This window comes from Danio aesculapii, chromosome 4 (assembly GCF_903798145.1).
Source record: "Danio aesculapii chromosome 4, fDanAes4.1, whole genome shotgun sequence".
Taxonomy (NCBI): domain Eukaryota; kingdom Metazoa; phylum Chordata; class Actinopteri; order Cypriniformes; family Danionidae; genus Danio; species Danio aesculapii.
Window position 1 is genome coordinate 44,277,803 of NC_079438.1, and position 118,013 is coordinate 44,395,815.

General features: G+C 34.8%; 6 protein-coding genes across 6 annotated transcripts; 1 reads left to right on the forward strand and 5 right to left on the reverse strand.

Annotated features, from left to right (window-relative positions):
* Positions 1-19,880: 19,880 nt before the first annotated feature.
* Positions 19,881-63,508, reverse strand: ube2h (ubiquitin-conjugating enzyme E2H (UBC8 homolog, yeast)). Its single transcript, XM_056455763.1, has 7 exons — positions 63,236-63,508; positions 31,856-31,932; positions 29,066-29,140; positions 28,789-28,828; positions 27,862-27,914; positions 24,911-25,039; positions 19,881-23,011 (listed from the first exon to the last, which is right to left on the reverse strand). Exons 1-7 carry the CDS (start codon positions 63,286-63,288, stop codon positions 22,887-22,889), a joined length of 552 nt encoding a protein of 183 aa, XP_056311738.1. The 5' UTR covers positions 63,289-63,508; the 3' UTR covers positions 19,881-22,886.
* Positions 63,509-64,120: 612 nt separating this feature from the next.
* Positions 64,121-68,491, reverse strand: zc3hc1 (zinc finger, C3HC-type containing 1). The gene is given in 20 exon segments (XM_056455077.1): positions 64,121-64,586; positions 64,588-64,616; positions 64,703-64,826; positions 64,828-64,892; positions 64,895-64,915; positions 65,285-65,439; positions 65,442-65,469; positions 65,843-65,896; positions 65,898-65,927; positions 65,929-65,981; positions 65,984-66,096; positions 66,173-66,321; positions 66,398-66,412; positions 66,414-66,529; positions 66,601-66,645; positions 66,648-66,680; positions 66,751-66,904; positions 67,244-67,346; positions 68,356-68,453; positions 68,456-68,491. Coding segments are annotated over 20 exon segments (1,461 nt in total). The 3' UTR covers positions 64,121-64,546.
* A 1,514-nt stretch (positions 68,492-70,005) lies between these two features.
* klhdc10 (kelch domain containing 10) lies at positions 70,006-81,899 on the forward strand. The gene is made up of 9 exons (XM_056455765.1): positions 70,006-70,317; positions 76,429-76,650; positions 77,680-77,834; positions 77,951-78,099; positions 78,270-78,354; positions 78,720-78,786; positions 78,894-78,941; positions 79,023-79,162; positions 79,488-81,899. Exons 1-9 carry the CDS (start codon positions 70,212-70,214, stop codon positions 79,695-79,697), a joined length of 1,182 nt encoding a protein of 393 aa, XP_056311740.1. The 5' UTR covers positions 70,006-70,211; the 3' UTR covers positions 79,698-81,899.
* Positions 81,900-81,968: 69 nt separating this feature from the next.
* cax1 (cation/H+ exchanger protein 1) lies at positions 81,969-90,927 on the reverse strand. The gene is made up of 20 exons (XM_056455078.1): positions 90,806-90,927; positions 89,888-90,043; positions 89,265-89,377; positions 89,037-89,145; positions 88,473-88,589; positions 88,319-88,380; positions 87,956-88,132; positions 86,834-87,019; positions 86,659-86,758; positions 86,179-86,320; positions 85,807-85,990; positions 85,634-85,733; positions 85,289-85,407; positions 85,146-85,183; positions 83,958-84,076; positions 83,740-83,885; positions 83,314-83,408; positions 83,149-83,227; positions 82,958-83,066; positions 81,969-82,239 (listed from the first exon to the last, which is right to left on the reverse strand). Exons 1-20 carry the CDS (start codon positions 90,873-90,875, stop codon positions 82,166-82,168), a joined length of 2,295 nt encoding a protein of 764 aa, XP_056311053.1. The 5' UTR covers positions 90,876-90,927; the 3' UTR covers positions 81,969-82,165.
* A 919-nt stretch (positions 90,928-91,846) lies between these two features.
* Positions 91,847-100,323, reverse strand: smo (smoothened, frizzled class receptor). The gene is made up of 12 exons (XM_056455766.1): positions 99,456-100,323; positions 98,618-98,826; positions 98,328-98,537; positions 97,538-97,710; positions 97,149-97,368; positions 96,944-97,067; positions 96,771-96,863; positions 96,542-96,650; positions 96,246-96,431; positions 96,002-96,150; positions 95,699-95,833; positions 91,847-95,386 (listed from the first exon to the last, which is right to left on the reverse strand). The coding sequence occupies exons 1-12, from the start codon at positions 99,718-99,720 to the stop codon at positions 94,791-94,793; spliced, it is 2,469 nt and encodes an 822-aa protein (XP_056311741.1). The 5' UTR covers positions 99,721-100,323; the 3' UTR covers positions 91,847-94,790.
* Positions 100,324-102,989: 2,666 nt separating this feature from the next.
* On the reverse strand, positions 102,990-113,589 carry tspan33a (tetraspanin 33a). The gene is made up of 8 exons (XM_056455767.1): positions 113,271-113,589; positions 109,467-109,521; positions 108,050-108,177; positions 106,780-106,854; positions 105,677-105,772; positions 105,463-105,591; positions 103,965-104,126; positions 102,990-103,796 (listed from the first exon to the last, which is right to left on the reverse strand). Exons 1-8 carry the CDS (start codon positions 113,367-113,369, stop codon positions 103,695-103,697), a joined length of 846 nt encoding a protein of 281 aa, XP_056311742.1. The 5' UTR covers positions 113,370-113,589; the 3' UTR covers positions 102,990-103,694.
* Between the last annotated feature and the right edge of the window lie 4,424 nt (positions 113,590-118,013).

Here is a 118,013-nt window from a genome sequence, read left to right on the forward strand (position 1 = left end):
ATGGGAATTGAATCCATGGCCCAACACAATGCACTACTGTTTGAGTTGGGAATCAAATCCATGACTCAACTGTTGCTAGGAGTTGAACCCATTACCACGTTGTTCCTTACTGTTGGAATTGAACTAATGCACTGCTGTTTGAGTTGAGAATCCAACCCATTACCTGAGAGTTGCAGACAATGGGAATAAAACTCATAACCTTGGTGTTACCAACATCTTGCTCTACTGGGACTCAAACCCACAATCTTTGTATTGCTTGGAAATGAACCCACATTATTTGGGTTTATACTTTTGGTAGTCAAACTCATGACCCTTGGAAACAAAACTGCAACATTGCTGTTACCATACCATTGGAATTTAACCTATGAATTTACACCTTGCACTACTTTTTGTAGTTGGGAATTTAACCCATTACCCTAATGTTGCCTAGTGTACAATTACCAACATTGTGCTCTACTGTTTGAGTTGGGAATCAATCCCACAACTTTTCTATTGCTGGGTAATGAACCCATATTCTTTGGGTCTCTGCCCCTGGGAGTCAAACTCATGACACTGGTGTTGGAGTTGGGAATCGAACCCATTGTCCTAGTGTTGCAGGCAATGGAAATTAAATTCATAATCTTGGAGTTACCAACATCGTGCTCTAGTGTTTGACTTGGGAATCAATCCCACAACCTTTGTATTGCTGGGAAATGAACCCGCATTCTTTAGGTTCCTGCCTCTTGGAGTCAAACTTATGACACTGGTGTTGGAGTTGGGAATTGGGAAATTGGAGTTGGGAAACACATAGCCTTAGTATTGCTAACACTGGGAAACAAAACTGTAACCTTGCTGTTGGTATTGCCAACAACATGAGCCATATTGCACTCAAATTTGAGTCCAAAAATCAATATGTAAGTTTCTAATCTGTGTACACTCAGATGCCACCCATTTAACATCAAGGTCACTAGTCATCAGGCACTTGTTTTTATGAAGTTGACTAATCCCATTACGAAAACTCCATGACCTCTTTACAAAAAAACACATGGTAACATCCGCACCCCACCTCCAGCTTGTTGTGATGGATGGGGCTCCTGTTGCATCATAAGCCCTGATCCCTCCCTCCTGGCTAAAACCTGGATTTAAGGTCTGTGTCCTTCTGCTGGGGAGGAGGAGGGAAATGCACTAATCCATCAGACACAGCGCACATCCCAGCATCCCACTCCACTTCCAGATTATCAGTGCGGGGCAGCACGATCGCAGAAGGATATAAAGCATGGGACGGCCTAATCCGCATCAAACCACATCCGTTCTGAACCAAGCAGAGCGAGAGGGAAGTTCAGGGAAGTGTATGTGTGTAAGGGAGAGCCAGAGGCCTTGCGTTTTTGTGGTTTCCAGGTCATGGTGGCAGCTGGCAGGAGATGCTCAGTGCACGCGTGCGTCAGTCGTGAGCTGCAGATTAAGGGACTCTTATTAGCACGCTTTCTGAGAATCAGCCCTGGCCCCGCCCTCGTCCCGTCCAAGTGCTCGGCCAATCTGTTCCTCAGTCGGGGCCGTGTTCACAGAATAACGTTCGGCTCTAATCCTAATACATAACCACAATTCTATCTTAACATCAAAGCGTTACGTACCTGATTTATGTGTGATGATGTCATTCGTAAGATTATTGGCCAGTGTAGCTCAATCACTAGGCAATGTTTTTATGTTGGCTAGATATATATGTAACCGAAATCAGGGGGTCCAGTGGGCCCAAAATACACTTCGCTTATATACACACAGTAAATGTGACGCAAATTTTGTTTTGCAATACTTGTCCTCAAGGGGTCAACACTAAACCTGGTCATTGTCTCAGTCGTAACAGAAATAGACATGGAACAAGACAACATAATGCTACTGATTATGACAAAAACCAAAGAGTTGAGTGCTGATGTTGTAAAGGAGTACAGATATTTGTATAATTTGTAATGTTTGGAGAGAAAAGGATGAGTCTTTTTAGTGCTCATGTTTCGAGGGACTGTATGCACCCATGCCATGTTATAGTGGATTTGTATAGTTAATATTAATTAACATATATATATATATATATATATATATATATATATATATATATATATATATATACTGCTAATGTCATTTTAAAGAGTTGTATGTAATTTATAATTACAATAGGGCACAATATTTGGGTTATTTCAGCCCAACATTGGATCAAATATGGACAAATCCAACAACTTTGATTCATTTCCTTTTTTTTAACCAGATGATTGGGTTAGTCCAGGGGTGCTCAAACTTGGTCCTGGAGGGCCGGTGTCCTGCAAAGTTTAATTCCAACCCCAATCAGACGCACATGGGCAATCTAATCAAGCCCTTACTAGGCTTTCTAGAAACATCCCTGCAGGTGTGTTGAGGCAAGTTGGAGCTAAAATCTGCAGGACACCAGCCCTCCAGGACCGAGTTTGGGCACCCCTGGGTTAGTCCATATTTGACTCAAGTTTAGGTCAAATAGACCTAAATAGACCTGGTAGACTCTTCAATTTGCAAATGAGAGTTTTCTGTTAATTTAAGGATAATGGGGTCTGTCTTTTTAAAAGTGTATTCTTTAGGTTTACTATCGATTTTCCAATTAATAAAATGTAGGATTTGTCTAATTAGCCAATACTGGAGTTTCCTGAATGGACACAGAAAAGTTGGGAACAGCAAGATGTTGCTAACACACCCAGCCAAATTATAACTCAATCTCAGATGTATAGGAATCCTCATTAGTTTTATGTTTTATGAGGGATGCTATTAGCTAGAACAAACAGTAATATCTGTCTAGTGGTAGTGTGTCTTCAGGGGAATATTGATTGTGTTAAGGAGAGGATATGGCTCTGATGGGGCTGACGGCTCCAGTCTCCATGGGGGGCTCGTTCCTCCAGCCTGGAGCTGCTCAAACTCTGGGCCAGAGCTTTAATCTCTGCTAATCGTATCTTAATACACACTGCATCCCTCTGGCCCTCACTCTTGCACACACACACATTAGTAGCAGCTCTAAACTAATGGATTATATTCTCCAGTAACCCAGACTACATCTATCTGTCTGTCTATCTGTCTATCTATCTATCTATCTATCTATCTATCTATCTATCTATCTATCTATCTATCTATCTATCTATCTGTCTGTCTGTCTGTCTGTCTGTCTGTCTGTCTGTCTGTCTAGATAGATAGATAGATAGATAGATAGATAGATAGATAGATAGATAGATAGATAGATAGATAGATAGATAGATAGATAGTTATTATTAACATTATTTACAGATGTAAATATTAATCTATTTTATTGCTATATTGTATCCATTGTGAATATTATTCAGAAACCTGACTCTTAATCTATCTGATATATTAAATATGTCTGATTGATATAGTTCTCATAAGTATTCATATCACCAAAATTATTATCTGTCTACTTGAAGAATTCAGATTTATACCTATCATCAACTGTCTGTCAACTGACATATGCATATTGTTATTCAGACTATAATTTAAAAATCATCTATGCAACTTTATATTATTCAGAACTATGCACCAATAATAGTAACTATCAATTTTTCTTCTTAAATGGCATGCATATACACAAATTTTAGATAATTTTTCCATAAAACCAAATAATACAGGGAATTTTAAGTGCACCAATGCTTTCTGATGCAGGGGGGTGTACTATTATTCCCACTATCATCATGATGATCATCACTTTCTTCCAGTGCTGATGTTCTCACCATCACACGCACCTCGGCAGCAGACAGTGCGTAAGAGAGATGGACTCTAATCTCATTCCACTAATGCTCTCTTTACATTAGAGTACAGACCGAGCTCTGTCTCAGCCATGCTCTTTCTTTGTCTCCTAACCAGGGATTATTCACTGAATGAGAGAGCGGGGTAGCCGGTTCAGAGGAGGGGGCCTGAAAAATGCTGTGTAACCCGACCCGGGCGGTCCATCTGGAAAGGCCCACATGGACAGAGATTTCCCACATAGCAATTACTGCAGCAGAAGTTTCGGCAGGAATCTGACACAATGTTCCTTTCTTCTCCCATAAGCATATTTGCTGATCCAGGGAGGTAAACACAGGTGAATGGCACTAACGGGGAGATTTAACTGCATATTGATATGGTAAAAGTTTAATGGGATATTGCAGGGCATTTAGATATTAGATAAAAAACGGAGGGCCATAACCGCTATAGAGGGTCAAATGGGTTCTTCGTTGACCAGTATTGAATATTTGGTTACATCATCCTGTTTGAATTTTTCCAAAGTATGCATGAACATAAGTAGTCTATTATGTAGTCTTCGTAATGTGACTGAGTGCATGTTTACTTGTTTTCACATTGTGCATATAGGTGAGCCAAGTTCACACAGATCTACCAAAATTAGTAAGAAATTATGCATCCCAGGCCCAATAGATGATGACATCACCTTGTAGATGGCATCTTCAGACCCAAAAATGCATAAAATTGGTGTCATGCAAACATACCCGGGTTGTTTAATCGATAGAATTCAGATTCGGCAGCATTTACTATTTGCCAACAGCAGCCACCTAAAAAGAGTCTAACACTATAGGAGTAACATTACTCTTCAATGATGGCTAATGTTTTAATATTGTCATTCATTCTGTATGAATAGATTTATGCAAAAGGAGATAAAGAGGACTTAATCCAGCAATCCTCTCCTCACCTACATTAGCAGCCCCTGACCCAGATACAGGGCCGGCCTCTCCCTTTACCAAGCGACAAAGCACAAGCTGTTTCACACAAATGCCACACTGAGTTTTCCAAGAGCTGTGTTTCATACTCTTTTTGAGCATTTATTTTCAGAGGGTTTCGATTAGCAACATATAATACAAGTAATTCATTGTGCTATTGTAACAAACGAATCCCCTAAAAGAGAAATCAGCCTAATATGATTAATCTAACACATTAGGATTCACAATGGCACTGGAATGAAAAGCAACATGGCCGACTAGTATCAGTGAACCACTCGGATCAATGACTGGAGCATTGGGAGCTTTGAGACTGTAGTGTGCAGAGGGAATATTTGAATTTCAGCCCAACCTGCACTACTCACAGTCACTTGCTCAGGGGGTGGAGCTTGTGACATCATTGACCTGATATTGGAAATGGAGTTCTTTGTCTATATTTTTTTATATCCGTGCCTCACAGTGGAGTTGTTCTCAGGTAGTAGTTGGCAAGTCTAGAACCACCGGATCTGACTACCTCACCAGTGTGAGTTCTACCATTGCCAAATACCATCAGAGAACCTTTTGTCCTTGAAATAGTAGTAGTAGACGAAATGGGCCATTCTTTGAGACATCGGACTTACAGTATGATACTAAACTATTTCCTAAGCTACAGATACTTTAAATTCAAATAAGATAATTAATCAAGAACAATTACTCAGTTACCCTTACTCAGTGCCATGTGTAACTAAATGATGTTCTAAGCAATGCGATAGAAGAAGTTTTACACAAGGTACTTTTGTCAGTCGATTTTTGAGAAGTTTTGCTTACAAACGACAATGGGAAGTTTCCATGGATCCTAAAGATTGTTTATGAAACCATTAATGCCAATAACTACCAATGCCTTTATTCTCATCAATGAAGTCATGAAATGGCCCTAAAAATGAAGGACTGAACTGAATATCTTTTTATTCCACAGCTGCAGCACTGCAAAGAAGTACAACAAAAAATATTGCTATCGAAAGCACATACGGTGCATTGATTGACAAAGGTGCACTTGCTTTCAAGAGGACTTGAATATTTGAGTGTCCTCCAGTAATGGCTGTTCATGGCGTCTGATACACCATTTTAGGGCCATAATGTATCTGAGCAAATCATCTCTGGGTAAAACCCAACTTCTTTTGGGGTTCGGCTGCAGTGACTGAATGGAAAATGTCTTTCCGAAGATCCAAGATTATTGAATTTTCAGCTTTCCGCAGTAAAGGTCGCTTCTTATGTTACACTGGGCAGAAGGACTCAAAATAGAACATGAGTGCCTCAGAGAGAATCAATCGCGCCGACGGCCTGCTGTCTGTCCTTTGCGATTGGCTGATTTTTTTTCTTTAGTAGCATGTCTGTCTTGTCCCATATTGGCACTACACATAATTGCTCAACGTGTATATAAAAAAGCAAAAATGTGCTAGTGCCAAAACAGGCAAAGAAGAGGGACAGAAGAGTGCCCAACTCAGCCAAGGGTTGCGAATCTGTTCCCATACACAAGAGAGCAAATCAAACATGTGGTTCTTTCTCTGCTCTGTTTATGGCCCTTTGGTAATTCACTGATAGTGTGCTTTCACAGTGAATTCTACCAGTGCCATACACAGAACAGGAGTCTGTCAGCTTCACCCTTTAAGACTCCGACAATAGCAATGAAAGAACGACAGAACAGTAGAGAATGGGGGGCGTACAGGTGGGAGGGAAATTTGGTTAAGGAGGTTGAGAAGAACCCTTCTTCCTAAAGGGAAAAGAAGAGAAACAGACAGAGAGTGAGAAAGGAAACGCAAAAGTGCATCACAGGAGTTTAAGAGAGACCCATAAGAAAGGCACAATGCAGCAAACGATAACAAAGGGAAATTTTGGTAGATGCCTTTGTTGAAGAATTCAAACACTGCCTTGAACCTTTGGCTTTGCTGTTTGAGGTTCCTTCATTAAAAAAAATACTCAACTAATTAATTTAACTTATGAAGAATACACATAAAAGACAACCAGAAAGCCTTTGTTGCTTTTCGTGTCTTTTTTTTGTTGGATTATCTCTCATGTAAAAAAAATGGAATCCACTGAATCACCAAATTGCTGACATTATCCCTCATAATGTGCTCAAGCAGACATTTTAATTAGCAGTTAAAGAGATTAAACCAAGTTATGTTAATGCTTAATCATAGATCATCTTCATAGATTAGCAAATTCTGGATTTATATCAAAATGATGATTTACGGTGGAGTGACGTCACAAAAACAACATCCGTCCAAGCATAGCAACCATTTCCTGAGCAATTAAAGCCTGCAAAGATCCATCAACAGCTTCTTCAGTGTTTGACATCAGCATCATCATCATCACCCACTGCCATTTGCTGGGTTCACTAGCCTTAAGCAAAAAACCCTACATTATCAAACACAGCACCCAAGAGAGCTTGCTGCATTCGAGATCCCATATCTTCTGGTTTCATGCCATATGCTATGAGAGAAGCCACCAGACCTAGAGCCACCCTCCTCCCCTATAGATGAATCCTGCAGCCCCACCCAGAAGGACCGAGGAACAGCCATTAGCTCCTGCTCCCTCTGCTCCTGCAGGAGATGGAGGCCAGATTGATTCCAGATCAAAAATGATGTTCTAAGTGATTTTTCAGACGCCCAAATGGCTCCCGGAGCAGGACTCCTCTTGCAATTTCCTGGAATAATCAATACCTCTAAAAAGCCAAGTTGAGAAGCTAGCATAGTCAAATTGGTCTGGCTCGTTTTGTTTCCCCCCACCCCTGCTTGAAGAAAAACCTCAAATGATAGCATCATGATGACTTAATGGTCTATTTTTACAAGGGGACTTGGCACAAAACTTCAAAAACTAAAGTGCTTGAAACTAAATTTTCGATTCCCAAAATTGTGTATGCAGGAGCATGAAATTGGGCAAAACTGTATCAAATTCTATATAAAAAAAAAGTTTAATAATAAGGCATCAAATTATCCATATGTTAATTTCCCTGACTGTAAAGGTTTAAATTAAATTAATAAATTATCACACAGCATATATTTATATTATTAACGCAGATTATTATTGTTATGTAATCCAGCTTCGTGTCATCTGATTTATTGCATTATTATATTTAGTTCAATAACAACAATTATTAATTATTTTGAGCCAGAACAAGCCATATTTTAATGTCGTTTAATGGAAGTGAGGTATCTTGAATTGATTGTTTTAGGCTATACATGGCTGAACGCCTGCACTGCGTCATATTGTTTTCCAGATGAATACGGCCAAAATTTTCGAAAGATTCCAGTCTCATCTTTCTCCTCATCATTAATAAGTTGCGTGTGGGTTCGTTGGCACCTCTCGTTAACCTCAATGACAGTCTCAAAGCTCCCGGTTAATCGCATTTGTCTAATTAGCGAGCATCTCTTCGAACTTCAGTTATTTTAGGAAAGATTTTGCCAGTCTCCCTCCAAAAGGACAACGCCCGGGGCCACTTGTGCTCTCTCAAGGTGATTGTAGGCACAACAATCATTGTAGATATCTCAGATTGTTTACTCAAAACATAAAACTATTATCTTTATATACATTTTTTGTTGTTTTATTAAATAGGCATGCTACTTTGTATTTTAAATATATTTCTTCTGTTATATTAGAATTGTGTGGTGAGAAGTTTAAAACATCAAAACATTTCCGCGTATTAGCTACAAAGGATATTAATGAATATATTTTAAAGTGATTGAAAAGTTTGGTACATCTGAGACATCTAATTAATTATCATATGTGCTTAATATTTGGCATCATAATAATCACTATTATTGTGATAGTTTTTATTTATTTTTTTTAAATATAATATTGTTTGAGTTTTTATTTATTTTTTTTTAATATAATATTGTGTGATAAATCTATGTTATAACCCAAGCGCAGCTCGTGGCTGCTTTTGAGTCCGACTTGATTATAGTTTTTTATTCATTCTGTTGTAAGATTAAAAAAATGTATCTACTAAACAAATGTCTTTAAGCCTATGCAAACGACTGAGGGCAAACTGAAAAATCAAAGAGAAAAAGACGACAATCAGACTTTGCTTGAATTAGGCGGCACCCTGAAAAGGTGTAGATGGACCGATGACATAAAATAGCCCACTTTTAGGAAGCTGACATGCCCTGCGGTCTGAAATGCTACACTCCATCTAAAACCATTTTAAAGTAAAATAATTACAACGTATTTTACAGCTATTGCTGTTATTACACAAAGTAAAATGAGCAAACAGTGAGGTAGGCTTTGTACCCTATACTGTTTAAATTTTAACCAGTACAAATAAATAAATTATTCAAAACAAAATGATGTTTCAAAATAGGAAAAATAAGTGGCTGCCATTTAATATCGAAATAAGAACGAAAAGTTGTTTGTGGATGCTGATAAAAACGACATGCGTCAGAAATACATCCAGATATCATCCCCGTTTTTGAGGGATGCTGTGAATGCACCTCAAGCACTTTATTTCTGCATTGTGACAACGGGCGTTATGCAGAGCAAATAACAAAAAAAATATCTAAAGTAAAATGTTTAAGTAATAGTAATAATAATAATAAATAAAAAATAGAAATAATTTCGTTTCTCTCCATGCATAAAACCCGTTAATATAATTGTAATCAAATGCAAACAGGCAGAAATCATGTATTTCAAAAAGACAACATTAATTATATACACAATCTTACATTTTTTGTGTTCAAATAATTATTTATAAGCTTACCTGATGCGTTCATCCCAGAATCCCAATGCCCCTTTTCACATTCTGCTTCTTAGCTTACCTACTTTACTTTTCTGGTACGCTCACACACAGCTTTAAACCACTAACATCTAAAACCCGTTCTTATCTACCTCATTTGCACAGATTCGGCTGAAATCTGAGCGTTTGCTATCGAAAAACGACCTGGTTTATTCTCCAAACTCCCCACGCCGAGCTGGAGTTTATTTAACCTCGTTCGCTTCCATGAGTGAACACGGACTTATCAAGCTCTCTAGCCGCATAATCGAGCATTTTTCAATGAGACAAAGAAGTCAAAGCGTCGTCACTGACTTCCTGAGTATCAAATAACAAATGCAGCCCAGTTTCCCCCCCTTACATATTCTGCCTCTCTCTCTTTTCCACCTGGAGAGTCGCTGTACCTGCGCAGCTCCAGGTGCAGAACGACAGCAAGAATTTCAGCTTTTCTCTTCTCAACAAGCAGACAAATTTACTGTCGATATGCACAGAAGGCAGACCGCTTGTTTAGTCTGCAACCGCGAGGATTTACCAATGGAAAGATAATTAGTTAAGCATCTTACCCCAGTGCCGAAGGCATAATCCAACCCTCCTCTTGTCTCCTGCATTTTGCGATGTCACTAACTCAGGTGCTTTTTTTCTGTCCTTTTAAGGTGGAGCTGACGGGAGGCGAGGCTCTGTGATTGAGCTCTGCTGCAGTTCGAGCATACAGATGTCTCTGGTTTACTTCATCTTCGGATTAAAAGATTTTCAACCCCGAATTATTCAGGGGACGGGTCTTAATTTTAGCTACCCTACAAAAATGATGAAGCGAGCAGCTTTTTGAAGTGCAACCACAGCACCTTATTTTTTGTGGTCTCGGGCAGACTGGGAATTAAAGATTTTTCAGCCAAATAATTTGTTTTTAAATAGGCCTATTTTTGCGCAAGCTGATTTATTTGGGGCAACAATAAGTCTAGCTAGCCATACATTTTAAACGTTTTTTAATTTTAAGAAACTATATATATATATATATATATATATATATATATATATATATATATATATATATATATATATATATATATATATATATATATATATATATATATTTAGAATAAACGCATGAATTTATAATATCTAAATCTAAAACCTGCAACAAATATATATTTATTACTTCTGGTATGTCGATGATAAATAGGTCTGTTTGGTCACCTACCTCATTGAGTGAATTTACATTCTAAGAATTCTAAGTAACTTTCGTCATTAATGGAACGTTCTTCAAACGAATGAATGGATTCGAATTATATAAAAAGGCGTTTTAAATAAAAACAAAGCATTTTTTATAGCCTAGGTCTGCATTTCTGATAAATCTACAATAGAAAGATATATAGAACCAACACATTTGCTTTGTTAGATAACCATATTGTTACCTCATCACGCGAATGTTTATGTAACGAATTCTAAGTAACGTCGAGCTCCTTGATGTCGTTACTGAAATGTTGTTGAAACTTGTTAAAATATAGGCTACTTATTTTTTAATAGACAGCCCCTTTGGCCTATTTTATGACTTGCATGATGAATTTCATTTGCCAAAAAATACATTCTTATTTTCGTGTTCCGACACGCAACGCCGTTTCTCTGATTTATACAGTAGATTTTATTTTTAATGAAAGCTGCATAGGATATACACACTGCATGTTTTATGCTTTAACTATCAGTCCTGTAATATAAAGGTAATTTAAGGAATGTTATAGCCTCAATAAATTATAAACAAAATATATGAATACAGTACAAAACAGAAAATGTCTTTAATTTCCTATAGTTTTTTCTAATTCGTCATCTAATTTAGCCCAAAGACTCTTACAAGCAAACACATCTTGGCTCAAATGTGATGTGTTGTGTCTGTGGAGGGCCAGGACAGGTGTTTACCTGTATTACTGGCAAACAAAGAGGTTCTGTCTGTATTGAGAGACAGAGAGACAGAGAGAGAGAGAGAGAGAGAGAGAGAGAGTAAAAGGGAAATGAAAAAACACAGCTTTAAAATTACATCTTGAACCAGACTAAATTAGTTATTGGTCTACATATCTAACAGGTCTGTTCGCTAATTTTAATAAGGTTTCTGTGCACCTCCAGTTAGTCAAGCTGGAAGCTAAACCACCAGCTAAAGTCTAACTAGTTCAGACAAGAAGGCAAACTAAATTAAACTAAAATTCTACCCTGAATAAACAATATTACAAATGATGCATGAAAAGTAGCCTACATGTTCTGCAAAGCCTATCGATAAGCGATAATACATTGCCTTGGTTTAGGTTTTTCCTCCCCATGTGTGTCCAGCAGGTCTTGGGTTTTGGGATCAGATGACATCATCCAGATGGCTGGTAATGAACAAGCATTCAAATGCACCACTTCATCTGCTCTATATGCCTGCAGGCCCTACCAGCTACAAGCATCCTTTTACATAACGGTCCTCTTCAGCTAGAGTCCATTTTTGTTTTATGCATATTTTTTAGAAATACCCTAAATAGGGCTGTGTGTTGCTATATACACAATTTCAAGTCTAAAAGCATAGCTTTTAAAAACCTACATTTGAATGCAACATTATTAGCCCTCCAGCAATAATTCAATTTAAAAATGTTTCCCACGTGATATTTAATGGAGCAAAGGAATTTTTTCACAGTCATTCATACAATATTTTTTCTTATGGAGAAAGCTCTATTTTTGTAATAGTTTGGATGCAATAAAAGCCGTTTTTAAAACTATTTTAAGGTTAAAATTATTAGCCCACTTAAAAAAATTGTTTTCCATTGGCAACAGAACAAACCACTGTTGTCCAATGACTTAATTTACCTATCTTGCCTAGTTAACCTAATCAATTTAGTAAAATGCACTTTAAGCCGAATACTTAGATCCCATAAAATAACTAGAAAGAGTACCATCATGGCAAAAACAAAAGAAATTAGTTATTAGAAATTAGTTATTAAAACAATTCTGTTTAAAAACGTGTTGACAAAACTTTTGAAGGACTGCTCATAATTTTGACTTCAACTGTATGTGCATACAGGCTTAGGCCTACCCATCTATTCCCCAAAGTTAACTACAACAAAATTTGCAGTCTCAATCTTAAGCTAACCTTGTAGAAATAGTTACCCCATGCAGATTGCCATCAGCATCCCTCCATCCCAAGAGCAGCCATGGTGCAGTCGGTGCATCACATCCAAGAGGCTGGAAGTGATGCTGTCCTCCATTGAGTCTCTCTTCATATATATACCAGTCCACATTACCCACAACCCCTGAGTCCATTTACCTGCTGTTGATAGCCGAAGCCTACACTGACACCTCAGTGGAAAAAAACGGCTCTATATTTTTAAATTATGCCAGTGGTGTTAGTCTGGCAGCTCTGGTTACATCTATTCAACCCGAATAGCCCAAGTGAAATGTATCCCGAGGGCTCTTTGTTGACCAGCCAGCCCTGGTCGAGTCCTCCCCTCACCCGTCCACTCTTCATTCACCTGATTAACTTCTGGAAAAGTCGAAACACGAGCCGCAGATCACCTGTATAAGGGAAGCTGAGTGAAGCTCTTGAATTTTTAAAATAGTCATTTCATTGCAGCTACCTGTAGCTCCATATGATGTTTAGAGCCCTCCCCACCTGCCACGACAGGTATCAGGTGTACCTGGGCCACTCTTCTGGCACGAACGACGGCCTCATCGAATGATACATGATACAGGCCCGTGAAACAAAGAGCGCGGTGGAATAGTTTACAGATTACCAATAGACCCTTGGATGTATTGACAGACGTCCATGAACTTTATCCGTTATATTACTGTATGCTTATTAAATATTACACACTATAAATTTGATATATCGACACATGCTCAGATAATGTGTCATCAACTGCTTTAAGCCACTGTTTGTGGTTCAGGTTTTGTAACTGGAATACATTTCAATGTAAGAAACAGGCAAAAATTAATTGATTTATTATGGAAGCTAATTATTTTGAGTTCTCATTGTATTTTAGTGGCAGCGCTGCAATCTTAACAAAGGAATGTGTTAAATTTTGGCAATGATTTCAAGCCTTTATTTGAGGCGTTTTCACTTTTGTTAAATCATTTGAAAAAATACATTCATCAATTAATTTACAATTCGTTAAAATTAAAAGTTTTTATTTTTCTTTCTCTACATTTTTTGCTTAATAATATTATATGGTCATTTTTCCTCTTTTTCTTTTCTGAAATTATGTTAATTTAGTGTTAACTAGTAAATATTTTATTTTACATATATAATAGAGATATGAAAGAACAGTTGATGATATAATTGACCCATTTGTAAACTTTCTGTCGCTCATAAATCAGCCACTTATTTGTAAATGAATAAATGTGTGCATTAAAATTGCATTTCTGAAAAGTATCTCACAGTAACACTTAAAAGCTTAAAAACAATCGGAGAAAACATCAGGAAGAACAAATGCTATTGCAGATTGTCAAATAGCTTGTTTTTATCATACTAGTGGGGATGATGGTTTGGGGATAAATTGAGATGCTGTTAATAGACTGCATGGGGATGTAATATAATTAATATTGATCCGATATTATGTGTGTTTCAGCTCTAAATGGAAAGAAACATTTGAGGAGAAATACTGGGTTAGATAACTTGACTTGTATTAGGTCATGTATTTACTAACATGAACAAATAATTTACAGTTATTACAGTAGGATATATATATATATATATATATATATATATATATATATATATATATATATATATATATATATATATATATATATATATATATAATCTATCTTAAAGTTAGTTAATGAAATTAAAGTTGTTCATTCACTGTTAGTTCCTGATAGCTCAGTACATTAACACATGTTAAGAAGCATGCATTTGGATTTTAATAATGCATTAGTGAACGTTGAACTATAATTAATAAATGCTTTGGTACACTATTAGTTCATGTTAATGAATATATTAACAATGACACAGTCGTAACACTTTAGTATAGGTCACAATCCATGCCATTAATTACTGGCTTATTATTAATATGCCTATAAGTAAGACATAAACTGTTCATTCGTATTTTAGTATAAGTATGGTCTTATTCTGCATTCCTAATCCTACCCAAAACCTAAACCCAACTTCTACCTACTAATAAACAGCTTATTAGTCGTTCATTAAGCTAGTAGCGTTAGTCGGTGGTCTGTTTATACCGTGAATTGTGACTTAAACTAAAGTGTTTCCCGGTCATTTAGTAAATGATACCAAAATAAACTGATATTCTCCTAATATTGCTAATACGAGAATATTTGTCCAGGCATTACATCGTGTCATCACCTTACCATCAGCAACATCTGGCATTATTAGGCACCATGGAGACGGTGAGTCAGAGCATCTGCCATTTGTGTCTTTGTCTGAGGCCTTTTTAATCAGACGGTCATCCATTAATAAGGGAGTTGGGCTGCTTTAGTAACCGAGTCCTCGACATGAGAGACGCGCAGCCGCTCCAGAGTCAGTCTCACATGTCAGCTTCAGGATGCAGTTTCACAAGACACGCGCTCTGATATGACAAACAACAAACATATAATAAGCCATTACTTTAGCTTATGGTGTTGGTTGTCATTTATTTATTCGTTTGTTTTATCGCAATAAGAACAAAATTAGCCGACTCTATATATAAAACAAGCAAAAATGAAACTAATACAACAATTAAAATAAGGAAATTATCTTTGTTGTTACTTGTATTAAGCAGTTTTGTTTAAGTTGATCGGGGCCATATAGCCAGCTATCAGCAATCTTGTCACGTGACATCGCCTATTATAATTCGGGTGTGTTTGCCAACTCATTTGCTGATGATTTGCTGAGTTCAAAAGTGCAGAGGGTGATTATTGGGATGGACATGAAACTACCGCATCGGTCTTATCATTACAAAGCTGGAGTTTTGGATTTGTCGTTCATTCTAAAACACTTTCGGTCCGATTTTTTGTGTGTATCTTTCCATAATTGCGTTTTATCCGCGCATGTCATCTATCATCTCTTTTGCGATAACAAATGCAAACACATTACCTCAAAGCTCTGCAGTACGAAATTGTTTTAAGTGAAAATAATGGAGACATTAACGAATATAAAAAAGTATCAGGCTTCTCCTGTGAGTTCAGGAGAACCACAGGGACTTGTCACGTGACTTGTAAAACTCTGCAATCGACCAATCAGCAAAGCCGACTGGGGCTGGGCATTACGTCATGTATGCCTGTAGTCTTCTTGACCATCGCACTGCAGATAAAGGCCTGTAAATATTTCATTGAGGAGCTCATGTTTCTCCAGCACTGGAGGTCAGGCCTTTCGAAAGAAGCAGTACATGCACTGGCCCGTTTCTGTCTTCTTGACTGCTCAAACAGATTCTGAGTCTGTCTCATGTTAATAGGGCAACATAGTTAGTAAGATGTGTTGCTAATATTCCCATTAAGTGTTATTAACAACAAAGCACAAACAAAGCATTCATTATAAAACCAAATTTGTTTGGTTACCTCACAATATGGGCTATACGCATAGGTCTCAAACTCGATTCCTGGAGGGCCGCAGCTCTGCATAGTTTTGCTCCAACCCTATCAAACACAGCTGATCCAAATAATTGAGGTGTTCAAAAGAGTCATGAACATCTTCATTAGTTGCATCAGCTGTGTTTGATCAGGATTAGAGCAAAACTGCAGAGCTGCGGCCCTCCAGGAATCAAGTTTGATACCTATGGGCTATAGGATCCATCCTATTCCTGTAGTTAATTAAAGTTAGATGTATGCGATTTTGCCATTGCACTACTTTGATGAATAGGTTTTATTCTGTGTTAATTTTGACAGCCATTATGTATTTAGTTTTAGTCTTAGTCTTTTGGCAAAAATGCCATTTATATAGTCATATTTTAGTCTTCTGAGTTCATTGAGTTGAGTTAAAATTTCAAGAATGGTTCAACAACAATAGGCCAAGATTATATGGCTGATAGAACGCCACAAATGGATACTGTAAAAATAAACTATCGTGTGTGCACTCAAGAAACATATGTCATGCGTAGAAGAAAGTCTTCATTATTTTTTTCAATGTCTCATTGGGGGCTCTGTGGATATGGATCTATTTGGGGGGGTTCGGGGGGTTCGAAAGACCCACCCTTCACTGACGAATGTCCAGAATTTGTCCCATACATGAGCTCATTTGTCCTATTTTGACTGCTATGCCATCATGAATAGTGAAAATAACTCATCAATAAAGGCTTTAAGACCAAGTGGAATCCTCTGTTGGCTGTCGCTTCGGTGTGACTTCAGCTGATCAGTTTTGGCCAATGCACACAACTACTTTTCATGAGTTCAACATCCAGCTGTGCAAGAAAACATACAATCTGATGAAGTGAAGTCATCTTTCGCGTCTGTGTTGTTTTTATACAGAGGAAATATTTGACAAGTAACTTTTATTCTAAATCTTGGACCTTATTCTGGAAAGAAAATATGACCAATGAAAAGCTGTGAAGCACCAAAAGTGGCCCATATTAAAATGAATCTGAATACTATTTCAGCAGTTGTTGTTATCTATGAATTTTATTTTATTTATTTTGGTTATGACGACCATCCGACAATCTATTTCAGCTAAAATAGTGCTTAAAATGTCACTAAAATGCAGTATTTAGATCTCATAATTCAATAGTAGCCTAAATGAGACCTATAACTGCAAAATGGTCAACGTTTTGAAAAAAAGAACCACCCTTTTCACCAGGTCGGGCCTGTTTATGCATATTTATTTGCATATTTTTATATTTATACATGTATTCAACAATTTCCACCTGATCAAGAATTCAAAGAGCTTGGGGTAAGTAACCAATTGTGGGCTATATTCACTTTTCCTTGCATCAGACTTGAAATATTATCCAAATAATGCTTAATCTATGCACATATATAATAATACAATTTAATTACATACACACACACTCACACACAAATATATATTTTGCAGACAGCTCAAATAAAATGTTTTTATTATTCATTTGAGAAAAGCTCAGTATGTTTTCTTTTAGACTGATTTATCAGTGATAATAGCCTCCTTAAAGAAATAGAAGACTGAGCAGGAAATGGAGGGTAAAATATGAGTTCTAGCCTACAGTTTGTGCTCATTTTTAATTCCATTTCTCGTTTCTAAAGCATGAAAGAACCAGAGAGGACAGATTGCTGCGTGACAGAGTCAGTTTGGCTGAAAAGATTAATTTGCCTTATGTTGCTAAATTGTTTCCTCCCTTCTAATAAAACTAGAGTGACTCCGCCCCCTGCAGGACACCAATGAAACTACAGCAGATTCACGCATGTGTAGCTCGCGGGACGCCTGCTGGTTAGTGCTGGAACATGCACATTCAACTGGAAATATTACTAGAGGGAATATTTTATAATGTAGAATAATATAGCAATTAATTTGCCCATTGAATGCATTGAGATGGCCTGATAAAGGATTTCTTTTTAGTGCTTCAGTTTTAATTATTTTAATAATTTTTGTTTCTGTTATTCTTGTTTATGTAAAGCACTTTGAATTACCATTGTGTATGAAAAGTGCTATATAAATAAACCTGCCTTGCCTTGCTTTTTGCAACTACGTATCTATTTGTTTCTATATCTGTTGTATCTGCAATATCCTATAGATATATTTTTATTTACTTGATTAACACTTTTGTAACATGTCTGCCATCTAGTGGTTTTACACAGTAATGACATTATAGAAATAAATGGTCAACTATTATGGGTAAAAATGTTTCGAAAGGAAGTACATTAATAGATATAATTTTGTGCGAGAAAATACAATGTAGAAATATACTTGGGTCAAACTGAACGTTAGTTTGTTGTGATATGTAGTTCAAATATGTATTTATAATAATAATAATAATAATAATAATAATAATAATAATAATAATATGATTTCTCTATTGTTTCCCAGGGATGGGTTGCAGCTGGAAGGGCATCCGCTGCGTCAAACATATGCTGGATAAGTTAGCGGTTCGTTCTGCTGTGGCGACCCCAGATTAATAAAGAAACTAAGCCGAAAAGAAAATGAATGAATGAATGAATGAATGAATGAATGAATGAATGAATGAATGATTTCTCTATTATTAAATGTAGCAGTCAGTGCTGCAAACATATTTGCATAAAAATGTAATGTACTTGTATCACGGTTTGAAGAATAGTGACAAAGTACTTAAAAAATAACCTTATATTAATATTTATACTTATATATACTTAATATTATTAGAATGAAATAATATATTTTTGTAAAACAACAATATGGGTGGTGCAGTGGCGCAGTGAGTAGCGCTGTTGCCTCACCGGAAGAAGGGTGCTAGTTCGAGCCTCAGCTGGGTCAGTTTCGGCTGTGTGGAATTTGATTGCTCTATAGGTGAATTGGGTAAGCGAAATTGGCCTTAGTGTGTGTGTATGGGTGTTTCACAGTATTGGGTTGCAGCCGGAAGGATGGATTTAGTAATTTTGGGGCCCCAAGCAATACCAGCCATGAGGCCCAAAAAATCTAAACTGCACCTTCAATTTTATTATTATTATTGCTGTTTTTTTCTTATATCATTCGATCTCCTCTTCTGCATTTTATTTTAATGCAAAATATAACATGCAAAGCACATTGTAAAACCTTTAAAACCATTTGTTTTCAAAAGACCAATTCACAACTAAAAATAATAAATAAACTATTTCGTTTTTAAAACTAAAACTTTACTGATTTGAATGCTGGACTGGTCCATGATTGAAGGTGGGAGACACATTTGCGCAGATGTAATTCATATTAAACGTTCGTATTAAAATTAGACCCTCACCATACAAAATATGATAGAAAACAAATATAGATCATTTATAGATATTTAAACTTCTAGGTATTTATTTGAGGGCCGTCAGATTTCCTGGGGCCCTAGGCGGACGCTTACCTTGCTTATTGGTTAAATCCGCCCCTGGAAGGCCAGACGCCGTGTAAAACATATGCTGGATAAGTTAGCGGTTCATTGCGCTGTGGAGACCCCTGATGAATAAAGGGACTAAGCCGAAAAGAAAATGAATGAATGATTGAATAGACTTTTAATATGTCATCAGACGATAACTGCTTTAAAATGTGCCTGCCAAGGTGTGTGTGTGTGTGTGCTTAAACTACTGTTACACAATGTAGTTTTAGCGGGTAACTTATGTAAATGGTAAAAATATATAATAATCAATAGTTTTTTGATCAAAAACAGTTTTCATACATTTTAAAAATATTTTATACATTTTATAACTGTATTTCTCTTTCACACAAACACACACACACACACACACACACACACACACACACACACACACACACACACACACACACACACACACACACACACACACACACACACACACACACACTATTTTGAACAGAAAACAAAGACACAACGCAGTTTGTACACATATTTAATATTTTATTAAAAAAGAAGTTATTACAGTTTACTGTACACAGCTATTTAAGAGATTATAATCCTATAGATAAAGAGCATTTGTCCCTTGTGACAGGCATGCCCACTTCACAATGCAAAAGAAAAACAAAACAGAATGGCAAATAAACAGTAAGATTAATGGAGAAGGAAATAAAAGGGGCAAATTACCAGAATACCTGGGATTAAAAAAATGCAAAAGAAAAAAAAAAAGTGTATTTTTTTTCTTTCTTTTTTTTTTTTTAAATCAGCGTATCACACACTAGGTACTAGATACAGATACTATTAAAAAAAATCCATGCTGTATGCCCACATAAGCCCCATGACTGAGCACCCTCTTGAAGCACAGGTATAGGGACTAAAGGAGTGGACAGCCAGGACTCAACTAGACTGGACTCTACACTGGACGCATGCAAAAGTGCACTGGAGAGCTCGAGTCAACACCAATGCTAGAGACGCGATGCCAACAGCCGAGAGCGCCAGCTGGGGGCCCCTGTGAGGCAATGGCGCCGACCGGAAGACAGATCTCTCTCTCTCTCTTTCTCCCTCTCAGGCAAACAAACAGCTGGAGACCACAACATTAATAACTGCTGTCCCCTGGATGTATATGTGTATAGGTACTTGTGCGCGTGGGGGGCTTATGGGTGCAAAACACAAAGGACACACTGTCATTATTATTTACTCCACCCCAACCCACTAACTTAAAAAAAAAAGAAAAAAGGAAAGAATAACTCCCTTCAAACCCAAACACCTTTTATTTAGCACATATTACCTGCTCCAGATGGGTGCGTCTGCTATTAACATGGAAAAGGAGGGGGTGAACAATATAATAATTCAAAAAATTAGTAAATAAATTCAGCAAATAAATGTCTAATTATAATGGAAGCACACTTATACATGTTTATTTGAGATTCTCAGATAGTTGCTGACATGACAGTTAAAAACAAATGGGTTTCAAATCAAACGGCCACATTTCGTGTCTCATAAAGGGATCAAAAATAAAAAATGAAGCAGAAATTAAATAGACAGCTGAGTTTGCCGTGTTTTGTCAGGGTGTGTGTTGCTAGCCATGGCAAAATGTTCACCCAGCCAACCAAACCACAACGTGTGTGTTTTCTCCATAAGTGTATGACAAATGTGAAACAAAGTCTCTCCTTATGAACTTATTAATACAATACTGCATATAGGAGGTCTTTTCTTTTAATAATTATTATAATTCTGGAAAACATGAACCCCCTTTAACAGATTTAGACTCAAAAACGTCCATAGCACAGTTTGGCTGATTCTCGACTCGGGTTAAAACAACTTGAAATGTTTTGCCCATAAAGAAAAACAGGAGAGAACTGAAGCTCTAAAGCTGAAATCAAACACCTCCCCTTATGAAATTTGGTCAAGATTCGACGCTCATTTTTCAGAAGCGCTGTCAAAACTTGTTTCATTTACATTCTGCATTATGAATGAATCTGCAAGTGCTTTCAGAATGCAAGATTTGTGAGAATACTGCAAAACACACACACACACACACGCACGCAAACAAACTAAATCTGGTTCTTCATGTTACCAACATGCCACTGATGATATCTGCAGATGCTGAAATTCAAAAGCAAGAAGACCTCCGCCTGTCTGGCGTCAGTTACTCGGGTCTTCTCCTAAAAACCACTCCAAGGCAGATCTTACCAAATTGGATCCTTCAGAAAACATCCGTATTCAGACAAAGCAGGTTACGAGACCTAAATCCATATGAACATCTATTTTGTTTTTCTTAATTCACCACCCGGTTAAAACTAACTAGATCTACATGAGGTCAAACGACAGCTATCATAGTTATGCACAAGCAATAGGAAAAAGATGATGAACTCTACAAATGTTAGCAAAAATCTTCTTCGTTTTTTTTTTTTTGTCTCTTTTCTCTTTAAGGTTTTCTTCTAGGCTAGACCAACAAAGTCCTACACGACTTCCGCATCATACAACAAATGTACAAAAGAAGATGCTCGAGGGTGCGAGACAGAAAGAGAAAAAAAGACAAACACTCTGTGCATACAATGTTGGTACAAAAAAAAGAAAGGATTTGTGCTCTGTAAAGCACGACAGTCACTTCCTTGTGTTTTTTTTGTTGTTGTGTGTGTGTGAAGGTCACTGTGGAGGTAAAAAACAAAGCTTCGGTGAACTAACCTACATCTAAATCCTCTAAAAAGGAACGCAAAGGGAGTTGAATTGATATTTCCGCTGGCGTTGTGTCGTGGGCTTGATCGGTGAGCAGAAAGCGTGCGCCGTTTTTGTAAAATCCTGATGATTGGTTTAACGTACAGCGTGGAAACTTTCCTCTCAAGGTGAGACTCGAATATAAAAGAAAAAAAGGAAAGCATTTTAATTCTTAAAACAGCTGGTTACAAAGAAAAGGGACAACCAGGAAAGCAAATGATTATGCCGCTGAGATGTGTCAGGTCCAACCTGAAGTGCATCCTTGTGGAGAAAGCCTAAGCTGAAGGGATTTGTATATCAGAGCATCACGGACACGACTCTCAGCACGTTAGTAACATCACAAGGGGACGAAAAAATGGGCACACCGTTTAAATACGGCCTCCGTCCGGTCAGTCTGCGTCGGAAAAGGTGGATTAGGGAGGTGATGACATGCACTCCAGCTACGCAGCTACCAAATGTGGATTCAAGAAGGGGAGAGGAAAAAAAAACGACGAGCCTTTTAATTGTCGAAGAGAGCGAGTTAGAGAGCGAAAGAGAGAAAAAAGGGGAGAGGGGGAAAAAACAACCACCAAGAAGTAGAGATAGAACACCTAGAGAGGGTGCCGTATTCATCGTCAACGCTAGATATCCATAAAAATCCTGGTTTAGTAATAATAACGATAAAAATAAAAAAAATCACCTTGTTTAAATATGAATCTTTTTATAGTCTGCTTCGCATGGTTAGGAAATAATATAGTCTCTGTGGTAAAGGGGAGAAACTGTCGCCCTTAACTACAACTCCATGTCCTGAGCCTCGTCCTCTGAAAAGTCAGACATGGAGCTTTCTGAAGAGGAGTCGCCCGGTCCTTCCTCCTGCTCTTTCAGAGCCTCCTCTGTTGCATATTTCTGGATGTATTCTAGAGAAAAAACAAAGGAGTTTTATACATTTTCTATCATTTATATAAAATAAGCATTATTAAATGATCTGATTATGTGGGGAAAGCAAGAGAAACAATAAAATAATATATACAGTTTTAAAAACTGAGATTTATACATTATCTGAAAGCTGAATAAATGTGTTTTTCACTGATGTATGGTTTGTTAGGACAGGACAATAACCTTTAAAGTGGTCTAAGTGAAGTGCTTTGCAATGCATATTACTAATCAAAAATTAAGTTGATATATTTACAGTAAGAAATAAACAAAATATCTTCATGCATCATGATATTAACTTCATATTCCAATGACTTTTGACAAGCGAAAAATCTAGCATTTTCACCCGCACAGTGTATTATCGGATATCATCAAAAATATACCAGTGCAACGTAAGCCTGGTCTTTTGGTTCAGGGTCAATTATGATAATACAGTTGCATATTAATAAAATAACAAAACTTATAATTTTACTACAACAAAATCAATTTTTTTCAGCATTTTCAGACATTTGAGGGTATAATAATGAGCCACAGCAGCCATTTAGATAGTAAAGCACAGTACTTAATCACATTAACATAACTTGTGTTTCATTAAATGAACAAATATAGACGCCCACATTTGCAGAAGTCAAAAGTTTAGGGTCAGCAAGACTTCCAAAAATGTTTTGAATTTTATATAAAATCAAGTGTAGACAGCAGTCTCTGGGCTTCTCTGCGTCAGATACACCAACCATTTTTGACAAAATTTGGAGAGCATATAAATATTAATTAGTCAAAGATTTCTGCATGATTGCAAATCCAAAAGGCAAACAGTCTAACTTGACCCTAATCAAACTATTAGTTTCTATATCAAACTTTCTTTTATGTAAATACTGCCAAAATAAAATGCCAAATAAAAAAAATGCTTAAATAAAGTCAAAAAAGCAGTAAAATAATTAAAAATTGAAGAGCAGCAAGCACATGAATGGGTTCAACCAAAGGAAATAATACATTATTTATTCCCTTAAAGATATTGGGCCTAATATTGTAAGCAGACGGATAAAGATAACATTTAAAATAGCATTTATCGGCCGATATCAATATGGCCGCCGATATATATATATGTGCATCCTGATTGTATCCTAAAATATAGCACAGTTTACATACTATGAAAATAATTTGTAGTAATAATTTCCAAACAAATCCCTAAAGCCTGTTCATTTTTCATTGTAAAACGATAATGTGACAAATGGCGACAAAATGGTCACACTTTACAATAAGATTCCTTAATGCATTTACTAACACGAACTACATACAAACAATACTTGTACAGCATTTATGGTCACACTTTACAATAAGGTTCATTAGTTAATGTTAATTAACGCATTTACTAACAAGAACAAACAATGAACAATACATTTACTGCAGTATTTGTTCACGTTAGTTAACCCTAGTTAATGAAAATACAGTTATTCATTGTTAGTTCATGTTAACTAACAGTGCATTAACTAATGCGATAACAAGCATGGACTTGGATGTTAATAATGCATTAGTAAATGTTTAATTATGATTAATAAATGCTGTACAATTGTTGTTCATAATTAGTTCATGTTAGTAAATGCACTAACTAATGAACCTTATTGTAAAGCGTTACCGCATTTATTAATCATAATGCAACATTTACTAATGCATTATTAACATCCAAATTCAAGCTTGTTAACATTAATGTACCATGAGTTAACGTGAACTAACAATAAACAACTGTAATTTCATTAACTACTGTTAACTAACATGAACAATTAGTCAATGTATTGTTCGTTGATGTTAGTAACTAATACAACCTTATTGTGAAGTGTTACAAATGGAGACAAGCATGTCAAACCATTGCAGCTCCTCAAAATCACCTTTGATTTTCTGTTTGTAATCCTCCGGCCGGTGCAGGTACATGGCTGCTGCGTCCCCGTTCAGAGGGTCGATTGGGTTCGGGTAGGCCAGCAACTGTGGCAAAAACGACTCGAAGATATTGGTGAGATCTGCGGCGAGAGAGAGAAAAGAGAGAGGAAGAGAAGGCTTTAGTAGAGAAGTCTTGTGTGCAGCATAAAATGGAGGATTTGTGTTGAGTGACATGATTATGGTCTAATCCCTCTGTCAGTGTGGGGGCTGTGGACACAGATCTCTGCCTTTCGCTTTTACTACCGTAGATTTCAATGCGTTCTAGATACTCTGTTATACGAACACCAGACTGAGCAATGGCATAAAAAACAGCCGAGTCTATCTAAAGCAAATATAAGATAATGTACAGTCAGCTGGTGATCGGGAGGGAGACACTTTCTACATAGGGTAGTTAAATGATTGAGGATGAATGTTTTTTATTTAAATTATTTCAGAGTAATACTTTGGTATTCAATCAATCAAACTAACAATTAATTAAACCAGATGCTATTGTTTTATCTAGCATATATTTATTATTTATACCTTGTGTTATACCATTCCTTCCCTATCCACGTGTTTGTTATTGAGGTTAGAAAGGCTGGTAGGCAAGTAAGTCACATGACATACATCTCAACACATAAGTTTACAACTGTCTAGAGATACACTAGGTGACATATATCAGTATAACTTAGTTAGTTTTCAGTTTGTCTTTGTTTTTAGGTTTTGTTCTTGTTTGTTTGTATCTTTTTGGTTTGTTTGGTATCTTTATATAGTGATTGTTTGGGTTTTGACTTTTTTTGTTTGTCTTTGTGTGTAGTTTGTTCTCTTTTGGCTGCATTTGTTTAGACTGTTCGTGTATTTTCTTTTCTTTGTTTTAGGTAACTTGCTTTGTTTATCTTTGTTTCTTGTATAATTTAGTTAGGTTTGAGTTTGTTTTTAGGTTTTGTTCTTGTTTGTTTGTATCTTTTTGTTCGTTTGCATCTATATATAGTGATTGTTTGGATTTTGTCTTGATTTCTTTTTGCAGTTTCAGTTTTTTGTTTGTCCTTGTTTGGTTTGCCTTTGTTTTGACTGTGTATTGTGTGTTCTGCAACAACCCTTGTATTTTTGGTTAAAGTTGTTAGTTAGTGTAGATTAGGTAGGATATCATTGACGTTGAAGATTTATTTTTTCATATCTATTGTTTACTAGATTAGAAGAGATATACATATGTAATTATGTTCATATATATCTGCATACCATGATTATTAATGCAACCTGTAAATATATTCATCTATTGTAAACCTCCATTCATAGTTAATACAACCTGTATATAATGTTCATAGTACATCCATCTGTAAATATCACCATAGTTTTTCTATATCTGCACTGTATAACATAGGTCTCAAACTCAATTCCTGGAGGGCTGCAGCTCTGCGCAGTTCTGCTCCAACCCTAATCAAACCCAGCTGATCCAATCAATCAAGGTGTACAAGACTACTCGACACTACTAGATCAGCTGTGTTTGATTAAGGTTGGAGCAAAACTGTGCAGAGCTGCGGCCCTCCAGGAATTACGTATGAGATCTATGCTTTATAACTTATATCCTGCACTTGCTGCTATTGCACTCCTGGTTAGACCTAAACTGCATTTCGTTGCTTGTACTTGTACATGTGTAATGACAATCAAGTTCTAAAATCTAAATCTAATCTAATCTAATTATTTTTGAATGTTAGTAAGACTGTTTTGGTTTTGATTGGTTCTTTTCTTTAGTGCCACCCATAGCCAGTCTTTCTAAAAATTGTGTTGTTTATTTTTTCTAAAATTGTAAATATTAACTTACTATTTCACCATTACCACTTGTAAATAAATCACTATTATTTGTACACAAGTTATTGTTATCTGTCCTTACTTTGGAGCACAATTTTCTTTGGAGTTTACAGTTAACTAAATCCTCATTCCAGGTGTGCAACCCCACACCCCTAGACTACCCAGAGTTTGTTTTATTATTAATAACTGTGTTTTTCTTTTTGTAAAAGAGAGAATGCAGATTTATACTTTAGTACTAGATTAAGTAAATATAAAATTTTATATTAAAATATAAATTATATTACTACTACTACTACTACTAATTATTCATAATATTGATTATGATTATTATTACTATTATTATTATTACTTTAACCATAATTATTATTATTATTATTATTATTATTATTATTATTAATAATAATAATAATAATGTTTGTTTATTAGTGTGAAATTAAAAGAAAATATTTTGGTTCTTTCAGATTTTAGGCTTTAATAATAATAATAATAATAATAATAATAATAATAGCCCAAAATTATTCTTTGGTGCTATTTTGATTCGATCAATCAATAAAAATAAATAAATTAAAATGATTCCTGGCATTTATTTTGTAGTTTCTACTTACCATAAATAGATACAACAGATTCTTATTATTTTATCTTGTGGAGGAAAAAAGATACTGCGGAATTATAATTTAGCACCAACTGGATTCAATCAATATACAAATACCCTCTCTATGATAACAAAACCAATCAGAATCAAGTATTTCAGAATAATTTCACATGGCTGACTGCACTACTGAATAAAAAGAAAATCAAGTCACACTTTGGAGATAACTGCAATTATTATATTTTAATTATGCAGTTAAAATCCGAGCGACAGCATTAAAAAAAAAAGAGCCAGTGGTGTTGTGAATGGCTTCTGGTGCGATGGACCCGTTTAAGTGTGCTTGTTAGGTATACTGATGCTGTTTTCTGACCTTGCAGGTATTAGCTCATTCAGAGAAGGTAAGAGGATTATAGTGCACCACCATCCTGACTAAAGGCCAGGAGACTTCATTCTACTTCTCAGGCAGCATCAATGCAAGCTCGTTCACTCTCAATATGCATCCACAATGAGGTCATATGTACTTACCATAAAGAGCGGTCCATGTCTGGTTGATCACATCTAAACACACGGTCCCTGACCTGGACAAACAGTGACAGTATTGGCATTAGAGCAGGACTAATAAGCTAAATGAATATTATTATACTTAGATTCACTATGACACACCATCACATTGTTTACTTCCACTTCATTCCAGAAGAGTGATACCAATTACATTTTGGAGGTATGCAAACCTTTTTAGATAACATTTTTTCATTGCTATTCAGCTAAAAATGGTAAATGCAAATAACTGCATTTAACTATACTGTCTATAATCATATTGTTTAATTGGAGTAGTATGATATTATCATGTTTCATACCATTTATGATACTGATTTGTTTATTATCATACGAATATCCAACATAGTAATGAATAGTATTCATATTACTTCTCCACAACCTGATAACCTTAGCATAGACTTTTATATACACATAATGTATTTTATTTACTCAAGCATTGTTGGATTTCAAGCTTTACAGTAATGACAGAGACAATTTACGTGACAAATAAAAAGTGAAATTAAATTTAAGGGATAGTACTTTTATATTCAGAAGAAGAAATAAATTGTCACGGGTTTAAACAACTTCAGGACGAGTCAATAACGATGGCATTTTAATTTTTGGGTTAACTATCCCTTAAAGAAAAAGCATTCTTCACAAAAACTATCATAAGACTTTTAAAAGACTATGCCAATGGATTACTTTTAAATAATCAGATTAATCCTTTTTGGAGCTTGAAAACCCTAGTTATGGCTTCAATATATAGAAAAGGAGCAGCATGAACATTTTTTAAAGTATCTCCTTTTGTGTTCATCACTGGTAGAATTATCAAACAGCTTTTGAATGATTTGAGAATGATGGATTTACATTTTTAGGTAAAATATCCCTAGAAGCAAGCCTCAGAATATCACTTACGCTTCATCGATGTTTGGATGAAAAATCTTATTCATAAATCCTATGAGAAAAATCAAAGCAGGAAGTGAGAAATATCAAAACAACAGCATTTCATTGCACAACCAGTTCCTAGCCAACACCATCTTTACACATTATTAAACATGACATCACAGTGATGGCATGCCATTTTTTTCCAAATTACACACCTGAAGTGTGATTGTCTGAAGGTACTCTACTCATAATTTCACAACCCAAGCAGCCAGCGTATGTGGCTGATCATGTCACAGTAATAATTTACCTATAGATGGAGATTTGAAGGGGTATTTGTCTGGAAGATCTACTCGCACCTTCCATACGCCCCCTTCATACGGTGCTGACAGGAAAAAAAAAGAAGACAAAACAGAAAGAGACACATGATGACTCAAGCTTTAAGACGAAACACTGCAGGCAAGATTTATTTCTGCACCTGTCAAATTTGATATTTTGACTTAGTGTTTTTTTTTTTTCAAGATATCTTTCAAGACACACTTTTAAGTGTTGATTTTATCACTATTTTTGCATTTATTTTAATTACAAAAGATATTTTTCTCCTGCACTGAACCATAAACACACTTTGGCAGCACTTACTGTTTATCTTACTGCAGTCTTTAGTTGCATCTATAACTTGACGGTTTTTATAGAGCAGACCTGGGCATTTTAAGGCCTCCAGGCCACATGCGCCCCCCTAGACTTTTTCGATCGGCCCATGTGAAGTATTTATTTAATTTAAACTCAACAGCAAATGGCCTTGCAATGCGCAAGTCTGATATTACGAGTCAACAAAAGTTTCACATATAGCGTTTTTTGCATGCTTAGTTTCATTAATTCAAACAGAGACTGGTTCAGTGTGCAAATAGAAAGGGATCCACATGCAGTATGCCACAATGAATGAATAAAAAAATAAATAAATAGAAATTAACTAAGGTGAAGCAATCAAACAAACAAGCCTGTGGCATTTATATGAAGCTGATATTGTGATATTGAGAGTTTTTATTGATGTTTATTGAATAGTTTCACAGAAAGTTTTTATTTTATTTTTTTAAACCAAATTAAATGTATTGGTCAGGCCTCAGAATAAAAAGCCCAAAGTCTAATGTGGCCCCTTGGAAAAATTAAATTGCCCACTTCTGTTACAAAGCGATGTGTTCATACATCAAAACTTTTTTCAGACTGTTCCCAGAATTATAGAACGAAAAAAGAGATTCCCTATTTAATGTGTGTGATAGAAATGAAAAATGCCTCATTTACATATTCAAACTAAACATTTTAGAAAACTACAAACTGTTTATTTTCATTTATAATCAAGTAAGTTAATATAACTATAAGTTAATGTTTTTACCCTGTTCACCTGCAGTGTCTTTCCTTAAAAAGACAAAGTAACACATAATGACTAACCATAGAGTGCCTGTATGTGGGTGGATCGCTAATTCCTTATTTGATAATTATGAATAATAAGTGTAAGGACACACGTGTGGGTGTGTACATATGTGTGCTATTGGTGTGGTGTGATATGAGGTCTGGTGCAACGTGTGCTCGCTCCAAGAATAGCCTTCTGCAATTTGACCCTTGTGGCCAGAAGCTCAAACTACGAAAGGTAAAGCCTGGGTGAGAGGCGACCGATAAGACCTGCTTCTGCTTCTCAATGTAGAGAGAGAGAGAGAGAGAGAGAGAGAGAGAAAGAGGAAAGGTCTTTACAGAGGATGATATGACAATTAAATAGGACCACGGGATGTTCTCTGGGTAAACAATGACAGCATGTCCCAAACCTAGAGTTGCGCAAGATGTCCATGTTTAACTATGCAAAAGTGTCATCGTTGCTTCACGTGATAGTTAGGTAAAGAAATTGTGTGTGTTGGTGAATGTCACAAAACCTGTCAAGGACATGTGTGGGTCATATTTCAACCCCCCCCCAAAAAAATTAAAAAATGACACAAAAAAACCCAGAGAAATTACTGTAATAAAAAAGAAAACTATTATTTGCATATGTATTTATACAATATAACACTTTTTAATATATATCTATTCTAATATAGCAATTAAAATATATTATTATTATGAATAATGATAATAACAGAAATAACAACAGTATAAATCCCTATTAATCGATTATTAATCTACCAATCAGTCTTGACTTTATATTAATTATTAATATTAATAATAAGAAAGGTATTAAACTTATAACAAAATGTAAACATTTTTACATTTGAAGCACAACAGTAAAACAAATTGAGGTTTTTTATTAAACTCATTAGTTGTACTATGTGTTTATGTGCTACATTATTTAATTTTTTGCCAAGTGAAAATAGCTGTTTTATATTATATTTTATAACTTATTTTTTTTATTTTTATACTTATTTATTTTATACATACTTTATAACTATGTCTGCATGTATTAGTTTTTATTTACTTGTAAAATTACAGTAAAAGAATTACTCAGTTTATTACAGTAACGCTTTAGGCCGCAATTTATTCTATTAACTAGACTGAAAAAAATTATATGATAAATAAATCCTGACAACATATGTTTTTAGGTCATTGTAACTTCTTAAACTAAATTAATCATGCTCTAAATTAATTTTAGAAAAGTTATACAAGTTGATTCAAGTCAGTTTAACATAATATAAGATCAATGGACTCAATGTTAATTTGATTCAGCTTAAAGATTTAAGGCAACCAGGATTTTTTAACAGTGTACGGTCTTATTACCTGCTTATTATTATTATTATTAAATGTTCATTAGTACTTATAAAGTAGGATTTTATTCTGCATGCCTAATCCTACCCAAAACTTACCCAAAGTTAATACAGTGAATTGTGACCTAAACTAAAGTGTTACCTTTATCATTTATGTCATCATCTAAAAATTGAGTCATAAAATGCCAACAGATCCTTTTGTCTTTTCAATAGCATTCATATTCTACTTGCAATTCATGTTTCTTCTTGATTTTGTGGTGAAATATGACTACATTTGTTTTCATGAGATGAAGCTAAGTGTATTTGCGGTCCATACATCTAAATCATTAATAAAAATAAAAATAAAATAAACTTACTTCCTTGTGGTCCATAAAACTTCACTACGAATTCGTTGAGTCCACTCAGGATTGTGACTTCATGTTTACTCTCGATCCTAAAGGAAGACTGTTAAGGCAAACTCAAGTAATTCACAAAATCAAAACAGAGCTCCCACAATAAATAGAAAGTACTTAATACATATTTTCTTCCCCTGCTCAAAGAGTTATCCAAAAATGAAAATACTGTCATCACTTGCTCACCTAACTTGTTCTAAAAAGAATTTGAGCTTCTGCTAAAATGTAAATTCTGGAAACTGGTAGCCATTAACTTCCTTGGTAGGAACAAAAATACTATGGAAGTCAGTTACTTTAACAGTTTGAAACCACTTGAGAGTAAGTAAATTGAAGATTTAGGGGTTAACCATCTCTTTAAATTCAATCAGGATTAAATAAACTTGAACTTTTCCCCCGAAATAAAAAAATTCCAAGTGAAAGAATGCACTATAATGACCTTTCAACCTACAATTAACACAGACAGATCAATCTCACGAACTGAGATTCTCACTCTGCCTTCATTCTTTGACCATCAATAATTATCAAGAGGTTGAGCTCGGCGGATCGGATGGCAAAAACACAATCCTTGGGTCTGACCCGCAGCTCTCGACTGATGCACACAGGGCATCAGGGCAACTCAATACCACACTGCCGTCATTAGCTATGGTTGTCAGGCTGTCACTTCTCATATTGCTGGCGCAGAAAGCAGCAGTCGAACCCTCGCTGAGCAAGACAATACATGCTCAACACCACACCAAGACCATGACAGAGACCCGGCCGACGCTGTTAAAGACTCACACATGGTCTGGCTTTCTCGGCTTGAGCACAACATGCATTCAAAACACAGCTCTGCCACTGTCCTGGTTGGTATTGTTAGTAACAACGGATGTGAATTTACTAAAATTCTCTTAATCGAACAGTTAATCAAGTTAATGTTATTAATGAAGAAAATTTAATCATTATATGTAAGCAATAACACCCTATTTCATACATAATATATATAAAATCAGGGCTTGGCATTAACTTTTTTGATCACCGGCCACTGTGGCTAGTAGTTTTCCAACATTACTAGCCACTCGCCATTTTCACTAGCCACAATTTTGTTGTTGGGAAAATATTTTTTAATATATTATTAGCATAAATTTGACTTTGGCATGCTAAAATTACTTTATTTAAACTATGTGTTAAGTCCACATGCCTCCTTAACTTTGTATCTATTTCACACTCATAAGGATTTACCATTTTTCTTCTCTGGCCAGACCAAACAAATTATTTCCTTGCCACAAATTTAAAAAGAAAATGTGTCAAAACAAGCTGAATATATCTATACAGTACATTTAAAAAATATTCTCATTTATATAAAACTATACACAGTAGTTTGTCCAAACTAAAGTTCCCAGATCACCAGGTAACTAAATAAATGGAGAGTTAATCTCGTATCTCAAAAATAACTGCAAGCAAAAGAAAGCTATTGAAAAACATTCTGTGTGCAATAGTGAATGGAATGCGGACATGGTTAACGTTAGGCCTGTTAATAATCCATTCAAAGAATGGTAAAAGCGAAAGCGGCAAGAGCTGCTGCTGCATTTTCAACAGCCAAGATGGCTAGACACAGCTTAAATCTACCCACATTTGGCGGGCTGGTGGGTGTTAATGTAAAGCCCTGTCTATAGTCATTGTTCATCACTGATTTTAAGCAAAAAATGTAACTTTCTTTAACCCTTGTGTGCTGTTGGGGATGTTTTCATCTAATCTGGGGTGATTTTGAGTCTTAATTTGGTCACAACGTTTCTGCATTTCAGCAAATGGAATGATTTTTGGTGACATATCTTATGTTTTCACACATATTTTAAGAAAATGCTTTGAAAAAAATATAAACAATACTATCTGTGCAAGTTTACTACCCTTCTGTTATGTTAGTGGTTGTTTTTGCCCAACTGACTTCCATTATAATGACATTTTAACAATACAAATGACACATTTGACCTTTTTCCAATGCTGTCATGGCTTTGCAATAAAAGAAAATTATTATAATGGAAGTCAATGGGGCAAAAAAGCCACAAACATAATGAAAGGGTAGTAAATTTGAGGAGTACACAAAGGTTAAAAGTATCCTGCTAAATAATTATCCTGCAAAATCCAAAAAATAATAATAAATCTATAACTTTTTTCTCTGAATTGATTTACATACAACTGCAGAATTTATTAACAGTATTTGAGGCAAGTACAAAATAAGTAACTGTAATTTACTGACCTAAAAATGAAGAGTAATCCCATGCTTTAATTTTTCAGTGTAAAAGTCATTTAATTAAAGCAACTAGTTACTCTGCAACTACTTACTTCCAACACTGATCTTCATGTACATCACATATGAAAAAGACCAATATTTTGATATTACCGTACATGTTAACAAGCTAAGTGTACTAGTTAATCTTATTGATTGCCATACTACACAACAACTCTGAATAGTAAACTGATATCCCGTTGTATTTTTCCAAGTATAATAAAGTAAAGTTTTTAATAATCTCATGCATTTTTGCTTTATTTTGCCCTTGCATCCACAGTACAGGTTTTAGTGCAAGATAAAAACATGCAAGTTAATGACATCCATGCTTAATCAACCAGAAATAATGGTGTTATCAATAATAAACCATCAATGATCAATTAAAAGGATTCATTGGTGTCCCTAATGCTAATGTGTATCATGTGTCAGCTGTTGTGTAGGCTGAACTGTGACTCAAACAGTACATTCGCGCTGCCCAGACTGGATCACGAAGGCAAACATGTTTACGCTCGGCTGGAGCTGTGATGTGTCCTGTGACTTGTGTCGAGTTTAACCAGTTGAGTGCTCGTCTCAGGGGTGTCTGTATCAAACGACGATGATGATTCTCACCACGAAACGGAGCTGTCAATTTTAAGTGGCCGCCTTTAAACATCTGGTGCGAGAGGGACTTTGAGACTCCCGGGAGACGTGTGGTAGCTGCTCTATGTCAGATTAGCACTCATTGTGGCTTTTTGGCACCCGAGTCTCAAGTTGCATGAACTCAATGACTGTAATTACGCCGTGATTCATCCCCAAAAATCGGACTTTGTGGAGCCAATGAGTTTTTATACCAATTCATTGCCGATATTTGATCATTTACGTACATTTAGAACATTATAAAAAAAATTTTAATTTAGAATTATACACAAAAATATAGATAAATCAAATTCCACAATAAGGTTTTATTTATTAAAGAGAGTAATTATGTCTATTTCACGTAACTTTAAAGTTTAATAGTGATACCATTTGAGTTTGTTAAAGACAAAAGGAGATATTTTGAAGGATGCTCGTTGCTGGGACCAACGGGCTATATGCACATGGATTTTTAATTTTCAGCCAGGCAGCCTTTCCATTACAAAACTGTCACGTTTAAGATCTGATTTCTTTAAAAATCAGCGATTTTCACTGCCTGTTAGATATAGGATATGAAGCTTTCACTGGAAGTTTATTATTGGCTATAAAACTCTAGCTGTGCATAGAGCCCATTGACTTGGACAGTAGGAAAAAATACCATGGAACTCACTAAATCCCAGCAACCAGTTATTAACAGGTGAATCATGACAGAATTGTCATTTTTGGGTGAACAATCACTTGGACATTAGTTTAATGCATCAAATTAAAAAAAAATCTAAATCATTTTTTATCTTTGTTAATTTCAAGATTAACATCCAAAACATTTGATTTTAATAAAGTAAATTTGTAAAAAAAAAAAAAAAAAAAAAAAAAAAAAAAAAAACACCAAACATGTAGTTTATTATTACTTTTAAACATTTTGAATTAAAAACAATTAAAAAAAAAATAATAATAATATTTCTATATTCCATAGATGTCGAAAATTGGGCCTGCGGGCCAAAGTTGACCCATTGTAACCTTTGATTTGGCCCACCATCCCATCTGAAAAGATGGATAGGGTAGGGGCGAATGCCTTTAAAAGAAATTGTCATTTCTAATTTGACGTAACCTTTTTTGTTTGTTTTATTGCTGAGCTACAAAAAAAATAATAATTGAAATGATATGCTTTAATTAAACGAATCTAATTTTTAAAAATGTAAATACGGTCACTCAACAGATAAAGGACATGCTATGCAAAAGACATCGGTGAGCAAATCAAGGCAAAAACTATTGTAACTCCATTCTGTCATAAATGAAATGGTTTTTACTCTAATAAAGTTCATTAAAAATGTTAATATGAAGCAGAAATGCCCAAAGTAGGGTCAGTGGGCCAAAGTCGGCCCATGATGACCTTTTATTTGGTCCACCATCCCATTTGAAAAGGGAGGGAGAATGTTGGGAAGCTGGTTGGGGCGAATGCCGTTGACAGAGATTGTGATTTCATTTTTAACATAACCCTTTGTTTCTTTGTTTTATTGTTGAGCTACAAAAAAGAAAACTGCAATTAAATATTTTGATTAAATATTGTAAATGAATCAGACTTTTAAAATGTAAAAGCCGTCACTTGACAAAAAGCAATGCACAAGACATCGGCAAGCAAATTAAGGCAAAGGCAGGAGCAGCTTGACTAGTGTTTTCAGCATTGAACTCCATTCTGTTATGAATGGGATTTATGTTTTTACTGTACTAAGTTCATTATAAAATGTTAAAAAATTACACTTCATTAGGTAATATGATTTAAAGCGACATTTTCTATATATTTTTAAATATTTGCGAATAAATTAGGAAATTACCCATGGCAAATTTAATGCAATATGGTGTGATATACACCATACTGTGTATATATTCAGCCCACATCCCTCAATCAATTTTGGTTTTTGGCCCTTTATAAGAAAAGGTTTGGGCACCCCTGCTATAAAGCAATGTTTTTTAAAATAATTTTAAATATATTAGGAAATTACTCATGGCGATTATATTAAACTCGGCCCACTAGCCTCAATTTTTGGCCCTTCATAAAATTTATTTTAAAAAGTTTGGGCACGCCTGCTATATTTGAATACTTTAAAAATACATCAAATTAAACTGCTTTCTGTTATCCAAGGCGATAGCAGAAAACCAGATTGAGAGAGCTTGAGTGTGACAGAAAGGGATAGTGTTTACTGTTTTAAGCCACCAGCTGGCTTCTTCATCAGTTGTAGCTCTAAGCGCCTGCGATATCACACAAGGGGTTAAACATCATGGGTTTATTTTTGTCCGTGAAGCATCTGCAGAGGCTGAGAGAATAGTGGAAGCACAGAGGAAGAGTGCGCTTCTGCACAATGCTTACACACTCACTGAACAACACAGTCCAATCATTAGCTGCTTCTCCCCAATGAACACAGACACTCAAAAAAAAACACCGTCAAGATCAAACTGAGGATTCATGGGTAACAACCTCGAATTTCCACACACCTTTCTCTTTAACATATGCGATCAGATTGCATTCAAGAAGGAATGCTGCTGTCTGGCGGCCCGTACAGGTTGCTCTCGACTAGACTTGTGAGATAAAAGACTGCATATGTGTGTGTTTGTGTGAGGAGATTCAGCAGACCTGCTAAAGATTCCGTGCCCACTGCTATCTATGATCATGAGACCTCCAGTAGAGAAGCTGCACGCTGCGCTGTCTGGCTGTGCCCAATGACACATGGGACTACTTTTTGCGTGTGTATTAAGCCTCTTTTGGATAGACACAAAAGCAATTGCTCATGCGTGTACTGGCAAACACACACTCACACTCTAGCAGCAGAGGCCTGGAGGCTGGCATGTTTTTTTCCTCCATTCCTCAAGCCTTTGAGGGAGTTTTAATGTCTGCTTTTTTACCTCTCATCCTAAAGATGAAAAGATGGGTTCCTAGTAGTAGGTAAAAAAATAAATAAATAAAAAATGAAGATCATACTCCTGTCAATCTTTGAAAACCAGTACAGTTCACTGAAAAACCGCTCTTCGTTTGTACACAAGGATAATTCAATCATCCTCCATCAACTCCACGGCAGATCCGCAAGGCACGTGTTTCTCCTCTGAGGCATCGGTGACACAGATTTAAAATAGATCGCTATTAAGTGTCCATAAATCCTGTACACATCGACGAAATAGCTCTGTCATTATCTATTTATCCCCAAGCTCAAGTTCCAGTATTATTATATTAATTATATAACTATATAATACATAGACATTTTCATGGGAGAAACATAAATGGAGATATTTAGCAGATTATCCAGACTGCACTTTTCCCTATACTTAAAAGCCATTTTGGACTCCCAAAGGAATACCATAAAAGTAGCCCACATGATTTATACACTGTTAAACCCAAAATGTTATGGTAACTCAAACCATTTGAGGAAACTAATTTGCAACAAACCATTTAAGTTCAAAAACTAATCCTACTGAGTACTGTGAACTTAATCCATTAGTAAATGAAGCAATTTGAGCACAGTTAAACCTGATAAATGAAGAGAACTCAAACCAACTGAGTACTGCAAAACCCAATAAAAGTTAAGGTCACACAAACCGTTTGAGGAAACCGATTGCTACAAACCATTTGAGTTAACTAATCTATACGAGTACTGAGAGCTTACTCTATTTAAGTTGAAGTAATGAGGTATTTATTAACTCACTACCTTCAACACTGAGTTCAAAACTCATTTCAAATAAGTAGAATTAACTTTCAGTCAATTTTAAGTAAACTACACTCATTTCATTTGATAAAGTTGACTGTTGGGTTTTACAGTGTAGTATAAATCTACTTAAGCAACTTTGAGAAAAGTGCTAATTGTTTTTAAGTCACAGTGTAATTCATTGTCGTACATTACACATATTCAAGTTTAGTTCGATTAAATCAATCTCTGTTTGCGTGGTTCATTTGAATATGCATGAATGCTTTCCATTTATACCTTGATGCCATTAAACAGCACATCAAGCCCCTTCTTGGTCTGCTTCCAGTCAAACTCTCACGTGTGTCGAATGAAATATGAATGCAACATACACAACCATAGCCAAGATGTGATTCTAGAATTGACATGATCCTCTATGCTTTCACTTTTCCAGTTCTTGCTTGCACTACTCATGTTTTCTGAAATCTTGTATAGAGAGCACTTCATTATTGAACTTGTATTAAGAGCACAACTTGACATTTATTTTCCTTTTTATGATTAATGACTTGTATTACTCACTTTTACTTCACTTTGGATAAAAGCATCTGCTAAATTATACAAATAAATAAATAAATAAATGAAACAAACAGTACTTTACACTGAAGAAAGCCAGTAAATGAGAATTTAAATGTCTGGGTCAATAATTCTCTGTAGTTCTTTCAAAGCTGAACAATCACTAATACTTATTAAAGCCCTGTAGTATCTCTTTCCTAGGCACACAAGTGAGAGAAATGCTTTGACTTTGCCTCTGATGCTATGCAATGCATATAACTTGCGAAATGTTACAAGCATTCATCTTTCGATCCAACTGCTGACAATGCAAAGCAAATAGGTTTTCTCCTCAAGACGCTGTTCTGACACCCACCTGTTTTCACCCATCTCGCTCCCTTCCCCCTTCAATGGCTTTGCATGGATTAAGCATTATAATCTAAAAGACACCCCTTGGGCCAATGTTCCTTTATGCGCATGTGTTATCTAATTGCATATTAAAAAAGAAATGGATCGACCATCTCGCTTAGAAATATCAGAAACAAGTGTGATGTATGTTGAAACAACACCCACTTAGGATTCCTATCAGCTGCTTCAGCTGGTTTCACAATGCCGCTTTATGCACAAATCATTACGTGTGTTTATAAACCTGTGTGAACGAACAGGTCCAGACAAGAATGTGTCTGGGTATATAATATGAGAGAAGCTAGCCTTGTTTTGCTTTGCTCTTTGGGTTAAAAGGAGAAGAAAGGTCATCAAAACATGTAGGGAAAGCCATGAGAGTTTCACTGTCTTTTAGAAGTAGTATCTGGTCTGGACTGAAAATAAATGAGGGACAATCTTGGTCGGCAATGAATGTCATGCTCCTATTTAAACCGTCCATGCAGTAAGACCTTTTTTAATTTTAATTTTAACATATTACAGGCACCAGCAAATAACATGAATATGTTTTTAGGTTTTTGTGTGCTTTTTGTATTATGTGCAGCATTAAATTGAGATCTTTGGCCATATATCACTTCTAATTTCTTGATAAAATCAAAGATGTTGGAACTAATCCCTATATAGAAAATGAGACCTGTAATTCCAGTAAACAAAGTTAATGTCTAACTCTTCTCAAATACTAGACTCTCAATAACTTGTTCATTTTTAACTAAAAAGAGTCAGTTTATTAATTTATTTTTAGAATTTAAAAGCCAAAGTTGTTATATTGTTTTATGCACAGCAACCTTTTTTGTTGATATTTTTAATCTATTAATAAAAAGAGAGACATTTTATTGTGGTTTGCCAAGTTCTTGATAAAACAGCTGAGTGACATCAAACTATACAGCACAGTTTAGTGAATTATTCATTTAATAGCACTTATTTATTTTATTTGAATTAGTTTTAAAGGACACCTATGATGAAAATCATCTTATGTAAGCTGTTTGAACAGAACTGTGTGTAGGTACAGTGTCAACAGTCTTATTGGAGTGATAGAAAAACAATAAGTCTCTTTTTTTTTATTTCCTGCCGTTATAGGATGAAACAGGATCCAAATCCTTCCCACTTTGAGGCCCACTGCAACGTAATGTAGGAGTGCGGTTTCCACGCCCACTGAATTGATTGACAGCCGCGTATTAACACGTCTACGCAGTAACGCGTATAATCATATCAACAATACAGGACGTGCGCAAAGTAACCGGGATTAAAAGATCTGTTCAGCATGCTGTGATCATCAGTCACCATCAAATGTGATCAAGAATGAGTTTAAAACGTTTTTAAAAGGTTGCATGTCTGTAATCAATTATAGCGATTTACTTCAGCTTTACTTATCACCACAGCCACATGTCAGTACAATTATTAAAGTAAACGCTTCAATCGATTTGTGAACGTTAAATCAGGTTTATTTTGTACATTAACATAACGGATATCCATACAGCAGTGATATTAACGTGTATCCTGCCACATTTGCATGCAAAAACATTGCAAAGTTAAACGTGTGCGCTGTGTGCATGTCCGTGAACTTTGTAACGGCATTGTGTGCGACTCATCGTTCCATCGACTCATAAACTCCACAACAAATACAGCAAATCTTACTGTAGTATTTCTCACAAACGTTACATGAGATCTGCTTCCTTCATGTTCGTCACTGTGCTGTTTATCTGACGCAGCCAAGGCAGAGATTGAGGCCCACTCTGACAGGAATGTGGCAACGGTGGGCGGGGAGAACTAGCATTAAGGCACAGGCAACAGCTACATTTTGTCCAAAACAGAAAATTCCAATGTTCTGAAAGGTTTAATAAATAATAATCTGTATTATATTATCTATCTATATCATTATTAAATAATCTAATGATGGGTGTTTTGAGCTGAAACTTTACAGGCACATTCTGAAGACACAAAAGATTTTTATCTTAATCTTAAATCTTGAAAAAGGGGTAAAATAGGTGCCCCTTAAAGTTTTAAAATTATATAAAGGTTGATTTATAGTGAAGAACATGAAAATAATAATTTTGTTATTTAAATACCTGTACACAAGCTGACAGAGAGTCAAAGTGCGTGCTGTGCTGAATCACAGCATGATTCAGTCATATAGTGTACAATTACAATTAAATCCGTCTCCTGTGAAAGAGACACAAACACAATAGCCAGGTTTACCCCCTCCGTGCTGGAGCAAATCCCTCCTGTTCATTCTGGATTGGTGAGGCTGAAAACAGCGGACAGACATCAACTGCCAAGGCACGGGCAGCGTAGCAGCATGTTCTTTCCTGAGACGCGTCCATTCATCATTATAGACAAACACAGGGAGGAGGGAATCTTGTTCTCTGACACCTAATGCTAACGGCTGGCCTTGGGGCGCAAGCAAAATATTTACCCACTGCCAACAGTGTGGAAAACACTGTCTGCTTGTTAGCGCTGCGTTACTTACAGATGATTAAAGAAGACAATACATCACTATTCTACCGCAGGCCAGTTTGCCGAAGAGGCTCCATAAATGCTTTGTGGTCTAAAATATTTATGTGTATGCCAAGAGTTGCGGACATTCTGTCTGAACCCTTTCTATTTTGTGATCCACTCAGACACCTCAGACCACTAACACAGTCTCAAGTATTAGTGTGGTCAAGAAAGACAGAAGGAGCTTGTGATGCACATCGACATAACACTATATACATTTTCAGGCCCTAAATGCGCTGACTACTTACTTTTATAACCTCAAATGTAACCGAGGGCCAAATTGACCATATATGTCGTTCCATAAGAATCCCACTCCTGGATTAAAATATCAACAACTATAAGTAACTAGATATTTTCTGAGGTTTTTTATTTTCTTTTTAAATGTAAGTGATGCTTGCCTGCAAAACTTGAATTACCTCAGTGAATTAATAGGGTGTTTGCTAGATAATTTAATATTGGCTCAAGTCAAAACAGTTCACCTTCAAGTTCCTAAAAATGGATTAAGGGTCCTTTTTAGTGCAAGTCTGTTGGATTTTCATCATTTATTTTATTGTTTTTAAGCACTTAAGAATTTAAATAATACATCACAATTCCCATTTAATAATTCTTTTAACAACTTGGGTTAAAATCAGTGTGATTATACGGGATTAATAATCAATTACTTAAAATTTTTTTGTACATTTTTATACATGCCTGTCTAAATCTGCAACTGACTAACAGCTGATAATTTTTCTAAACTAGCACGATAACATGGCATTAAAAAGTTATTATAATTTACTAATCTGTAATATTGGGTAAATGCATATATAACAACACATTTTCTCTAATGAACGGTAGTAAAATCTCTTCACAAATTTAAATCAGTTTTTTGCTGATTCTGCTTTTCAAAAAGTGCAGATTTTTACTTTGACTGATGATATGTTGACCCTATGAAGATAGCAGACATTTCAGTGGATTTAGTTGCATATAGTGGTTTTGATTAGAATATTGATCATATTGCTACAGTTAAAAGTGTCAAGCTCAAACAAAATAGTCTCAGTTAGAAAGCACAGCAAATTTGCAAACATGTAAACCAAGGCATGGAACAATCTCAATCTGCAATTGCACAAGACAAAGTGCTCAAGTTCAAAGCGAGCATCAGGAATGGTGTTGTTGTTGGGTTTAATTTTATCTTTGCTATATTTAGCCAAGCACTAGCATCATTGAGCCATGAAAATTAAGCATTTTGAATAAACTAAAACAGGCACGGCTATCTACAATCGCTCTCTGACTGGTCTCTTTGACAATTATATCATTTGCTGATTAGTCAAGCCCCTCTCATATGCCCATCATGCAACCAGTGGCAAGTGAATGCCTAGTGAACAAGAATGATCACATAGCCTTTTAATTTTCAAGGACAGTTGTCATACTAAAAATTAAGAGAAAACTCATGGCGGTTTATTCCATTATTCCCGATGAATAAAGGGACTAAGCCGAAGGAAAATGAATGGATGAATAAATGAATAAATGAATAAATGAATGAATGAATGAATACACTTGTGTAAATGCTGCCTAGGTATTTCAAAAACTTCCGATCTACTGGGATTTTCACACACAATCTCTAGGGTTTACAGAAAATGTCCCCTAAAAAGGTGAAAATATCATGTAAGGTCATTGAGTGGGTGAAAATTACTTCGATTCCTTGAGGTCAGTAAAATTGTCAGAATGGTTTAAGCTGATATAAAGACAACACTATGCTAAATAACGAAGAAAAGTATGGAGAAGAGTATCTCTGAACACAAAACATGTTAAAAAACTTGAAGCAGATGAGCTACAGCAGCAGAAAACCACACAGAGTGTAACTCCAGTCAGCTAAAAGCAGCAGGAAACTGATGTTAATGATTTACACATGCTCTCCAATAGACGACTAGATTAAGCTCAACTGATCTGATGATTCTGGATTTCTGCTGCAACATTTGGATAGTAGGGTCAAGATTTGGCTTAAACTACATGAAGGCAGAAATCCAGCCTGCCTTGTTCAGAATGATGTTGGTGGTGGATAATTTATTGGCACACTATTCAACAAATAAACCACCTGAAATTAACATTTCATAACTGCTACAATATAAAAGAATATCGACCTTAAAAAAGTGCCAATGTTTTCTCTCTCTCACTGTCCTGCACTCACAAGCACACAATTTTGCTCAATTTGGGCAGATGAAAGACAGGAAGCATGTCAGGTTTTTTTTTTTGTCTGTGTGACACTAAGAGGAAGTACACAAGTTCACTGATGGAGAAACAGACAAGCCGCACCTTGAGTTTTAAGATTCCACTCAACCATCGAGCAAATGTAGGTCATAGTTTGTATCGGGGGGTTAAAAAGACAGACGTCAAACCTGACAGGAAGCCATCTATGGTCACCGCCAGTACCCCTAAAACAACTTCCTATCCCAATGTAACCTCACACCCTTCCCCAGCTGCCCTGGCTCAATGACTCGCTCTGTAAGTCTGGACTGAAGTCGTTGCTGTGAGCAGTTTACTTCTAGAAAAGTCACATGCATGAGCGTTCAAGGATTTTTCTGGAATATGGTTCAAATAAACTGGGTGAATTGACAATATCTGCTAATATCCGCTAAGGTTAAATTACAGCAAATGCACTTCAGCAAGAGGACATTCAAACAGTGCATTTAGCATTGAGTGATTTTTTTAGCCAACGCTTTTGTCCAAAGCGACTTACAAATGAGGAAGGCATCAAGAGACCCATCAAGTGACACTGACATAAAAATCTCCTTTGCCTTGTCCTATAGCTCTCTCCATTAGGGCTTTACTTCATTCCCTAATTAACTGGCTCTCATTCAATCAGCAGGCAAATGCAGAGCTCAGATGGTCTTCATCTCTCCTGGACATCTGCTGTACTCTAGAGTGAGACTGGCCAATACATCAAAAATTCATTATATATTAGTGGCGATTTGGCTACTGATATGAATTGAAGTAACATTGTGAATATGGCAATAATTTTAAGCAGTAATGGCCAAGGAGCCATTACGTTTCCTAAAGACTGCCTCATTAGACTCATTTTGCAGACTTTCATCTTGGTTTGTGAAACTAATATGCATCAGTTATCAGCGTTTCCTCTAGGATTGCTAGTGGTGCTGTGGTGGCAGGCCTTTTACACAGATTTTTTTTTTCCAACTACCTATGGTGTTATTTCAATGACAAATGTTGTGAGTGCAGTATTACAAGTCGAGATCGCATTCATGTAATACGAGCATCTGAATCTCTTTGCTTGCACACCAATTTCCTCTGTTCGTGGACGCCCTCAAATATACGCTGCTCAAGAGCAGATTTTCTTGAGCGCTCGTGAATGAACACTGCTGAAGTGCGATTTAGTGTGTTTAGGTAAGGAGTATGTCTCCAACATTTATTAGATTTGCTAGCAATATTTATGAATGTCTCCAATTGACCTACAGGACGGCATTGATCCATCCTGAAATAAAATGAAACAGCCATAAACTCCAGCAAGATAAAATAATTGTATGCAGAACCATAGACCTTTATCTATAAATGAAGTATAATTATGGAAACTGTGGTCAACATAACTGAAAGCTGCATCATGTTGCTGACCTCATGCATTGCGCAGCCCTGTCAGTAAAACATTTTGGTGCGATTATAACCCGCTATAAAAAACAACTGAAGGTTTTGAACGAGAAGCTGTACTTATTTTGTAATTCTGTAATGAATTTTGGTGTAGCGCCCCTACATGGAGAAACGAATGTAAAACTGGACTTCTGTCTTGTTTCTTGCATAAGCCATTTAAAATATATGCAAGGCAACTAGGGTTGGGTCAACAGACGATGCCACTGCTCATCGCCGATGGTCGATAGACATCACGATGATGAGCCGGCATTGTGATCTTCCGCCCCGCCTCATCGCAGCAGCAATCCGCTCGTGAAAAATACACTCCTTTTACAATAATGCGTCTTAGTTATAAAATGGCATTTTAGAACGAAAACGATACACGTCCACACTGGCGTTTCACCTACCATTTCTAAAAAGCCCTCCTTCTAAAGACTGTTCGTTCTTTTGAATCTATCAGGTAACGTCACAGCGTCAGTACACTGCTTCAATCTTTCGCTTCCACGCATGTAATTAGTAATTTTTGCGAAAACCTCAGATACTGTTGGTTATTTCCTGTTGGTTGTGCACCTTTTTAACCAAGCAAGTTTTGTCGATGCCATTATAATGACAAAGTTGACTCTGCCTATTCATGCCAGAGTCCAGCGGAAAAAATGATTGACAGGTGGTAATTTGTGTGTAACTTATCTTCATTAATTTATGATTTGTTTACGGGTAAAACTAAGACCATGCAAGTCAGGTAGTTGAAACGGTAGGCTACAAATAATTAATTCGTTATGAATTGATTAATTATTCATAAATAATTAATTCACCGCCACCTATGACAACGATGCCATCGTCCATCGCGATGTTTCACATTAGACATTGTTCGATGCCAAATTGGTCAACGTCACCCAACCCTAATGGCAACAATAACAATAAAAAAATTAATTATTAATTAGTAGTCTTTATTCATTTTAATTTATTAGCCAATTATGAAATTTATTAGACTTTAACTGTCTTAGCTTAACAGTAAGCAGTTTAAACATGATAACATTTTCAAACAATGAAATAAATTTTAAAAAGCACATTTAGTTTAAAGGGTCATTTTATTTTGATTAAAACTTTCAAAACTAAATTAACTATTTTAGTTCTTGCATTAAACACTTTAAATGTGGCAACTATAATAAAATAAAATAATCATATATTTGAAATGCCAATTAATCCTTTCCTTGTACACTTGGTCAATAAAGATGCGAGAATATGCTTCAAAACAAAATATTTCATTTAAATCAACATTTAGATAACTCACAAAGCCCTATACTAGAGAACACCGTGCTAGAACACCACCACCCAGCTGTGACAAGCCACTTACACTCATCTATGCATTAAACCACATCACAGTACATACAGCAACAGCTAACTGTGCAAACACCTATACTGGAGTATGTTCTAGATGCATGCACTGTACTGATCAACTCCAGATATGTCAGTTTGTATTATGCCTTAAAGCTCTAGTCATCTGTAGCCATCCTTAATACAAAGCTGCCGAATAAACATTATGACACACTTTCACATTCATTGCCAATGTGCACATCATATTATGCACTGTGTCAGTACGTCCCATAAGTGCACATTTGTTGATTTGAAAGCGAGCAGCAGCTGCCTGGTTATATATGTGAGAGTATATGTGTGTGTGTGTGTGTGTGTGTGTGTGTGTGTGTGTGTGTGTGTGTGGGGATGAGTGAAGGGGGAAGGGCTTTACTAGTAGCTCTACCAGTCACCTTCAGTAAAGCTAAGACGGTCTACCTGCTAGATTAGCGATCTCATCCACAGCATTGTGTTCACTCATAAAACAGCCGTCCAGGAAACCACAATAGGAAATTACTGCTATTCAGGCCTATGATTTACATTATAGCAGATTTTATGTGGTGGTCTGGAGTAGGCCAGTCATGATAAAGAATTTTTGTTGTGAGATATATTGTCACAGAAATTATTGAATTAAGCAATATTACTAAGATCATTTCATGCCACTGATTATATAATTATAATACGACAGTAATGTAAATAGCCATCAAGAGACAAAGACTCCATTATTAAGATTTAGATTTTGTAATATGATGTTAAAAAGGTATGTGCATGGTAACGGTGTGTTAAAATGGCCTATTATATATATATATATATATATATATATATATATATATATATATATATATATATATATATATATATATATATATATATATATATATATATATATATATATATATATATATATATATATATATATATATGTATATATATATATATATATATATATATATGTATATATATATATATATATATATATATATATATATATATATATATATATATATATATATATATATTTATATTATACACACACACTTTTAAATGTCCAATTATAAACATTGACACCGGTGAAGTAGATTATAAATGTAATTGCAATATGTATATGTATTTGTGAATTTGGAAATATTTATTGCAACACCAAATCTTATCAAGGTCATGTCCAAGTATTGCAGTCGATATATTGATTATTGTGACAGGAGGATTATGGAGAATGGAGTGAGTTTCTGATTAGAAGTTACTTATTAATTACAAAGTAATCATTTGTTTGAAAAATGATTAATTGCTCTATAATATCTATATGATATTATTTATATTTGTATAATGTTAGGTATTATTAGTGGTTGACTGATATCTTAAAGAAAAACTTGACTGATAGCCAACATTAAGTCAATATTGGATTTAATGCAGACATGAGTAGTGCAGTCTAACAGTAATTAAGTACAAAAATGGAGAGAAAAAGAGAGAGAGAGAAAAAAAGGCTTTTCTTCCTTTGCTTTGTCCTATTTCTAGTCCAAATATCTAAAAACTCTTAGATCAGGTAATACTATTGCTTTGTTTTCACCTTAAGAAGAAATTAACCTGTTTTTTTTCCCTAAAACAACCTAAATTATCTGCCAGCGTAGTAAGACAATTGCAATGTTTTCGTTTTGAACTGTAGATATTTGGATTAGTAACAAGACAAATATTCTAAATAAGAAAAACTTTAAGCATAAATTATACAAATTCTGTATAAATAATTATATAAAATAAATCTTTGTTACGCTTCAAAACCATCACTTTTTGTGCTCAAATGTTCTAAACTCTCTTGAAATTCTCAGTCACGGGCCTTAAAAACACATGCAAACTCTACAAATCGCATGTGTTCTGTGGCTCCTGGTCAACTATATTTCAGACACAACATTGCAGATCTTGCGATGTGACTATTGCAGATGCGCACATGGTGATATTGATGCTGAAACGATATATTGTGCAGCCCTAGTGCAAACACCAGACATGAGCAGTGCAATGTAATGTTATGGAACCAAATACAAATTTTTTGGTAACTAGTGATTCATGCGGCACAATGAGAGCAATAAAACTCGTGACAGTAAACTGATGCCTCTTCTATTTATGCCATACTAACACACTGAATTTGATTTGCAATGAAAGACTGAATGAATAAATGAAGAATGAAAGATTTATTTGCTATTTTGGATTAAACAACGAATAAATAATACATGCTGTAAAGTACACTGAGGATAACGAACAATGAAAGCATGAACATTGACCATTTGTTCTGCTAATGTGATCTGAAGAAGTGATGACCGTCAACTGACCTCTGACCTACACAAACAAAACCAACCCTGAGCTCAAATGCTGCATTCCATGGCCTCTAAATAAGAGAAGCTGCTGCAAAATAGCACTCCGAGCAGCAACATACATGTGTGCCATTTCACACAATGAGCCAGAACTGAACATAATGATGCTTTCTGTTGGAGAACAAACAGCTACGCAGTCAGATTGTGTTTGCTCATGCTAACAGAGCACAGAATGAACATATCGGCCCTTTGGAGTCAAGTGGACTGAACTTACACTCTTCTGGCAACAAACGTACAGCAGATTTGACTACTCGCATCCATTTATATAGAAATAGGCTTGACAGTTGTAGAACTATGATTATCTGAAGAAACATGTTACTAAGAATATGCAAATGTATTAAACAACAATGTACTAAAAACATAAGGGTTTTTGAATAGTGTTGCGTACAGACAAATGAAAATCCTAAAAAAAACTGTATCTGCATCTTTGAAGGGGGCGTAACTTGTAAGTTTGAGGCGTACTTGCAGTATTTGTGATCCCATTGAACCCTGCGGTATGTCACAACGTTGTTGGCAAGATGGCGGAATGACTTACCAGAGAACAATTTCACCAAATGTTTTCATGACTTTTCTCCAAATTTATCCACAACCTATTCATTTGCTATATCATTATATTCATTCATTTAGCAAATCCACTCACTGACTCCTTTGTCCGTTTTGTCATGACAGATAAGGCTGATTTATACTTCAGCATCGAGCGCACGCGTATGCTACAGTGAGGCCTATGCATGGGTTTAGGGTTGTGGTAGGTATAGACATTTAATAAATGTGTTTGTTGGGTTAAGAGTTGCGGTAGGTGTAGACGTTAATAACTGTGATGGTTGGGTTTAGGGAAGGTGTAGACATTATTAAAAATGATGGTTGGGTTAAGGGTTGTGGTAGGTATAGACATTTAATAACTGTGTTGGTTGGGTTAAGAGTTGGGGTAGGTGTAGACGTTAATAACTGTGATGGTTGGGTTTAGGGAAGGTGTAGACATTATTAAAAATGATGGTTGGGTTAAGGGTTGTGGTAGGTATAGACATTTAATAACTGTGTTGGTTGGGTTAAGAGTTGGGGTAGGTGTAGACGTTAATAACTGTGATGGTTGGGTTTAGGGAAGGTGTAGACATTATTAAAAATGATGGTTGGGTTAAGGGTTGTGGTAGGTATAGACATTTAATAACTGTGTTGGTTGGGTTAAGAGTTGGGGTAGGTGTAGACGTTAGTAACTGTGATGGTTGGGTTTAGGGAAGGTGTAGACATTATTCAAAATGATGGTTTGGTTTAGGGTTGAGGAAGGTTTAGACGTTGACAACTGTGATGGTTGGGTTTAGGGTTGGAGAATGTGTAGACATTAATAACGATGATGGGTGGGTTTAGGTTTGGGGAAGGTGAAGATGTTAATAACTGTGATGGTTGGGTTAAAAGTTGGTGTAGGTGTTGAAGATAATAACTGTGATGGTTGGGTTTAGGGTTGGGGAAGGTATAGACGTAATAACTGATGTTGGGTTTAGGGTGGAGAAGGTGTAGACGTTAATAACTGTGACGGTTGGGTTAAAAGTTGGGGTAGGTGTATACATTAATAATTGTGATGGGTGGGTTCAGGGTTGGGGAAGGCGCAAACGTTAATAACTGTGATTGTTGGATTTAGGTGTGGAGTAAATGTAGATGGTAATAACTGATGGGTGCATTGACCAACAATATAGTTTTGACATGGATCTCCATAACTTCAAGTTATGCCCCCTTCATGTTACGTCCCTGTCTTGCAGTCTACAGACTGACACTACTCGAAAAAGCCTGAAAATGCTGTATTATGCATGTCAGGCCAGTAGGTGGCAATGTACAGAAACACTACATAACAGCGCACATACAGTTTTGTAGTACAGCACTGCTCTTTTGGTTGTCAAGTACTCATACAGGTCAATGGACACCATTCACAAAATCATGTTTTGTAGTTTTTTTGTAGAAATAAAGTGTAAATTTTCAGATTATTGTTGTGTAAATGAAGTTTTAGCTGAATATTGTGCCGTGTATATTTTATTTAAAAATAAAAGCTTGTAAAAATATTCAAATCATACTAAAACAGCATACACATAACCCTAAATGAAATCTATTTCGAATATTATTTTCTGTTTATGAGAAATCACAACACAGAACCTGACATGTCATGTTTTCTGCAGTTAAACTGGTTTCAGATGTGCATGTCTGTAGCAATGCTCTCTTGCAGAAACCAATATCACAGGAGATGACAACCTTTCGCTTTTAATCCAATACCAAGAGCTGATTTCATTACCATTCTGATTCATTTTATGTGCGTGGAGGGAAATGACTGCTGTTCGGAAACAGAATTACTTGTTCCTAAAGGCTGTTTTCAAACAAACCACATATACTTTGGTCTCCAGCTAACAATCAAAATACTTGCTAAATAAAAGGCTACCAAAAAAAAACAAAAACACATTTAGCATATCAACAATCACCTACACCATATTGAGGTCGCGCAGCCCAAGATTTGCAGGCACATTGAGGTGAAACACCCAAATCTGTTTTGATTTTACTCCATAGGAAAGCAGCGAACCTCCCTTCCGACATCACAAGTTTCTTATTCTGAGAGGAATGTTGCAATCTGAAGCGCTCTGTTAGGATGAAAACTCTGATCCCAGAGGCCTGATGTAGTTGAATACTGATGGAGTAAAAGAGACGGTGAAAGAAAAGCCTCAGCACACTTTACATATCAATGCCTGTCTCAAGCCACAGTTCAAAGGCTGTGAAATCCAATGGAAATGCCCTCGTGTATAAACTTCAACCTGGCACACATGACCTGAGAATGTTTACTGGCATACGGTGTACAGTTCATCTGTTTTTTTTTCTAAAAGTCCAGAAAATTGAAGGCGACGTATTGTTCAGATTTCACTCCCCTAGTGACGTAGGAAGGGGATCTTGTTATATATTAGCACCCTTAACCTGAAAGTTTACACCCACAGAAAACAAACCATTACAGATACTGTCACTGAATGTCTCCATAGACTCTCGAAATGCAATTTTTGAAGAGAATGTGTTGATGAATGTTGATAAAGTGTTATATAATTACACAAAAGAATGTGTACTGTAAACTTTTAAGTTAAAAAAAATCATAATATATGCGAGTTATCACTTTTGTTGTTGTCGTCGATACAATCAACTGACACCCAATTGTCATCATTCGAAAGTTAAAGTAATTAAATAACGCATTGAATTTATAAGCTATTTAAAGCACCCCACCCCCAGTGATACCGGTATTACTGGTGTTGTCACTAGTTGGTTAACTGGTGGGAAAATTTTGCCACCTTCACAATCCTAGTTAATACAAATGCTTTGTGCTCCAAGTTTAGATCCAAAGTCAAAAATGCCACTTCATATATTGAGAAAAGTTCCCAATTTCCTTTCTGAATGTGCTTGTTAACGTTATGCATGGATAATGTGGCTAAAGTCTTCACAGAGGCCACAGATGAACTTAAATTCTGAAAACACTTACCATCAGCGCGATTCATAGATTTGCTTGTTTTGTTGTTTCTGTCATCTCAGAATAACATGTAGCTCATCCGCTCAGTTGCATTTAAGGGAACATAAACAAAGGGGACAGCATCTTAACATAAAATTTCACATTCTGGGGACACTAGAGAGATTTATAAAACCACATTACATTTTGTAGAAGCACATCATTTGTACTTTCAGAATTAAAATCTTTATACAAAACATTCAATGCACACAACTAGAGAGCTTGTTTTAACATATACTTCATGCTACGGTCTCTGAAATGGGACCATCAAGTTTACAGTAGAGGCATCACAGGGCTATGGTGCTATTATGAGTTATAGATCTCTCCTGTGAGAGATCTGTATCTCTTTCCTGCTCCCAAGAACACAGAAACTAGCCAAACACCACCTCTTGCCAGAATCTCAATCACATGCTACGGACAAGTGGACCCTGCTCTCATTTCCATAGACAAACAGCAGCAAAACTGAGTGCCACAATGAGTTCTCATTAATGCTGCTGTGTGTTTGCATGCGTGTAATCTCACTCTCATGATAACGATGCTGCTTAATATGGTTAGTTCGTCCCCTGGCAAACTGACCTGCATGATTTAACTGGTTATTATGAAATTTTTCACTTTATTATTATTATTTATTTCGTATTTATATATGTATATACACAAATCTGCTGAGTAATAGTGCTTTTAGCAATACTTTTTTTAGTAATAGTGCTGAGTAATACTTTAATGCTTTTAAACTTCACTTACTGAGAGCAAAACTTATCTATATTCAATCTAATTGTCACTATCTCTTTCACATGAGATTTGCTGGCAAGTTCATATATATGATGCTATTAAAAAAAACTTTTTTTTCTTCTTTGTTTGATGGCTCCAAAGTGTTTCTGTTGATTACGAAGGGCAGGGTCCATCAGCAAGCACCACAGCATGCCTCAAACATCCATATCACCTGAAACATCCTGCGGCGACATGATAAAGAGCCTGTGCACTCGACTGATTAAACCAGCACATGCACAGACGCAATACATCAACTTCTTCATCCACAGGCAGTTATTATCCATTACTAGAGCAAGACGATGTAATATAGGTCACAAAGATATTCATATACATCAAAGCTAATCTGATAATCTAGTTTCACCGTACTGATTCAATCCGTTTAACTGCAGTGTTTAGATTTGATCTAACAGACGAGCGATGTGTGTATTGTGTATCATCTATTCTAATAAAAAAGGAAAGTGCATAGATGCAGCGCAGGCCCAAACATCATCAGACAAAGAGAGGAACTTCAGTCCATCTGTTTTGCAGGCCGCAGTTGGCCATGCGTGCAGGAAACTGCAGTGTTATTGTGGGATTACAGAGGGCCTCAAATCTCCCACTGTCAAGGGGCAAAGCAATCCCGACCTGAACGTTTGCCCTCGCTGTTTGTCAAAGCCACTGTAATAGAAACAAGCCTTTACAGTCAATAACCTCAGCTACAAATAGATTCTTGGAGATATGTTGAGATCATACACAGAAACACTGGTTGACAGCTACAGAAATGTTAGACTTTGTTGCACACGGAAACTAAATATTGAACTAAAATAACAAACAGTCAAATTTATTTAAAACAATGTTAAATAATATTTAAGAAAAAATAAAAACTACTAAAGAACAAAACTAAATAATATAGAAACTTGAACAAAAATAACAGTCAAATAGTAATCAATACACAATTAACGCACTAATGAAATAGAAAAATTGATAAAAAACATAATAAACACTATAAAATAATAATCATTATCAATTAAAATCAATGATTTAAAACAATATATGTTAAAGAATAAACAATCAAGAATAAAAACTACTAAAGAACTAAATAAAACTACTAAATACTTAGTAAAATAGATAAATAAAAAATGTAAACTACAATTTTGTAATATAATAATTATTATTATTATTATTGTTATTATTATTATTATTGTTGTTGTTGTTGTTGTTAGTATTATTACTAAATTAACTATATACATACTTCAAAAAATTAATCAAAATTCAATACTACAAAATATTTTTTTATATTATTACAACTTATTTTTTTTAACATGTAAATAATCTGTAAACTAAATTTTACAAATACTTCAAATGTTTTTCACAGTAAACAACTGAATAAAAACAAACATTTTTCCAGTGAATCCAACCAATGGCGACCAGCTGAGCTACAGGATATCAATGCACAGTAAACCTGACACCAAGCATCAACCCAAGTTCATTTAAGTTCAACCCATGCCCTTTATAACAGCCAAAGCAGATGAGAACGGTGCAAAAGCACTTTCTGCAGCTGCCGTCAGGACAGACAGGCAGAAACACAGCAGCGGTGCAGTCATAAGGCTCCACGGGCATATAAAAGCAGGCCGGATGTCAGTTCGAACACAAAGAGACCCGTTCGCACCAGATAAAGCCCTCGATTGGTCTTACACACCGGGGCCTCTGCCTCAGCACCATAGGGATCCGATACACTCCGCTAAACACATCGCTAATGTTCCCGGTTTTCCCTTTACAGTGCTGGCAAAGGCCCCGGAAAACTTTCACTGCTCCCTGCATCTTTCCTCAATTTAGCAGAGCCGAACAATGGATGCTGGTACACTAGGAATCCCCATCCCCCCCCTCGCACCACATACATGGCGCTGAAGTGTTATGACAAACCTTCAGGCCGAAGAGAAGTACGGCATCAGCCTTACAGCGAGAATTCACACAGCTGAGCTCAGATCCATTGGAAAATGTTGTTTACAAACAGCGGCGGAGAAGGTGGGATTGCATAAGCGTCTTTGTGCGATTCTAACAGTCAATCTCTTTATTTTTCCTGTGTAAAAATCGCTTATGCCGCCTTTGTTTGCTCGTCTAAAGCCTTGGCAGTCAAACAAGTGGATAGAAACGCAAAGCATTCCTGAAGGAGACGTGCTTTTCCATTTGTAATCCTCTGCTTGGGTCTAAGCAGTCAAGATTAAACAAGGACAACTGCATGGGAATGCTTTTTTTTTTTTAAAGATGTAAGAAATGTTTGCATATTCAAAAAGTATAGCAGCTTGGAGCAATGCAACTGGATATTTTATTGATTATAACACAGGCTCTGATTGCAGCAAAAAATGTACAATCATTCAGTCCCTTGATTATTACATTGTGATGACAGCTTATGTAATTAAATAAACAGTTCTGAGTTTAGTATTTCTTGCATTTACTTTTTTATTGTGGCTCCCTCCCGACTTTTTCAGGGTTTCTGCAGGTTTCATCAAGTCAAATTTAAGACTTTTAAAGATCCTTTTAAGATCATCATAAATCAAATTTTAGACTTATACAAAGCAAAACACTAAGGATTTTTAATAATGGACTGGTTGCGTTTTTTAGCTTATTTTTGGCTTGCCACAACAGCAAAAAAAATCTAATTTAGTTGTTTTTCTTAGCCACATATTTTAATTTTAAAAACTCTAGTTGTATATACTTTCTTCAACATAATGTTTCTTTCTTTAAAAAAATTAAAGTTACCATTGTTAAACATATATTTATTATTGACAATTAAATGAATGATCAAAAATATATATATTTGTCTGCTTTTTGTCCGAATGGAGTATAACTCCTGTTCAACATAATGATTTCTGTTATAAAACCTTGCCTTCCATGCCTATTAATAAATATTATGTCCACTTACTTCTCTAAATATGTTTTTGTATAAATGGAAGATCATGTAAAGGGAAATATATTGCTCTGTTATTATCATGAGCAATTGTGTAATTGTTTTGTAGTTTTCTTTCCCTGATTAGAGAATTACATTATATATATATATATACATAAATGATTGTTGATGATTGGATGGATGTTGGACTGATTGGGTAGCTTTACTTGGACAGAGGATAACTAAGACCTGTTTAAAATGTATTAAGATCTATAATACAATATTTCAGTAAATTAAAGACCCTGTGGACACCCTGTTTTTAGTACCATTTATTTTGCCATCAAAACTACATCAACTATGTGGCGTAAACAAGATTCTGTATAGATCAATGAGTGCTGAAATAAAACTAATAAGCACTCATGAATCTCTACTATTTGTGTTAGAAAAATGCTTGAACGCCACAAGTGTCATGAAACAACCACTGAGGGGATAAATGACTGCAGTTTCAGAATTAACCAGACAGAGTGTGACACTTTGGGTCAAAGAAATTTAACTTGCATCTAGAAATTGGATAAGGAAAAAGATAATAGACTTAAGTCATGACTGGTTTGCAAACTTTGCGTTATACATTTGTAGATATAGTCAACAATAAACTTAACGTTTACTAAACGTAAACTAAAAAGTAAAAAAAAAACTACTAAATGTCCCATCAAGTGATTTGAAATATGCATTTTTATTGTATGTATCGTATTGTATCTATCAATGTTTGACGTAATCTCAACCGAAACACGAAGAGAGGGTGGGACATGCTGTAGCTCCTCCTTTTTTTGTTTAAAAACAGCCAATAGCGTTTTGTTACCGCTCTGCCAGTGAGTGTGGTTGAGCTCATGCACATCAAATGAAAAGCAAACAAAGCGTTTTGAAGGGGGCGGGGCATGTCAGATCCTAGACAGCATTTGATTGGTTATGATGTGATGAGAAACTGTAGTATGGATTGACGTGGAAAAAAAAAACGGTGATCCATTTAGGCAGAAATGACAAACTACAAGCTTTATATGTTTATATCAGTTTTATATCTTCTAAACATAAATTTTATCGTTCGCTTAAAGATATCTTAAAAACTAACAATACTGATACTAACATCAAAAACTTTATTTGACTTTTAATGGGTAGTTTTATATGATCTAAACAAATGTTGTTTGCCTCACAATCACAAATGTAAAAGTATAAGCAAACACTACATAATAGATTTTCAAATACAGCTGATATAAAACATTTGCCTATTTAAAGGGTTAGTTCATCCAAAAATGAATCCTGTGATCATTTACTTGTACATATACAATTGACATCTACAGCATTAAGGAAATAATGGCTAACAGTTTCTAAGAAATTTTTTTAAATATCTTTTTGGGGGGTTTAAAAGAAAAAAGAAAGCCATACAAATTTGGAATAGCTTGAGTGTGAGTAAATGGTGAGTAAACAATCCCTTTAATGTGATTAATATGAATAGCACTTTAATCTAAACTCTCCTAAAAGCTGAAATAAAAGACCTACACAGCTTCGATGAATCCACAATAGGTTAATCAGATTAGAGGTGTCAGACTCATTGAAAATTCAAGATGATTTCATTATGACAAATCGTTACACACGCTATTTAAACTGACCTTGCTAACTGCTGACGCATTTCAAAGACAAAGAAATCAGTACGACACAGAAACTTCAGTTACAGTTGCTCGAACTAATTAGATCAAGACGTGGTTTGGCAATGTGAGAAAGCACTAGAGTTCAGGCCACGCTGATTAAATCAGGAGTTCCAGATAAACAAATTCAAAAGGCCTTACATCTCTCAATGAACCGGCGATAGGCTAAGTGGGAAGCGCAACAGATGTTACACAACATATTGACATTACGCTATTCCACGTTGACCTGTCAAAGCCAACAGGCAGCTCTGACCTGTTCGAGCACGTTTCAGAAGTATCTGCTGATGTCAAAGACGGGTCATCATCTCTCTCGCTCGAGCTTAGGAAGTGCTTAAGGCAAGCTCTGCAAAGAGAGGTCATTCTGACATTCATTTCGCGAATTCCCAGTTGAGCTTGCTCCAGATCTGCAGCTCTCTGATGCCTGCAGCAAATTAGCGAGCGCGGATTGCTGTGTCCGATCATAACAGCAACTTTCTCTCTAAACGGTTGACCTTCATAAGGTGGTATACGCATTTCAGGACATTGCAGAAAACTTACAGTACTCCAAGCAACAGGAGGCACTTTGAAAACCTGCTCCCAGTTGTTACACACCTGTTGGCTAACCTTTAAGGGAATTTTGTTTATTTTGGGGGAGGGTGGGCTTCTTTTGCATGTGTTTTGCAATGACAGAAATGTGACAGTACTCCCACCATATTTCTTTATAGTTGTCAAAGATCCTGTGCATATGCCCTGACATGACTGAGGTCATTTAAAAATTATTTCTGAAGCCAAACGTCTCCAAACTTCCTAACAATCAGATCCGCCTCAAAGTGACTGGTTAAGCCAATAACGTGTTTAAAACCCCCTAAAAGAAAAACAATGTTTGGATAGCACACAAAGCCACAGTTTACAGGAAATCAATTTGGCTGGACAGTCTGAGCAATTACTGTGGTCATGTTGTTTTTTAGTCCTGGTGAATAGTCCGTGGGATCCAGCTGACCAAAATAAAACAAGAAGGTAAATTACATCAGTACTGTGTTTTTCCTCTATGCGCACAGTCCAACTGTCAATGAGTTCATGAGTTCATAATGAAACTTTCTGGTCATGTTTGCCACCTGCTTTAAGGGCTATAATAAAGTAGGCTCTGACATCAGCTGTTTTGGGTAATTAAAGACATTCACCTTTAACCTCAGCCCTTGATCTCTGAAGTTTTTATTCTCTGCACCACTAGCATCACCAAAGAGGTTATTGGTTGATAGATGGCCACACAATTAAACTTACACTTTAGAACGCAAGTGCCCGCCCCCTTTCATATATTTTTCATTCATTTTTGATAGGGATGCACAACTATTGGTACCAACTGATACCTTCCACATTACATATGTAGACACGTAGGCCTGTAACAATGTCTATTTTTTGTTGTACAATATATTGCACCAAAATATATTGCGATAAACGATATTATTGTCATTTTAAAACCTCTTTATGCCACTCTTTATATAATGCCAGAATGACAATATAATATCATCACTATGAAAGTACATAATATTTAATTCTTGAGAATATTTCATTTAATTACAGTTATTTAACAATTTAATAATTAGGCATTGGCATAAGAATGTGAAAATATATATCATAAACTAATAAATAATAATAAATATTAACAAAAACAAAAAAAAGTAACAGAGGCTGCGATATCTGCTACCAGATCTACTTTCAGTTGTAAGACACCCACATGAAAATGTACTAAAGTAATTTATAGTAAATACTACAGTGTTTTTTTTTAACTATCCTGACACTGACACGACCAATAGAGAGGCTGCACAATCAGCTAAAATGTTGCTAGAATTGTTTTTTATGTATGGGTGATATATATTGCATCACCAAAAATAATTGTGGTCACGTCTATGCATCCAAGTCGTTATATTGATTATTGTGACAGACCTATAGACACGCAGCCTACAAATGTTTTTGCAGAAGAAAAACAGGACAAAAAGACGATCAAAATAGCAATCTGTAAATGATTTTTCACAAAGGGACTGTTAAAACAAGCAATATTTGCATAATACGTGGACAAAAATGACAACAATTGCTGTATTAAGCATGCCAGGCCTGTAGGTGGCGATATCAATTTACTAAATAAAAAAATAATAATCTGCGCACACGTGTTCCTCTTGTCCACCATTGTCATTTTTGTTGTCAAGTACTCATGCATGCCTATTGACCGTATTCTAAAATGCAGAAGTGCACTTGTTTTTGCGATTGTTTTAGAACTTCCGATTCAGTTGCCTATGGGAGAAATGACCAGGAATAATAAACAGCAGAAAACAGTCAAACTACTTGCTTTACAAAAAAAAGTGTGTCCATGACTATACAGACAAAAGCAGATTAATATAATAAGAAAATATCAGTTTGCCACAAGCATCAAGCAGCATAAAGACTAGTTTATACTTGACACTTCCGCTAGTTCGCTTGAGTGCATGCGGCGAATATGACGTCATTGCGGTGTTTGCGGAGGGTTGCTTTGGGTGTGCGTGACATGATTTCGGAGAGTCGAGCAAACAGTTTGCGTGGTGCTGCGTTTTATTTGAGTTGAATATGAAACACTTTGAAGAGATTTTGTCTGAAACAGGCACGACTATAATTAAGAAACAAATTATTTATTTGATAACTGAAAAAGAATATTTGAACCTATCGGTTTACAACATACTGATGCCCTGTTATTTTGGACTTTATTTGTGATAATAGTTTATTCTTTCTATAATAAAAAAAATATTTGTAGAGCAACCCACGTTCTGTTATTAACATTTGAATAAAATTTAATAGGTAGAACTGTCCGAGATAAGAACAAAAACAAGTGATGCAAAGTTTGTTTAAAAAAAATCTTGAATGGTTGTAAAAATCTAATAATAATCAGTAAAATAAATTGTAAAAATAATTAGTTTAAAAATATTGAACTATATTAATGATATGATGTCGTTCCGGAAACTTCCTACTTCAATGGCTATCTGTTTGATTTTACGGTGGGTTTCTTTTGACCGCCCCCTGTCGTTTTAAAGAAAATCACAACGGCTAATGCATCATGTATAAAAGCCTCTTCTGTTTCGTGAGGTGCGCGATGCAGCACCAGGTGAAAGTATAAATCAGGCTTAACAAGCTGTTTTTAACATCTAAAAATTAATGGAAGTGAAAGACACTGGAAGTCTCGAACCAAAGACATTTAAATGGCTGTGCCCGCTCGCACGCGAAGAATAAGGTCAATAGACTGATCATGTAATATGGATACACCATTTTCACAATATTTGCATAAAATTAACATCACTTATAAAAACCTGTATGAGTTTTTAAAAACATATCCAGGCCTCCAAATACTACTGGAATATAATTAAAAGGCCAAAAAAACATACAAAGTTGTTCCATTTTAGGTGATTATGATGTTGTGTAAACAATTTCTACAGATTTATGGGTAATGTAGTTTTTCCACCAGATACTCTGGTCTTGAACTACATTTTTTTTTTTACTTCTAGAATAAATTTTAAAAAAGAAAGTTCAAAAAAGTGATCCTGTCAATGTCACAGACCTGTTCAAACTTTTTCATTTTTCAAGAAATTAACCTAAAAATAGCTTAAATTTAAATAACTGAAAACAAATTATGCACTTAGCTTTACTGTCACTCAACTCTGTTTAATCCCACCTACTTGCAGTTTCCGGGTAGTAACAGAGTGGCCAATCATAAGGCTAGTTCCTACTGCTGGAGACAAAAACATAACGAGACATTCCCAGATCCTTTCAGGACTTTACAACATCTCAAAGAGTCTTTCATGATTTACTTTTTAATGCGCTCACGTCGTAATCACACATAAACGACACAAGCGAAAACAGATGGCAAGCCCTGACAGCATGAAAACTTTCCTGATCTGTAAAGCAAACAAATCGTTGCAGGTTTCTTTTGTTCCGAAAAACTCGACATAACTGCACTTCATAAATGATCAACCAAACGTCTAAAAAGCCATCGGAACGGCTTGTTCTAGATGCTTAGATAGACAAAAACAATGCATTGACAGCACAGCCAAACCACACACTGCGCATGAAGGCATGTTGCACACATAATACCAATGGTTTGTCTTGAGCAAAAGCGGACGAAAACAACTCTACAAAACTTTTGGTGTGTGTGTCATTTATGTCAAGTAAACTAAAGGGATTCTTGTGGAGAGGTGACAGAGACAAACATCCGCACCCAGTCAATGTAGCAACAACACAACTTCCCTTGTTCTCAAGAGCTTTAAAATGCGAACAAAAATATTGTAAATTTCCTGTCAAAACATTTAACCCTCAAACGAGAACATTCGACCTTAAAGCCAAAACAAGATGGATCCTCCATATGAGAGAAAAACACATTCAGACTGTGTTATACAATGACGCCGGAATTTGAAGTTGGTATTTTGATTTGTTGTTATTTAAAGAGCGTTCCATCTAAACAAACAACTCGCATATGAATATCTCATTGTTTTCGTTGTTAATATAAATAAACAAGTGATTGATGCTGTTTAAAGGCGTATAAATGTTCCGTTTTCATGATAAAACGAGCAACAAAAACAATCAACAAATAAATAAATAACTGCTTGTGAGGTTGTGCTAACTCGCTAGCAGGCCAATGGAAAGTAACAATCACCATTTTGGTCAAAACACGCCTGGATTTGTTAGATAGTATATAAATAAATATCCGATTGGTATCTATATAAATATGTGCTTAAATCCTGTGGATGTCAAACGTTGGTATGGATTTGAAGAGAAAGGCGATGACAAAACAATCAAAGGACACAGAGCAACATTTCTGCCTTTCAACAGTGACAACGAACAAATCCCGTCGAGAAAAATCAGTTTTTTTTAGCCGAGTTGTGTTATTTAAAAAATAATCCGCAGTTATTCTTGCCTTTATTGCTGGCCGCACTGACAACCATCAAAACACTTTTGTTGTCAAAAGCTGATCACCATCCAATAAACCATTACACTGGCTTTGACAACTGTTTTTCTGAGCAGACGGACGCGTAGAATGGTTTAAAACCAGCAGGAGATGCATTTTATGACTGTTTCGGTGAACATCGGACATATCTGACGGCTACAGCGTTACAGTAATTGTGTTGTTTATATTTTAAAGGATACAGTTTCACCACGTCGGTGTCCATTCGTCTTTTGCCCGGACTTGGAGACGACATCTTTATACACTCCTCTTTCAGATGACCGAAGCTCAAATCTTCTGCGACTGATTCTCGATCCCTTGTCCTCTACCGAAACTGAGTATTTTTGAACATTGGCATACGGCAAGCTGTCGTTTGGAGAGTTATTTTTCGCCCTCCACTTTCTGTCCGCAGCGGATAGTACTGGTAGTCCTCTGCCCGCACTGCTCTCTCTCTCTCTCTCACACAGCTATCTATCCCTCCGCCGATGACGTCATGTCTGCTCGACAAAAGGTGTCCCCCTCCTCTATGCGGCGTTTTCGACGTGTCATAAATAGGGGACGACTCAAATTTGTAGTACGTTCAAAATTGTTGAGTTTTTAGTTCGCTACAAAAACAACTGGGGGCCAAACCCCCTCTGTTATGATGTGTTTTAATCAACACACTTCTTGTCTTTAAACGCTATTACATTTTTGATGGTCAACACTGATAATTAAAGACACAATTCAACGTTTTCTTGTTAGTGACATAATAACATTGCATTTTACAAGTGTGTAAATGCCACAGTCAAATGTTTAAAAGATGGTGTATCCCTTTTAGACAAAAGTATGACAAGACATACATGATGAAAACCAGCAAATGAATATTTTTATTAAATTTAAGCAGACATTTGCATGCACGATGCAGAACACTACAGACAAAACCAAAAAATATCGGCAATCTTTTTGTAAATATGGCATCTATTTCAGCTGGTATATGCGTAAAAGATAGGTCATAAATTATACATAAAATCCATTCACATTTATGGAACTGAATATATATATATATATATATATATATATATATATATATATATATATATATATCCCTACTTTAAAACGCCAAAAAAAAAAAAGACAAGCCTGCAAACACTGGTTCTCCTTAGCTATACTATAATATGAAAAGTGTTAGTTTTTGATACAACTACCATGTTGTCCAGTGTAGTAAGGTGGTATTGGACTATTTGGCAGTCCATGAGAGGTAAAGAGCTTTGGTCTGCTGTTGCTGAAAGGCAGAATCGACAGACCTAGAATTAAAACAGTGTGGAAAAGTTACAATTTCTGAAGAACTCTGCCAGGCTTTACTGTTCCAAAACAAGGTCTTTCAGCACAGTCCAGCTCGATCCATGTGGATTTACTGTCCCAACCAAACCCAATACTGTAAACAAGACTCACATGATAAAGAAAACACTACTGTAAATTGACAAAGAGCAGCGTACACTAGGTTAACATCACCAGGCGATCCAGTCCAACACAGACTACTGGGATGGGGATGATACCTGCCACTGTCGAAATATGAAAATACCCTTTTTGATTGTCATGAGGACCCTGAGTGAAAAGTAAAAACAGAGCGTCACATGAATTGAAAAGGTTTATTAGTTTTAATAAAATGCAGATTTGTGAATGTGGTTCACCTGAGACGAACTGGCTCCTACTGGATTGAGGCTTTGTTTCATGGAAGAAAACAGGGCAAGAGCTGCTTTCCAGCCTGGTTGGGGGAGCTCTGCTTCACAGCCAACAAATCAGAGGCTGTCCCTGACTGTCCTCTTTTTCCACACTCACCCAAGGACACCAGTCTCTGTGCTGGGCTACTGGGTCAAACCACATTTTCTGTGCAACGGGCCTTCCTGTAAAAGGAAAATGATTAAAGTTGTTCAGTATTTTATAACACTTATTATACAAACAATAAGACTAAAAGATTACAAAAATACATTCAATTGAATTTAATTAATTTAATTAAGGGTGCACTGTGATCCTTACATGCAGTCATTTAATATACCATCAATGTATCTTGCATCCCTCAGGACATTCTTATATAAACTACTGTTACACTGAATAGTATTTTAGTTGTTTGGTCTTATGCAAATCATATGTAAAATAGTTACAAAAAAAAAAAAAACTTGAGGAACCAAATGACAAAAAAAATAAATAAATAATAAATAATTGTAAAACCAAAATACTTTTCATCTTTAAACAATAAATCATTCTTACAGGGCACTGGCAGAGGAGAGACGTGGCCGTTTTGTTTTTCTCTGTTGACTAGAGGGCACATCCGTCGACTGGCCCTCTCCCTGGCCCCTGCTGCGGGTCATGGGTCTCTTACCCCTGGACAGGGGGCTGGGATGCTCATCATGTGGGGTAGGAGAGTCCTGCTTCTAGTGCGTAGAGGTGTACTCTCTGCCTAGAGGCACAATTAATATTTCCACAAATTAAACAGATGTGAGTGAATAACAGCAAATATATATATTATAAATTCCCAGTTATGTCCATGTGACTGTTAAGGGATACTTTACCCAAAAATTAGAATTTGGTCATCAGTTAGACACCCTAACTTCTTCCAACCTATAGAAAGCTGAAACACACCAAGTGTCCACTGACTTCCATGATCTTTGCCACTATGCAAGTCAATGTTACAGGTTCTCAGCTTCATTCAAAATGTCTTCTTTTGTGTTCAACAGAATAAAGAAATTCATAAAGGGTCTGAACGACTTGAGGGTGAGTAACTTAGAATTTTTGAGTGAAACTATCCCTTTAAACTTGCAGAAATTCCTCACCTGCTCAGAGCGTGTGGAGTCTTGACTACGCAACTTCATGCGACATGGTGTGGGGAGATTGGGACGGTGACGTAGGTGTGCCCTTATTCCCCGCTCATCCCTTGAGTTGAAGTCACAGAAGTAGAAGATGGATGAGAGGCGGTGGGTTTTCAGCCTCTAAAACAGTATCCATTTGGTAGAAGTTCCACATTCCTACTTTTCTCATGCAGTATGAACACGTGAGGATGGGCAGATTCATAGCATGGAGCGACGGGCTGCATAAAAACAAACCCAAAGAGTTAAGTGAATCAAAAGTCTGCCATGTTTAGATTATCAAATGACTTTTTTTACCTGGCTGCCCAACCACAAAGGGCTAAGATACATGCTGCCACCTGTACAGACAGAGGATCAGATGAAACCTTAGAAGGAGAACTGCCTTGCTTCACTTGCTCATCCTCAATCAGCTGTAGGAGGACACTTATAATATCTTCAGTCAAAGCCTGCGGAAAGAAAATCCAAAATTACTGATGCACAGCAGGATCATTCATGGAATCCTGTTTAAAATGAATATCATACCATGGCTTTGAGTTGCCTCAGGTTTCATAGCAGGCAGCTGCTGTTCTAGGAGGCAAGTGCTCTTGAAACGCTCTAGAAAGGCACTGAGTAATACTGTAGGCTCATTAATAGGAACCATCCAGAAGCGATCTGCACAAATCAAACAATGGTTTTCATTCCTGATTAGGAGACACAGAAAGGCTACAGATTCTCTCAAAATACTGGACATGGAAAATCTGGCCAGGAACAGAATTTCTCATGCTGCGTTGAAGCTGCTGGAGCACCTCTGAAATCCGTCCTTTATCTAAAACAGCAAAAACAAATACTAAATGCATGCATTGTTACAAAATATGCTTTATATAAGCAAAACTCACATTTCTGGAAGTCTAAGGTCGCTTGAATTGATGCACAGAGGAAAGCCTGGCAACTACAACACTTCACAATGTCACAGTCTACATTGATCCAGCCGTATCGTGCACATCTCAGAGGTGATGAAAGCACACTCGGCTTTCCAGCCCATTTCAGACAGTGCTTATGTTAAGGATGAATTTTGCAAAGGTCTGATTGTCTCTTCTTTCTTACATAAAGGCCTAAATTTCATAGGAAAATGAGATCAGTTCTGATTTCATGGTGACTATGAAGGAATTCCATTGTATTGCCATATGTTTTCATTTTAAATCACATTTTTTCTAACAGAGATGGACTAATGGCTAAATGTATGATGCAACATCTTTAAAATAAATCAATGAAATCAATAAACAGTCCAACAAGCAAGATTATAATGAATCTATAACATGCACCACTTGTTTTTGGTGTCTCAAATACAGCTTCAACCTCACAATATTTCCACAGCAACCAAAAGGATATCGAGTAGGATTCCACTCTGTTAAAAAAAGACTCTTTGTTTGCTGCTTCGCAAGGAGCTTTTCCAAGGCCATTCGGAGATAGTGTGTTTGCATCCTGCTGTGAACTGAGATATGAAAAGAAAAGTGGACACATTAAAAAAAAGAAAGACTAAATGCAGCCAAAAATTTTACTTTGCTGTTAATTTAATAAACAACACATTTAAATAGTGATTTTATTTCTCAGTTTTGTACATTAAAGGATATTTAGCTGAAAATGTGATTCATAAAATGCCAGTCAAAGGCTATAGACACTTGTAACAAAATGAACAGCCATGACAACACTTGAGGTCTTAAAAACAAAACAGTCAGTCTATGCAATGCAATTTTATTGACCTCATTACTACATTTAATACAGTCACAGTAAAGGATCGTGAACATGAGTCTGAAATGCAAGCTTTCAATGAGAAGTCACATATTAAATATTGTTTAGTTTTGCTGCACAGACTGACTGTTTGATTCACAAGACCTCAATGTATCATCACAAACCACAAATACTAATTTGTTTTGCTTGCATACATATTTCTATTTTAAGAGTCAGTGGCTTGCATTTTACGAATCACCAAGAAACACAGTTTGCCGATGTTTTGTTAAAGAAATTAAAGTCACTTCTTAACCCTGAATGTGAAATCTTCAACATACATTTTGGAGTGAACTATACCTTTACATAAATACAACCAGTATGAGCTAACAATGAAAGCACTTTTACTACTTTGGAGTTTGAACAGAGAAATGTTTGATTAAAATATGGATCCCGATGGTTTTCTGGTATTCCAAGATTGTCTACCAGCTAATAATAACCAGCTGCAGATTGACAGGTAAATAAATATCATGTTTGTTTCTAATGAGTCTTTTAAGCTGGTTTGTCGATTTTTGCCTCTGTGGTCTTGTAGTTTGAACAAGCCAATGTCCATTTTGGGTCATCTATTGTGTACTAAAACAGCTACCGGCATTTTCCACTAGGGTTTTCAGTAAAAACTTATCTTTATGCTGGATTGTTCACCGCCCCTGTCCTCCATTCTTCTCGCACTTTAACACTTTTTTGCAACGTCCTTCTCATTACAGCTGAACTCTTACCAGTTTAACACGCTGTCTTCCGAGGCGACCCCTTCGTTGAGAAGTTCTCGCACTTTCAGTGGCGATACAAGAGGAGACTTGCTTTGTTTTTTCGCCGTTTTTCTGGCCGATTTGCACGGCTGCCAAGCGCCGCCATGTTCGGTGTCTGTCTCTAAACCCTCCCGCAGCAAAAGATAAACTATCAGCATTTTTACACAGTTCCGCCCCTTCTTTACAAAAATATACACTGGGAACTGTTTAATAAACTTTATATTATTTTGTGTAAATTCAAATTTAGATGACAGTGACTGCATTGCAATAATTTAATTGCAATAGTTTCTGAAGTAAATACACTTATACTTTTTAATTTTTTCACAACTGTGGTGGGACACCTATTGACGCTCTCCTCTCCCAGTTATGTTAATATTTATAGGCAAATAAATACAAACTATATTGATTAGCTAAGCTTTTAAATATAAGGAGCTAGCTTTATATAGTCTATGGGTAGGAATTGTTTGTTGAGAAGCCCCTTTAAATTAGTTATCAACATCAGATGAAGTTTACAGATTTGTGAAAAAGTCTTTGGACATACTTTGCACTATCTCCAGTAAACATGATTTATAAAAAGACTAAAAGTACTATTAATTGGACATTATTTACGTGTATTTTTGTAAAAAAAAATTAGTAAAGAAATACATTTTGATATAAATGCATGTTTTTTATTTCCTTTTGAGAAAATGACATTTGGTCAGATTAACAATGTTTTTTCCACCAAGGTTAGTGATTTCTTAACTATTCTGAAGTTAAAAACTTGGTATTATGTGGTCTGAAAATGAAATAAATGCAGGGCACCTTGTTTGTTATTTTCTGGAAAAAACAAAAGGACGGAACCTGCAAAAACAATAAATAAGTAAATATGCAAGTAAATTAATTAATTAATAAATAAATACGCAAATAAATAAATAAATAAATAGGTGTATATATAAATCTACAAATTAATTCCTGCATAAATAAATATATAAATAATTAATAGTACAGTGTGAAAGAGGGAAAAATGTTTCTTTCAGTTTAGCAATTTCTTATTCCCCAACATCTGGATAATTATTTATAATTATTAATCTGGCTGCACTATTTATATATATATAAATATAGATATATATATATATATATATATATATATATATATATATATATATATATATATATATATATATATATATATATATATATATATATATATATATATATATATATATATATATATATATATATATATATATATATATATATATATATATATATATATATATATATTTGCACATTTATATATTTTTTATTTATGCAGGAATTTGTGAATTAATGAATGAATGAATTAATTTGCATATTTATTTATTTATTTATTTATTGTTTTTGCAGATTTCGTCTTCCAGACTGTATCCTGTTTCCATGGACACATCTAGACAACTATTAATTTGGAAATAGTTAATTTGTGGCATTTGATATGTAGCTCTGTTGACGTATGACAAGGAAATCTCTTAAGAGAAAAAAGAAAAGCATAAAGATGTTTGCCTTCATAATGTTTGATCACCAAGACTTTTATTATGACAGGTGTAAAAAACACAACTAATTATGTTCTGATTATTTTCATAGCTTGTTTTTTTATGTGGCCATCTTGGAGGTTATTTTTTTCCACCAGCGTTTCTGCCTTCACGTTCATTTCAAAGGAGACCCGGCCAGATCCATTTATTTCATTTCAGCGTCTCGTTCCGGGGAGAATGGGCTGAGTTATGTCCTGCGCTTCGCCTGTGTCTGTTGAAGGAAGCCGTGCAGTTTGCCATTGCGTGTAGGTGGATGATTTCAGCGTGATTTCTGGAGCGATGTCCAATATTATCTATAGGATGTTTGGCGCAGATGGAGCCCACAGCCCGGACAGACTCAATCAGTTTGAGCGGCTGTCTGGAAGGCCTCCGCTAAGAGCCGCAGGTCAGTGAGATCTCAGTTAACAGCTTGCAATAAGCACAAATCACTCATTTCTTCCACGCAATCGCTTTTTGTGTAACATTTATGAGAAAATTAAGCACACGTTATTTTATATTGCCCATCTCTCGCGCTGCCTAGCATCTAGCATTAGCCTGGTCGCTAACGTCAATGGCTTTGTTTTGAAAACAAACCTGTCCAATTCGCATCTGCAGTTATTACATTTATTATATTTCATATTTTCCTTAACTCGTGCTTTGTGGTCGTTATTTGATGGTGGCTTTGGTGTCACCAAATTTGCGTTAAATATGGTTAGCTTGACAACTTCATTTGCATTTTAGCCACAGCTGTCAACACAAATTTTTTTTGGAGCTGACGAAGTGATATTAGCATTTGTAACGAGTTATAAGCGAATTAATTGAAGTAAAGTGGATTTAAGTGAAGTCTATTAAGCATCTCCTTAACCGAAGGCTTGTTTTTCTACAATCATATCTGTTAAATTATGATTTTATAGACTGTAATGCTTTTATAAAGTGCAAATGTGGCTAATATATAAATAAATGTGCTTCTAACTATGGCTAGTTCTTAAACTTTCACCTTTAATTCCAGGTCAATTTGTTTCAGGTCTGAAAGAACAAACTTGTTTACGATCTTGTTGCAATGAGCATTAAATAAATAAATGTATAACATAAATATTTATCTCTAGATTAAATGCAAATGTCTGAATGTTGTGCATTAAGTGATTGTAGATGCAAACCACCAGTAAAACAATACATGTGACCAGGATTACATAAATTACATTGAGTTCAATGTTAATGTTTATAGTTTTGAGATATATTTCACATGGCCGTGTGTTTGGATTGTTAAATAGTGGCACAGATCAGCACATGGGTAAATACAACTCCATAAGTAAATAAAACGCCAGCTCTGTCATGCAGTCTGGTTTTACTCAAACACCCGTATGAGTTGCTTTCTAAAAACTCTTTCAGCATTTAGACTCAAACCCTCATGATAATTTCAGGCGGATGTAGTGTAATACAGCATTTTTTGCAGTGTGACATTTAATAATATTCATGCCACCCATCGAATAGCCTGCAGCTCCAGCCTTCTGCATCCTCCTTCCTGTTTATATATAATGAGTGATTAACTGATGTTTAGACTTGGGGAAGAATATAAAGCGAATGTAGTGAATGCATTTAACGCAGGCATCTAGAAATACGAAGAATTCAGTGAGTTAAATTGTACACAAAGGATGTTCTGAAGATGTATTTTGATAGTGGTTCTGCTGACAGCCCCTTTTGCATATGGCAGTCTTAAAAACCTCAAATCAAGTCATGTGATCTGCTTTTTATTTGGTGCAGAAGTGGCTCATGCTGTCATGGTTGTGCATTTTTAATTATTTATTGTATGATTATTCTTTATTTGTTATTTTTTCATATTTTGAGAATGCATACCAGTTATCAGGTTTTTCAATTGTTTCCAAACAGTGAATCCAGAGTCCAGACATTTCAACACTGTGTATTAAACAAAATTCCAGTGGGCTTGGAAAAGCTGTAAATATCAAGGGTTGTTTTATTTGTGCGTGTGTGCGTGCGTGTGTGCGTGCGTGTGTGTGTGCGTGCGTGTGTGCGTGTGTGTGTGTGTGTGTGCACTAACATGCAGGCCTAGAAAAGTAATATAATTAGTAAAAACCAACTGTAAAAACACCAATTTCTTAATTTAAAATAAATGTTATGTTGCGTTCTGAACTATTTGACTGAAATAATGATAACAATGTTTTGTATGCAAAATCCGTATAGTCCTTTCTCTTCTCAATTCATCTTTATTTCCGTAGCACCTTTTACAATGTAGATTGTCAAAGAAGTTATATTAAATGAAAACTAATTCAGTTCAGTTGTCAAACTCTGTAAAACATAAAGGAGATCCTTGTTAATTTTTTGACTTGTATTTCCTCAATCCAATACATTCCATTGGATTGCTTTCATACAGTGGATAGTGATGAAAAAAAGCCTAGATCAGCGCATAGTGTGAGATCAACTTGATTTACCGGACATGTTTTTTTAAAAATTTATTAGAATTAGGGATCAGAATTGAATTGCATTAAAAAAAAAATGATTTTCTTGATTTATTATGACTAATCACATGCAAAAGTCTGTATTTACATAATGTGTTCATGCACTATGCATGTTTATGCATATATAAATGCAAGCACACACACACACACACACCCACACATATATATTTATTTTAAATGCTATTATTTATATATAATTTTGGTATATATTTTATATATATAAAAAACAATTTCTATACATGTATGGGTGGCTGTGTGTGTATAATAAATCTAGTCATTCACTGAACAGTCATGATTAATTGTTTAGTTGCACCAATTTTAAACAATTAAGTCCATCTTGCTGCTTTAGTAGTTTGAATAATAGTCTTTCTAATCAAAAGTACAAAGATTTTAATTGCAGGTAGTATTTTGTAATTGGGGTGATTCTTAAATAGACGTTTAATGTCATTAAATGATTCTTGATGTATTTAAGAATGTTGGTGTTGAAACCATTGCTACATTAAATGACCTTTGTAGTAACTTTAAACCATGTTTTAAAAAAAAAGTGTAATTGTTGTTACATTATGCTCAGTAGTAGGCCTGTAGCGATATCTATTTTTTGTTGTACGATATATTGCTCCAAAATATATTGCGATAAACGATATTATTGTCATTTTAAAACCATTTTATGACAGACATTATATAATGCCAGAATGACAATATAACATCATCACTATGCATGTACACTCTTTCAAAGAGCACATAATATTTGATTCTTAAGAATATTTCATTTAATTATAGTCATTTGAACAATTTAATAATTCGGTATTTGAATCAGAATGTAAAACTTATATCCTAAACAAATAAATAATAATAAATGTAAAAAAAAAAAAGGTTAAAAGTAACAGAGGCTGCGATATCTGCTACTAGATCTACTTTCAGTTGTCAGACACCCACATGAAAATATAGTAAATTATAGTAAATTTATAGTGTTTTTTAACCATACTGACACTGACCGAGATGGGGATGTTGTGCAATCAGCTAAAATGTTGCTAGAACTGTTTTTTATGTATGAGCAATATACTGTACATTGCATCACCAAAAATGATTGAGGTAATGTCCATGTGTTGTGCGATAAGTCGATATATTGATTATTGTGACAGGCCTACTCGGTAGAATTAAAATAATTCAATAGAGCACATTTATAATGTACATTAAAAATTGTATTATGTTTATTGTTTGGATCCCTATTAATCCCCCTTTTCTTTTTGACACCCAACAAGTGCCAAATTCCAATATATGCGGTTTTGTTTTAGCATCGTTGTTTCCTTGTCATCACTTCAAGACTGCAGTTGTACATGTGTTTTTATGTTTCTCTTGGTTATGCACCAAAGGATCTTCATGCTGCTTTGTGGTCCAGATATATTCATGATAATTGCACTGATTGCTTGAATCTTGGTATGTGTGACAGTGCAAAAGCCATTTGTTGAGCCTCGAGTGATGGGCAGGGTGTTTGTCTGTTTCTGTTTCTGTTCGTTTTGCCATTGTCCATTTTTGTTGTTGTTATTTTGTTGTTCTGTCTGACTGCGGTAATTGTGGTAACAGGCTCTAAGAAGAGAGTTAGCTGGATACAAGCTCGAAGGAATCTTCGGCCATCCCAGCCCCAGTCTGCGGATCCCTAACAGTTTTTAAGAGAAGGTGGGTAATAGGCGAATGGACCGCCTTTAAATGAACTTAAAAAAAACAAAGGAAACCCACATAACAATCTGGAGACCTTCCCCATGCTTGTCCCTCTCTTCAAAACTGCTCTTCACTGTGGTGTTAAGAAAATAATACTAATAAAAAACAACATTGCTTTTATTTGTCAGGTCTCTTTCTGCTAAGCCTTTTATTGGGGGCGAAGCTGGGGCAGGATGGCTTGTGTGTTAAAAAAAGAAATAAAAGAAGTGTCGCCTGGTTGTGAGTTAAGGATGTGTATTGATCCATTAGTTGTTATTTTATATTGATTTGTGTCCATTTTTTTTTATGTTCTATAATTTCAGTTTCCCCTGTCTGTGTGTTGCTCATCCTTGCGATGCTTTTGCTCAGGTGCAGCGTCCAGGTTTCAAGGCAAATTTATTGGCAGGAATTTGCAAGGGTGAGGCTGCTAGCTTGCACTGCTGTGTAGATTGGTGGCCTGCAGAAAGTGTACGTCATAGAATTTTTTTATTTATTTATTTATTTTTTTTTAAGAGAGTTGGATCTTGCATTAGCAAAGTTTTTGTATGCCGTAATTAAAAAAAATAAATAGTAATTTAGCTTTTTTGTGCTTGCTGCTTGTTTTTTTGGTAATAAACGGGCTGCACCGTATATCGTTTCTGCAATCGATATTGCAATTTATGTGTCTGCAAAAGTCACATCACAAGATAGTCTATCAACAATTGAGTATACATGAGATTTGTGGAGTCATTGCAACATATAAGCATAGCAGAGTGAAACTTTATCATTTGCTGTGTTTTAAAGGCACTTCAAGAAAGTGTAAAGCATTCAGGCACAATGACGTCAGGCACAAAACTTTTAATGAAGAAAAATACTGATTTATTAATACAACGAAGACTACAGTGTCATTTTACATAACTAATTTCTGTATTTAAATACTGTTTGACTCCAGAAAACCATAAATAACTGTTTATTACTTTTTTCTTTGCTCTATTGTAATACTTTTTGTAATTTAATTTTTATACATTATTAACATTCTTACGAAATACACCCAACTAATCTAAATGAATGATTTTTCACAATAAAGATATTCAAGCTGGTGAAATTGTTTAATTGTTTTTGTATTGCTATATATATCTCAGCAAAACAAAATATCGCAATGTCAGATTTTTCCTATATCGTGCAGCCCTGAAATATGTAGTTTTATTTAAATATGTAATATCAAATCTAAGTTATATAATGCGTTTATAGTATAAATAAAATTGTATACATTTTAATAATAAGAAATACTTTTATTATATTTTTTTTTTAGGGAAATGTAATAAAATGAATTTGAATTGATTTATATATATTTTTATTTTAATGTATTTATGATTTTGAAGTAATTATAGCTTTCATTTAATGCATTTTATTACATTTCCTTATACATTGTCATTTTTAATATAGTAAAATATAAATATTTAAAGAAGAGTTAAGTTTGACGTTTATAATTATTTTAATATTTCTTTTTTAGTTCATACAATGCTAAATTACTAAAAGCACATATTTATTGTATTAATTTAATAGATACCAATACGTTTTCCCAGTAATGGTTGCTATATTTTAGTATTAAATAAATATTACAGATATTTTATATTGTTATTTTATATTATTGTTTTGTAATATGAAAATATGCTTGTATCTTTTTTTTTTTTCATCAATTTAGTTGTTTTAGCTAAGATGCTGTACATTGTGTTTAGGTGAGATGTTGTTTAGATTATATTTATTAAAACAGGCTTGGGCAAGAAAGGAAGGCTTACAAGGGTTTTTAGCTAGCCGTTGTTTGCTTTTACCTGTACTCACGCTTTTTGGTGTTGAATTATATTGTATTTGAAGTCACTCGTGTAGTTGTTCCATCCTAGGCTAATCCTGACTCTTGAACTTAATTACTTTTCACATATGTCCATAGTCAAATTCTAAAGTAATAAATTTGGTTGGAGATCATGAAGTTTACTCGTATTTACTTGTAGCCTTAAGGATACATGAACCTGGGATGAACATGGTTTAATTTTTCTCATGATGCTTCAAGTGGAGCTGCACTAAAAGTGTTCATTTCACAGGTCACTTTGTGAAGAACCAACTTGTGTATCTTCTTTCTAGAACTGTCCACTGGAGCTGTTTGACATTTTATTATGCTTGCTTTGAATAATCTCTTGCCTTTACAGTTCAGTTCCAGACTAGCAGCGAACAGCTTGTTTTTCTTAACTTCCGTCTTCAAAGGACTGATTTATCTCTGCGAGGACCCATCATCGTGGGCACTAATGAGCTGTCTAACTGTTTATCTGTGTTTGTCTCTTCATCTATTTGGCTGATGTCTGTCTCTGTAGGTCACAGAGCTCCTCCGGCCCGGAGCGGCCATCGATGTGTGGCTGACAACACCAACCTTTATGTGTTTGGAGGCTACAACCCCGACTATGATGAATCTGGCGGCTCCGAAAACGAGGATTACCCACTGTTCAGGGAGCTGTGGAGGTTTCACTTCGCCACAGGGACATGGCAACAGATCCGCACAGAGGGTTTCATGCCCACCGAACTGGCTTCGATGTCAGGTAATATACCAATATATCAGGTGTCTTTATTGTGGTCTCTTTATTTTGGTTTGTGTTTATTTTTTATTTATTGTTTGTATTTTTTTTTGTTTCGTTTGGTAATCTTTATATAGTGATTGGGTTTGTCTTCATTTTGAATGTTTTATTTGTTTGCAGTTTTAATATTTGTTTGTCTTTCTGTATTTTTTCCTTATTTGGTTGGCATTTGTTTTTTTACTGTGTATTTTCTTTATTCTCTGTTGTTTAGGTAATTTGATTTGTTTATATTTGTTTCTTTATAATTTAGTTAGTTTTTAGTTTGTCTTTGTTTTTGTTCTTTGTTTGTATCTTTATATAGTAATTGTTTGGGTTTTGTCTTGTTTTTTTTTTTGTTTGTTTGCGGTTTTCTTGTTTTTTGTGTAGTTTTTCCTTTGTTTGATTGTTGTATTGTGTATTTTATTTTTGTTTTAGCTTGTTTGCTTTTGTGTTTCTATTTGTTTCTTTTGTAAATAAGTTAGTTTTAGTTTGTCGTTGTTTTGTATCATTTATATAGTGATTGTTTGGGTTTGTCTTTATTTTTTACAGTTTTAAATATTTGTTTGTCTTTGTGTGTAGTTTGTCCTTCATTTGTTTTAAATGAGTTGTGACTGTATTCTTTATTCTAATTGTTTTTAAGGCGTTTGCTTTTTATATTTGGTTCTTTCTTCCTGTTGTTTTTAGTTGGTTTATTTTTTTTGCTTTTGCTTTTTTTGGTTTGGTTCTTTTGTATCATTTTTGTTTTGATCTTTGTGCTTTTTTTAAAAATCTGCTTTATGCTTTTTTTGGTTTTGATTTGTGTGTTTTGTTGTTTGTTTTTGTTTTTTGGCTAGATAATTAGTAAATTTAGTGTTTTGTGGTATTTTAGATAGATTTTAGTTGTTATATGATGGTTGTTCTGTATGCAGAAGAGTTATTTTTATTATTTAGAACATATGCCAACACGGGTATTATTTTATTTTTATTTTTTAAACCTTTTACTTTTCTTAACCATCATATTTGTATGGCACACAGCTGTTTTGCACGGAAACAACCTGCTTGTATTCGGCGGGACTGGAATCCCATTTGGGGAAAACAATGGAAATGACGTTCACGTCTGCAATGTTAAATACAAACGATGGTCCCTCCTCAACTGCAGGGGCAAGAAACCCAATCGAATATATGGACAGGTACAAAAACCTTTTAAGAAATTTGTGTAATATAACCCAATAATAATAATAAACAACTGTCTTCTAAGAAACATATTACATTGGTTATTAAGTGTGATTTCTATTTGATTTTACAGGCGATGGCCATAATCAGCGGCTTTCTATATGTATTTGGAGGCACAACAGGCTACATCTACAGCACAGATCTCCACAGATTGGACCTGACAACACGTGAGTGGATCCACTTGAAGCCAAACAACCCTCCAGATGACCTGCCTGAGGAACGGTACGTGACTTTGACCTTTCCTTTGGGGTTTAATCATTAAGGAAGATTATTGGAGAAGTATAGTATATTTAAAATAATTATTTAAATCCATGTATGCATGCCACCACTAAGTTAAAATGTCAGTCTATAAGCACATACGGTCAACCTCCTTGTTAACTTGTTTCCTCTAGATACAGGCATGAGATTGCTCATGATGGACAGAGGATATATATTCTGGGAGGAGGAACTTCCTGGACTTCTTACCCATTAGACAAGGTACAAATGTTGGCAAGAATATTTAATAATTATTTCCATTTTAAGTTATTGCATGTTCGTTATTTGTAGTTGTGGAATTATTTAGGTTGTATTTATTTAAATACATATTAATGGTTTATATTAATAAAACTTCATAAATGCTAGTGGTTTTATTTTTTATTAAATTAAATTTTAATTAAAATAATTGTTTTTTTATTTATTCATTTAGGTGTATCATAAAAATGTCTTTTTTAATTTAGTTTTTGCTTAATTTTTAGTTAATATACACTACTTCTTTTTATTATTTGGGTTTTGCTCATGCAATGTGAAAACATCTTTATAAAAATCCTACTTAATTTGCTGTATATCTTAATTGTTTGTCTCAGATACACGCATATAATCTTGAAACAAATTCCTGGGAGGAAATCACAACAAAGCCTCATGAAAGAATAGGTAAGTGATGATAATAATAATAATAAAAAAATGTCTTGTTTTAAGCTTTTTGACATCCGATAATTTGGTTTCCTTGCTTATTCAGTGTAATTTTATTCTTTCTTCAGGATACCCGGCGCCTCGGAGGTGTCATAGTTGTGTGCAGATTAAAAATGGTAAGTTGATATTGTGAAAGATTTGCTCGTTTACCGTCACTTGGTTTGCAGAGCTCAATGTTTGATTTCTGTTTGTGGCAGATGTATTTATTTGTGGAGGGTATAATGGTGAAGTAATCCTGGACGACCTGTGGAAAGTCAACCTGCAGACGTTCCAGTGGCATAAACTCCCAGCAGTGATGCCTGAACCTGCATACTTCCACTGTGCTGCTGTTACCCCGGTCAGTACATGCATGAGGCTACTTTATTATATATATATATATATATATATATAAGTTTAATATATATTTATGATTTTTAAGTAATTATAGCTTTCATTTTATGCATTTTAGTACATTTCCTTATACATTTTCATTTTTTTAATATAGTAAAATATAAATATTCAAAAGAAGAAAGAATTAAGTTTGACGTTTATAATTATTTAATTTTCAGTTCATACAATGCTTCTAGTTTTTATGATTATTTTACTTTAAGTTCATTCATAGCAATTTTTATGTAATTGTTTTTTATTTACGAGTTTAAAATGTAGTTTCTCTCCTGTTTCAGGCCGGTTGCATGTACATCCACGGTGGTGTGGTAAACATCCACGAGAATAAGCGGACTGGTTCATTGTTTAAGATCTGGCTGGTGGTGCCCAGCCTGCTGGAGCTGTGCTGGGAGCGTCTGCTCAAGGCCTTCCCTCACCTGGCCCAACTCACCCCCATACAGCTGCTAAACTTGGGCCTCACCCAGGAACTCATTGAACGCTTAAAATAAACAGGCGGCAGCTGCAAGTGCAAGAGAGACCGATTGTGTACCTACTACATGTGTACATTTTTTAAATTTAACTTCAGAGTTTTGTTTTTCGAAGCTGAGCATTGGCAGGACGACGGCACTTCAAGCCAACATGTGGATGGAAACAACCGGATCGACTTAAGGACACGTCTCGCCTTAAAACCAAAAACTGTAGGATGCCTTTTTTTGTTTTGCGTTTGCACCTTTTAATGATTTGCAAAACTAAATATCCACCAGAGAGAGGATTCCAACACTATGGGTCAGTGACCTGGAATGTGTGGGTTTTTTTTTGCTTTGCTGAGATTGTAATATTATTATTTATTGGCCTTCAGTGATGATTTGGGGGTTGTTTTTACTGATGTATCTTAATTGTGTCCTCTTCTGTCAAAGACTTATTTAAGTTTTAGGAATCACCACATTTGCAGCATGAATATTTAATAAGAGTTCACAGGCAACTCTTCGGAGAACTGCTGTTCAGAATTATTAATGCCTGGAATTGTGATTTAAATGGATTAAGCAAATATGAAAATGCGCTGGAAATGTATTCACCCTCAGGCACATTCTCCAAGATGTAGTTGGTTTTTATTTATTTATTTTTAATCTTCAGTAGAACATTAAACACTATTTTATCTAAAACGGTGGCTTTCGTCAGTCATAAAATGGAAATTAATTATTCTTTGCACTAAAAACACACATAGCCAAAACAGAATTCTCTCATTGAGGTCGTATTCTTCCCAAGGTTTTTAATTATTAAAGTTAATATTATATAAACACAATTCAGTTTCCTGCACAAATGAATTTCAATTTACTTCATCGTTTGATGCATCTTTAGGAGACACCGGTAATTTCTTTTGCCTGGATGCATTACGATTGACTCTCAAAGCATTTTGAATCACAAAAGATGATTGATTCATATTCAAAAAAGAAATAAATAATCACTACATTTTTGATGGCCTGAGTATGAGTAAGTTACCAGCAAATTTCAATCATTTTCTTAAACTGTCTTTAAGGATTTTACTTAAACGGTGCAAAACAGTGTTGAAAAGTGGAATGTTTTAACAAAGTGATTTATTTATTTGTTTTCCTTTTCTTCACTGAGAGTGTGGGATTTTTAATTTGGATGCTGTTGCTCAGATCTGCACTTAAGGCACAAACACCAGACCAAGTAATGTTTCAGCAAAGCTGTACAGTCATAGCAAAGCTGTTCCCATGTTTCACCTGGTTTTGTAAACCATCACTGTGAACAAGGTGCTCCTTAAGTTTACTTTTAACGCTTTTATTGAAATAAAATACTTCTTTTTTTCCCTCCTCAGACCATCTATCCCTCATGCAAATGTTTAAATTGACATTTCAGCCAACGCCACTCATTTAATTGATCCAGTGCCTTTTCCAAGCAAGATCTGATAATGTGCTAAACATAACCGTGACACAAAGCCTTGCTAAAAGCACTTTACATTTATGTAACTCAAAAATGTACAAGAACTTCTAGTACATACATTTTCATTCAGCACTTGATACATTTACAATTAAAACTAAAGTCTTAGAGTAATTCATATTTGGTCAGCACAATGCTCACATTTTAGGCCTTGTGTAAATCTGTACAGTTAAGTCATTTAGCAATAATGTAGCGGAGCATCTCTTTACTATGCTGACCTATTAATATGATGCCAAATACAGCATCTTGAGTTCAGAGTTCATGCTTTTTGCCTTTTTTCTTTGAAACTGTGGCCATTTGACTACCTTAATTAGGCACCAGCAATTGATGTAGTGGAATAAAAGTGTTTCATAATTGCTATTATTTCCACCCTGTGCATCCTTATTAGATTTATCATCAAAATAGCTTTTCTCTGGATGTAGGTCACATATATATCCTCAAAGAAAATAATGAATTCATTTCTGCATGACTGGATTTCTGTTTGCATGGATCAGGACTGAATGGTGATGTGCAGACCAACTCTGGATATTTCCAGGATTTTTAGCAGCACATTGGGATTTTTTTGGGGTCTGCATGGTGCGACAGGAGTCTCTACATCTAATTTTTATTTTTATTTTGTTTGGAGACGAGCTGGATTTCAATGCCTCCGTTGTGCAGCAAATGTTGAAGGTACTCTCATTGGTTACCTGTAACTCGTGTATCAGTTTTGTGTTTTATTGTTGAGAAATTAATAAACTTGTTCAAACTGGTGGATGTGTTGGATTTAATCACACGGGTAACATCATAGAATACAAAACATTTTATTAAATCATGATCCGTAGCTAAATATATATTTTTTCGTGAATTAATTTTTTTGGTGCACATTTTAATTTAAGTAAACATTGTGAAACTGCTTTCAGCTTTAGACACACGCTAGGAAAGAATTGATTTCTATTCTTTGGGAAAACATTCTTATACAAAAGACAAACATTTCAACAATAAAATATTATTGGAGAAAAAACAAAAAAAAAAACGTTCAACATCCAAGAGGAGCAGGTGCGAAAAAATACAAAGCCAGGAGAATGAGGTAAACAACCACCAGAGCCGTTCCTGTTCAAAAACAAATCATAGTAAGGAATTAATCTCTTTTAGGTGTAACAAAGCCTGAACTAAAAGCTTTAAAACCTACCCAACTATAATCGGTACGCTCAGATTTTTTTAAATTAAAAAGACAATCATGTATTTTTACCATGATTTACATAAAACGCTTAGGAAAAATGTATTCAGTGTAACAACAACTTCCCAAAAATCTTGTAAGGCACATTTAGGACATGGATTAAGCATTAAAAGATCACAGTGCAACCCCATTAATTGTACTTCAAAATATATATATTTTTAATTAAAAATAAAAACTATTTGACCCATATTAGTAATTAATGGGATTTTATTTTTGTTACAGGGAATGTTAAAACATTTTATTAAGTTTTATTTTCACACATTCAAAAGTTGACACAAATTTTCTATGCTTTATGCATATTTAATGAAGGTAAATTTAAGAGTTTTTAAAAGAGGTTTAATACCAAGCAAAAAATTAAATAAAATACTTTATATTCTTTCTGTTCACCCAGAATGAAGCTTGTCAACTTCAAACCAGCATGACTGATTTTTTATTTAAATTTTTTCAGTGGAATACAAGCCAGTTATTTATAGCTGAATGTCCAAGATGTTCTTTTTATACAGTGTAAGTAAAATTGCGACCATCAAGCACAATTCACAAAGATGTTCCGTATATAAAAGGTTTTGTAACATTAGTTCAACTAATACTTACCTTGGAAATAGTCTGACTTTCCATCCATAAATATGTAGTTTACCAGGATAACGCTGAAGATGCTCGCCCAGAGGTGCAAATCGCTGAATATGAGAACGAATCCAACATCCTTGGATGAAACAAAGAACTTGCATCACACTTCAGAACAGAGTAAGAGAAACCACGCTACACTTATTTGGAGTTGTACTTACGTAAAAAGCATTGAACAGGATGAGTAGCGGGATCTGCAACATGCACACCTGAACTGCTAAACAGCTTCCCACTTCCAGACTGAATGATTCAAAATGAAAAGCAATCAGAGGAACATATAGATCACGTATTGAAAACAGAGATGTATGCATTTTAATTATTGTAACCTGAGACTGATGTTGTTTTGAAGGGCAAACTGGATGCCATTGACTATCTCAGGAAGCTCAGGAACCATGGCTATTATAGTAACTCCAATAAAATACTGCAACGAAATACATGTACTATCATGTCATAAATATCCATATGTGGAAAAAAAAGGGAAAAAATACTCCAAGATATTTTTTAAAATAAAGCACATTTTTTAAAAATAACTTTGTTTTAATTTTAATAAATTAATAAACTTTACAATAATTTTAATCTATTATAAAAACTAGATTGAAAAATGTAAATAAATAAATTCCATGTAAAATGAGAAAAAAAATATTAAGTATAAATAAAAAATTAGAATCAAATCAAAATAAAATTTCATACAAAAATGTATTTAAAAAAACAATAATTGTAAAATATTTAACAAATCAAAAACATGGACGTACCTGTGAGACACTGGAGTTGGATATGATAGGCTTAATGTGTTCGGTGCTCAGATCAGCACAAGCAGCCATCAATACAGTAGCCAAAATGAGCACCACTAAAGCTCTCGTCCTCGACCAGTGAACCACTGCGCTATGATCACTAATAACTAATGGAAACATAATAAAAGCATCATACTCACAGAACTGCATAATTCGACTTCAACATGACAAACACTCACCGTGACAGTGTCCATCGCTGACGTGGATGTCATAAATGTGCGAATGAGTCTTGAGGGTGAAGATCAGCCCAACCAGATACGCAGCAGGCAACAGGACAGAGACGGTGTACACTAAAGGCCTGAAAACAGACACAGACTTCACACACTGCAGGGAAAAGCACAGATTTTTTTTTTAATGTACCCATCCTGTCTTTTTTTATTTTGGGCTTTTTTTTATAAAGTTTTATTTTCGTCTAATGTAAAATAAACGTTCAGAAAACCCCCTTTAAGTGTTTAATTTTGTTGTACTCCAGTAATCACCATAATTTAATTGGACTGCATTTAGCTTTGATTATAGCATGTATTCGCCATGACATTTCAATATGCTTCTGCAATGTCACAACATTTATTCCCACCCAGAGTTGCATTCATTTTTCGCCAAGATGTTGTGTTGACGATGGGAGAGTCGGATCCGCTGTGCAAAGTCTTCTTGCAAATATTCTCAATAGGGTTCAGATCAGGACTCCGTGGTGGCCAACCCATCTGTTGAAATTTCGTCTCATGCTCCCTGAACCATTCTTTTACAATTTGAGCATGATGAATCCTGGCATGGCCATCTTGGAATTATCCAATGGGAGGCTCTTACCTTTGTTTGCCTAGTTAAATTCAGGCTTTTCTATATTTTTGGACAGCAGGGCATATTTTTGAAGGTTGTCTTCTCAAAATGAGATAAATTTCCACTTCAGCATCATTTATATACACCAAACTTCAGATTCATTCAGATCTACGCATATTCTGAAGATGTTTACAGAAGAATATATCCACATTTTTCTGATTAAATTAATTTTATTTTTTAAAAAAAGGTGTTTTTTCCAAGTATTATTATAGATTGATATATATAAAAATATATTATTATATTTTAAAAGTATTATTATAGATTGATACAAAGAGATTCTCAAAATTCCCTCTGTAAAAACCAGAAATGAGATATTACTAGAATTTTGCGCCTGACTTCATTTAATTTTCAGATTATCGTGCTAGAATTGATTCAAATTAGTGCATATTTGATGAAAAAAATGCCTCATTTGCATATTCCAAACATGTAATTTTAAAACTAAATTAATAATCTGGGGATATTTGAAGACAACTATTATCTTTACCCCATTCAATGTTTATATGTTGTAAAAACAAGCGTGATTGAATACTCACTCGATATGACTCAAAAACAGAGGTCGGTTGTTTTCACTCTGTGGGAAAATATCAGGTTGTATGTTCAACTATTGTGCTTTGCATCATACAGATCCATAAAAGCATGTCTAAATGACTTGGATTTTATTAAGTACACATCGCACCAGGTCGTAGTGGCAGTTGTTGCATATGAAGGGCTTTGAGATGTTACCAGCAGGGTTGTTGCAGCCCTCGCATATAAAATTTCCATAAGCCTTCGAAAAGAGCGTGGGGGCGAAAACACCTGCGGTCAGAGAGACGTGAAAGGTCACAAAAGTTTTATCTATTAAAATATGTCAAATGGCTTCATGAACAAGAAAACAATTAGGAACTATTGGGAACTGATTGAATCACTGCAGTTTGAACTTCTGTCAATCAAACTTTCTTCTTGTTATAAGCAAATGTACAAAACACAGATTTAAAACAAGTGTACAATGAGTAAATACTGAAATTTCAGGAGAATTCTTTACCTCCTACTGATATGAAGAGCAGGGCTGAACTGACACCTGCTGACCTGCTGTTGAACCGTTGCTCACTGTGTTTAAAGCCGCCAATGATCATACAGATCCCCTAAAACACACACAATATCACAGTTACAATTCTATTCTTAATGTATAACTAGATTTCTGAAGTAGAATCACACCGGTATGAAGAGGATGCAGCCCAGCAGGGTGCCTGTGAGAGCAGATTTGACGATCTCTGCGTAACACTGGTTTCCTGCACGCTGACCCTGGAGTAAAGCTGTGATGTAGAAGGCCATCTCCGTAATGGAGCCGAACGTGGCGTTTACTACCGCTCCCACTGCAAAGTTACTCTGTGCGGAAATACTACAGAGAAAACAGAGGTATTTACAGAGATTTCTTTTTAATAAATTATCTTTATTCATAATATAGAAGAAATATTACAAAAAGGCAATGAGGAAAAGTATATTATATAATATATAGATGAATAAATCCATTTAACAAATAACAATAATAATAAATAATAATTGAATAAGTAGGAATTTTATTGTTACCTTGCTATTCCCATCCCGATGTAGTAAGACAATGGGATAATGGAGATCAATGCTGTGGCAAACTTTACTTCTGAGCTCACAAAGTAATTCTCTCTGTCCATATAGCCGATTATTAGAGTGATGATAACCAGCGGCAACAGGTCTGAATTAGTGTTGTTTAGGGCTTTAATACATTCACAAATGTACTTTACATTTCAGAATTAGGTTTTCATATTCAAATACTTGCATCCCAATTTTGTTTTTGTGAAATGCGCTTGTTGTACATAGAAACTATATCAGTGAAATTAATTCTGTGTCGTTAATTGACTTTAAAACGTCTTTTTAAATTATATTTAAATTATATTTAATGTTTTAATCATCATCTTCTCAAACTCCCCCACCTTAATGTTTAAAAAACAAACTTTAAATAAAACCAATACCTTTCATGTAACAGTCGTTTTAAAGCAAAAAGATTACATAAAAGCCATAGACAAAGGATACTGACAGCAAACACATTGATCCCATCCACAGTGTATTTGTAATAGTACCAGTTGAAGGCTCGGTAACAGCAAAGCAGAACTCTGGTCTCACAGCCTTGTGGCTAAACGACAGATGACAAGGAAACAGTCAGTAAAATGTAAACAAACCGATATACAACAGCAAAAATCATGCTCACCTTTTTTACATTCCGAACTTTGACCTCTTCTGGTGGCATGAGCAGGATGAGGCTTAAGGTCCTGGCGTTCATCTTTGACACGGGGATGGTGAACACTATAATCCAGGACAGGAACATGGCCAGGCAATGAACCACAGCCAGCAGAGGGTAACCCAGTATCAGCCAAACATATGTACTTAATCGACACTAGGAAGAAAATATTGAGGTAAATATGAATGATTTCATTATTTATTTATTTGTTTACTTCCTATGGAATTCAACCCAGTAATCATCTAGTTAAGAGGATAGATCATCCAAAATGAACATTTATTCACCCTCATGCAGTTTCAGACCTATACACTTTTCTTTTTATTCTGTTGAGCAAATGATATTTTGAAGAATGTTGGAAACCAGTATCCATAGACATATATAGTGATAAAATAAATACTATAGAAAAATGCTACTGGTTTCCATAATTCTTAAAAATATCTTTGTGCTCAACAGAAAAAGCCCCTCAAACAGGTATGGGACAAGTGAAGGCTGAGTAAATGCATGTAAAACTCAATGTTACCCTGAAGTTAGACTTTATTATTAATTGTATTATAATTATATTTATTATTAAAGTAAGAATTTTATTACTACAATTATAAAAATGCATTAAAACACAGAATAAATGCAAATATCAAGATAACAAAGACATTAAAATTTTAAATACTGGATTTTAAGTATGAATAGGGTTAATTGATTGTGATGAAATTGACTGTTTTGCGTTGCCTGTTTTCTGTGATGTGAACATTAATGTGGTTATGAGGTGAAACCAAAGAATAATTTTCACTTGTAGACAATAAAGTTAACTAATCTAATCAAACCTTATTCAGTTGTTCCATTTTTACAATTCAATTCAAATGCGCAATTTTAACACAGCATTTAAAAGAATTGCTTGAAAATGGCTTGAAATGTAAACATCCTGTAAGAATTGGCTAGATGTGGAAAAGTCTTGCTGATAAGATTGACTATGAGCCTGCAATAACTTGAGTGTCTGCTAGCAGTGTTCGCAAAAAGATCAGCTAAACAGTCTGGCCTTTTTTTAAGTGAATTAGACAAAATGAGTTAAAAAAAAAAAAAGATTGCCTTAAGTCTCACCCAGTAACGCGTGGGCTTGATGGGTGGTGCAGGCACAGGGATTTCATTGGTCACAGCAGGAGCGGTGTGCAGCAGAGGTGTGGACTCTTTGAAAGGCTCCTTCACCTCATCCACCTCCTCTGGAATGGCCTCACAATGGGGGAATTTCAAACAACATTTCCTAACCAGACTGCTGCTCTGAAGGACGATGAGAGAAATCACATTCAGATTTGAAAAATCGAAGTTTCACAAATTACTAAGTTAAAATCAATTACAACATGGTAAACATAAAGACAGGCTACAGGTATAAACGTTGTTAATTTAGGGCTTCGCAAAGTGATTTAACAGTGTGATACCGAAACATGAAGATGCATTTTTACTTACTTTCTGCAATGCCTTTCCAAATGGCCATAGGAAATAACCTGACAGCTGCAAACAGAGTTTACCTAAAACAAACCAAAAAGTCAGATTCCAGTGAGAATAAGTGTCAAAATGTAACTGATTTGGACTAAAAACAAACAAATGAATCCTGACTTACCATATGGGATGCCAGCAATGGTGAAAAACATCAGCAAACTAACCAAAAAATAAAACAAGGAGATCCACCACCCAAAAAGCAACACATATACTATATTTCCAGCAGTGACCAGAGATCCTAAGAATAAAAGAGAGTTTAAAATGATGCTTAAACAGAGATGAAAGGTGCACTTGTGGTTTATTCAAAATTAATGCCATTTGTTTTAATATATATAGTTTTATATCTATATTGCAATAGCATTCATTTGCAGAAACATTTAAGGGCAGTTAAAATGTCAAGTAATTATTTGGGTGCATTAATTTTCCGGTAACACTTCTGATTTGTTAATATTAAACACATTAAAAATATTAGTAAACCCAACTTCAAAAATATTTTATTCAACACATTTATTAATCTTGGTTATTAAATAAAACAAAATTAAAACCAAAAGTTGCATGTGTTGATATTAATAAACCTGAAATTTCTTTTATTTTTATTAATAACTAAATGTTAACAATAAAACTGACAAATTATTTGTACTTAATCCATAATCTAACAGGACCTTACAATGTTAAATGTTTTAACCTGAAAGTTGTTTGACATAGTTGAGCTCAGAATAAAGCTCCTTAACTACATCAGATCGGTCCTCGATTGGTCGCTCAGTTACATGACTCTTCCATTTCCTGAAACCAAACTGGGAAACAGATATAAACGAATCATTTGAAACATGTCATCTCAAAAATTCGCACACTTATTCAGCCACTCTGGAAACATTCCTGACTGTTGAAATAGGATTATATAATGAGCGCTCACCTTGTAATTGTTGGCAACTTTGTGTGCCTCCACCTCATTTTCTGCTCGGATAGAGGTTCTGATACTCGCCTCCTGCCAAATGTCTTCTGGGCATCGTGCATGCATGGAATGCCCTGAGAAAAGATCATATTTGGATAAAAATTAACAAACAAATAAAATGGCTGATGTGATTTTCATTTCATTATTCATTTGCATATAAAAAAAAACACAATTAAAATTATATTTCAGATTTTTGCATACATTTTTAAAAAAATTAAATAACCTTTTGTTTATCTTAAGCATATTTTGCAAACTTTTAGTGGACTGGTAACAAAACTGAGGAATAATGACTGTAGGTCATTGAATAATGAGAAAATAATGCAAACCAAAGATAGTGATGGATTACACTTGTCATCTAATAATTCATCATGCGTAAAATCAATTATTTGTGTGTCTGTACTGCACAACTGCAGTGTTTGCAAGGAGGTTGAAAAAAAAAAAAATTGAGCGAGAGAGAAAAGTTGTTTTCATAAATATCTTGTTGCAGGGCCATGTAAACTATTTGGATTCAAGAGAGTTTAGTGACTCTTTCATAAAGTTAAGTAACAATAAAACACTAATATTGCACAAACTAAAATACTCACTGTGGGCAGAGAGGCATTTCGGAGTGTAATGTCCGAAATACTGAGATGTGCAGGGTGAAGGAGTATCTGGGATCTCATGATATGCTCCGGCTACACACAGTCTGTCACATTGGGAGCTACAGCGGCGACCTTTAGGGTCATGGTCCAAGAAGGGCTCTACGGGTCATGAAGAAAAAATAAATCAATGCTTCAGTGGATTTCAGGGTTTCTCATGGTCATCTGATGACTTGGTCGAGTCCCTAACCAGTCAGCGCGGAACTAACAAAACACTCCTGATTGTCACATGAACATCAGATTCCCATTTATCCTCAGTGAATCAACTGTGTCAGATTGCAAATCAAGGCGTTAAATAGAACTAATCAGCAGGCACAGTTATAAATAAGTACATAAAATAGACACAAAAATATTTTTTGAATAAATAGTTTATTTTTTTCAGATGTGAGGAATGATCTGATTAAATAATTGTCTTAAACTTTGTGACAGATTAAAATCAAATTAAATAAAAAACATTTAGCATGCTATTGGCATGCCACTGCACTTATGTTTGTACATACAAATTCTTAGTATTTAAAGAAATAAAACAGCAACTTTAGACACTTTTTGTTGGTATAACAGGTGAAATGTGTCTCTTCTTACAGGTGTGACACATTTCAACTATTAAACAACAAACCTGATTTATTTTCTATTTATCTAAAAATCCTAAAATTACTAACTGCTTTTAACTTACACTTTCCATTACTAAAAAATCTCAACATTATTCCAGATTAGGTAAATCGCCTAAAGCTACCACAACAAACAAACCCAGGTTGCAAATGGAAAGGAAGCTACCTAATTAACGCATTATGAGATGCATAAAGTCTTGAGCTTCATTAAAACGGTTGGAGATTCTTAATAAGTAAAGATGATTATAATACTCACCAGAGCTTTCGGTGGACCGTCGCCTCCGACTCTCCACATCAACGGACATCGTGGGTTTGATGTGAGCCATACTGATCCTCCTGCTTCAGGCGCGCGCCTCCACCATCAGCCCATCTGTAGCCACGGCCTGCGCGCCACCGACGCCTGCTGGGAGCGCGCTTTCCAGCAATGCCTTGCTCTTCTTATGTTAACTTTGGGGTTTTTTGTTAATATTTTATATTATTCAAATACTAATTTAGCTGCACTTATGGGATACTACTACTACTCTACTACTACTAATAAAAATAAATATATGTACATAGTAATACAAGAAATCATACCAGTTTGAGAACACGTTCACAATTTCATATATAATATAATAATTTATTAATTATAGAATTACAAGATTATATTGTCTTTCTTTTGCAACTAAATAATTTAGGATTAATGTCAGTATATTAGGACTAAATTTGTAATTTCACTTTTTAATTGTCACCTTTTTCCTGTGTGCCACATCGTTACGTCAGAAGGTGGCGACAAACCTTTACTGTTGAGTCATTGAACCGATTCCATCAAAGAAACGATTCATTCAGGATTGGTAACGCGTGCTGTTGTTTGTTTCTCGCGTGATTTTGTTAGCAAACTCACTGGACAACAAACTGACTGACAGTTTTGCGTCTAAAATGTAAGTAATACGCTATTAAATTCTCTACTGGACTGTGACCTAAAGTTAACAACAAATTCTTAAGGATAACAACTTTCCAGACCCTTGCTGTGTTAATGTAACGTTAACGAAGTATTAGTTGATGTTCAGGTTTTGGTTTTGATAAGCAGTAACAAGCACAATTTTGTGTATTGTATTTATAATTTGTTTAAACTGCCCACAAATATGGCCATTCTTTAAAAACATAGCAGTTAAGAGGATATTATTCAGCCTATATACTCTTTAAAATGCACACAAACAATAATACTACATGCAGATAACACATGCAGAGTGGGCTGTTTACGTCTTTCTGCAAAATGATATATATATAATACAAAGAAAACCCCATAACAATCAGATTTTATTTAAACGTTTTATTCATTAATGTTGTGTCAATATTACAATATGTACAATGGAATGAAACTCCAGCTAGGACGAACAGCAAAGATCACACAAACACATGAAAATACTGACATAACATATGTTGATAGAGTGGCTCTTGTGAAGGAATAACAACAACAGTGATAGGGAGAAACATGTATAATGGCAATCACAGAGCACAAACATCTTCATTAAATCCTTTTTTAAAAATACATTCTTGAAGGACAGCTTCAAATTGTCAGAAAAATGCTGCACAGCTGCTTTATCGTTAATGTTTTCACTGTTATTAACAATGATCTAGGCAACATCACAATGAAATATATATATAAAAAAGTAAAATATGAAACAAAATGCACACCAGGAAACAAATATGTATGTGTGTGAAGCAAAAGTCATACAGAAGGGTGAAGGAAACAAATGTGATCTGAAATATGTACAGTTTCAAAAATAAAATAAAACAACAAACATCTAAAATATAAAAATAGTTTTTTTTTTTTTGCAATAGCACTGTACAGCAATATTTGTCAATGGAAACATTATTGTACATAACCACTGGCTATTTGAGCTACAGTTTAAAAACAAAAACAATGCCCTTTATTTTCTCTTACTCTTTGAATAAGAAATGTGGACTTGTTTGCGATTGCACCAGGCAATTTTTCCAAAACAATAGTTATGAATAAACTCTTTTATTCTGAAGAAATGTGATCCAAACAAATGTGATACAGAAGAGTTCCTTTTTTTTTCTTTAGACACTATATTTCCTTACTACTTACCCACTAAGAAAATGCAAGAAAAACTGGAGTTGCTCAAAGTTAGCAGTGTTTTTTGCTTATCCCAGCTTATTATGCAGGGTCAACTTGAAATAAGCATTCACATACTCAAAAAAGTGTAAACGATGTATTTATTTGGACATAGAAACACTGGATCAACCAATGGTGTGTATTTCAGAAGGGGCCTATCGGTTTTAAACAACCAATGGCAGAGGAGGGAAACCTGTTCAAAGAGAATTAAATGATATTTTATTAGATGATAGCTGAACTTGGGAGGTTTTCCATGAAACTGTTTTCAAATAAAACCTGTTATGCAACTTTGCCATTATTTTACATGGCAATGGCATTTTGAAAACACAAATGTTTAAAAAGTGCAAGTTCTTGAAAATTATACCATTATTATTTTTGTGTAAATGTGAGTTTCACATTCACACAAAAAAAGGTAAAAAGGGAAACTCTAATTTTTTGTACCTCTTTGTCATAAAAGTAGTGAGGTTGAAAAGACTGAACAGCATTTTTACTTTTAACTCTGTCCAAAAGTTAGTAAAGATGCAGAGATATCGTATCATCCCAAACCTGAACGAAAGTCTGTATCTCTGGGTAACTTCAATGTATCAAAACAAATCTTGGTACACTTCATGGCCACCATGATCTCAGGGCAGATGACAAATTTGGTTATAGCACCTCCTAAAGGTTATAGGCTATTTTGAATATGCCAACACTGCAATATTGGCTCAGCCATTGGTGTCTGTTCTGTTTGAGTAATTGGTGACAGATGGGGAAACCTGTTTGAAAACAGTTATTTTAGTAATTCTTCCTTTTTGAGTACTGCAGAAATTGCACTGTAGAACTGACCCTTAAAGCCAAGATTTGAATTATTCAAGGAATAAAGCACCATGGCACTCCTAAGGGGTCATTCACACTAGGGGTAAACAATATATCGTTTCAGCATCGATATTGCAATGTGAACATTCGCAATAGTCACATCACGAGTATACGCAATGTTCAGTCTGGATTTTAATTTATCATTTCAAAAGTATTTTTTGAGGTCTGTGATAGTGTGAGGGTTTTAAAAACATTCAGGCCAAAAAAAAATGTAGTTTTTAACTTTGGCAAATGAATAACAATAAATTCTATTTAATTAATTATAAAGCGAAGACTATGCAGTATTATTTTATGTTTGATTATTCAATTACTGTATACCTGAATACAGTTCGACTCTTTGAAAAACAAATAAAATATTTATATAATATGTATCTTTTACTTTATTTAATTTGACTATGCTTGTAGATTTTCTTATATTTTATGCATATGCACTCCCCTACAGAATAATCCCAATCAATCTAAGATTATAATTCTTTCCAAATAGTTATTCAACAAATAGTGAAATTGTTTTTATATCGCAATATATATTGCAGAATAAAATGTTATCGCAATGCTACATTTTTCCAATATCGTGCAGCCCTAATTCACACAGAATATGTTCTCCATTTCCGTGTGCTTCTTTTCCATAGTTTTTGTATGTTAACACTCTAAACTGGCATGAATGCCCATTACGCTTGCGTCTTTCATGTTTCGCACATGAATGCTATATTTTTAAGATGCCATGTCAAAAAGAGTTTCAATTTTTACAAGCAGCGCCAGTCATCAATGTCTGCTCCAAAGCAGAGAACCAATCAGAAGAACTCTGAGGTGGGAGAAGTATTGCAACTTATGTTTACAGTAGGAAACTGACATGACGACTTTTTTATCTGAAAGTACCATGGCGGAAGAAGCTTTATTTGCATCTCATGTTTTTAGATGCAAAGACGTATTATGTATGAATGACCGTGAAAGTGGTCAAAATTCTAGACAATAGTCATCTTAGCTGACTTGGCTAACTGAACTATATGAATTGTCACAATAAAAGAGTGCAGAACTGCACATGTGATGTCCATATCGAAGACACAAATGTTTTGTTTTGTTTTTTACAATTCATAAATCCAGTTCATAATTAATAACATCATGAAGGTTGGATAAAAATATTATGCTTTAGACAAGCAGAGCCAGCACAGCAGTTCAAACCCACTTCTGTTCCAAGTTCATAGTTTGGCGTAAGTATCCAGCACCTTTTGTTTTTATGCAAAGAATGAGCACCAGTAACTCCAAAGACTTAAAAATCTGAGTCAGCATCTAATAGCTCAGCATCCATAAGATTGGTTCTGGAATGTATTTGTGCACCCCTCCTGCCGTCTGCCCGTGGCACAACTGCAGTCCTGCCGGCATCCATCATAGAAGCCTCCTGGCCAAGGTGCCGGAAAACCCCCTTAGGTTGCCATGAGCTTTGCTGGAAGTGACTTGAATCTCCTTGCATGCTATCTCTTAGCGTCAAGGGATTGGCCAGAGGGAGACTGGAAGGTTTATTGCGCAAATAACCAAGCCCACCGTACCTATCCTGGTAAGGAAGCGGACATGAAGGCCTGAATTCTGGGAAGGCTCCAGGTAGCATATCCTGTTCCTCCTGCTGCTGTCGCTGCTGTTCCCAAAGGTTAGCCACCAGACTCCGGTGACCGGGAAGTTTCGGGAGACGCGGCACTGCACTGGGGCCAAACTCCCTCCGGTGGTAGGCAGGATTCCCTTCATCTGCTGCAGGACCCGCAGGCCGTACTTCCTTCCTTCGCTTTTTCTTCTTCTTCTTTCTTTTCATAATTTCAGGAGAAATTTCTGCTTCAACCATCCAAAGTTTGTTCCTTTCCTCTGGAGGCGGAACTACAGGGGAAAATATGCAATTATAGTTATAGTAAATATAATAATATTACAGCAGAAATTACAGTAAACATATTATTGGTCTCAATTTATGCAAAATCCAAATAAATACAGAAAAGTTTGCTCCATCTTGTTAACACCCTCATATTATCATTAGACTTTTGCAATTACTCAATATATAGGCTTTGCTCTGAGGCTCTACCTACTAGTATACCACCGCTCATTTATTCAAACTTGTTTTTATGGCTAGAGCTATTGGCTATAAACAATTAATAATATATTTATTAAATGTTATGTTAGAACTATAGAGCTTACTGGGTGTTCCAGTGGGTGTCACTGAGATATCCTGCGGTAAAATTGCCCCTCTTCTAGCCACCATCTTGGTCACATGTTGGGCCCATGCAGAAGACATCTCAATCGATGGTTCATTCAGGTCAAAGTTGATACCTGCTGAAAAGGTTTAAAACAATCAAATGTTACAATTTTTTGCTTAATATATGGAGGAAATACATGTTCAGATTAAACTGACTGAAGGTTTGAAGAGTGAATGTTTGTTTTAATATACTAAAAATATAAATATATAAAAATGATCTTTAGCATGTAGGAGGAGGTTCTTACCCACAGGTCCCTCATGAGAAACTGTGTGCATGCTAAAGGACAGCTCTTTCTCAGGATCTTTCTGCAGTTCTTTTCGCTTTGAGAATGCCTTGGCAATCATTTTACTCTTCTTAATGCGTTTCGGCTCATCGTCGCTTCGTCCAATGATTCTTGTATTGAGAGAAAATAGTTTACGTTAGACTACTTTTTAAATGTTTTAGTACACAATATATTTTGTAATGTCTTTTTTATCTCTGTTTCTTACCTGAACCAGGTACGTTTCCAGATGAGGATTGTAGCCTTCGTCCAAACCCAGGTGCTCATTGCAATGCCTGTGCCAAACATTGAGAAGAGGTTGATCTTCCCCACCAGCAGACTGGGCCTATTCTTGATGGCACATTCTGGGATCGGCTTGTTGGTCTGGTGAGCTATGGTGACATTAGCCTCGCATCTGTTTTAAAAACCACACACACACAAAACATAGATTAGGAACATAGATTAGGTAACACACTGATCATGATCCAGTCTTTAAAATACGGGATGTTAGAGAAAAGGACTCACAGAACATATTCCCTGAAGCTTCTTTCCCACTCAGCTTGATTGAAGAAGTCATAAAAATGACATCCGAATGTAATCAAAACAAAACCAAAGGCCAGAAATCCAAATATGCCTGAGAAACCAAAAATAAAAAATAAATAAAGAATGGCAATACCAAAAAGGTTTAAATTCACAAAATTTGCAAATATTCATTTATGTGTGTGAACTGTTTATAGAGGAAACCCAAACTTACCAAGCCTTAGCATGGTTTCATTGATTTTACTTGCAGCTTTTTCGCTGAGTAGCCCTGGATGGTTGCTTTTAATGGAAAACAATGTCATAACCCCTGGAAAATGATGAAAGCATATAAGTGAGTCTCTTAATGGCATGTGCAGCTGTCAAACAAAATGAAAATATCTCTCTCACCTCGTATTAAGAAATAGCCACCAATAACAAGGACAAACCCGATAGGAGCCAGAACAAACCCTGCACGATATTCATAATACCTATAGCCGACAAAGCAAATGCCACTAACTGAATCTGCATCCACCTGTGGAACATTTCATAGTGTCAAATTAATTACTGTAAATATGCTGATGAAAATGATGTAAAAGTGTAAGAGTAGTCTCACCTGTGAATTGGCCAGTATAGCAACTGTCAGTATAAAAGGAATAGACCATGTGACCAAGTGGAAATAGGACGTTTTTCCAGACAGAGGTTGATGGGTGGTGCCAAGGGCTTTGAATGATGTGTGCCAGGCATAAGTGAGCATAACGAACCAAATAACTCCAGACATAAGAGAGTAATACACAATGACGAAGATAATCACGCATGACAGCGTCTCGGTGGATCTATAGAAGAAAAACAAGCCTTGGAAAATAGTTTTTTGCATCCCAAATATTGGGTAAGTAATAATTATATTGTTTTTATTGTTCATGTTTATTAATTTCCTGACAGTAAAAATTGTATAACTCTAATTTACTGTTTTTCAATGTTTTGAAAGGTGGATTTTTCACTCACGATGGCTCTCCAAGTCGCATAGTGTTGTCGCTTTTGCATACTATCTCATCGCGGGCTCCATCCATGAATTGAGCGAGCCATCCAATACTTCCAATAAAGAAACAGGCGTTGACGTAGAAGAGGATCACGGCGGGGTAACGGTTGGAATTCTTCCAGTCTGCAAGAAATGTGGCCTGTTGGAAATTGTAAGAAGGAATAAAATTAGAGACTCCAGCCCAAAACTTCAGCTACTTTCTGTCAAACAAACTGCAAACAAGGAAGTCAGCCAGGCGTATGTTTCCCCAACAACAATGTAAATTACTGCTTTATAGAACAATGTGATGTTGGAGGAATGTTAGAGGAAGTTTAAAGCATCCGGGCACAATAAATTGTACCATTTGTAAGTTTAGTAAAGATATTTTTCATATTATTTATGTAATGAAAACTATTCTGTGTTATTTTATATTTAATTATTCAGTATTAGAACCTGTAAATACTACAAGAGACTCACCAGAAACCATAAAGCATTGTTTATTTAGTTTTTCTTTTGTCTATTGTATTTATCTATGCTTTTAATTTGTACATTTTTATACATTATTCACTCTACTACAGAATTGTTCCAATAAATGAATTCTTTCCAAATAGCTATTCAAGTCATCTGGTAAATCTCTGTTCAAATCGCAATAAATAGTGCAGAAAAACTAAATATCTCAATGTCAGATTTCTCCAATATCATGCAGCCCTAGTTTGACCAATGCTGAACTTGCGTATCCCAACAACTTATCCCAGCTTGAGATTACGGTTCACCTACCAGCGTGAAGAAAGTACAGAGAAGAGTGATGGAACCGAAGACGGCGATGTAGCTATGCATGTCTGAGTGCTCGTCCTCTGTGAATAAAGGGTTGTCGCACTGGATCCCACAGCCTTCCACATCCTTATACCAACTTGCCTGGATGTCAGTTTTGACCAACGGAGCCTCGCATTGGCCAGAAGTGTTGAATTTGAGCTTCTGTACCTCATTCTGAAAGATAAAAAGTCAATGTAATTACTTCACTAGCACTACAGAACAAATATTGGGGTGTACGCAAATGGATGACTTACCTGGCAACCTTTAGGGAACTGCTCCTTGTTTTCGCACTTGAGGAAGTTGGGCCAGCCCCTCTCCCGCTCCACAATACTGCATGGATTGCGTGTAGCTTGGCACAGGTGCTGGCTGGGCAGTTCGACCTTTCCATTCTCACACTTTGGCATGTAAACGGCACACAGCAATGGTTGAATGACGGCCCAACAGCGAGGAGCATTTCTCAGCCCTGGGCAGATGAGATTGGAAGATTAGATGCTAATTAACGCTATTAAATTAGAGTGCATAATTCTAAATGGCTTGTGTATTAAAAAGATCATTTATAGAATAAAAACACGAGTTCATCTGCATCCTTTGCGTATCTAAATATGTGGTTAAGTTTTCTTTTTCATATGTATAGGAAATTGCCCATAAGACAATGCAGGGAAAGTTGGGATTAAGGTGTGAATGTGAGGGGAAATGAAGGGATTGCTCATTATGGGGTGCTTGTGAAAATTAAGAACATGATGGCACTGAAAACTGATGTCAAAGTCATGTAAGACTATCATTCTGTAGCTTATTGTAATTTAATTTGTGTAATGTGAAATCAAAAAGCATTGGGAGGAAAAGTTAATATATTGTTCTGCACATATGATTTTATTTTAGCTGATAGTAACCTTTTTAGGGTCTATTTAATAACTTAATTCTAATTTATATTTTTAAACACCCAAATAAATAAAAATAACAACTTGCATAGGAACTATTTCAGTGTTTTCAGCTAAATATGGATTTCCTATGCAACACAAAAAATTACCAATTAAAGAACATAACAATTAAAACGTTATTTAACTGCATTTGTATTAAACAACTGTAACTTACCAGACCACATGGCCAATTTCTCGAAGGCTTCCTCCTGAGTTTCTGAGTCTTCAGCCAGAATCAGAGACGTGTGCGTGTACGGCAAAGGCGAACCTAGGCACGTATTGTACTTTAGCACTTCACAAGTTGTAGATTTCTTACAAAAGTCGTTGAAGATAGTTTCATTTGGGTGCAAGATGACCGCCCGAGCGACCATAGAGATAGCTGTCCAGATCCAAAGCATCCAAAAGCCTCCAACAATGGAGCAGGGGCGCTTGGAGGACATCTTGGAGACGCAACAAAGTAGCGATGTTTCATCAAATGTTTCCAAATAAACTCTGCGAGCTCAACTCGTGCGCGATGCGCTTTGAGTTTTCAAAACACGACAAATTTTGGATAGGTCATAGAATCGCGATTAAACTAAATTTCCTATTAAAAGAAACCTCTTTTAGTCCGATTCCAAAGTTTTTTATGCCTCCGTTCTCGGGCACATACTGTTGAAAAGCTGTTCATCGTACAATTGCGCTGCGCAAAAAGTTGTCAACAAAAGTTTCTTTTTGAAGTTCCAGCGCAAAGATTTGCTCAGCTCCGTTTTGCTTAAACTTAAAAGTTAGAACAAATCAAATAACGTTCACCCCATCCCCCACTTTTGGGATGGAGGAAAAAATGTTGCCTTGAAAAGTCTGGGACTGGGACTGTAACTTGATCCCGGGGCTGTGCGCTCCGTCCCCCTTGAGCGCGTCCCCGCGTCCCCCAGTTTACAGCAAAACCAGAAAGCGAGAAATGTTGTCAAAACTCATCTACTCATCGGATGGAGACCATAGATCCAATGATCCCATAACGTCTTTTAGAAGAATCTGTTTTGCCTGTCTTGGTATGCACAAGGGGGGTGCACACACTCACACACACACACACACACACACACACACACACACACACACACACACACACACACAACACACACAAATAACAAAAACGTCTGCTTCCCTCCCATCCCCCTCATGATGGGGGAAAAGCAGCCCATGCCAGCCTACATAATATTTACATGCTTCAGTTATACTTGGCTCCATCTCTGATCTTATCATATTTACCCCATGCCTTTTGTTGATATTTGTCTTCAGACTTTGATAATGAGAAATGTATGCACAGTCTATGTGGAATTGGATTGGTATCATAAAAAACATTGCCAAATGTATTTATGATAATAACATTATTTAAAATAGATTTTTTTATTGAATGCATTTTATCTATAATGTATAACTTTTTAATCATAATTATGACTCCGTATTTCATAATGTTTCTTAGTCATGCCCTAGTGTCTTGGAATTCCAAGTTTGATTTTATAATTATAATTTGCCAAAGTAATGGCTTTCCTCTGCTAAGAGGGAGGAACAGGATGTTGTCAATTCACTATATACACAATTGTAATGATGTGGATATACGTCTAATGAGGAATGCAATGTACAAGTCACACTAAAAACTAGCATGCTTTACAAAAAACACAATGCCACACATTTTTATTTAAACTGTTTTATCATCAATCTGAGTAGAACCCTCCAATATAGGCTAAAAAAACAACAACAGGAAATATTGTTATAGTACTGATTTTTATTGCACTTTTTACAAAGATTTGCAATACTGACTACTTTTGAAATGCCACTTTCTTTTCATCTCATTCCCAATACAATGCATCAAGTTAGCTGTTGCGATGGAAACTAAAAAGCAATCTGAATAGAGGCCAAAAACTGAGTGTAGTTTGCTGTATCAGATTTCAACAGCAGCACTTGTTGGTGTGGATGTGGTTGGTGTTTCCAGCACTGGGCCTCCTTAAAAAGCACATCCAACATGGCGGCTGTAGCATGAGAGAGAGAGGCACAGAGCAGGACCACACACAAACACCAATGAGGAGAGAGAGAAAAAAAGGTCCCAAAAAAACCCCAACCTCTTTCTCTATACACGCACAGACACTGCTTTCCTGTACGTTGGTATAAAATGGCTCATATTTCAGCAGAGTTTTTGCATTTGGCTATTAAACAACATTAACAAACTGAAGGTGTCTGTTTGGATTTGCAGATGAGTTTTGGATGAAGGCCTCATGAGTTAGTGGTTTTTGGCTGTTCTCAGTACACTGCGCTGCACCTGGTATGCATTTGACTCCCATGTCTATGAATGCGTCTTTGTAACTTGTTTTAGACTCAAAACTTTTAAACACCTCTTTATTTATATATATATATATATATATATATATATATATATATATATATATATATATATATATATATATATATATATATATATATATATATATATATTTAAAAATATATAAATAAATATTACAAATAATATTTTATAACTTGTAGAGCTGCGCATCGATGGATTTACACTTCAGTGTGAAATCTAAAACCACACTGAACTAGACTGAACTTCAACTCTGAAAACTGGACTGACACGGTTTCAATTTACTAGAACTTCTATGTTAAGCTGCTTTGACTCAATCTACATAGTAAAAGTGCTATAGAAATAAACATGAATTGAATTAAATATAATTGAGCATTCGTGTGCCACACTTTTTGCTCCTAAAACATAAACGAAATGGGTCCCACAGATGATTATATTTCAGTTATGAGGCTAATGAAATTGAGGAACTATTACATGTGTATTGTGCTTATTGTGAAAAGCATTGTAATAATATTGTTACTTTTATTAGTAGTAGTAGCTGTAGTAGTACACACATTTGTCAATAATATTACAAAACAAAATGACAAATATTATACAATAAAATACTAATTATAGTTTATCATCATCAGCATCCTTGTTTTGTTACTGTTACTGTTACTTGTTTGTCCTGCTACTAAACTAAAGATGAAAACCTTTGTTACAAATAAAATGAATATTTCTCAAGAAAAACAAAACAAAAACTAACAACAGGGAATTTGTAAAATAAAACAGCCAACATAATAACAAAAAAACTTCTACTACACTGTAGAACCCAAAAAGTTAAGGTAACTCAAACCATTTGACGAAACCGATTACAACAAACCATTTAAGTTCAAAAACTAATCCTAATGAGTACTGTGAACTTAATCCATTTGAGTAAACGAAGCAATTTGAGCACAGTAAAATCCAATAAATGAAGAGAACTCAAACCAACTGAGTACTGTTAAACCCAATAAGTTAAGCCAACTCAAACAGTTTAAGGAAACTGATTGCTACAAACAATTTGAGTTAAACAAATTTATATGAGTACTGTGAATTTGCTCCATTTAAGTTGAAATAACGAGCTATTTAATTAACTCATTACCTTCAACACTGAGTTCAAAACTTTTTTCAGATGAGTAGAATTAACTTTCAGTAAATTTTGAGTTAACTACACTCATTTCATTTGATAAAGTTGACTGTTGGGTTTTAGAGTGTGTGTATTTTAAAAATTAAAAATCTTAGTTAATTGTTATAAATAGTTAAAAATAATGTTTTCTTTAACATAAATATAGAAAACTATCAAAAGAAAACTAAGTTAAAGGCAAACAATGTACATAATCACAATATTATCAAAACTGAATGTTTATATCTTCAAAATATTTTATTTATATTTACATTTACAATAAACAACAAAACATTGGGATACACCGAAAAAACATTCTGTTCTCCAAACAGAAGGATGATACTCACTATACTGCCAGATTATGAAGAGGAGAGTAAACACCTGATTCTCTAGCCAGATCAAGCTTACAGTGCTTATTCAGATTATAATCAGAAATGTTGTTGATGTAGGAACCCATTATGAAAAAAATCACCAGCAAAACAAATATGATCAACTAGTAATGTTATAAAAGTGCTTATTGAATGCATTTATTCAAAGTAATACTCAATAATACTTGAATTACAAAATTATATTAAATAAAAGGGATGTTAGGAAGCACACTTGACTTTTTAGACTTATTATTTAATAATGAATGTTTTACACACATTATATTGGTAAATAAAAATACAATAATTTCTGTTCTCAGATGATATATCGACCAAATACAAAGTCTGCTTTTAAAATATGTAGAGTATAATTTAATAAATATCATATAAAACTAGTTTATATCACAAGACTGAAAGTCAGTTTTCAGTCCCAAAATAAATGTATTGACCTATTGATCATCGGCGTGTCTTGCTACAGTTTATACAAATATTCAGATTTGTAAAATATCAAAAACATGACCTTAAAACATCACTCAAACTGCTTTTTTTTCTCCTAGATTTTCCTTTTCTCTTTCAGCTCCAGGGGTCTGAGCGATGTTGTTGGTTGTAATTCTGTAGTTTAATTTGATCCTGGATTTGATTAATAAGCACCTGAGAGAGAAGGATTCCAACCAGCTAGAAAAAGTAGAGAAGTTGTCAGATTAAAAAAAAACCTCAAAGTTTATTCTAGCCTGTATAAAACAGAACAAAATCTAAAGTCAACCTACAATGTTGATGTTATGCATTATGACATTTTTTTTAGCTTGTACATGTTTAACCTAATTATATGGTATTTTGGTGTACCTGGGGGATGGCGAGACCAAGTGCGATGCCTCCCAGTAGAAACAGGTTACTGTGGATCCAGTTGACCAGTATATCAATGCAGCCGTTGGTATTGATGAAGGCACTGGCTGCCAGATATTCCAGCGCCTGCATGCCATGACCACACATGGTGTTTATTATAGTCTGACAAAACAAAAAGTTAGAGAGAGAGGGAGATTAAATATGTTAATAATTCATGTAATATTTTAAATATTTATTATGTTTTTTAAATGTTAAATTCATTATAGTGTATTGAATGTACTTATGAAAACACAATTTATTTTTATAACAATTAATTAACTAAGATTTTTAATTAAAAAATACACACACTCTAAAAACCAACAGTCAACTTTGTCAAATGAAATGAGTGTAATTAACTTAAAATTTACTGAAAATTAATTCTACTCATTTGAAAAGAGTTTTGAACTCAGTGTTGAAGGCAATGCGTTATTTTATTACCTCATTACGTCAACTTAAATTGAGTAAATTCACAGTACTCATATAGATTAGTTTTTTAACTCAAATGGTTTGTTGCAATCGGTTTCCTCAAACGGTTTGAGTTGACTTGTTGAGATTTACAGTACTCAGTTAGTTTGAGTTCTCTACATTTATTGGATTTTACTACGCTCAAATGGCTACTTGACTAGTAGCCATTTGGTTCGTTTTTGAACTTTAATGGTTTGCTGCAATCGGTTTACTCTGATTTGAGTTACCTTAACTTTTTGGGTTTTACAGTGTAATGTAGTTAAATATAATATGAAATAATTATAACAATGTGGATTCTACACATAGTGAAAAAAATTATATTATATATTCTAATTTGATGCATTAATATTAGTAATATTTAATTTATTATTTCTTAGTTTTACAGATTTAATAAAATTTGACATAATTTTGAATATATATTTATTTGAGTGTTTTTAGATGTATTCAGAAGTTACATAGAGTATTAAATGTGTGATATATATATATATATATATATATATATATATATATATATATATATATATATATAAGAATTCAATAAAAATGATAAAGTGTATAATATTCATAATAATAATATTAATAGTTAATAATAATTTATAATAATAGTTTACAATGAGCATTTCAGAATTGAAAACATTAATATTATATTAGTACTACATGTTTATTATGTATTTAGTAATATATTAAAACTTAATTTAGAATATAATGATGAATAATAATTTAATGCTTTTTTATGCATATAATTGAATATAATACTATTATTGGAAATCTTCTGTATAATAAGAATTCATTGTAACATTTTAGCATTTTAATTCCTAATACGTATAATAATTTCTATTAAAATGCTTAATAATATAATACAACAATATTATTTGTGTTATTTTCTAAAATTGTATAATATTGAGTAGATCTTATATAGTTGCAATCATTCAGAATTTATATACACTATGAATATGCTCCATATATAAAATGCATGAAAAAGTCCAGCACTCACCTCCTCTTTGGCGTGCAGACAACAGGAGAAAGGTACAGAACAGCGCTCACTGCTGGGATTGTCTTTTGAACAATTGAAATACATGTTCTTCGACCAATCCATGAACGAAATCCCTCCGCAGCAATTAAACTGATCCCAACATAAGCCAAAAAAATCAGCGTTAAATCATACAGAACTTTACAATGCACTATACACATATATAAATAACCCTGACCTGTTTTTGTCCATAGTCGATGAGGTTCTGTAGGTCTATATCGTCTCTGTAATGCTTGATGGCGTTATCAAACATATCTGTTACTTTGCCACGTGCCTGAAATGAATGACTTTAAATTAAAAACACTGCCTTTTTGTCTTGTTTATTATATTAAGCAAACATCTATTGCTTCTTAATCTTCACTGTAAAAAAAATCTGTGTATACGGAGTTTTCTGAATTTTCACATTTTTTTTTCTGTTTATTTAATGCTTTTGAATTGCACAATGGGAACTTGATCTTTTCTCCACTTTTATTTACACATTTAATAGTTTGAAGTTTGAGTTGGTGTTGTCAATTACGTTACAAAATTATTTATAAACTTCAAGTATACGGTTATTTTACGGACGTATTTTTTCTATATATGTTATTTCTCACACAATGTAATGTATTGAACTACTAAAATGTCAATAAACGTCACTTTGTTTTTACTGCAGAGATGACATTTCTCCATCTCAAGTTGACAGAGTAGAGGTCCCGTGATACAATTCATAACCGTAAATAAACAGAATTCACAAAATACAGAAACTGCTAATTAATGGATATTTTTTACAGTGTAAGTTTGAGTTTTGTTACGTTGGTTGATGACAGACAGTAGAGGGCGCTCATTGCAAACTAAACATTTCTCTATTTATTGACTGGGTGTTTTGTTATAGCTTGTTCAGACTATTTAAATACTACATTTACTTCTACATGTCTATACAAAGACCAAGAGATTTAATAGTGGATTTATGTAATGTTTAAGTCGGATCAATTAAAGAGATAGTTTACAGAAACCCTCCAGTTGTTCCAAACATTTATGAGAAGATATTTTGAAGTACTGGTAGCCATTGACCACTGTAATAGAAAAATGAAAATACAGAAGTCAATGGCTACCAGGTCTTCACAGTATCTTCCTTTGTGTTCAATAGGAGATGCTTAATCTGGTTTGGTACAATTGGAGGGTGAGTAAATGATGTCTGAATTTTCTTTTCTTTTTTTCGGTGAACTATCTATTTAAGGTGAAGTTAAAGAATTGGAGTTAAAAGATTTACATGAGGGAATACAACTCAATAGTGCTTTTTACCTTGTCTGAGAAGACAAATCCTAGAACACCAGCCAGAAGCTGCAGCAGAAACATGATAGTCAAGAAGATGCAGAACTACAAAAGGAAGAGAGTTTGCTGTTAGAGTTGGCTTTTTATTTTATTTTCTGTGTTTAATGCATTTTATTTGATATCGTTTACATTTTTAGCTCCACCGAGGCTCTGTTTGCACCCGGTGTTAGGAGTTTACCAGGTATTAGCATGCATTGGAAGTAATATGATCACAAGTTATCAGTCAAGATGCATTACTGTTTTTATTTGGTATTAACATTTGTCAAACTTGTGTGTTTGGAGCTGGGGCGGATTTAGTAAAAGCAATTCCAGCCATGGAAAATGCACCTTTTGCACTTAATTTTATTATTATTTTTATTTTGCTGTTATATATAAAACAATGTTGTATATAATTTATACGTATCATTTACAGTTCTAGGTATTTATTTACCTAGAAGCAGACGCTTACCTTGCTTATTGGTTTAATCTGGTTCGGAGACCCTTCCCTCGTAATTTCCTCTCTTATATCTCTCTACTACCCATGTTGTTCAACTTATGAATAAGCAAGAAAGCACGCAAATAAAGTATGTAAATGGGAACTACAATTTATATAATAATCTGTGTTTTGTTATAACACAGCTACAAACATATCAATCATGTGTCAGTCAGTGTAGAGTCGTTTAGTGCTAAGATTGTAAAAGCAAACCGATAAAATGGGTTTAACTCTAAAAGTAGACTGTTTCAAATATTTTTTCACTTGTATTAAAGGAATGTTCACCCAAAAATTAAAATATACCACCCTCAAGTGGTTCAAAACCTTTATAAGTTTGTTTCTTCTGTTAAACTACAATAGATGTGACCGGTTTCTTCAAAATATCTTCTTTTGTGTTCAACAGAGGAAAGTAAGTCAAACAGTTTTGGAACTATTGTAAATGTAAAGGGTGAGTAAATGATGACAGAATTTTCAGTTTTGGGTGAACTATACTATACTATACTAATACTATACTATACTATACTAAGCATCATCCACTTTTGATCTGATTGACAATAAGGCCCTGTTTACACTTGGTATAATGATGCATTTATTATAGATCTGATCAACAGATGACAACACTAAATTCTGCTTTTAACTTGTTTGCATTTGACCACTTAATACCAGGTAAAAATATGGTACTTTTCTGATTCCAAAATCTAAATTGCACATTTAATCTGGTAAATGTGTGATGTAACATTCTTGAAAGTTTGCAGATTCATTACTGACCGTCTGCAGTAAGCAAATGTTCTCCCTCAGTGAACCCACACAGCCACAGAAAGTGATGAAGAACATGAAAATTCCCACTACCATCAGTATCAGAGCCGGGTCCACAGTTAGACAGGCCAGCGCTGTCTCTGCAGAGAGAAACAGTGACGGACCACATTAACAGACTTCTTTTCTGCATACTTACACTGCTTTTTTTAATACATTTCTCAGTGATTTTAGGCAATGTGTTTTGGTGCATTTTAAACAAAACAGATTTATTAAACTGATTTATTTATTAAAATAATATTTTAGTCACCAAACATATTTAGAAATTGAAAGATAATACAATTATTATCTTATTAACTAAATTGTTTTGCTTCTCTTGATTTTTCCTCTTTTTAAAATTTGTATTTCATATTTTTTTAGACAATTTAGTATTGTATAGCTTCCTATTGAAAATATGAATTTTAAAGATAGATTTGTGAGGGATGTACTCATATATGCTATGCATATGCATGTACAAACAGTGTGCATAGGTAAATATCATTAATACTGTAATTACATTGAAGTAAATCAAATAATATCAATCAAAAGGCTGCAAAAATTAAGAAATTATAAATGTTAAAATAATTTAACAAATTATTGTTAGAATTACAATTTTTAAATTAAATAAATGTTTAGGAAGTATTTGCCATTAGATCATTCAGAAGTCTTTCTAATATGTTGATTTGGTGCTCATTTATTAATGTTCAATTATTGGAAACACCCGGAAAACATTTTGCATGATTTTAGAAAGTTAGAAAGCATTTATTTGGAATAGAAATGTTTTGTAAGCATTATTATGTGTTTGTCACAGTTTTTATCAATTTAATGCATCTTTGCAGAACATAATTTTTAACATTAATATAAATAAGGACTGCAACATGAGCAGCAAATCAGCATTTATATTGCCATGATTTTTGAAAGATCATGAGTATGGCGTAAAGACTGCTAAAATTATTGAAGAATAAATTACATTTAAAAGGAAACAGTTATTTTTATTTGTTAATATATTTCAGAGTTTTAATGGTTTTGCTATAATTGTCATCAAATAAATGTAAACTTGGTTAGCAGAAGAGACTTTTTTCCATCAAAAAACTCTGTATATTGGAAACCTCTATATTATTGAACATTCTCAATCATGCATTATATTATTAATGGCAGATTTTCTACAATGTCACTAACAGTGACCATAATATAAAGATATCTATTATGTGCCACTAAAGGTGAAGCTGTCTACCAAATTTTCATGCTTATTTTTATTAGATGAAGATAATTTATTATATAATATTAGTAGAGTCTTTTATAAGCTCACTTGCTGAATCAGATTTGTTGTGGAAAATATGTATTGCATAATCAGTGTAAAACAGGCAGTGTGGTTTCAAGTAAACACACTTACCATGTTTAACTATCCTGGAATAAACACCAATAGATATCAGGACCAGTGAGATTATCTGTAACAAAAAGACAGGATGATTCTAATGTCAGTGTCATTCCTCTTCAGGGAGTGGCCGGATCAAATCTGCATTCATCTTTTTTTTTTCTTATAAAGGATCTATGTGTAAAAGGCTTGACTGAAGTAAGTAGTAAAAGCTGTTATTGTGTAAGTAGTAAGAGGCCTGTTGCTTAAGTCTACATTGTGTGAAAAAAAAAACATCCAACCAAGGTCAGAAATACAGTAGCAGAGTGAAAAATTAATGTAGTTTCTATCAGCTAGTGTGAATGTTCACAAGAAGAAAAAGTGAACAGGAAATTCTATATAAGGAAGCAAAGTTTCAGGGTTTGTTCGCTCTCTCTGTTTCTCACACAACTGAAGGTCCCAGTTTGTCTGACACAATGTAGCCCCTCTTGCTGACAGAGCTATCAGGTTACTATGATACTTTTTTCCCAGAGAAGGCAGTGTCTGTTCACTTCAAAGCCAGAAAATAGTATATGAAGGAGCTATTTGTTATCTATGAAAAACCTTTAATTGTTGCCTCGAAATATTCAAAGATAAATACAGTAATAAAATGTATGAATGTTTAAATATAATACATAATTAAACATTGAAAACATTGTCAAACAAATACGTTTAGCAGACTACTCCCATTAGTGGACTAAAAATACATTAAAAATAAAATACGTTTAACTCTGTGTTTTTTCTATACATATTAACTTTACATTTGTCATTTTGAAATACACATTGAATTTTGCTACAAACATTCAACATGATGATGATGAGCAATCCTACATTTCCTAACCACGAGTTTAAATAATTTAAGGGCAAATAACATTTAAATGATCGTTTTGCTGCCATTTCACCTTGCACATTACACAGATTAAATTTACTTTGTGTAGTACATTTTTGTACTGCATAACTCTATAATTAAATTATTTTCATTTTGTACCAGATGTTTCACTTGTCATAAATGCAAATTTAAGTGAAGATTATTTATAAAGTAGTTTCGAGAGGATCACGTGTTTATGATTGACCACGGCTGGACCTGCGTTAACTATCACGTGATTCTCCAATCAGATGTTTCCTAAGTCACTATAAATAACCATAGTCTTTCTAGCAGTCATCTTCGTTTCGAAGAATTCCCCCTTCCTCCCCCTTCTTCCAAGATAGTAAAGCACGGCGGCCCAGTGGTCAGCACTGTTACCTCACAGCAAGAACATCACTGGTTCTAATCCTTACTAGGCCAGTCAACATTTCTGTTTGGAGTTTACATGTTCTTTGCTTGTGTGGGGTTTCCCCGGTTTCCTCTCACCAATCTGAGACATGCATCATAAGTAAATTGACTAAACCAAATTAGCGCCATAGTCAAGTTCTTAGCCAACAGTATTTCTCCTTCATAAAGCAATTCGTCATTAGCCACAAATAAGCGGGGGAATTCTAGAGCTCTACCTGAACTCAATCTCCTCTCTCGCCCTACAAACCGGAGAGAGCCCAGGGCTTGAGGATCTTTTGAGCTCAGGGCTCTCTTCTGAGACAGCATGCCAAACAAGCTTATAATCAATTATCTAGTGTGAACTCTTGTAATATAGATTGTCATTTTACATGTTGCATTGTTCTGCATATTACACTTCAAAATGAATATTGCTACTTGTGTGCTTCCATACACTTTTGTGATATCAATCTAACATTTGTAATGACATATGGCTCTGCTTTTACAATGACTTTAACAATATCAAGTTTAAATTTGAAACAACTTGATTTTATATGTAGTTTTGTGATCTCAGCGTGAAATGTAAAACAAAACGTGGCTAGACATATGCCGATTTTAGATGCCAATATATTTCAAATAATAAAATCAAACAGCACGATAGTTTTTTTGCAATACACATAAGCATTCCATTTTTACATTAAGCAAGCATTTTATTTTATTTGCATTCAACCTGTGTATGATCTTTTTGGGTTAATGCACACTATGAGGAAAGTAACAATTGATGCATGATGCAACTTTACACCATTTCCTGTGTTAAAACAACCACACGTTTTTCAGCTTTCCAAATGACTGTTTTATAACCCTTTGTTTGACTAAAAGGAGTACAGATCTGCACTGTGACCCAGTAGTCAAATGCTCAGCATTATTATTATATTAAAAAGCGAGTTGTTCTAGAGGCTTTCAGCTTGAAATCTCCTTAGGTATTTGCATGTGCATACTTGCACCATCAAGCATGTACTACACTCTAATATCTAAATCAACTGACTTCAGCATAAACCGACTGTTTGGGTCCATTTAAACTACCACCCCGCCAACAACTTTTAAATATTTGGGGTGCATGTCTGGTTCTCCTTCTGAAGAGAGTTATTCATTTAGGTCTATTATGTTAAGTTGTACAGGGCAACAAATAAAAGAAGCATGGGGCCTCCACTCATCCAAACACCCTGCGCTGCTCTATCAGCATATGAATCAATGAGACCCGCTGCTAAGCAACCGACACCAGTTTTAAAAAAAAAGTTCGGGAAAGTAAACTGGCAGTATCAAGAACTTCACAATAGAGGGTTTTGTTAATGAGGTCTAATATGAACTCATTATTATTCCAGCAAGATCCTATCATACAGCTGGCTCATTTTACTTGGGCAAGTGTTTCTCAATACATCAAGTCAAGATGAAACAGGTTAGGCTTCTGTACTGAGTGTCATGAGCTGTTCTGTGTTTTTCAAAGTATTCTGAGAATGTAGGCTGTGGTGAGGTGATACACGTGTGTGTTGAGACATGCCCACGGGTCATGCTTTTAGTGTTTGTTCATGCCTAAATCACACTAGAACTTTTATTTGTTTTTTTATGAATGCTTATTAGACAAGTTTTCTTTTCAACAATGACTTCACTGATCAAGGGAACTAAGTGCAGTATTGGTGAATGTTGCTTCGTGTTGGTGAATGGAAAAGGGGGAGTCATTTGGTAAAACATTAATCATTAAACCTCATCATGTGAGTTAAAACCAGCTCTTCTACATACGCAGAATTTCTGTGTGTGTGTGTGTGTGTGTGTGCGTGTGTGTGTGTGTGTGTGTGTTTTATTTTTATTTATATAATAGTTTATTTATATTGTTGTATTCAATATGTGACTTGTAATTGTGTAAATAATGTGAAAATCTTAATTTATTTGTTTAGTTTGTATAGTTTAGTTGTTATTATGTGTATAATGTTATGTGTATAATGGGTATTATATTATAAAATTGATTATAGTTGCATATATATGTATAAAAACATAAGACATTTTAATAATAATAATAATAATAATTTACTTCTAGTGCATATATGATACTATATAGGGATTAAATTATATAATATAGGAATTTATTTATATATTATTCCTGTAAGTAAATAAATAAATATGCTTCATATACAATTATTTAAATTTATATATGTTGTGCATATTAACAAAATTAATAAAATGTGTAAATATTCTTAGTGTTTATTGTTTATAAAATATTGTATATATACACACAAATTATTTTATTTATATTTAATATTATTTCATACATTTCAACTATAGTTTTCTGGAAAAAAATATTTAAATTTAAATGTTTAACCCCTAAAAATTAACATTTTACTAAATTATATTTCGTTTTTTATAAGATACTTTGTTGTAGTATAATATAATATAATATAATATAATATAATATAATATAATATAATATAATATAATATAATATAATATAATATAATATAATATAATATTGTGTGTTGCATGTAAAAGTGAGCAGCACTTACCCAAAATATCATGTTGAAGAAGAAAAGTAAATATTTGACTACTGGACTGACGAAAGTGTAGTCCTCGTCGTTTTGCGTTGCTCTTTTCGCTTTTGCCATGATTAAAGGTGTGTGATGCCTCGCACCAGACCTTTAGCGTTCATTTAACTTTATTTAGATTTCCATCCTGGTGACACAACTCATTGACAAACGGCTCGTCAGGTCTCTCGATGTTTGAGCAAAATGTCAGGAGCGCATCTCGCGGAATCGGTGCTTGTTGTTTTAAAAGGCATTTCCTGATAAGCGCAGTCACTGAACTCGAGAAATAGAACACGCGTCGCATAAGCAACTGAAGCACCAGTGGGCGTTTCCTTTCCGCTTTATCATCACACCTGGGAGACAGTTTGCCGAACAAACTCATAGAAGCTTTAAATTTTCACCTTTTATACATGTGGACCTGTTTGTAATCTGGTTGAGTCTGCATGGAGTTGCTGACATCTCCTGGAGAAACGCACCGATAAAAGCAAACAATAAATAGTAATTTAGACAAATTTAAAATTATTTATCATGCATTGAAAAATTTGTTTAATTTTAACTTAATTTTATTAACATTTTTGAAAACTATTTATTAACAGAACATTGTAATAATTATGTAATTAATGTATATATATGTAAGTTTATACATGTAATCTCTAATTAATTATAAAGTTGTTATTATTATGTTTTTATCTAACCTTTATGTATATTTCCATGAAATAGCCATAAACTAATGTGGTAATAAACAAACAAAGTATTACAGGATGAAAAGGCATATCATTTCTACATTAATTTAGTTCAGGTAAGAATAAAATAAAAATATATATATACAGATTATTTTTTATGTTATTTGATTCTGTACTATTTTATTTATTTATTTTTTTTTTTTTATTCCATATGAGGCTGCTTAATTCAAAATGAAATGTTTTATTTGATATTGTTTCTTATATTCACAGTGATTGTTTGAGGAAAGTAAAACTAACTTTCTGGTACTGGTCTTGCCATCATGGACTGAGGCATTTTTATATTTTCTGTTTTATATCTTAATTTTGATATTTTTGTACTTTTGTTAGTTGTAGTAACTTGTTTTTATGACAACTAGAGTTCATTTTCTACTCAAAATCAGACATTCATACTCGTAAAGCATTGACTGTTTTTACCGTTATTAATTGTGTACCGAAAATGAGGCTTCATGCATGTTTGCTTGTTGACTTCCTTAACTCTGTTCTGTCTGTATTTTTATCATATAGGTTGTAACTAGTAAACTTCAATTGACTAAAAAAATTACTCGGCAAACAGCAAAATTTTTTATTTTTACATAACTTGATAATGTAATAAATAAAGCAAAATTCCACAAATGACATTAATTTTAAAATCCTGAGTGCAAAAACTTCTGTAGGAAAATCAGGTACATTTCTTTATTCTTTGATTTTAACAAAGACAATGCTCATTAGGGCGACACGTTGGTGCAGTGGGTACTTGGTGGTTCATTCTGCTGTGGCGACCCCTGATTTATAAAGGGACTAAGCCAAAAAGAAAATGGATGAATGACAATGATCATTAATCAACAGTAAAACTGTAAATAAGCCAGAGTTAACCAAAAGGGGTAATTTTTTATCTGCTGCCCTCTGCCAGATTTTAAAAGGGCAACCTAAAATCAAGAAAAGCGTTTTATTACACGTACAATATCAGTAAAGTTACATACATCAAAAAGACAAAACATATAATAGGAGTTTCATAAAAAGCAAGCTAAAACAATTACTCATAATTACAAACTTGATTTGCTTTTAGCAATTTCTTTAACATGTATTTAAATGTTGAATAATTTGTAATACCCCTTAAATCAACAGGAAGTGTATTCCAAAAAAACTGGCTCTTGCTGAAAAGACTGACCGTGCAAAAGTTGTATGTTTAAACAGCACAGCACAGTCTCTAGTGTAGTAATAGATTGTGTTGCTTTGCCATTATAATTTCTTTCTTTCTTGCTTGCTTTCTTTTTATTTATTTCTATCTTTCATCCTTTCATCCATTCATTCATTCATTCATTCATTCATTCATTCATTCATTCATTCATTCTGTCCAGGAAGGGCTTTTCCAATGCACCTAAAATCAGACTTTACGGTCATAACCTGTATGTATGAATAATGGATTTTACTACTTGAAACGAGACAGAACAAGGTTCATGGCATGGCATCATTACTGCATGCACAATGATTGCACAATACGTTGTAATCGCTATTGCACTGGCATATTTCTGGGCAATAAATTCAATGGGCTCACACTATACCAAGCATTTAAAAGCGTTTCACAACCCCAGGATGTGCAGTCTGTGAGTGACGTGCTGTCATCTGTCACTGAAGAGCTTCTGCATGTACCACGCTTTTGTTTGTTTTCTCGTTTTTGTGTGCCAGAGCGACTCAGAACTGTTCAAACAGTGCGCTGGATGCTGCTTTTGCAACTTGCTTTTTTAAACCTTGACTCTCTCTACGGGTAAGAAACAGCCTTTATACTTCTACTTTTAAGTGTACCGTGATGCTTAATGTTTGAAGCCCTAAACTGAATGTAGATTTAGGCTGAGTGAATTATTCAAGTTATAAATCTTCTTCTTCTTCTTCTTCTTCTTCTTCTTCTTCTTCTTCTTCTTCTTCTTCTTCTTCTTCTTCTTCTTCCTCTTCTTTCTCTTCTTCTTCTTCTTCTTCTTCTTCTTTCTCTTCTTCTTCTTCTTCTTCTTCTTCTTCTTCTTCTTCTTCTTCTTCTTCTTCTTCTTCTTCTTCTTCTTCTTCTTCTTCTTCTTCTTCTTCTTCTTCTTCTTCTTCTTCTTCTTCTTCTTCTTCTTCTTCTTCTTCTTCTTCTTCTTCTTCTTCTTATTATTATTATTATTATTATGTTTTTCTGTTACTTGAAATAAGCAGTAAGTTCAACCTAAAGTAACATGGATTCACAAAAAACGGTCATAACTACAGTATGATACATTTTAATAGCAGTGGGAAATATCCTGAAAATAATTTTCATATTTTGCTGATATCCTTAATTGTAATAGTTTAATTTGTTAACTAGGGGACTTTAATAATGTTCCAGTCATTAATCAACTGTAAAAAATTTTATGGTCAATTAGTCCTGACAGTCTTTAGGTCATTATAACTTGCTAAACTAAATTAATCATGTTCTGACTTAATTTTATTAGTTACACGTGCTGTTTTAAGTCAGTTTAACCTAATATTGATTGATTCAGCTTAAAAAAAATGGATTTTTTTAATAGTGTATTATGTGCCCACATTACACTAGTTCACCGTTGGTTTTATTATTCGTTATATGTGCTGTTATTATATTATAATATGTTTGTTATTATACAATATACATGGGTATGTGCATTTTTTTATTTCTAAGACAAAAAAATGCTTTCAGAACAAGCATAATGCACATACGAGTTCCTAATATACGTGTAAAGGGATAGTTCACCCAAAAATGAACACTCTGTAATTTATTCCAAACCTTTGTGTGTTTGTTTTTTCAGTTGAACATAAAATAATATAAATATTGTTGTTTGAAAGCTCAAAACCTGTAACCATTCACTTACACAGAAGGGCTGCAGAACATATCGTTTCAGCATCGAAATCACAATGTGAACATTCACAATAGTATATGCGATGTTGAGTCTGGATTTGTTTTATAATTTTGCAGTTGTTTTTGAGACCTGTGACTGTGTTAGGGTTTTAAAAGCATTCAAACCTAATTTTTTTTACTGTTTTTAACCTAATATGTGGACAAATTAATAACAATAACAATATATTCTTTTGAATTATTTATTAAACGAAGGCTATGTAGTATTAATTTACATTTGATTATTCAATTACTGTATACCTGAATACAGTTCGACTCCTTGAAAAACAATAAAATGCTGTTTATATAATTTGTTTCTTTTCCTTTATTGAATTTTGTCTATGCTTGTAGATTGTTTTCCTATATTTTATACATACGCACTCCCCTACAGAATCACGCCAATCAATCTAAAATTATAAATTCTTTTAAAATAGTTATTCCAAAAATGTAATAAAATTGTATTCATATCGCAATATTTATCAACAATAAAATGTTAGATTTTTCCAATATCGTGCAGCTCTATAACACAGTATTTCTTTTCCCACTGGAATGGTTACAGGTTCTCAGCTTTCTTTTAAAATATCTCTTTTAGTGTTCAACCTCCTTCAGAATAAAGAAATTAGGATTTGCAACCACTTGAGGGTGAGTAAATAGTGAGCACGTTTTGTTTTTTGAGTGAACTATCCCTTTAATACCCAAGATGCACTTCATGATTGTTCCACAAGAGAGCGCACTTACCACTACATCTGCGACTTTACATCCAACCGCATTCAACAGGGAACACATGTTAACTTTGTATAAGATTTTGTTTCGTCCTGACTTGTTACTTTTTGAAAATTTAAATTACGCGTTAAACTAATTTTTCTGTAATTTCTATTACTATCATATGTAGGCCTGTCTTGTAGCGTTATCTCTGTTCTCTGAAATGCAAGAAGAGAACTACATGTTTCCATGTTGCCACTGCTCTCTGACGCATGATATTACGCAGCGTTGTCTTATCGGCCGTAGTGGATGACGTCGCTGCAGTCGGCAGTTACAGGGCTTTCACATGTTATACAGTAACAGGACAGTCGATGCTCTCGCTCTTTGCTCAATTCACCGACCTTGATTGATATTCAGGACGCAGGC

Bases quoted from the DNA above. Each gene is read 5' to 3' on its own strand.
- cax1 (XM_056455078.1), bottom strand. From the start codon at position 90,875: ATGGCTCACATCAAACCCACGATGTCCGTTGATGTGGAGAGTCGGAGG. The intron at 83,886-83,957 runs GTGAGTGTTTGT...TGTTTCCATTAG, and splicing joins CAGCGATGGACACTGTCACG to TTATTAGTGATCATAGCGCA. The intron at 82,240-82,957 runs GTAAGTATTAGT...GTTTTTGAACAG, and splicing joins AAAGTCAGACTATTTCCAAG to GAACGGCTCTGGTGGTTGTT.
- smo (XM_056455766.1), bottom strand. From the start codon at position 99,720: ATGTCCTCCAAGCGCCCCTGCTCCATTGTTGGAGGCTTTTGGATGCTT. The intron at 97,711-98,327 runs GTAGGTGAACCG...AATTTCCAACAG, and splicing joins TCTGTACTTTCTTCACGCTG to GCCACATTTCTTGCAGACTG. The intron at 97,068-97,148 runs GTGAGACTACTC...AATGTTCCACAG, and splicing joins CTATACTGGCCAATTCACAG to GTGGATGCAGATTCAGTTAG.
- ube2h (XM_056455763.1), bottom strand. From the start codon at position 63,288: ATGTCGTCTCCAAGTCCGGGCAAAAGACGAATGGACACCGACGTGGTG. The intron at 28,829-29,065 runs GTAAATTATTAC...TTTTTCTCATAG, and splicing joins CTTCAAATCTCCATCTATAG to GATTTATGAATAAGATTTTT. The intron at 25,040-27,861 runs GTAAGTACATAT...CTCTCGCCGCAG, and splicing joins GACATGGACCGCTCTTTATG to ATCTCACCAATATCTTCGAG.
- tspan33a (XM_056455767.1), bottom strand. From the start codon at position 113,369: ATGGCAAAAGCGAAAAGAGCAACGCAAAACGACGAGGACTACACTTTC. The intron at 109,522-113,270 runs GTAAGTGCTGCT...TTTTTGTTACAG, and splicing joins TCTTCAACATGATATTTTGG to ATAATCTCACTGGTCCTGAT. The intron at 108,178-109,466 runs GTAAGTGTGTTT...TTCTCTCTGCAG, and splicing joins TTCCAGGATAGTTAAACATG to AGACAGCGCTGGCCTGTCTA.
- klhdc10 (XM_056455765.1), top strand. From the start codon at position 70,212: ATGTCCAATATTATCTATAGGATGTTTGGCGCAGATGGAGCCCACAGC. The intron at 70,318-76,428 runs GTCAGTGAGATC...CTGTCTCTGTAG, and splicing joins GCCTCCGCTAAGAGCCGCAG to GTCACAGAGCTCCTCCGGCC. The intron at 78,942-79,022 runs GTAAGTTGATAT...TGTTTGTGGCAG, and splicing joins TTGTGTGCAGATTAAAAATG to ATGTATTTATTTGTGGAGGG.